Below are 123,761 nucleotides of genomic sequence, written 5' to 3'. Positions count from 1 at the left end.
AGTAGCTGTCCAGGAGTACTGTGAGTACCCATACATGTACGTAAATAGTGTACCCATCTAACACATACAATCAGAATCAATCAAACCTCTATGGAAAATAGTGCCCTCCTATATACCTTGAGTGACACAACAAGTGGAAAAATACAACATTTATCTCAACAATGAAAGTATTTTTGGCATGATGTACAAGAGTGAAATCCCATCAACCAAAAAACAAGCTTAATTACATATCACCTGCCTTCTTCAAAGTTGATAATGTGTCATCCTGATGATTTATTCTTGGTTTATGGTCATATTTGCCCATCAACTCACATTCCCTATACCATATGCCACATTATTGTCACACTCTGACTTCTACCACTCTCCTCTGTGGAGGAGGAGGCATTTGAAGGAGGTGTTATGTGGTCTTGGCATTGACATCAACTCAAACATTTTTTTTTGTGGCCTGATGTCATTTAAAACTTTTACTCTATCTCCCTATCTGTATAATTATGACAGTTCATGGGTTTACAATTCAGTATCCACAACTGATGGAATAGTTTTTCCTTGTAAGAAAGGGGTATTCTCAATAGTCACTCGCATCATGTGGCATTGTCAGATAGCCAATGACGTCATGTATGACTCCTTTTTCTTGAAATATTGGATTACAGTGTCATCCTCCTTTAATAATTTAGGCATTGTCCAAATAGGACTTGGCAGCTTCAATGCCTTTTTTGTACACTGTACCAAACCACAGTTACTTGGCTACGCACTTCAGATGGACTATTAGCAAATCCTTGAAAAACTTGAATAGGGATCAAGTTCAACTCATCAAGCATTGTTTTTCTCCTGAACACTGCTTGTATGTGGACCCTCCAAAGGAACTTTACCGAAATTCAGAGCTATGATTTTCAGCAGGAATCTTGCAATCTGCTTTTCATTGCTAATTATCATATTTGATAATAAACCAAACCACGGGTAATACATGTATATGGAAAGCCACAAGGTGAAAGACGCATAGTCCGTACCTGATTCTTGCAAAAAGCCACATCACAGTCTGTTGGTTTTACCTACAACTTCAATTCATTAGTCTTTCCTTTGCTGAGCCCTTGGATATTACACTGAAATTCAATTCAACATCCCCAACCATCAAATACTCCCCCTCACCTCCATAGCTTTTTCCGTACGAGGTCCAGCTCAGTTCTAACCAGGGAACCAAAGTCACCAAAGTTGCTCAAATGCAATTCGGTATTGGTGGAACTTGTTGGAACCTATACATACATACATGTACTATCATTTTGTTGTATGTGTAATGCAAATCTGCTCTGAACCCACATCGGCCCGCTCATGAATGGTGGCAGAACAAAGAATGATTTTGAACCAGGCATGTAGCTGCTTCAAGCAATATCCAAAATGCTCTTTCAAATCGAAGTACATTCTCACCTGAGATGTTCTTGCAAAAAAGTTGTTCATTTCATGTCCTCGAATACAAGCTTTGTGGCAAAAAAGGTTAATTTTAATCAGTCAGAAGAAAAGAGGTTTTTTTCTGATTTTGAAAGAATGTTTGGTGTTAATGGAGATCTCTTATATCTCATTCACTTTTCTACCATTAGAATATTTATCTTTTTCTGCAAATTATTTCAAAATAAGACCCCTCACTTTGATAGCCTTAAACCTTTCTTAGTTAGTAAGACAAAGAAGTATCATTGCTAAAAAGATAGGTGAACATTCTACTCATTTCCGTAAATGGACTCTTTGGAGACAGAAAATGTTCAAGTCATAGGGTGTATGACTTGAACCATTACCAACTCTTTTGCACTGCAATTATGTTCATCACTATATTTAGTGATGTTTCTCTTAATATTCATAATTTTGTGTTGATAGATTATGTTGTTATATTCTTAATCTCAGTACATCATCAAAATATGAATTAGGACCCGAGTCTTCACACCAATGGAAAGTTGACAGGATTTTTAAACCGGAGGTGAACATGGAGAGGAAAGTAAATAGATGAACTCAACGTCAAATTCAATATTTCCATTGATAGGAGTGAAGTTGGGAAAATGGAAAAAAATGATTAGCCTACATAGGCCTAAATGATGTGTCAGGAACAACATTTTGACTCCATCCCTGAATTTATCTAGTAAAATGCTTTAGAAATTATCCGATGTCCTTCTTTATACACAATATGAGATGGTGAGTGACACGACACAACTTTAACAGTTAATTTGAGCTTACTGATTGAGCAAGTGAGCCTACTGATTTCTAGCAAGTTTTAATTTTCACCCCCATGTTGACTTTAGTTTGAAAATGACCCACTGATTTGTGCATATAACTATTTTGTGAAAAATAAGCAAAATTTTAAATATCATAACTTTCTTATTTTACATCTGATTTTGATGAAATTTTCAGCATCGTGCTTGTTTGATTTTTCTCTATTGATTCAAATGAACATTTTTTCTGGAGTGGTCATGACTTTTCAAAATAGGTGTAATTAATAAATACATCTTTTAAATTTTGCCGGTCTTGTGTACTATTCTGTGGGAGACAGTTTTGTCCAGTGGCCTCATGACTTGAACTTTCGGGCCCTGCCCCCATCCCTGCTCTTTTATTATTAAAAACATAAAACATTCCACATTGACACAAATTCACAGGAGGTATGTAATTTTGGTAGTTTTTTCAGCCTCATCAGTATTTGATGAGGAAGTAGGCCTTGTTTTTACATCATTGATATACATGTAAACTTGGATTGGATTTTATTATCTTATCTAGAGGCTGAATTGTAAATGCACAACTGGATTAATAATGCATGCCTCTGTATGAAGCACATGCTGAATATGAGATAACACAAATTGCACAGAAAGCTATATTTTCTTCACAGATTTCCTTTTTAAAAAAGACAAAATTAATACCCTTTGTCATAATAACAGTAATATGCAGCATATATATTACACTCTATATGATAAAATGCATACTATTACCTGCCTTGAACACCTTGATCAGGTGCTCGAGCATTCAAGGACTTCCTTCCTACTGGGTAGCTATTTATTACACCTGGGTGGAGAGTGGCAATTTTTTGAATCATTGATATTGAAAGCATTACATTTTTGTTTGTCACGCTAACACCTAATATAAGCTATACATGATATTCCAATCTTTTATTTTATTATTGGTAAATGTTATATTTATCCCAATACACACAAAATATGTTTCTAACTTTGATTGTGATAAAACGAAGATTTTAGTACTTCACTTCAATTTCATTATGCATTCAATTAGTGGTGGATTAGACTTAAGTCTTTCAAATTTGATTCATTTCTAGTGATGTGCCTTGAAACCTTGACCTTTTTTCTGTTAAACTACAGATTGATTTACAGTATCAGTGTATATAAAGTCATAGCATACATGTAGTTCAAATAAAATTGTAGTCTTTAAAGTAAAATGGCACATGTGATCTGTGCTTTTTATTTTACATAACTGCTAGAAGTATTATATTTTTTGTGTGTTTTTAGCTTCCAAAACAAGCAATGATTTTCAAGTCCTTCTATTGGTTCAATATTGCATCATTGTTACTGTTAGTAGCAAGCTACTGTAATCTCACTGTATAAGATTACATTACGTGACCATGCCATTGTTAGTGCTACACCCAAACTTGTTTAATAGCCTCTGTAATTAAAAAATCTGTAAATTTATCCAATAAAACATATTTTTATTTTACATTTCTTTGCATTTCAACCCTTTTAGGTACACACATTGATATAATCTAAAAATTAATCAGAATAATGGCATGAAAATTTAGGGGATCTACCAAAGTTTAAGATAGGTTTCTAGTGTTTAATATTCTTTATATGATTTGATTTATTTCACAGAATTGTGGTTTTTTAATGTTTCAGATTTCAAATAGCATATATGCATATAAACCCATACTATACAATTAGAGGCAAGTCCCTCCCGGAATTTAAGTGGTAGCCATATGTATTTATGTTCAGAATATGTATACAATTCTGATATTAATAGGGGTAAACTACCTCTAACTTCCCAATCCCTTCCACCTTGATGATATTATATTAACAGTGTATCCTTGATCAAATGTATTATATATGATTTTATAGGAACTAAATATTTAGTCTTACTTATATTTATGCAACCATTTTCTTTTTCTCATTTAAAAAAATATCAATATTCTTGTGTGCAACAATGTTATGAAAAATGAAAGTATGCAATTAAATGTGCACATGCTAAATAATGTTTAAGAAAGGAATTATGCCATATTTTTATAATTGCAATCTCAATCATGTGTATTTGGGCAAAATATTACCATCAGAATACTCTGGCATAAACATATAAAGAAGTATTAGATTTTCTGATCATGTCATATTTTTGTATACATAAACATTTATTTGCATCCATGTTTCTGGTAAATCTGAACAAACATTGAATCCACCTAAAGCAAGTGCATCTTGTATAGTGCAATTTCGTAAAGCAAAAAGGACAATGGATAAAATCCACCCAGAATTCTGAATTTCATGTATATTGTTTATGTTTGACAGTCATTCTTTTAAAGGAAATAGTTTCACGTCTGTCTCATTTTCTTTCCTGTCAGAGTTTATTAGATATTTTGTCTTCATTCAGAATCTGTGTTTGTTATTTTTATACTTCAAAATTTTTCAATCTAACTTCACTGAACTATACAATAAGCCTCTGTGTGAAATATCCTATTACTATTGATATTGTGCTTTATGAATAATTAGGAATAAATGAGCACACTAATCTATTCAATTTTCTTCTTTACTGTCTGATTCTTTAAATGATTTTTGTGTTCCATACAGGGTTGTGTACATATTTTAACCTGTTAGTGTATATGACGATGATGGTTGGTGATTAATGATGTTTAATGATAATGAAAAAGGAGATGATGAAGATAAAGGATGATATTGATGATGATGACAATGAGTATGATGATGATATTGATGATGATGATGATGATGATGGTGACAATGATAAAGGTGGTGGTGTTGGTAATGACGATGATGACAATATCATTGACGATGGTGATAGGGATGATGATGATGTCATATTGATAATGATGATGCAGAGATGCCAAGTTCAAAGACCAGCTATGCGTGAGATTTTCTGTGAATCTGAGTGAGATCACAGACATTGTGTACAATGTATATGGGGATAGGCTCTGATAGTTGCGTGAGACAGAGATTTGAGGGGATGAACGAGAGTCCAAAATGCTTGAGTCTTACGCATAACTTACGCATAATGCGTGAGACTTCGTAACTCTGGATGATGGTGATGGTAAAGATGACAATGATGATGATTGGTGATTAGGAGGATGGTGATGATGACGATGAAGATATGATAACGATGATGATGATGGGTGGGGATGGGCAGTGGTGATAAAGACAATTTTTATGGATGTCATGCATTTCATACTTTTAGTAATGATCAAGGTGATGATTACACCATCGATAATCAGGAAGATGACCAATTCCCATTTTCTGTCTTTGTCTTTATTTTTTTTTGGGGGGGGCTTAATAGTCAAAATAAATCAATATGGAATATGATCACATCATATTTGTCGCCATCTCGTGATGTACGTAGGACCAGAATTCGATTCGTGATTCGGATCGGCTGCAATTAATTTCGGATATCAATACGGTATACGTATACTGGCGCGGATATTCGTTTGTTCACGAATAAATCCGTGTGAATTCACGTCAGTCTGAACACGAACGATAGATCTCTACTAATTTTGCTCGGAATTTGTAACTAAGGATTAGTGACATTTTGCTCCAACCTCATAATGGAACCGGGAAAAGACCAGGCAAACGGCAGAGGGGCCGCTGTGGACCCAAATGACAAAAATCGTCGTATTTTCAAGATAATCGTCATCGGCGACTCGAACGTGGGGAAGACATGCCTCACCTACCGTTTCTGCGGCGGGGAGTTTCCCGAGAAGACAGAGGCAACGATTGGGGTCGATTTCCGGGAGAAGAATGTCACAATAGAAGGAGAAACTATTAAGGTATAAACCTTCTGCAAATTATCTGATCTATTTGATTATTGTTAGTCTCCGTATGGTTTTAACCCCTTTCTTAATTGCCTGTAAATAAATGTTGGTGGGTGCAGCTGCAGGGTGGAGAGTGAAAAAAGGCATTGTTGCTGTCACGATTGTGTCAGTGTAACAGTAGTCAGTACGTGACAGTGTCAGTGACGTGACGTTCATGTGACAATTGACGTTGACTGAGTCTGAGTGAGTGGCTTACCTGACAATCACTCTCACTAAACCAATGTCAGTGACAGTGAGCCAAAAAAAAAATGATTAATAAAATAAAGAAAAAAATTCTTGTCTTTTTTGTGACAGTTTCTGGAAAATGCCTGCATACCCAAGGTATACTTTTTAGGCCTAGGCCTACACCGGTACTTAACCTTTTTTTTTTTTTTTTACCAAAAAAAATTTGATTTTGTATTATCGAATCTGTTTGAGTGAACTCACTGGACTGGCAAAAACCACACTAAGTCTAAAAATTTGCACAGACACATGAAAAACCTTGGCCTGTCATTTTTAGATTGAAAAATGAAATAGTACCATGTCTCTACCTTGCACAATTCTTGGATTTGACGACCTCTCTGGAAATTCATTTTGCAAAATGTGAGGATTGTATGCAGATGAGGCCTTTAGTGCTTGAAATAAATGATTTTGTTATTACATTTTAACACTGCTTTAAAGGATCTATTTGCAGGTGTAAAGTTTGTAATTGTTCCATGATGTGTCATGTAGAATCAAGCAGATGTACACGCAGACTAACATTTGTTGGGGCACCACGCTTGTCGTGCAAATAATTGCATGTTTTAAAAATTAAAGCACAGAAGTTCTGTGTTGCACCTGAGCACAGAATTAGAATGGGAATTTATCCAAGTTAGTACAACAAACTTGTACAAGATAGACATGAAAACTTAACTGCAGAAACAACTGTATCTTTCCAGTAGATCCAGTCATGAAAAAAAACCACAACAGGTTAATCACACACAAAATACAAGGAAGAATGTAGAAGAGAGGTCTTCATAAGCATGATCTTTTTAAATTTATGACAGTAAAATTTTTGTTTTCATAAACAATTTACTGTACTACGATTTACCAAATATGAGAAATTGTTATTAATGTTGATCTTAAAAATGTCACATACTGTATACCTCTGGGAAAATGGTACTGATAATCTAGGAGGGTAAGCGCAATTCTTCAGCATTCAAGCCCTGCTCCTTTTACAGATTATGAAGGCATGAGACAAATTGTGCATAAAAGTTAGCCAATTTTATTTTGAAGGAAATAGATTATAAGGATACTGGATATGGATGGCTGAATTTCAGCCAGTGATATTATTAAAATTCACCAAGGACTGACAGATCTGATGTTCAAGTACAGATCTAACCTTAGTATCAGGGGAGAATTACATGAAAGAACTTGACAGTTGCCCTATGATGCTAATGATCAAATAGGCAAGATTAATTCCAAATCCACCTGTGGCTGAATCCTCCTTCGTTCAAAATCTCTTAAATTGCCAGACTTTCTTCCTCAAAGAATTAATCACTTTGTATAATTGACTTGAATGAGTATTGTTGCACCATTTGAAAAAACTTTGACAAATTAAGTGAATTTCTGGAGGTTACAAGGATCCGGCAAAGACTGTTCTACCTGGCAGGTTCTCTTTCATAGTAACTGGCACCTGTATGCTTAAATCACTCTTTCAATCAAATTCAAGGACATTTTGCAGATCTGACAACTTGTCAGACAAAAAAATGTTGATGATAATTGCAGGCCTACATGTACGTACATGTACATGTATGATCTTCTGATTTTCTGTAATTAAAATGTCTTGTAATGGCTTTTAACCAAGTACATGTAGGCCTGCACTCTTGTGTTTTGGGTAGTTCAAGCGTTTCATCAGTTTTGTCTGTTGTCAGACACTGCTCTGCATGGCATCTGGTTTAGTTTTAATATACATGTAGTTACATGTATCCACACATACATGTACAGTGATAGTACAATTTTATACATGGGTGAGTGAAATGATGTACATTATTGGAATGGGGGGGGGGGGCAGGAACTGGATGGTGGGGGCACCACCACCCCCTGCATCAAAATTAATGCTAATTTGTTTGAATAATTTATAATTATTCTGAAGATCTAAAACTTCAAAAATTGTCTTTAGCCTTTATAGAAGTGAAATCCTTACTTTATCTCTCATTATTTTCACTCATTTTCATTTTTATTTTTTTACTTTCCTTAGCTTGACTTGTAGTTGTTGGTTTTTAATATCAGACAATATATTTTTTTATGAATGATTCAGGGCATGACATCAGCAGTGATCCGTGATCTGGGATACATGTACACAAAATATAGCAGGCCAGCATATTTTTGCCTGATTGGTCAATCAGATTTTGTTTATAATATGAACTTGGGTTACTTGGTAATCCTTGATAATTTCACTCCTTTTTTAATAGCTACTTGCCAAACCAGCAACCGTGACTATTTTCGTGTATAAATTGGTCATTAATTGTTTATCATTTATCTTGGTGGAGTGAGGTTTTTTTGTTTATTTTCCCAGGTCACCAAAAAGGTGGATATTTTAGTGGCCCAGATGACAGGATGTGTTCATTGTCGGGCACGCAACAAGAATTGTATCGAAACTTCATTGTAAAATGACTGGGATGGAATAACACTTGTCATAAGAGCCTTGCACGTAAACTTTAATGTTGACCTGAAAATGACCTTTGACCTTACCATGTGACCTCCGACTGCAGCATAACATGCAGGTTGCCTAGTACATCTACCATCCAAGTTTTGGTGAAATGTAACTTACAGTTGCGGAGTTAGGTGACATAAGAGTCTTGCATGTAAACTTTAACGTTGACCTCAAAATAACCTTTGACCTAACCATGTGACCTCTGACTGCAGCATAACATGCATGTCCCCCAAGTCTATCTAACATCCAAGTTTGGTTAAAAATTGACTTACGGTTGCGAAGTTAGATGACATACATGTAAAAGAGTCTTGCATGTAAACGTTAACGTTGACCTGAAAATGACCTTTGACCTTACCATGTGACCTCCGACTGCAGCATAACATGCAGGTTTCTTCAAGTCCATCTACCATCCAAGTTTGGTTGAAAAGTGACATACGGTTGCAGAGTTAGGTGACATATTAAAGAGAGTCTTGCATGTACATGTAAACTTTAACGTTGACTTGTAAATGACCTTTGACCTTATCATGTGACCTCCGACTGCAGCATAACATGCAGGTCCCCCAAGTCCATCTACATGTACCGTCCATGATTGGTTGAAAAGCTACTTACGGTTGCGGAGTTACATGTAGGTGTCATAAGAGAGTCTTGCATGTAAACTTTTACGTTGACCTGAAAATGACCTTTGACCTTACCATGTGACTTCCGACTGCAGCATAACATGCCAAGTCCATACATGTACCATCCAAGTTTGGTTAAAAAGCGACTTAAGGTTGTGGAGTTATGTGTCATTATATGTTTGTGACAGACGGACAACATTTGGATCCCTACATGTAAGTCTCGCCTTCACCTCTGGTGGGTGAGACAAAAATGAAAAAAAGAAATAAAGTGGAAGTCCTCTTTTATTTTTGACCCTGGCTGGTTGAGAATTTGATGGAATCAATGAACGTTACTGACTACTGGTAGCTGCCAAAATCCCGAGCAAATTTGTCAGTGAAAAAAACCTACTACATGTACTACTATTTATTTCATGAGACACTCCTTTGATTCTGATCAATCAATGAAATCAACACCCATTTTCTCACCAACCATACATGTAATATCAGAGTGGTTTGGGTTTTTTTATTTGAAATAGAATTTCAATTTATTTATTTATTTCTTTATTTATTCATTTATTTATTTATTTATTTCCAGTTTTATTCTAACAGAGCAGCCCTCTTCAGTTGACAAACTGCAATCACTGAGGGCCCTGCACAATAAAAAATGGCAGACAAGATATGTACCAACATGCTTTATAGTTTATACAGTGCCACTGCAGGCCTATCAAAAAAAGTTTATAGTATTATACACTAAAAAAGCCCTGGGAATTAAAAAATATACAACATGTGGGTATTTATAATCTTGGATTTGGGTCTCATTTATCCAATAAAAGTAAAAGTTTTGACAGCATGTTACTATTGAGTGAGCACTGTCCATTTTTGTATAAAGCTCGCAGAAATCTGTTTGCACAGAAATGCTTGTTTTCACGCTGTGTCAAGGGGAAAGGGCGAAATCAAACTCACCCTGCGAAACATTTCACAGATATATTTCCCTTGCACTTTTTTTAGTCAATTGAAATTATAGGATACATTCAAGCATTTTGTAACAATTTTGCCACCCAAATGAAATTTTAACATTTAAAGCACAATCTTTAACCTTTTTGTGCTAGCTGGATCTGAGGACATAACTGAATCTGAACAAAAGTTTATATCAGACATCTCAAGCATTTTTCCACCACGTACATGTAAGGAAAATAACATCTCGATGGCCTCGGTGTGTGGGGTGGGGCGCAATGCAGTTGTGCACTCTTCGAAGTGTTTTTGGCAAGGAAACAAGTTTTAAAAAGTAAAAGACATCTTTAAATCAATTTTACTAGCTAAATAATTTAGCCTAAATTCAAAGTGTTCTTCATGATTAAGGTCTACTTTTATTTGCATTTTATAACTATCTCAAAGTTCTGCGCAAATCATTTTTCACTAACTTTTCACAAGTACAAATTTAAGTGGTGCTCACTCAAGCGGAAATATATTTCGACAGTTATATCGTCATTTGCTTTAATAAAAGGATCTGTACCAATGTTAAAATGTGGAAAAATCTTCAGGATATTACAAATGCGTAATTTTACAGGATTTTTTCAAAGTGTTAACTTTTTTTGATACGTACTGTATAGTGCATATCGCTGCCAAATGTGTCCCTATGCGTTTAATATGAAGGAGACAGAAAAAGCAACTAAAAATGAGAAATTTTCTTGCAATCGTGTAAATGAACATAATATTATAACTATGTATGAACATAATATTATAAATATGTATATTCGTTTTTTAGCACTTAGAATTTGAGGAGAATTGATAATTAAGGAAGAGGTGACCAATGCTTGATTATTAAATCAAGATTTTTTTTAGATTAATGAGGAACTGATATTAGGGTTTAGGTAGGTAGACATGGATAATGCCTGACATTGACTCCTCAATGCATTAAACTTACTAAATGATTGTTTTTTCAAATTTTTCAAAATAAGGGTATTAGATTTTTATTTGATGACTAAATTGTAATTAATGTCAGCCCATCCTTGCTTGGAAAACCATACATTGTTTGTAGAATTCGCAATGTGAATGATTCTTATTTCAATGCCAAAAATTTTGTATAGGTCTACTGTGTTTATTATTTTGCTTTAACATATCTCTTGATAGGTTTTATTGTTTTTTATTAAAAACAGCTTTACAGTTTAAAAGTTAAACTTCCACTTTACCCTTGAAATGTTATGAATTTATCCTTCAAATTATTGAAAGTCTGGCAATTCCATGAAAAGGGGTAAGACGGTGTATTGAATTATTAAGAGAATACTCAAAACGAAAAACGTACTTGCATGTGATTGCCTGCATTGTTATTAAAGATATAATTATTTTCCTAATAATCTACATACATTTTTGTAATACTGTCCAGTTGTTTTAAAGTAACATATGGTTTATGTCTCAAATGACAGTTTACAGCTTTGCTTCATGCGCATCTTTTGTAGTAATACCAGGCTCCCAATTATTCCACATTATGCAGCATGAAGCGGGGAGCCTCCGTCTTTATCAAGGCTTCTGTCTTTCAAGTTGACTGCAAATGCAAACAAAATCTCAAGATTTACTCTCCCCCACTCAATGTAAATGTCAAATTACCTGGGAGACAATATACTTTTGAATATTGATGGGAATTGTTTAAAGATGTATTAAATAACGGCTGCACAATGTCGGTGTATGGATCTAGCGAGGGTTGATGGTGTTTGAAGCAAGGGATGTGATAATTTCTGTGGGGGATTTAAACGATTTTCCTTCTGCAGCTCCGTTTCCACGTTATTTGGAATTCAAATGGTGCTATATGAAAATAATTTATTAGGGATTGATTGCCTTTGATTTACTTCCATCATTGCCTGAATAGAATTTGATCAATTACAGTAGTAAATTGCTTTCACTTGTTTCTTTCTCATCACTCTTTTATGTATCAATGATAGATTGTGTCAAATGTTCTGAATTTACTCATGAATTTTATTCTACATACACTAATGATTTGATTTGATTTGATTTGATTTTATTTATTCATTTCCACATTCGAATAACAAAAGCATATACAAACTGTGTAATCATTTTTTTCTTAGCATAACATATTAACCAAATGATATAATTGATAACATATACCTATATCTAATAATCTAATTTAAATATATTTATACCTGATAAATTTCTTTTTTTTTTAATTGTTGCAAAAAATAGAAAAAAAATCATATACATACATGTATATCAACATAATACATTTTGAAATGTGGGGGACCTTCATCTAATAAGCTTAAAGCTTGAAATTGATGAAGGCCTCAAAAGGAAAGGGGAAGGAAAATCGGACAAACAGTGCAATAATTGGAATATTACCAAAAAAGTAGATAGGGAAAGAAAAATTAAAATGAAGAATTTATAATCATGTTGATATTAAAGTTAAAGTGCGAGAGTGCAAGTGCGCGGGGGGGGGAGGGGGTTGTAATATCGGTTGGTACGTAACACAGGTGATAAATTATTCCATAAATCTGCACCGAAATGTCTAATTGATTTGTGTGCTATTTAATATTAGTTTTGGATTTGTGAGATGAAATTTGTCAGAGTTTCGTGTTGGATAAGAGTGGATGGTGTTGTTGACTGAACATATTTTGAGCATTGTAGCACAAAAATATCAATTATCTTTCAGGTCTTTAACTAAAAATTTTTACTTTTCATTTTTTTTTTAATTTACCATCATTCATTTTTGACAAAACTTGTGCAGAATGAAAATAAAAGTATGTACAAGTAGCACAGTTTATTAAAAGGGGGTAATAAAATTTGGAGGAAGTAGAAAAAAAAACAAGTACATAAATGTAGATCTTCTTCCAGAGACAAAAAAATCAAGAAATGCCAATTGATTTATTTCACAAACATATTTTGCCCTCGTCATAGCGCTAATTTCTTGTAGAATGCAATGTTTCTTTGGGGCGACAAATGTTTTCTAGAGTCACCCCAACTCTTTTGCGTAAAGAACAGCTCTTCAAATGAAAGAAATAACCCACAGCATAATTTTGCAATGTACATTTAGCAATTTGTCTTCATTTTTATGAAGATTGATTTTTCATTTCCTTTTTGGTGATTCAATTTTTTCATCATTTAACAGGACATATTAGGCAGTTGCAAAATGTCATCAAAATATTTATTTCTCTGCTTGCATACACTTTATATTGTACATATAACATATTGTACAGCCCCATGCAATGATTTTTGTGTCATGGAGAATTTATATCTGCGAACAAACTATTATGCATGTACCTGCATAATTTATTATAGAAACATTTGATACATTAATTACTGCATCACTAATACTCTTACTCAGACAGATTGCATACACACGTATCGCATGGTACTGGCACCTTTTTGTAACCTAATATTTGGGGTATAATGTGAAGAAAGATAACTTTGAAAATGTAAAATTTCCATTGTACTCTCTCAGAGAAAGGTAATTTTCCCTTTCTAAGCTTCCCTGTTAAAATTTGCATTTCATCAATTAACTGGACATTCTCCATCACTGGCAATTTTCAGATAAAGCATTAGAAACTTGTCTCTTTCATAGTTTGTTAATGTACAGTGTAGATGTAGTCATAAGAATATAATTCCATTTAATTTATTTATTTTAACTTGGGCCTATTGGGAAAAGCGCGGTTTACGCAACAATGGTGATGATGATGATGGTGATGATGATTAAGATAACGATGATGATGACGACGACAAAGATTATGATGATGAGTATGATGTTTAAATGGAGGGAAAACTGTACATGTCATGATGTGTAATATTAAACTGTCATTAGTCTAATGGCAAGATGCATGTAGTCTTATTTATCTTTCTTGATCAAGTGGGTACATGTACATGTACATGTATAAAAAAAAAACAGAACTGATTTTTTATCAGATATGTGGAAAGCTGAGCACTCTCATATGATGTCATGTAAATAAGGAAAAATAAAATTCTAATAAGTTTTTTTATTATTTTATTGGATTCTAATGATTTTTTTTCTGGTATTTTTACAACAAACCATTTTTCAGGGTGAACTTTCCCTTTAATGTCATGTAGTATTAATACAGTTTATAGACAGATACTGATTGAAATGCATGTAATGCAGTACTACAGTGCAGACAGTTCAGTACCTGAAATGAGATGTGGCAATATGCTTTTAACTGGGATGGGCAGTGTAAAAGGTACAATGTATTGAAAACTAGATATCGATTTGTCCCTTTATGTGTATTTTTTTAAGGTCTTTGTCAAGCTGAATGAACTAGCCCTGATGACCTTGGGAAATATTGTATTGTCTTTCATAGCAAGGATCAGGGCGGGTACATATGAAATGCAATGTTAAAGCAGGGACTTAATATTGAGACCAGTATTGATGAGAAAGTGGCTTGATATAGCACATGCATGCAATCATAATGGATGTACATGTAGGGTAGCAGTAAACCTGGGGGGATGGGGAATAGGGAGACATATTCCCAACTACCCCCCCCCCCCTCCAATTTTATAATTTTATACAGTGCCTACATGTAGGTAATTCCCCCTCCCCCATGTACCAAAGATCTCACTGCCAATGTGAGGATCTCTATATAGCATATGATCGCAATATTCATGCTCATAACTTTCATTGTTATTTGTCTGATTTTTCTCAAACTTTCGTTGATCTGTTTCTCTGATTTTTCACACAAGCTACTTGTATCTTGTTTCAAAGGTTTCATTCTCATTTCTCCCAACCCCATACTATCCTTTTTATTTGTTGCACACTGCCTAAATATAAACCCCATACTATATGCTTGGCTGGGGTTAACACCTTAACCTCGGACTATCACAAAGCATAATATTGATGATTTTGACACAGCATGATTTACACTCACTTTCGACCTCCGTGATATACATGTACTAATGCTTAGCCCCACTTTTCCTTAGCCCAGTTTCTTTTCACACTGCACAGTACTGCAACTGTGGTGCTAGCACCGCAATTAGCTGGCTTACCCTGCTTTTCATGCAGGGCCAGATAATGTAGTACCGTACTATTTCCTGTGCTAGCCCACTTTGCTATTAAAAACCAGGGGCTGCGGAACAGTTTTCAAAGTGGGGGGGGGGGGGTGACATGCAAAAAAATCACAATCAAATGGTCATTTTAACATTTTTTATACACGGTTTCAGCCCCTGTAAACATAGTGCGAAACTGAAGTGGGCTATTATTCTTAGCCCCACCAATTTTCTGGGCCGAGGGAAAGTGTGGAAAGCATAAAAGCTGATTGCCAAATTTTGCAAAAAATGCAAAAATTAAGGCTTGTTTATTTTCATTCAATTTCATTCATCAAATTTTTGCTTCTTCAAAAAATTAGTGATGTGGTATATATTGCAAAGTGTCTGTCTACACTGAATATACTGCACATATACACACTTTCAATAGAAAAAAAACAATGAAAAGAAAAAGGCTTTTAGAGTTTATTAGAGGTATATATTGCAACTTTTCATTTTGATTATGAGCACCATGATTGGCCATACATGTATGCATTATATCACTGACATGTCTGATGGGCATCATAGGCTTTAATTAAAATAATATCTATTTAGATATTGAATGCAAATGACATTCAATTGATTGAAAAATCCAGGGGCAGAATGAAGGATGGTACATAATACATTAGGGTGCAACACATTGGAATTTGTGCAACAAAGATAAAGCTGTATGCAACCTCGACTGGTAGACCAATGAAATATATTTATGAAAATAAATTCATAGTGTCAAAGACTTTGAAAAGAGTTGAAGGTGGGTAGTTGGGCAAATTTAGCATATAACACATCTCCTGTTTTTAAAGAGTATAACCATTTCTATAAGTACTATTAACCCTACAATTTACTGTTGAAAAGCTGAAAATCCAAGGAATTAAAAAAAAAAAATACCTACATGTACTACAATATGATGGCGATGGCAGTCAAAAGCTACATGTACTAATCATTTTAATAATTAAGAAAATGAAAATTAGAGTTTCAAAATTTCAATGCCATTACCACAATGAGTTTACTTTTAAACCTTATTTCTACATGTATATTGCACAGGTCCTGTGTGAACCCCAAATGTACAGGCACTAGTAAAAAAAAGAACCTAATATTAATCAGGACTAACAGATAAACTCTGTACATGGCAACTACTTTTAACATGAAGATACACAACATAAGTGTTCTTCTTCAACAGCCATAATACTCAAAGCAGACCATACCACAAGCTCACTTTATGGAGTAGTTGGATTACACAAGAGTTTTATCATAGACAGCTATGATATTATTGATTCATAAATCCAGAAGAGAATGTAAAGAAATTATATGTAATCAATATAGAAACAGATGTTTGTGATTCAAACGTGATCGCACAATCAGTCATAACTTTGAAACAACTGCTTTTTGAAACAACACTTTCAAACAACACTCTTCCGACAAAGAGTGACACCTTCCATGGAGTAGAAACTCACACCCTATTGTTTTAATCTCTGGAATGGATAGTGCATGTGGTGTATTAACAGAGGGGTAAGGTAATGGCAGCCCCCACTCAACTCAATCATATATTTTTTGCCTTTATGAAGCGTTTTTATTTTTTTTTCTTTGAAAGGATGATCCTGTTCGACACAGTCACAATGTATATGATAGAGTACAAAGTATGAATTTTGGTTTGATAAAAATTGAGATGAAATTAGTGAAGTGTCCTTTGGCAAGGCATAAATCCAAACTTAGCCACTCTCCACCCAGGTGTGGAATGCATGGGTACCCCTGGTAGGAAGCGAAAGCAAACATGTTTTCCAGGGCTACAGAAAGAGGGAGGGATGCTTGCCCCATATTTATTTTTTAAAAACTTTAGTAGAAAAAAAAACGTAAAATGACCATAGATATGTAATTGTGTTTTTGCATGGTCTCTTCAGTGGCTTTTGTTTGCTTTAATTTTGAACATAATTCGCAGTTGAGACCAAAAAAAAATATTTTTAACTATGATGTATATTCATGCATTCATTGTTTTCTTGAAAATTCAATATGCTTCTCTTTGTTTACAAAGGACATTGTGCAAATTTTCTGTGGAAAAAATATGACAAAGATGGAGTTTCATAGAGTTACGATCAATTGGATCAATTGTAACTCTTTGTAAGATGGGGCCCAGAACTCTTGTTGGAATGCTCCCCAGGGGATTGGAAAAAGTGCCAGCCAGCTACATGTACATGTAGGATCAGTTGTATTAACTGCCAAATGTTCATAAATGCAGAAATATTATCATTTATTGAATTGATAAATTAAATGTGGCTGCTCTATAAACCTACTTTTACTCGCTTCAGCAGGTGGAGCCCTTCATAATCAAAATTGCACTTTTCAAAATGAGAAATGAAATTGGTTTTCTATCCCTCTTTATTCCCTCTCTTCTTTTTCAATTAGGAAAAGGAGAGATGGGATCCCTTTTGAGTTGGTTGTATTTCTGTTTTATCTTGACAAAGAAATAAATGGTGCTCACGCAGGTTGATCATGCCATAATTATTTTGCACAGCAGTAGTACTTGTCCTTTTGGAATCTCACTGATGCCTCTTGAAAGTTAATTACATTTCATGGAAATAATATATTGGATATTTAGCCTCCACTTTGTTCTCATTTAGTGTACTCACTGGAATGAAAGAAAATTGATATGAATTTTATAAGATGAGTGAATTTATTTTCATATTTTTATAAATACTGTACAATAAACAGGCTCATTTCAGTGTATTGACAGATTGCATTGTAGACTGCCTTGCTGAATGTACTGCTTGCACAACAAATATCTATTTAAAAAAAAAATAGAATGATTGTCAAGTGAGTAAAATATTGCAAAATATGTAAATGGAAATTAAACATTTGTTTCCAAGGGATCAAAATAACACACATAATTAGGTGGGTTGGTTGGTTCGTTTGTTAGTTAAATGTCACTATTCCTATTCACTCCTGTTTTATCAATTGTGTAATGCTCTAAAACAGATGATGTGTAGGATATGAAATGAAAATGTGTTTTACTGGGATAAAATTTGCGATACAACAAGAAAATTTGTTTTCTCATTTGCCTGTCAAAATAAACACTGCTCATTTTTTCAAGCGTGGATGGGATGCTTAGACGAGTTTCAGGATGTGATCTTTGTCTATATATTAAAAGGGTAGGAAATATCTTTTGGGCAATTTCATCATTTTGGATGGATATTTCTCTTATTGAATGGCTATGCTGGTGTATATAGATATTTGATTTCCAAACTCTTTACGTGTTCAAAAGGCCATCCTAGTACTAAAAAATTAATAAGTAAAACGATACCAGGTATTAAGCAGTACCAAGTAAGGGAAATGGAAACCCCGAAATATTCCACTCGTTAGGGCCAATATTCCACTCATCTATCTGTGATTCATGGAATATTTTCCCAAACTCTTGGAATATTTCTGGTATTCCATTCTGAGCCATCCATATCATGATTGTGTCTCAGTGAAAATATTGATTTTCCAAAGTATGCTTGAATATTGTTTGTTTGTGACAGATCTTGGAAGCAATATAAGCAAATATAATTATTGTGTCTCAGTCAAAATATTGATTTTCTAAATATGCTTGAATATTGTTTGTGACAGATCTTAGGGCTACTCTAGAAGTAGTGGTCGCCCCAAAGCATGCATTTGGGGGAATTTAAGGGCGATTTAGGCTGTAATTGGGGCAAAATCACCCGTTGCCCTCATATTTCCTATGCTAATACAGATTTCTGATACTCAACCTCTTAAGTGTTCAAAAAGCCATCTTTATAAAAGTAAAAACAACATGGAGAGAAGGTCCTAGACCTTGAAAATATTCATAAAGAATCCTCTGCTGAAAAAAGGTTTCAACAACCACTACACTTTTGCAAGAATTGGAATAGATCTACATTTACTTTACCAAAGCTTTAATGATTTGTGATTTTTAAGGTATTCCCATCTAACTCATTAGAATGCTACTTTTTCTCCAGAATGAATTTAGTCCATAATGCATAAAGAAGAAAAAAAAGTGTATTCCCTCTGGAATACAAGGCTACACGGCATATAATCCCGAAACACTTTAAACTTTCATACATTAGTAGAATTTTTATTTTATAAACCTGATCAACACAGTCTTGTTTATTCAGTTTATTTTAATTTGGTCTAATGCCAATTCGTCCATTACCAACTTGTGTACAATCATTTGGTCTACCATCAGTTTTTCCACTATACATATGGTCTAACTGCCACTCCATCTACTCACCATTTTGTCCAAAAACCAGTTGGTTCAAATGCCATTTAGTCCATAAACCATTTGGTCTACTTGGGCAAAATGAATGAAAATAAAATGGATTAGACCAACTGGCTGTGAGACGAAATGGTCATTGTTTAACTGGTAATTAGACCAAGTGATGATTGGTCCAATATAATGGACCAAAAGGCAAGTGTTAGACTATTAGACAAGTGGACGAATTGGCAATTTACTCATTTATCCTATTCTTTGTGAGTTACTGCACACTAATGGTGCTAGTCAGATTCCATTTACTTCATCTCTCCCATGACAGTGATGCGTTCCCATGGCGATGAGATGATATCTAAAGAATATGCAGTGTGGCTGAGTGATGATAAGGGGTCCGGTTTCCCCTCTCCAATGTCTCCTTGCATATAGGGTTGCCCTACAGGAGAGGTCACAGGCCTCTATAGTCTATACCACCCACCCCCCCCCCTTATACACAGGGAGTTAACAGGGCGATTTGGCCCCCAAAATGCTCAAAATTGCCCTAGAAAATCCCCATTCACTGAAATGTTATAGCTTATCCAATGTTGCATATTTAGGCAGAAGTTTGTGAAAAGTAACCCCCCCCCCAGTTTTTTTTGTTGGGTGATGGGGGCGGCGGCTCCTAATGCTAGTCACATGGAACAACAGACAAATTATTTGGCAAATGGCTCAGGAAAAATGTGTATAAACTGCTGAGATATATAAAGCGAAATAAACTTGCAATTCAATCAAATGCTAGGTAATTTTTCAAGCAATATTAATACTCTGTCCCGCTTAGATGCTTTTGTGTTATCTTCAGCGTTTTAAGCTAAGATTTCATGATTTCACAAAGTTCAGTTTACATTCATATGCCAAATCTACTAAATACTTTCCCATGAACCATTTGCTACATGTACATTCTTTTTACTTTAAGCTTGTATTTGCTCTGATAAAGTCCTTGTGTTAGTGGCGATGTGAACTGCACCAGTGGAGATGGTATGTTCTAATTGGGGAGATGCTCTCGGGTAAATCAATCTAGATTACTTTAAGGTCCTACTCATCTTTCTCTTCTTGCATACTTAATGAGTCCAGCTGTACTGGAGGTTATATGTACCCAGCTACTCTTGGGTAAGCCTATATCTTTCACGTCCAGCAAGTAATTGGAAGTGGTGCTGAGAATCCATTTGCATTGTCACGTATACGGATTGTAAAGGCTTTGCTACCTTCCTTCAGAGGTACATGTGTCTAATACTAACAGTGAAAATGCTGTTTAAAATACAATGCTGGCTACCTTACAGTAGTTGTTTAAATGGTTTAAACAAGTATTTAAAATATTCAACTACAAAGTTTATTTTTAATACCTAATACCCCTTTCACAAACCCATCCTCCAATTATCCGCCTAAGAGTAATGCAGATAATTCAATAAAAATTGCATTCACAAACTCCGAAAATAATCTGCACTATTTTTTACGAGCGCCCGACCTGAAAAAGGCGGATAATTGTCATGACAACTGCACACACCCCCTCCGATGGGGTCCCGTTGGGAAAGGGTGACCTTGTGATTGTGACCGCACCATGGCAATTATCCGCATTACTTTGGAAATGCGTTCATAAAGTCAAAATCTAGTCCCGATGCCGCTATTATGCGGATAATTGCAGCATTGAAATAATGCAGATAACTCTGGTCCCGCTCCGATTTTACAACCAAATTATGCAGATATTATGAAAGGGGTATTATTCTCAATAATTTGTGAAAGGTTCATATAGCACAACAGCATTTTATGAAATTTTAAACAGTTCTATGTGAACCTTACAGTAGTTATTTAAATGGTTTAAACATGTGTTTAAAATCTTAAACAACAAAGTTCTATTTTAAGATTTGATTCTCAATAAATTGTAAAGCATGGTTGTTCAAACTTTGAAGAATTGAATTGAATAGAATTGAAAAACTACTTTAATGTTAATGTAGTAAACAGTATTGTATGAAATCATAAACATTGTTTTTACTACTGTGTGTAGACATTTGCAATTTTAGTATGAATTAAATTGAAATACATCCCGTACATGGATTATCTATCCATTGGATGATAATTTTCCCATCACTATGAACTCAATACAGTTGTTATTCCTAGAATCACTATACATTCATTGATTGCAATTAACTTGTAAGTTGTATGACTGAGGTGAAGCAAATGTTGTTTATGCCAACCTCCAGTGATAGGGTGGCGACCTTCGGTCACATATGGCAGGGGCTGAGTTCGGCTAGCTATAGGGGAAGGCGGGGTAAGTTGAGCATACATGTAGGGGCTCATTGAGCCACCATCCCTAGGCTAATAATGAATGAGTCAGACATTGCTGTGGTGTCATGTATTGATGACCTATTACATAACCCTTAACCCCACCACATTGTTTTCAACTTTGAAACAAAAAGTACTTTTTTAGAGGGAAAAATACAAATTTCAGCCAAAAAAGTAAAAAAAAAGTGTATGAAATTGATCAGTGCTTTTTACCCACACACTTCTTTAAATATAATAAAGAAATAAGATAAATATCGTTAGTCCAGGTATGGATTCTCATTCTTGTCATAGTGTTTTTCATGATGGATGTATACATGTAAAGAATGTGTGGATGTGAAATTATCGCATTAAGTTTGGGCTGGGATAAATTGAGCCAGCCAACATGGGGCTAGTTGAGCCATGGTAATTCTTATGGTAATGTATAATCATTAAAAAAAACCCTTAGAAACCCATATATGCAGGCAGAAAGGAGCTATTAACTCACATGACAGTTATTTTACTTTTTATAGAGGATGTTAGAATTTATAGAGAATTAACAAGTGAAAAGACTGAATAATTTACATGCTGGTTCTTCCCACATACATTTGGTACATAGTTTTCGTGGCTCAACTTACCCCAGAAGATGGCACAACTAAAACTTACCCCACAGATGGGGCAAGTTGAGCCATTTGACATCGTTTTTTTCAAAGGTCACAATGACTTTCATTGTGGGGGTAGAAAGTTATTTATAGGTGAAAAATATTTCCCCAAAATCAAATTTAAGTTATTTCTACAATATTATTAGTCATATCAATTCTATATGCAATATGCAAACAGTGTCACAACTTACCCCGCCTTTCCCTATACTGATTTCACAAAAAGGTACATTTTAGTTATTTCACAAAAAAGTACATTTTAGTTGATAACTTCATGATTTTCATTTCAAAATTAATCCTTAAGGGAACAAGTTGTTCAATGCCTGCAACTTTAGGATAATTATGCAAAATACACCTCTCAGTTTTCTGCATTTATTGATGCCAATCATGGCTGGTTTTCCTTCATTGGGAAAGCAACTGACCAAGTTCAAAATCATTTTGAGCTATCTTTTCCCAATTGATTTTTGATTGATTTCTTATTTCAGTCACCACCTCATTTGGATTTGTGTTGTGAAATTCTTGTTTCGGGTTGACTACTATTAAATTCAGTGATCCATCATCATTAGCACATGGCTGTTACATTCATAAATGATAAATTATGTAGTTCATAGTCCTATCGGCAGTGTTTTGATGGATGAATGAACCATATCCAGGTTTCTGTATAAAATAAATTGTTCATCATCAGCTTTTCAAGAAGAATTAAATGCATATGCATTAGTATCTATTGTGTTCTTTGAATGTATATGCAGCCACCAAATCTAGTCATTACCAACTGTGGCAAGTATATGTCATATCTAATGCTGACCCATTTTATTAACAGCATAGTATATACATGTAGTATAGGCACTATCACCCAATCACTAAAAATTTTCTGATTGGGAAATCCACTTTAATTTAAAAAAAAAACAAGTACTTGTACTTTAATATGTCTTCCAGTGTGAAAGCAAGTATCAAGAACTCTTGTGGGGATTTATGATTTTTTTGTGTGTGAACGTGAATTTCTAGAACTTTAATGTGAGACAACAGAATAATATGTACCAGGATTTTTAAAAAAATCTAATTTTCAGAGGCTACTTTTCACAGTAAACTACCTGATTCTGGATCATTGCATAAGCGTGAATTTGTAAATTACTTGGGGATTTACCAGGGCTGTTTTGATCATTTTAGTGGCGAACTCACCCTCAGCCCCTATTTAATTTTTCTGTTACTGGCTCAACTTACGATACAGTAATTGTATCTTAACCAGTTAGTGTGAATTTGAAAAAAATGATCACATGTTTTGATTATGGAATAAGTTTTGAAAATTTTCAGATATTTTCATGTTTGTGCAGATGTGAATATGCCTTGGTCAAGAAGTTTGCATTTGTACAGTCGGTGTAGAGATGAAATGTCTTTGGACGAAAAACGTTAATCAGTCATAAAGGTAATGATGGATGCACTGCAACTGTGTTTAGATCAGCTCCCTTTTAGCATAGGAAATACAAGGCAGAGGGGAGATTGATTGCTTCTCCATGTCCCAATATTAAAGGCTTTTTAAAAATTTCAATCAGGGAAGTTGATGAATTTTCTAGGCTACCCTTCAAGCAACATTTAACTGTGCTTTTTGTATTTTATCTTCTGACAACATGATTTGTAATACGTTTATACAGTGTACCCCAACCCTCACATACAATCTTGTGTAGACAGTTTAAAAGTATTTTTCAGTGCTCCGTTATGCATTTTGTGGATGACATTGCTCAATTTCTTGTGTAATTCTTTTCCTTATTTCAATGATAATGGACAATTTTTCTTCTTTTTTACAAGGATTTTTTGTAAAGAGATTTTAAAATGATGTTTATTTTCTACTTGTTTTGTGAGTACTTGTCAAACAACAGAAATAATGACAAATTAATGTTCATGTTATACTTTAATACTGATGGGCAATTCTAAGAAGATCGTTAAGGTTGCTCTTAAAAATGAATTAGTCAAAAATTGATTAATGACTGCTGAGCTGCTCCCAAAATTAAGATGAGTAGATGCATTATGGATAGGTCCACAAGGGAGATTATCCTCATTTTTAAAGGTTGCAATATGCAAACTTGAATAACCGCAGAGATTTTCTTCACCAAGAGGGAATCTTTGTAAAGGGCAGGAAGGTTATAAACTTCCTTGAAGGTTTTCCCCCATTTTCCTTTCAGCTCCTCCGGTTGTATCCATTAGTGGATAAAAAAGTGTCCTGAATAATTTATTTGATGATTTGTTTCCAAGTGTATTTAAGCTGGCCATTTGCAATACATCCTAATTGTATTGGCCAGTTGCTGGGTTTATATTTAAAGGGATGGTCCGGGCTGAAAATATTCATATCTTAATACATAGAGTAGAATTCACTGAGCAAAATGCCGAAAATATCCTCGAAATCGGATAACAAGTAATAAAGTTATTGTAGTTTAAAGTTTAGCAATATTTTGTGAAAACAGTAGTCATGAATATTCATTAGGTCGGCTTATGATGTCACATCCCCACTTTCCTTTTTCTTATGTTATTACATAAAATCATAATTTTTTCATTATTACATACTTGTGTGAATTATATGTTTCCTTTAATATAATGAAGTATTAAGTTGCAGCAATAAATATCTAATGCACAGTGCACTAAATCAGTTGTCAATCCAATTTTTTTAGTTCTTGGAGGACAAAATTTGAATAAACCTGATTTCATATACATGTAATAAAATACAAAAGAACAAGTGGGGATGTGACATCATCAGCCCACCTAATGAATATTCATGATGACTGTTTTCACAAAATATTGCTAAACTTAAAAATTCAATAACTTTGTTATTTGTTATCCGATTTTGATGAAATTCTCATGCTCAAAAGGATCCATAATTATGTGAATTGAACATGTATGAATGTGTTTTGTTGGTTGAGATTATGATAAGCTACGGTATAGCATAATTTTATACATTGATATGGAGAATTACATGTACATCCCCCAGATTAATAGGTAGAAACTAGAAGAGTAAAATGGGCTGTCATGCATGTAGTATTTGAATGGGATTGATGAAGGATGAGAAATGCTTCTTGTGAGATGTTCTCTACGTCACCTGCCACTGTTTCCATAGTAACGAGATAGGAATAGCCCTTCAATTGGCTAAATGGGAAGTCCAGTCAATTTGCATTTTATGACTGAAGTGAAAGATGACATTTAACATAAAGGTTGGCATTTTTTTATCACATTTTCCCCAAGCCAATAGTCAATAGTGGCTGTTATTATTATCCTAATGAGCTCATTACTTGGGAAAGGCATAAAAGTGATAAAACTCTGTGTGTGTCATCTTTTATAAGGAGTAGAAAATCATAAAATCACTGAAGTACACCGTTTTGCTAGTTTTTCCTGTTGCCAAATGATGATAGTGATGATGATGGTGATGATGATGATGATGATGATGATGATGATGATGATGATGATGATGATGATGATGATGATGATGATGATGATGATGATGATGATGATGATGATGGTGATGATGATGATGATGATGATGATGATGATGATGATGATGATGATGATGATGGTGGTGGTGGTGGTGGTGGTGGTGGTGGTGGTGGTGGTGGTGGTGGTGGTAATGATACTGATGGTCATGATGATGATGATGATGATGGTGATGTTGGTGATGATGATAGTAATGATGACGATTATGGTGTTCATTATGAGAGTGAGTGACATTTTTTTTCTGGGGGCATTTAAACACTTTAAAGAAAGGTTTTAACTTTAGCCTTGTTTTGTCTGTGCAAGAAATATGTTGTATAATTCATCACCAAACAGGTTTAAACATCTGAATGCCAAATGAGTTGGTTAATTGAATACATGTACATTGTAGCTACTGTTGGCATGTTTGTACCAAATTTACATATAGCTCCTCATAAATGAATTATTTGACCTTGATTTATTGAACCAACGTCTGTGTCACTGATTTTGAATGTGAGCTTTAAAGTGAGTTCATATCTTAGTTGGATAGCCAGACAGCCAGTGAAGAAGCTTTAGAGAAAATTTATTAGGAAGCTTCTTAGGACTGTTTCATGAAGCATCTTGTCAGTGATTTTTACTGACAGATGTGCCCTTAGCAAATCAGAAGCAAGGATTTCAGTAGCTTATAACAGTTGTAAGTCTCTGACTATTGATTTCATGGAATGCTCCATAGTTTTTTTTACTCAACTTTAATGTGATGCTGAATCTTGTATGTACATGTATTAAGAGCGGTCTATATCGCATTGTGTTTAATACCATACTTGTCATCAACATGAAGATTCTATCTAGCAGTGCCATGAGTGCATGTTTCTGTGCATGAACTGTTTAAGGTAACAAAAATAGACATTCTTTTTTAGTATCCTTAAAATAAAAAAAAATTCCTGCAGCAGAGTCTCAAGAACACCTGTAATCTTACCAGATTGAGTAATCTTACATTATATCATATAAAATTACAGGATATTGGTATTTGTTGTATGGAACCTTACAAATTTCCTTGAATAAAACACCCTTTTCCCCCTTTTTAACAGACCTGTTCTGTTAAATTGCAGAAAAATTCCTGTTTTATGAATTTACAGAATGATTCTGTTATTGCTTTCTGCAAAGTCTTGTTTTTTTCTGTTAAATCAGGGGTTTTTTTAACAGTGTAGATATTGGGGGTTTTAAATCAAATTTGAATGCCTCTCCATTTTAATATTTGAAGCTTGTTTTGATAAAAGATGAAAGAAACTGGTCACATAAAACTTTTAAAGCAAACTTGGATCAAGCAATGAAGGAGTTGTCCAATATACAAGGGTATCAAAGGAAACTTTTTTCCTGAGTGTCATGTCCGAGGGGTACAAAAAAGGGCCATTTTTAACTGAAAAAGATGGAATTTTATTACATTTATCCTGTTGATTATGTCTCCCAGAGAGGATGTAAAGCTGTCAGTCCACTAGTTGTGTGAACACTTACATGTGCATGTACCTGTCTTCCAACCTATCAGATGTTTTTAATAAAGCAAGCAATGCAGCTGTCAATTTTAAAAATGATATATCGTTCTGTTTTTTTTTTCAAGTACATGAAAGAAGTTCCTTTATAGTAAGAATTGCATGCTTCTACCAAGTGTGGCAGAGAGGAACTGCTATCGCTCCAATTTGCAATTTTCTTTTTGTGGCAGGGATTATGTTTGAGAGTTCACATTACATGTAGGTGGCGTCAGTCACCGGCATCCTCATAATCATCAGTGACATTCTTGATTCTGTGCAAAGTCAACCACCTCCCCTCCCCCTTCCCGTACCTCCCGGACGAAATGGGAGTGTAATAGCCTTGGGAGTATGACATCTTCCAATTCCCTCGGTTGCCATGGTGACCCACTTCCTATGTCTGGCCTGGTGGGGTCATGTGACTCGAGGTCTCGTCAGCATTCACCAAGTCATGACGGGGCTCTGTGGCGTTTGTTGACAGCTATGCGCAAAGGGAGAATCAGTGTAATGGGTAGGAACGGGCTTTGCGCAGCTTGGTTAACCATGCCCAAACCGTACTGTACATACAAATCCATCTCGGTTTAAAGGTAATCAGTGTTTCCAACTGTTATCAGAAGAGATACATGTATCTGTGTTTTGCTGTGAACCCATGCACAGTGCAAGTATTTATTCAATCTTTGTGTCAGCTTTAAATGTATGGTACTTATATAGGCAAAAGTCAATTTTTTTTATCTGCACATTATTGCACAAGAGGCTTTAAAGACTACATGTATACAAGTGTTTGTGCATGTACTTTGTTATTGGGGCTTCATTTATTGCACTTTTTCCAAATTAATTGTGTGTAGCAATTAATTATATTTTTTCAAAATTCTCTAATTAATTTGAATCATATACATGTACATGTACATGTACATGTACATGTATGTTGTACGAAACAAACAAAAATATATATATCACAGAAATAAAGATTATTAAACAATCGAGGCACATTTTGTTTCTTAATTAAACATGTATGCATACAGAATGCGTGTACATGTATTAAAAGCAGCAGGAAAATCATCAGAGTATTTAGATATTACATTGTGCTCATTAATTTCCTTATGCATGCATATCCTTCCATAATCACAAGTCAGAAACGACTTTTCTCAGATGTGTATCTTGTCATTTACTGAATCGTTGCATGGATGCAGTTTCCTAATAAATCACTCAAATCGGTTTGTTATTGAAGTACAATGAATGCACGTTGGCCAATTTACATTTGATTTGATCCATGTCATAAATTACGTTGTAACAAATTGCCTTGGCTGCGCTCTGAAATGGGACAGATCGGCTTGACTCTCGACCATCCCCCCTGTCTGTGACATTTACAATCACATTCCCTCTTTAGGGTGTTGATCCAGATGTTGCTTGCGGACATATTCAGGCAAATTTTCCTACATTAATTCACTCCGGCCTGTCATAGCGTTGGCTAATGAAATAGATGTGGAGCGGTGGCTTCTTGATAAGTGACATAATAATGTTGCCCTTTGTGAATACATGTAAGTGAAAACTGTTGCTTGTGCAAGGAAGTGGGAAGGAGAGCATGCCTGTTTTTAGATAATTACAAATGTTAACTTGCAGCTGATTGTATGATCCACTTACATGTTTACTTGTTTTTATCCTTCACTGATTGTAATGTACACCATTTTCTAGTATTTCTATTTTATTGTACTATTTTTTGCCATTTTCTGGTTTTGTAATTCATTTTAGTTTTCAAGGGCCTTTGGGGACATTTCAGGGGCAGATTTCTCAGAGCCCCCATTTAATTCTTTCCATGGTTCAAGAACTTTTAAAATGATTGTCCAAAATTCATGTTTTTAGTACAGTACATGTACATGTGCATGCATGGAAACAAAATGAAACAAAAAACTGTTATTCTTGCCAACCTGAAGCTTGTTGAGTTTCAAAGACATACATGTAGCAACATGAACAAGTGCTGATTGGATTATATTTTACATGTAATTGTTAAAAGCTAATGACATCGATAGGCTTGATATAATATTAGTAAAAGTTTAATGAAATAATTATTGATGAGAAATATTGATAAATGAGAATAGTAAACCAGTCTTTTGAACCTTCAATTTTCTTTAAAGTATAATTTTGAGAGAATATTAGATGGTATATTTATATGCAGGTAGGATTTGTAGTCTCGATTTTAGCTATCCATGATGATTAAAATGATGATCCCTTTTCTATAGTACACATACATCTAGTTACCCTTATTTTAATCTATTGCTGTGATCTACATGTACATGTACATAATTTTCAGGAGATATGACTAGTGGCACGTACATGTTTATAGGACAATTCCGTGTGTAGAAATATATGTAGCGAGGAGAATAATGAAAATGCTAACAACAGCTACCAGTGATGACATTTGACAGTACATGTATGAACTTCATTTCCTATTTTATTAAATTAGTGTGCTTTCTCTCCACTATTCATTCAATCACATTTTACATGCAATACCCAGGTACATGAACAGTATCTGTAATTAAATTGCATCATGGAATATTTATATTATCGTATATTGGATAGCTCAGAATGTAACACCAGAGATATTCCATGAGTAGGGGCCAACATTCCATGAATCGCAGATAAGTGGAATATATACTGAGTTGAAAATTTCTGGTAAATTCCATGAAATAAAGTCAAGTATTATTATCTATCCCACCCCCCCCCCCCAAAAAAAAAAGTGATTGAGAAATTCATAACACAATTATGGTCTCACAAGATCAATTTGATCAAAGAAATGGGACTTATAGTTCATAATGATGACAAAGAATCATTGCGCTCGATGTCGCGCATCGCATTGCATTCATTGTTGTAAGCATTATATTTTATGCATGCCATAGGTTATTCGTTGGATTTAGGTTCTTTGTTCAATACAATTGAACAGGCAATTGATGCAGACCAAAATACATGTACATGCAATACATCCATCGCACAAACACTCCATTGTTTTTATTGACATGTACGCTGTAATACTTCATATTCTGAATTTCAGAAATCTTGCCTTGTACCTGTGTGATCTTGACCTGATTAAAAGGTGTCACATTTGTGAGAACTGCACACTTCTAGCTTCTTGTTGGTATTTTTAAGTTAATTGTTTAAGGCTCGAACTACTGTAAAGAGGTTACACAATAAGCAAGAGAAAATAGAAGGAGATGATTGTGTTTTGGGTCATCTTTTCAAACCTGAAATTAACTTAGTGATGAAAATATATAATTCAAAAGAAAGGACCAGTATACTGACAGTGTAAAATTTATTATTTCTAATTGGTTAGAAAGATGCTTATACTTATAGTGACCTATGGTCTGTCAGTTAAAATTCAATAGCATTATTTTGTAACACAGGAATATATATGGATACCACAGGGGCTCTGCTCATTTTCACAGCTGAAAGTGAAAAGATCAAAAGAGCCCTGGAAAAAATGAAACAAGTGCCCTGGAACGTCCCCATTCACTGCAATATCTATCCAACGTTACAGCTTTTGGGAGTAGATTATGAAAAGTAGCCCCACCCCTCCCTTTTTATTAATGTCTGTTTTATTACGCATTTGGATGAATTTTACTGTATTTTCAGTGTGGAGCTCAGAAGTTGAATACTCTCATTGCTGACAGACATATTTGTAATTTGTCCTGCTGAACAAGCATGATTGAGACAATAAAAATGTAATGATTAGGACTGTACCTCAGCGGCAATAAATTGACTATTCTAGGGCACCATAAATGTATATTTGATGGAAGTGGATACCATTAATTCTTGGTCTATATCTAATCCATTGAAATAGATTTTTAGCTGGTAGGTTGGGAATAGCTCACTTGTTGTCTAGTTACTAATTTCAGAGCGTGATTGTGACATTTTGCAACATTCATCATTCACTATGTGCATCAGTGAATAAATATCTCCTTGTCTGATTGCTATAAATATTTGCAATCAACATTCAATTCACCTTTTTTTCTTGGCTGTTTCTCTAAACTCTTTGTTTATTAACTGATATGCATGAACATTGTTTCAGAAACATTCAGGTACATGTACATGTAGTTTGTATTGAATTAGGTATATAATTTTGTCATATGCATAATGCATATTGGGGGATTTGATTTTGATTTTAGCAATCCTGTACGTGAGTTTGGAAAATATACTGTGAAGCTGAAATTACATTGGTAGAACTTCACAGTCATGAAATGGAATATATTTATCTGGTCTGATACTTGCTGGAGTCTGGACATAACATTAAATGTTACAAATTTAATAGAAAGTGTTGTCATGCAGGTCTAAAGGATAGGATTGTGTTAGCCAGGGAAAAACATCCAATGGTGGAATTTTCCAACAAAATTAAACGCTCTTCTACATGTATGTTTACATGTTTACGTTTACATGTATTGTAGTGAAGAATAACTATTGTGCAAATGGCATTTGACAAATAGTTTGATGACCTTTCAGTATTGCAGCGTAGGCCTAGACGATCCTTGTTTTTCTGATGTCATCAAAGGAAGCTCGGCCCAATATGAAAGTCAATGTGAAGGTCATGCCTGATCTAGGTTTGCTGGTTCCGTCATTTGTTCTCTTGCTGTGGGCTTTTGTTTTTCATGCATGGTTGCCTTAATAGAGAAACTCAATATGATTGAAAAAGCCAAATAAAATGAATTTACTGTTTTAGTTATTTCATTATTTTCTTTTTCCTTTATCTTGGTTGCTCTTTGAATGATCTTGTTCATAAGATTTTTCCCTTAACAAATATAGATTGAACAAGAAAGATACATGTACAATGTATCAATAGTGTTAGTACATGTCATGCATGCCAAACTAGACTTTGAAAATGTTACTTATTGTTTCATGAAAAGAGATGTTGATTTCTTCATGTATTTTTATTATACATGTAATTCAAGATTAATATCCTGTATGTATGATGCTTTTAAAGAGCATCTTAAATGAGGAAAAGAAGATCTGGGGCCTAACACAAAACTTAGCAATTATCGTAGAACTTTTTTTTTTACAGTTGATTCCAAATTAGTGTGCTATTTCTGATATGGCAAATTATCTGATCTAAACAATCTTGAGATTATTTGTGATAGAGACACAATTAGCAATTATCGCGCTAGTTTGTAGGATCAATATCGAGATTGCATTGACTATCCCGTTAATTTGCAGGTACAGACGCACTCTGGATTATTTTTTCACGGCGTCAGACCATAATGCATCGATGCCTCGCTCGAGCAGGAATCGCTCTTCTTGCGATTTTGGAGGCTGGGGTATCTTGATTCTCGAGATTAATCGCGAAGAGGGCCGATCAGGCTAAAATCGAGATTGAGTAAGCTCAGGCTGGTGCCGCACCGCCACGAGGAATACCATTCCCAGAAGCTAATGAGGCAAAAGATATTTTATATAGCCAATGATCTATGTATCATTGGCAATGGCCTGTTCATGATATATTCTTTAGCTGGTGAGGTGGAAAATCATCCAATGCTAAATTTGCAAAGACTGCTTTTGAAAGATGTTTTTTGTTGTCATTGACAATAGGTATACATGTATATGCACTTTATGTATCTTTACACAGACAGTACAGTGACAATATTTGTTTATCCACCAAATGATTTCTTGTTTTATAATTTAAATTTTGTGATGTATGCCTGTTAGTGTTCTAGTCAATGATGCACTTTGATGCAGGCTATGATCGACTGAGCAAAAGGAAAACCTTATCCTTTAATAGTTCAGCTGCTTTTTTCATATCAGAAGATGTGTAATTTTTACCATTTTGTACTCCAATAATTTGCTGTCAGTCAGTTCCAATATTCGACCATTCATGTTAAGTGTAACATACTGATGGTGCCGCTCAATATTGTTTGAACAGGTGTCATCTCTATTCCTCTCCATTGCCTCACTTTCTCTCTTGTGACATGTCATTTGATAACATAAGTGAAGACAGGTCCATGGCAATGTTCACATGGCTCTTTAATGACATTGTAGTCATGTTGGTGAGTTATCCAGCTGTGACAATGTTCATATGGCACTTTAAGTCATGTTGTTGAGTTATGCAGAGCTATATACAATGTACATGTATATGTTCATATGACATTTTATTTACCACTATGCATGTCATTTGGCATACTCTGCCTGACGTCTTGTTTACTTCAATAACAGGTACACCAGGCTGAAAATATATTGATATATGAAATGAAATTAATTCAACAAGCAAAATTCATCAACCAAGATTCTGAAAACCTCGTCAAAATCTGCTAAAAAATAATGAATTTATTTAATTTTATAAAGTTTAGTTACATGTACATCAGGTGAAAACAGTTATCCATGTTGTTGTGAATGTTCAATAGATCAGCTACTGATGTCCTGTCCCCGCTTTCCCTTTCTTATTTTGTTACACGAAAATTATTTTAGATTATCATAGGTACATTTATATGTATGTGTGAAACGGGTTGAGTTATAATCAGAATATATGCTTTTGTGTAAACCTAGCCACAGACTGTAGTTATAAACCCTAGATATTTGAGGAGATGAGCTACTGTGGTTTAGCTTGGTGACAGGTTTGTGGTTTCAAGTTTCATATTATGCAAAGGTTAAAGCCAAAGTTAGCACACATTTTGGTCAGGAAACTGTTTTCGCAGTGAAATTTGGTAATCTGTACTTGTACTTCTAGGTGATCACATTTTTTTGGGGTGTACAGTATTTCAATTATTTTGCAGATACCTGTACATGTACAAATAACAGGCATGCAAACATATTTTTTTTAGTTTACAATTCTTGATTTTATATTTTCATTTTTACACTGAGGTTTTACAAGAAATGGAATCATTTCTTGCTTTATTAGCACAAGCCTGGTGATTTGGATTTTATGAATTAAAACATTGAAATAGCAGAATCAAGAAAAGAGTAAGAATTTCTACTCTGTTAATTCTGTAGATTGAAAGTCAATCTAAAATATTCAGGGACCAATCCTAAATAGGATCGAAAATTTCAATCGAATACGATTGAATTCTAAATCAATTAGATTGAAAGCTTCAATCCAACTTTGGATTGGTTCCTGAATGCAATCTGTTTAAATCTAAGGAATTCAGAGAGTATATCTGTGGAAATAATGTCCAATAAAAAGCCTCACAGACCCACTGAGACAAAGGATTTGTTCAATGTTGATTTTCAAATTTAAACAGCAACATGAATCATGATTGAAAATTCCAAAATACTGAACACAAACACTATAAGCGGTGCACCGTTTAGTGTTGAAAATGCATTCTTGCACCTTTTCTCCTCTTAGGGTGCAAAATTACACCCTAAAATTTGCTACCAGTCTTTCATTTAGGGTGCAAAAGTGTATATAGGATCAAGTCAAATGGAAAGTAGACCAAGTGGCAATTTATCCTCCCTACCATACAGGATGCATTTGATTAATGATTGGTGTCATGCTCCTGCATTCCACACAGGTCATGTGATGCTATCAGCAGTAGACGACACATGTATATATCTACTCGACTTGTAGCTACAGTATGTCATGTAGCAGAGTTATTTTTGGATCTAATGATTGCAACAAAAATATCTTTAACATTCATTTACTTTCATTCCGCAATTTATCTTTTCTAAATGGTAGTCTTTTTATTATTCTACAGTTTAATTGAACTGATATCAGAGTTATAAATAAAATATTGCAAGAAATATTTTAGATTGATATGATTAACAAAAACTATGTCACTTTGGGGGAAAATACCTACATGTATATGGAAAGCCAATAAGATCAATATTTTAGATTACACAAAAAAGTTGGAAAAGTATTCATGCTTGAGTGAGCACTACCCACTTTAAACAAAGGGTATGGAAATTAGGCTGGGCAGGAATCATGGAAGTCAGAATAGGGATGAGATAGGACTTGGGTGGGGAAGTACGGGTAGTATGATGGGATAAGGGTCAACATAATACACCCCTCTCTCTCTCTCTATCCCCCCCTTGAGAGACTAGCCTTTGCTAGGGTGACCAGGAAATTAGCCTTTCAGTTTTTATCTCGCCCACCAGAGGAAAAGGCGAGACTTAGGGATCCAAATGTCGTCCGTCTGTCACAAACCTGTAATGACACATAACTCCACAACCGAAAGTCGTTTTTCAACCAAACTTGAAGAGTAGATGAACTTGGGGGACCTGCATGTTATGCTGCAGTCTGAGGTCACATGGTAAGGTCAAAGGTCATTTTGAGGTCAACGTTAAAGTTTACATGCAAGACTCTCTTATGACACCTAACTTCGCAACCGTAAGTCACTTTTCAACCAAACTTTGGTGGTAGATGTACTTAGGCGACCTGCATGTTATGCTGCAGTTGGAGGTTACATGGTAAGGTCAAAGATCATTTTCAGGTCAACATTAAAGTTTACGTACAAGGCTCTTATGACAAATGTTATTCCATCCCAGTCATTTCACAATGAAGTTTTGATACAATTCTGTTGCGTGCCCTCGCAAATCACGATATTTCTGGTTATTTTCATAAGTGGGCGAGACATAAAATCGCTTTTGCCTTTTGTTTGGTAGCCATTTCAAAAGTGTATAGTTTTTTTGAGACATTGTTTTTTCAATGATTAAATTTTTACTTGTCTATCTTTTTTATCTCCCTCTGCAGTTACAATTATGGGACACAGCGGGCCAGGAGAGATTCCGCAAGAGCATGGTCCAGCACTACTATCGAAATGTTCATGCTGTCATCTTTGTTTATGATGTCACGAAAATGAGTACATTTGAGAGCTTGCCAACATGGATAGATGAATGCGACAGACACTCGCTATCTCCGGAAACGCCCCGTGTCCTCGTCGGAAACAAATGCGACATGTCGGACAGGAAGGTGGTCACGTCGGGCATCGCCCAGAAGTTCTCAGACGCCAACAACATGCCATTCTTCGAAACGTCTGCAAAGTTGGAGGAAGAGGGGGACAAGATCACTAACATTTTTATGACCTTGGCCCATAAACTGAGAGACCATAAGCCTTTGATGCCTCCAAAGTTTGATTCCCCGGATTCAAGAGGCAAATCGATCAAGCTTCGACCAAATAAAGATGAGATCGACGGAGACGAAGACCTTCCGCCGGAAAGCTCTTGTGCTTGCTAGTGACGCAGCAGCGACTCCTCGACGAACGCGTCACAATTCTCGACAACTTCAAAGATCCTAAAGTGCAGTAATTATGACTGTTTTTTCAGAAGCAGTTCTTGTAAATAGTTGGAGATATATTATTAATTGTATATATGAGAGCTAGAAGATGAATTATAATAAATTATGTATGTTGTTCTGTTCTGAATCTCTGTCATTCAAATGTTGCACTATATTTGCAAAGAATGTTAAAAGGAAAAGAGGGTGTTATTTTTTTTAAGATTGTGAACTATCTCAGCTTTAAATGAAATATTTAGTATCAATCAGTCTTTAGAGGTATTTATTTATAGGCAGGGTTGTATATGGTCTTTTAAATTATTATCTTTTCATTACTTTTGGTATTGCCATTTATTTTATAGGAGTGTATATGATATAATTTTATAGCTTACATTTTTTGCAAAATTATCATTTGTAATGTAAACAGTATTATCAGTAAAATTGAAAATTTAGCTGGATAAAATTCATACTCTTTATAAAAAAAATATATTCATCTACATCACAACACAACTGCCATAAAACACTTGACAATATCCTACACTATCACTTTGATATACATGTACTTCACAACATTTGTTTTGGGGTGTGTTCAATGTCGGTTTCCAAATCCAATGGCAACATGAATCATGATTGAAAACGTGATTACAAAAGATGGATATAATGAGAAACAAAGGGTGCGTTCAATGTCCTCCATTCCCGGTTGTTAAAGTAGATTTCTTTCAAATCATGATTCGGGGGAAACTTTAAACTTACGGTGTAAAAAAAGATGTGTTTGTAAACGCGATCAGCTCAGAGTTTACGACCTTCAGCGTCGCGATTGCGATGTTGAACAAGATTAGGTCTTTGAATTTGAATCATCTCTAAATTTGCTCTGGCAGTGGAAGCCTACACAAGCAAGTGCCAGCATTGACCTTTCTGGTGATGGGTCAAACTGCGCACTAAATGCTGCACTTACAAAAGTGGGAAATTTAAAGACAATCGATAGATAATTTTGACACTAAACAGAGCACCACTGATCGTGTTTGTGTTCTGTGTTTTGTAATTGACTTGTTTTTTTTTTCAATCATGATTCATGTTGCTGTTTGAATTTGAAAATTAATATTAAACAGACCATTAGTCTGATATTCATTCGCTGTTCTGTTTCTTTCACCCAAATAGTTTTTTGTGATCAGTTGAATAGTTTCAATGTAGCATAATGGCAGCCTTTTCTTCTGTATTGAGACCTTGAAAGTAAACATGAGCCTTTGAATAGTCCTCATATAGTCCTTTACATGTAATTCACGCTCTCCAACCTTCTCGAAATTAAATGTACATGTACATTGAACTACTTTGCCCATTAGATAATGATATAACTCACATTAGGAAGCATCAATTCAATTCATTTACTTCCTCTAAACAGAAGTAATGTAAGATGATTATCTCTAATAACTGTAGAAATACTTTATATACATGTACATAACATTTTAACAATCATTGTCACTAATTCTGCTTTGTATGATATTTAATAATGTTCAGTTTACAAATGCAAAATAATGTTATGACTTGAATGAGTCATGAAAATTTACATTGCATGAGGCAATGGCCAATCATGATGATTGTTACTTGCACATTTTACTGAAAAGATTGACCGACAACCAATCAGAAATGTTCTTTCACATGTACCCTGGAGAGGAAGCCTATAAAGATGATCTGAGCAATCTGGAAACGGGATGTGGTCAAAATCATGACAATGCAAGAGCAAGACGTTGCCAAAATGGGGAAATTTTTACTTTCATATGCCAAATTAATGTGCATGCTGTGCATACATACATGTACAAATATGAAAGTAGTCAATTGAAGACTGTAATATAGCTATTGGAATATTAAATGAAAAATACCAGTTGAGTATAAGTAGGTACGGCAACATGACGGTACAAAAGTCAAGGATATATATTAAAAGTTACATTGTCGAATGCAAAGAAGCTTGATGACTTGGAGTTTTAAGTGCTGGGGTGATGCAGTAAATTTTTACATGTAAATTAAATTTCCTTGTTTCGGACTAAATTTGAAATTATTAAGGACTCTTGTTATTTAAATGCAGTCTGCATCCCCTTTCTTAATTGGTACAAATCAATTCCCCCCACCCCTGCCTCTCCCTATCTGTCTGTCTGTGTGTGTCTCTCTCTCTTTCTCTATCTAACTCCAACTTGACAAAATTGTTCAAAAAAAAATCTTTTAAAGTTCATGTAGGCAATTTTGGTGCCATGATACCCAGGCAATTATATCGTTTATTCATCCCAAGTCCATGGTTATAGTGCCCCTGCCCATGAACTGTGGTCATTTATAAAATCTGTGTTGTGATGGATCCTATTTCACGGTCCGTTTGGATTGAATAGACAAATAGAAATTGACCAAGTGGAATGTAAATGGCGGACAGGTTTGGTAGGTTGTTGGTTAACTTTGTGAAAGAAGACTTCCATCCTTAATTTTGTGGGATTTTCCTGAATAGATTCTTGTGATCTCTGATTCTGTTTTTGGATGATCAGCTATGAATTTTTTTTTAAATAGAGCAGTAAAGTGTATTAAGTAAACAGACTAAGATGATAATTTTGTTCCTTTTTTGCCCTCCAACTTTCAGTACATAATACAAAGTGAATGAATAATTTGAATATTGAGAAGATGGTAAAGAATAGCATATAGAGATCTGTTACCTGGCTGCAATACAAGTAGTATAATGACGATAGTGGTAATATTCTTATCCACTCTGCAAAGTTTTCAACTTGATATCATCATGAGTGATATTTGACTGTTTTATTTACTGAATATTTTAGTTCGTATTAATGTGGGGCTTCAATAGTCTCAATTAAGTATGTTTTATACCTTTGAAATTCATATTTCATAATAATGCAATATAATGAGCTTAACAGTCACCATCATGGCATTGCAGTCTTGGGGGGGGGGTCGTGGACTCATTATATTATCATTAAAGCTAAGGAATCCTGTGGAATAATGTGTCTAGTACATTGGCCTTGGATCTTCTCTCTGTCAGAAACTACATGTATGCTTTATCATACTGTCAAATGATGAATCTGTCTGAAGTGTTGCAAGAAAATATTTGCAATCAATGGCAAATGTCAGATGCAAATTTTCTAGTGATTGATAAATTTTAACTAAAGCGGACCAATTTGACAATCAACTGCAAATTTGCAATGAAATACATGACTTTCAATTGATTGTTTAAACCTAAAATTGACAGTAGTAAATATCAGCCCCATATCTATCGCTATAAGGATTTATGTTGCAGGCACTGGAATTTCATACACTTTTCATAAACCCAATTATGCGGCTAATAGCAGCATAATTTGGTCGTAAAATCGGAGGAGGACCAGAGTTATCCGCATTATTTTTATGCTCCTATTATCCGCATAATAGCAGCATGGGGACCAGATTTTGACTTTATGAACACATTTCCAAATAATGCGGATAATTGCCATGGTGCGGTCACAACTCACAAGGTCACCCTTTTCCAACACCACGGCATCGGAGGGGGCGTGTCCAGTTGTCATGACGATTATCCGCCTTTTTCAGGACGGGCCTCGTAAAAAATAGTGCGGATTATTTTCGGAGTTTGTGAACGCAATTTTTATTGAATTATCCGCATTACTCCTAGGCGACTAATTGGAGGATGGGTTTATGAATAGGGTATCATTTTGTTAGCCGACACTGCACTGATGGTAAAGCTCTCCTCATGAAATTATATCTCAAAAACTTCATACAATTTGATATCACATCTTGTTAACTCATTAAAATACCCAGCAACCCAGGCATTTAGTTAAAGTAAGGGGTGTAATATAAACTGCTCAGTAGCTAGAGGGACGTGAGTTCGATTCCCAGCCATTGCATGTTTTCCTTCTGCAGGAAATTTTCCCACATTACCACTTGAATGCACTGAGCGCTGAGAGGCAGCTCGTGTTAAGCCAGGGTAAGGATAATAACAATGCGCCTCGGAATTCAATTCAGTATTTATTTCCAAATTCGTTAAAAAAGAACAAAATGAGAACAAAATTCTCATGTTATTTCTAGATAGATGGCGCTGTATAAATGCCTATTATTATCACTAATATCTTCATAATCAACATTCACCTGTAGCATATTTCTGAAGGTATATGGCAGGAAATTTACTGGCCCATATTTTGAAGTCTAGTCATCTCTTTCTAAAATTATCGGAAGCCTAAAATATTTTTTTTTTATATTTTAGATTCCTTATATGAGCGGTGCTCACATGCTTTCATTATTTTTTTTTAGGCCTACCAACTACTCCTTTTATGGAAATTTTCAATATACATTATATCAAATAGGGAAAGAAAAAAAATCTTTTTTGTCCAGATATTATGTAAAGCCATTTCTTTGTTAAGAATCAATCCAATTTTGTATGTTTACAGGTTGGTAGGCCTGCATATAGCATTTCCATTTATTTGAATGCAGAATAAAAGAGTATTGTCGATTAAATTTCATTCTTTATTCCAAGACATTTATCAATGGTTTGAGTGTCAATTGAGCTGATGGTTTGAACTTGTACCTTACAAGATTTCTGCCATGATTGGCTAGCCAAAGCTAAACCAACTACAACGTTAGACCAGAGTTCAAAGTTAACCAGATTTCAGAATACAGGCCACTGTGTTTTGAGTTCAGTGCCCCTTTAAAGAGATATGATATGAGCAAGAGGGGGGGGGGGCAGAAAGAACCTCTCATGAAGGCATGTGATATGTGCTACTTGAAAGATGACTTGAAACCAAGTAAGTTTCTAAACTCGATACTTCCTACTTGGCTTAACGAGCTGCCCACCGAGGGTTTTAAAACCCTCTCCTGTATTATATTCTCAAAATTGTGCTCAAACAATATATTCTCTGCACTTTAATATTAAGCTTAAAGTGATTGATCATGTCGTCGGCGGTCATGCAAACCGTTGTGTCAAACATGCGACGATGCAATCCCATTTCAGAGAAAAATCAACTTCAAAGTTTACTATAATTTTCACACTTTGTTCCCCAGCCTAACAACATATGCATTGCAAGAAGAATACATGGTTGGAATGACAAAGACAATTGCTTGACATTGGTATCCTTATTTAACACAAACCAAGAAGCAGAGAAAATATTGCAAAAGAACTACATGCTTGTAATTTTGGTTTGAATGGTTTCGATTTCCCCTCTACAAAAGCGCCATAGGGGGTACAACAACCCGGACTGCGATTTCAGTGCGTGCGGTCAGTCAAAACGTCATATCGCTTTTCATGTGCAAAGTCACTGCGGGTTCGATGGGCACATATGACGGTTTGCGCATTCTGTTTAAAAATTTGTATGTCATTGCCATGAAAATTCCCTCATATCTCAGAAACTGAAATAAATTGTTGCATAGAAATTTAGTTATGAAAAGAATAGGACTTGTACTTTCATTTTCTGCAATAATATCAAAATATCAAGTTTTTGACCAAAATTGACTACCCCGGTATTATGACAGTTCAAATGAACACCCACGAAGTGACTGATTTCTGTAATTGATTGTGTATGATCAATCTTAAAGATCAGTTCCACAATCAATCATTGAGCTTTACATTAGAAGGACTGGTGTATTATTAAAAAGTACACCCATGTGAAATTTTGGGGAGTCCATATTCGAAGTAAAATCCATTTCTTGAATATTTATTTCATTAAAATGATACTCGAATAAAAGATTTTTCTTTCATCTATAGATTAACAACTCTGGGTTATGGTCTACAACTCATATATGTCTACCTTATCATCTATGGTGTATATCTGTAAAGTAAATACTCATAAAACAATATACAATGGGTATATATTGGGCATCTAAAACTTTTCTTTGGTTTTGTATTCTCAAAGCTTTGTTTATTTAGATTATATCTTCAAGTACGTTTTTAACCCTGCAGTAACCCAATGATTTCAATCGATAGTCTAGGTTTTAAGACCATGTTTCATATGATTTATTTCTGAGAGTCCATTCTATTGATAGTCTTCAAGACATATATATTCAGACTTTGTTGTTGCACAATGATACAGATTGAGTGATAAGTTTACAAGTAGATTCATAAAATATACTGCATCTTCATTAATATTTGTTTGGGCAAAAATTCACATTGAAATCTAAAACATGTTGTGTTTATGCAATGATTTTCATTAAGAACCTTTCATATTTTGGGTTGTAAATTTAATAAGTGGAACAAATGTTTGTAAGATTGCTTAGTTATAATAATATTTTGACAGGAATAATTTCTAACAGGTGCAATCTACAACTATCCTCATTTATATTTAATTTATATCATTGATTGTTAAAAATCATGAAAAGCGTGATAGATTATTCAACAATGCTATTTCTAAATACAATTAGACTATTAACAGTAATTGATATGTTCATGTATGAATGGAAACCGATTATTTTCATAGTCTATTATATTAAATGAAAATAAGGGAATCTAAAGCTTATGATCTTGCAGCATAGTTGATTTTATCAAATTAACAAAGTTGAAGTATGTGGTTTAGTACCACAGTGTGAATAAGCTTAACACTTTGGAATGGGGTGATTCACACTTAAGATTTTATAGTGCGTTTCCTTTAATAGCGTTCTCATTTGGGTAAAACCAATTATTGAATCGCTGAGTTTAAATTATGATTCTCAGGAATTCAGACAGAAATAAACATGTATCTATGAAAAAAGATGTTTCCTATTTCTAATCAGGAGATTTAAGTCTTGCAATGAATCTGATAAATTTGAAATTTTTTTTTCAATTTATTTTTCCATACTTTTTTAAAGATAAAATTTTGTTTTCATTTTATTTATTTATTTGCTGTTTATTTATGAATTTATGTATAATTATTCTGTATTACTCATTCATATTTAATCTTTATTTCTTATTTTATTTATTTTTTTTAAAATTTGATTTAAAAGTGGGGATTTTTTTATGTACATCACAAAAAGAATTTGAGCCCCATTTAGTTCCCCATTGGTACCATTGTAGACACAACCATGTTGATTTATTTCCAGAGCCACAATAGTCTTGTAGGAGTTAACGCCTTCTTGCGTAGAAACATTAAATCAAATACCTACATGTTATTTATGTTATCATCTTTAATAATCTATGAAAATATCAAGTGTGTCAAATGCTGATACTATACAGACATTGTGCAAATATTGACACACTCAATCTCCACACACTGCAGACAAACCAATATACATGTTTATTAGTCAAACAAAGCAATGCAATGAGATCATATCGGGATTTGGCAGACAGATGGCGTAACTCACTTTTTGTCCATTTGGTCATTTTGATAGAAAAATTATTGTTAATATCTATGAATTTTGGAAATCATTAAGTCTTTTTCTATTTAGCTTCCTATTTTCTTTAAAAGTAAAATAATGCTTGACCACATCTAAATAGGTTTGCTTATTAGAAAGAGCTTCACTTTTCCCAAAATCATTTTATTTTTAAGTTAGTGTCTGTCAGCCCTAAAAATAATTCATAGCCATGAAATAGGAGAGCTTTTCATCAAGATTCTTTTGTCCGAAAAGTTATGTGATATGACAATTTTTCTTCATTTTTATTGGTTAATGACCACCGCACACCTATGATCCATGATCCGATTTTAGCACAAATCGCATTTTGCGCATTTTCTGAAAATGTGAATTAAAAGTATCTTTATTTGAGGTTCAGATTAATTGATGGAATTCTAGTATAACAATTTTGGATGATTGCAAACCTTTATTTTGGAGTCAAGGCCAAATTCAAATTAAAGCAAATTGTACGATTGCTATGACGTCATTACGAAATTCGCTTTTATTCTGATAAGGATGAAAGCATAGTCACAGATTTGGAAATAGGTACATGTATTTGTATGATAATATGGAATATTATTACATTATTGCTTATTACACAGTAAGATATTTCATGTCTCAATATTAGCACCTAATTCTACTATGCTTTATTCCAAAATAGGGTCATAACTGTTAGATAAAACCAGGACATGTCTGGTCAAACATCCGGCAAATTCTTTCATATATCGCTCCCTTGATGTATTTATATCTCATTCTCTCATTGTTGATCCGTGAAAAAAACTGTCATAAATCATCATGAGCCTGTTTCATAATGGACTTTACACAACGGTTGTAACCTTTTCCATTATCATAAATACCATGTTAACAGGGCTAGCAGCCAATCAGAATCAAGGTTTCCATGGTAGAAGCCATGATGGCAAAGTTACCATAGGTGTAGCCCTTTATGAAACGTATTTATTGCTCTTTTTCATATCCCATGTTCATATCTCTTCTTCCTCTGCTTTCTAATTTCAACAAAAGAAATGTGTGGTATTTCTTTTAATAGTAATAATAATAATGATAATTTTTTAAAGTCGAAAGCCTTTGTCAGAGAACAGGAAAAGCAAGCACACTGTACTAGAAGTACCGGTATTCCCCTAGTTTCAGCTTGAGCTGCAACTCCCAGTGCTCGATGCATTCAAGGAATTAAGTTACCCTGCCGAGTACCAGAATTCACCTTGTAAAATGATAGACCTACATGTTCAGTGATGTTCAAGATATGGAAAGCATTTCATGAAACCAATAGACTATGATTTTCGTTGACTTTTGTTATAAGCTACTGAAATCCTGGCATCTCATTGGCTGAGTCAGTAACATACTAATTGCCTCATGAAACGCTCACATTTTGTTGTCATCAACCATAAGAACGTTGAGAAGTATTGCAAAGGATTATGGGATTAATCAGTGTGATGAGTTTGGATAAAAGATGAACCCTCTTCAGATCAGGTAGACGGGGATTGCTATTGTATGAAATAGTACAATGATCCTTTCTAAAGAGGCTGGATTTTTAGTTAATAACTATATGCCGACATACACAGGGAAAGCCGTTTTCTCATGTTACCATATTCAATTTCTTGATATCAAGAATTGACTTCTCTTAAAAAAAAAAAAATTTCTTGTTATAGGAAATTTATTTTCTTGATATTTTTTTATGTTAACTAATGGCAATCGTTGATATCAAGTATGGAATGCTTAATCAAAAGAAAAAAAGGATTAGATTGGAAATTGGCTTATTATGTGAACATCGGCATATACTGACTGAAACGTCCCTAAAGGTTAGTGATTGATCTTATAAAATGCGTGATTTTCAGGATTAATTGTACATTGTAGTCAATGCAATCAATTGAAACAAATGCCCTATGATGATTGCTAAGCTTTGTGTTATGGGCCCCAGGGCGCTGTTGTAGTAAGAGTTACAATTGATCTGATCAATCACAACTATGGAATGCCAGCATTAAAAAGCATGTTTATTCAAAATATTTTCTAGATATGGTACATGTAATTTATACATTCATTGTTTTCTTGAAAATTCAGTGTGCTTCTCTTTGTTCACATTGGACATTGTGCAAATTTTCTGAAGAAAAATTATGACATTGATGGATTTCCATGTAGTTGACATAACTCTTTGTTAGACAGGGCCCAGGTGTTTCCTGCCCATGAAAAGATCAAGACAATTTAATATAAATGCTCAATTTAACAGAGAAAAATATTTAGCAATCTGTTGAATTATTTACTGTTTTTTGGTTGCCGTTCTTACTATGATTGGTGCGTTTCCAGTGATGTGGGAGGAATAGTCATAATCAGGAAGAATTATTTGAATAATGCTATCATTCTTAGCTGGCTGTATTTTTGTACTTCATGAAATTATAAATTGTTTGTAACTTAATGATTTTCCTAAAGGGCCATTCTTGGTCACGTGTGTGACCGAAATTATGAAAAATCTTGACTTAATATATATCTTTTAAAACTTATTACGATGATTTTGAAAGTCTAATTTCATTTTGACATTCATAGGAATTTCAAAACTTTCAAAATCATGTTTTTGTAAAGTCACACATGTGACTCACTTTTGACCTCTGTACTTGAACCTGCATACTGGAGAAAGCAAAAAATGTTTCCAAATGATAGGTCACTAAACATGTTAATGTTATATAACCTAAGAATGAGTAAATCTATTAAATTTTTAGATTAATGACGAATTAATCAAGATTTGTCATAATTTTGGCCACACATGTGACCAAGATTGCCCCAAAATTTGTGTAAAGTAGCTATTTGTATCACAGTACTTAAGGAGTATGGTTATCATTAACAATGTTGAATTTGTCAATAAATGTATTAATAAATGGTTTAAATGACTGAAAAGGGCAATATATACATACAGCATGTTGTAAGTAAAGAACTACAGGACTGACAGCTTATGGTTCCTTTCCTAAGCGAATGTGGGGGGGTGATGATGATGCAATACCAAGAATAGTACTCATTAAATTGGATTTGAACCTTAATCACCCAGTTATGAGACCACTTCACAACCACTGAGCCCTGTGCCTCAGCACATCTGACCAATATAACGTCAGTGGGCTCGTACCGCAAAGTTTGAATAAATAGGGCAACTCAGAAACACTATTTTCTTAGTAATGATATAAATAGCAACCTTCTTTTTGTCCGGAAAGAGTGCTCTGTTATTAGGAGACTGTTTCAGACAATAGTAGGTTGTCACCATTGCCATAACTCTAAAACATGGGCTTATATCCCGGAGGGGCCACTTCCATTGACAAGTGGATACCTTGCGCGACCATGGCACCCTAAACACGTATTTTCCATATTCTGAAAATATGTTGTGATCAAAGAGTTGAAACATGATATTGTTGTCCATTTTTAGCCACAATGGTGTAAGTGGTAAGAGGTTATATAGTCTGGTCTGTTAGCGTCAAAAATGCCCTACTTGTGGACACGGTGGACAAAAGCATGATTTTTTCTCCAGACCTTTGTTTATGTATAAGAATTAAGAATGGGGTATGCTCCAAAAAATCTGGCTGCAGGAACAGTGAAAAAATGGGTGAAAATGTCAGAATTTATGAGTTCAGATTTGTCTGATATATAGACTAGCGCTAGTGCAAAACTCAATAGCAGTGTATTATTTTGCATTGGATTAGTTCTTGAATTCAGACCCATTTTGAACAGATCTTCTGCTTGTCCTCTCATCTTACTGCACCAAATATCTGAATGAAGATGCTAACCAAGCCGAAGGGTGACGGTGGAGGGGGTTGAATGTTGGTGTGTGTGTACATATTTTGGTCTTGGGGTAAAGGTGTGCAAGACACATTTTTTACATGTGTTGGAAATTGTGTTGCCATGGTAACAGTGTATTATTGCAAAAATAAGGTAAAAATCTTGCAGTTAGAACCACTTCCTCTGTTTTTAACCGATTCTCATGAAATTTGGCACACACATTGGTCTTGAGGTGAAGATGTCTAAGACACACTTTGTGTGTCTTTCAGAAATCTTGTTGCCATGGTAACAACATATTATCTGGTGAAAATTGGGAAAAAATCTTACAATTCAAACTGTTTCATCAGTTATCAATCAATTCTAATGAAATTTGGCACACACATTGGTATTGAAGTAAAGATGTACAAGGCACTTTTTGTGTGTGTTTCCAAAATTGTGTTGCCATGGGAACAACATATTATATGGCAAAATTTAGGTAAAAACCTTGCAATTTGAACTACTTCATCAGTTTTTTTTTTTGTTTTGAACCAATTCTCATGAAATAATTATGGCTCACACATTGGCCTTGAGGTAAAGATGTGCAAGAACCTTTTGCCAGAGAGTGCATTGCCTTGGTAACCACATTTAGCCTGAAATATGGGGAAAACTCATTGTGGATCAGTCTACTTCTCAGTTTTCAGCCTGTGCTCATAAAAGTTGACACAAATATTCATTTTGGGTAAAGATTCATATTCAGTATTAAAAGGGAATCAAGCCTTGGTCATAATGTTGTGTGCATGGAAAAGGAGAAAAATAAGAATGGTGAAAGTTTTAAAGAAATCGGACAAGCAAAATATAGTTATGGCTGCTTTAAAATTAAGATCCCTAAGGCTACTAGTATGTAGAATTCAAATTGGCAACTGGGTAAGTAAATTATGACAAGGGGTGGGGCCGCAAGGACAACTTTCCCATAAGACTAGTAGTTTTCAGGATTTTTGGTTTTCTCCTAAATCCCTATTCCATTGGGGCCGTAATATAAACCCGGTAGTATGTTTTATGTCCTCATGAAAGAAAGATATAATTTGAAGTAAAACTTTTGAAATTTTTTTTTAGCTAATTAATTATTCCAGTACATGGAAGAGTGGTCCTTGCCTTCTTAAATCACTGTGACATCACATATGCGGTCAATTTGAAGTCTTCATGGGTGTAGTGATTACCAATGTTTATAACTTTAATATGTTCACAACTTTGTTATGGTTTGTCCGATATTGTTCAAACTTTGACCTATAAACTTGTCTGATTTTTCATTTTCCTCTAAAAACAAGTGTTTATTTGGGTTTGATTCCCCTTTATAACGTCATATAATAGCGCAGGGTATTAATCACCTTCAATAATATTTATAGGCTTTTTTGGGGGGGGGGGGCGGAGAAGGTCCTTAAAAACTGACAACATAAAATATAGAAGGTTAAAGGCCATGACCATGAGGAACTTAAACACTCTTAAAAAACACCCCTTACATTTTTATTTGGGGGGGCTTTAGAAAATTGCCACATAAAGATTAAAATGAAATTATAACGACTAGGAACTAACCCCCCCCCCCCCCAAAAAAAAGGGGGAAATCCTTTACACTTCAGCATATTAATTTAAAGCCTCAACCATTCTGCTTTGAAAAAAAAATGTTTCCGGTGTCCAATTAATCAATGTTTTATTTGAAGCATGAAGCAGGGGCTGTCACAGAAATATACTGAAAAAAAAATAAATGAAAGAAAATATAAGGCTAAAATCTATTGTGCACATAGGTATATTTTTGATATGGTATGTTACTGAGTCATGGATTTGCAAGTGAATTTCTAAAACAAGTGCAGATATTTTTGTATATATTTATATTTCTATAATAATTAGTTGCATGATTAAAGGTACACTTTAAAATATGTCAGAAAAAATACACTTAAGAGACAGGAAACAGAAGGAGATAGCATGGTGAAGCTCAAAATCAAGAGTGATGTGAAAGTTAAAAAGAAAGAGTAGGAACGAAATATGAATATGAATAAAAGACTGAGTAGGAGAATATAAATAAACAATGGTTAATTGGGTACTGTAAACAATTTTTTTATCAAATCAGAATGCATTAAGCTTCAAATGAATGGTCTGAAGTGCAAAGGACTCTTCTTACCTTTGAAGGGGGGGGGGGGCATTTTCTGCTAAAAAGTATTATCAGCCCCCTATTTTTTCGGGGGGGGGGGGTAAGTTCCTAGTCATAAACCTTTAACTGTAATTTTAATGAGGTCATTTTCTAAAGACCCACCCCCCCCCCCAAAAAAAGAGAGTAATATCTAGCTTTAAAAATGCATTGACCCCTGAGGGACAAAGGTGTAGACTGGTTTGAGCATGGGAAGTAGAACTAAAAGTGGTATGGGGAGGATTGCACATCTTGGGGAGGTGGAACTAAGGTTTGGAAAATCAGCTGTTGAAAGTAGAAGGGGTACACATTTTGTTTTGCTTGCCAGTGTTGGAACTCCTCTGCTTCAGCAGGTTTCATATTCACCCAGTGTACCTCCAGCCTATATGCCCTTAAGGGGATGCGTTTTTTAAGAGTGTTTATCATTTTTATGTTTCTAATGGCCACTGCCTTTAACCTTCTTTGATGTCAGATTTAAAGGACTAATCCTGCCCCTTCCCCTCAAACCCAGAAATATTAATGAAGGTGATTAATACCCCCACATTTTAATGCAGAGAAGACATTTAGAATTTAATATGAATCTTTACCCTAAGATGAATATTTCTTCCAATTTTTATGAGCACTGACTAAAAACAGGGGAAGAAGTTTGATCCACAAGTTTTCCTACATTTCTGGCTATCATATGTGGCTACCCTGGTAATGCACTCTCTGACAAATGCAAAAAAAAAGGTTCTTGCACATCTTTACCCCAAGGCCAATGTGTGAGCCAAATTTCACGAGAATTGGTTCAAAACTGATGAAGTAGTTCAAATTGCAAGTTTTTTACCTAAATTTTGCCATATGATATTTTGTTACCATGACAACACAGTTTCTGAAACACACACAAAAAGTGCCTAGTACATCTTTACTTCAATACCAATGTGTGTGCCAAATTTCATTAGAATTGATTGAAAACTGATGAAGCAGTTTGAATTGTAAGATTTTTTCCCAATTTTCACCAGATAATATGTTGTTACCATGGCAACAAGATTTCTGAAAGACAAAGTGTGTCTTAGACATCTTCACCTCAAGACCAATGTGTGTGCCAAATTTCATGAGAATCGGTTAAAAACAAAGGAAGTGGTTCTAACTGCAAGATTTTTACCTTATTTTTGCAATAATACACTGTTACCATGGCAACACAATTTTCAACACATGCAAAAAATGTGTCTTGCACACCTTTACCCCAAGACCAAAATATGTACACACACACCAACATTCAACCCCCTCCACCGTCACCCTTCGGCTTGGTTAGCATCTTCATTCAGATATTTGGTGCATTGAGATGCGAGGACAAACAGAAGATCTGTTCAAAAAGGGTCTGAATTCAAGAACTAATCCAATGCAAAATAATGCACTGCTACTGAGTTTTGCACTAGCACTAGTCTATATATCAGACAAATCTGAACTCATAAATTCTGACATTTTCACCCATTTTTCCACTGTTCCTGCAGCCAGATTTTTTGGAGCATACCCCATTCTTAATTCTCATACATAAACAAAGGTCTAGAGAAAAAATCACGCTTTTGTCCACCGTGTCCACATAATTCCGCTAATTGACCAGACTAATAAGCTCTATTCTGTCCTGATTCATCAAATATCATAGCAATGGCAAGTTAGAAGCTCCTGTTACAAGCCACTGAAATGGTTCAATTTGATTGACAGAGCTCATTTGCCATGGAATTCTATCATATGTTTTATGAAACAGACCCCTAGCTCCATGGAGACTTCAAATTGTATGTATATGCATTGTCCATTTTCTGGAAGAAGGTCATTTACAGTGTCATGACTATATTATATCATTATCAATATGAACAGTTTGTATTGTCATTTAGAGTTATAACAAGTACAATCAAATTTTGCCCTCCTCAAATGGAGGTTAGTATATCAAATCTTTACTATTCAGATTTATTACTGCCATCTTCTATTAACCGATATGTCAACAGTCCCTACAATGCTTCATTAATTGATGTTCTATGCTTGATGATGGGTCCCGGGGGGGGCCACTAACATTGCCGAGTGGATACCATGCGCGACCAAAAAAACACGTAAAAAGGATGTCTTTTTCACGATAGGGCACGTTACGTACGTAACGTGATAAGGGTGTCAAAAACACAAAAATAATGAAAAAAGGGTATCTATTTCGCTAGGAAAATTACGTGCTTAGGGTCGAATATGCGGGGATGATAAAACAAAATTAAAATGTTTTATCAAATGATGTCCTTTTTGCTCCAAAACTGTTTAGAGTCCGATTTGCGCGAGGTGTAGAAGGTGGGGTCGTACTAAACCAAATAAGGTAAAGCCGCGACGACCGAAGGACCCGTAACAATAAAACATTCCTGTACTTGTTTAGGGGTTCATTTCAGGGAATATTTGCCAAGAGTATCGTTTTGTTTCCCATACTTGGTAAGGGTAGGGTTTCACACGCCAATACTTGTTAAGGGGTGCATTTTCAGAAAATGGAAATTACGTGTTTAGGGTGCTTTTCGAGACCCCTTGGTCGCGCATGGTATCCACTCGTGAATGGAAGTGGCCCCCCTGGGTGATGGGTACTTGCATTGAAAATTGCTTAGCTATATACATGCTTTCACCAAGAGATGGCGCTATTGAATGTAAATCCTTAGCAGTCATAGCCGGGCCCGTGATCAATTTGGCAAAACAAATTTTCAGAGAATTTCTGTTTCGAGCAATAAAATACGGATTTTCGATTATACATGTATGCAAAATATTTTAATGAACAACAAGCACCTTTTTTTTTCTTCTACAACTCATGATTTTTAATGTAATTGATCATCTACCCCTTGATAAATGTTTGCAACCTATTTTATTGATAGCAGATTCTCAAATACTTGATTTTGGGGTACTAGAAAATATTGATTAAGTGGCACTGTTACAATATCAACATGATCATCAGTTAACTGTTTTAAACACATTCGAGATATCCAGTGTTACTGTAGTGTACTAGTATTATTATATGGGAAGGGTATAATCAATTATTAACACAATATGAGTTACTTTAAATGCTCATTATAGGCAGTATTGTCCATAGCTCTGCAAAGATTTGAATTTTTACTAATATTTTTCAGGAATAGTTCATATATATTGCATAAATGGCATTGTTAAAAAAAAGAAGCATCCTCTTGGTAATATTCTTTTGTTATATATGTTTATATTTCTATATATATAACATGAAGTCATATCATATTTGTTAATGATTGCTGTTATTTACCCCATCTTATTTATGAGTTCGCTTGACATCCTTTATGTTTATTTATTCAAAGATATGTTGCAAGTGATTTTTATCTCCTTTTTTGGCATCACTGTTGAATCAACTCCGTGTACATGTATTTGTCATCACAAAAATTGTCCCCAGACTTTTGATACATGAACACAAATGTCAGAAAAGATCAAAGTACATGTATATTATGTTTGGAAACAAACTTCAAGTAAATACACCAGAGTAATACAAAAAGGTACGTCAGAACAGAAGTGATAAATTGTCTGTGGTTAAGGGACACTTCCAATTACGAAGATAATCTCTGAAGTCCTTTAGTCATATTTTTTTTTATTTGTATGAAATTATGGGCATTTGCTGAACAATAAACAAAACTAGCTTTACTTTCTGTCACTTTTGAGAAGTCTTTTTCCAAATACAAATTTCCAATACAAATACCTGTGCTCATATGTGTGTTTTTATGTTGCTATTTTCATGTCACATATGATCTGGTTTCAATCTAGACTCTACAGCATTCACTTTACATAAAACTTGTTGTTTATTTATATATTTGCATCATCTGGCATATTTAGATTTTCAATTATTAGATATAATTTGGTTTCATGCCATTTTATAATAACAACATCTTTTCTTTTATAGTCTGGTTATATATTGGACTGGGGGAACTTGATTATATTCAGTTTAATTCTATCTCTTAATTTTGTTTGGTGAATATTGAATGAGAGGTCTTTTCTGTTGCTTATTCAGATGATATTTTTTAGTTTTATAGTATGATTTGTCCAATGATAGGGTAACTTCTTAATTTATAGTGGGACAGTTTTATGGCAGGTTTTAAGATGATGAGATTGTTTGTATGGTTGTAGTAGTGTAAAGAAAAAAGTGGTTTTATTTTATGTTTCTTACCATGTGATGGTTATTACCATGTGATGGTTATTTGAGATATTTATGCTGGCTTCAATGAGAACATGAAAATTAAACACTCTACTTTTATTTCTTTTGTACCATGTCTCATCTTATTTTTATATTCTTAGGAAGCATCTATAATTTACTTTACAACAGATTATAATATTGATAATACTTGTGTTAAAATCAGCAAAAAAATGAATGTCATCAAAAGATGATGACGTTGATGGTGGTTGTGGTTAGGATGATATCGGTGATAATGATGATGATTAAACTGATGATGATGGTGATGATGAGGAGGAGGATGAAGATGATGTTGATATTGATAAAGGTGGAGATGATAGATGATTGATGGTGATGATGATGATGATGGTGGTGATGGTGATGATAAGGAGGAAGATGAAGATGGTGATAGTGGTTGTGGTGATGATGGTATTGGTGATGATAATGATGGTGATGGAACTGATGATGATGGTGATTGATGAGGAGGATGAAGATGATGTTGATATTGATCATGGTGGAGATGATGACTAATGACAATGATATGATGATGATGGCATGGGCCGCTGAAACTTAGGGGGCTGGGTGGGCTTCAGCCCCCCCCCACACACACACACACCACGTTTTTTCAATAACCATGTACTGACTGTGTTAAATAATCTACACTCAGCAAAAAAGTTCTTGGACACTTATAAAAGTAAAAATATTCCATATAGATGTTTGATTAAAGGCAAATTATTGTATGTCAACATGACCAGACAATATTCCTCTTCCAGTATGACATGACATTTTCATGTGAACAGTCATGCATGGATGGTTAAATGCTTTAAGCAATAGCAATGTCAGTAAAAGAAAAATTGCAAGAAATGGACCATTCAAATGCTACTGATCATGGCCATCCTGTAGGCATACATTCAACAATTTCAACAGGTTGTTACCATTTGAATTGAATACTTAGGGATGCATCATGAGATGCATAATGAGATGGATCATTTGGACAATCACTTTCAAGATGAAGCTTTCCAACCAAGAGCATGCAAGAGCAATAGAAATGTTGCAGTCTGGGCAGTCATTTAGACAAGTGGCTCAATATTTCCAAGTTTCACCAACAACAATTTAAAATGTGAGCCAGCATTATTTGGCTACTGATGAAGTTAGAGTACGCAATGTCGATGTGCTGCACTCATTCAGAGCCAGGGTGAACAAACGAGATATTGAATTTTCTTTGGCTTATGCCAAGATACTGAAATTTGACATTTTTTAAAAATTCCAGTGGAATAGTGATTCATCCGAGGTGGATAACTTTTCCTTCTCTTTTAGAGTGGTATATGACTTTAAGTTTGCTTTTATCGTTTAATGGATATTCATGCCACATAAACTTTCACAAATGAAACTAATGACTGATCGTTTTCTTGCAATTTTCTTTAACTGACATTGCTATTGTTTAATGCCTGTAACCAGCCATGCAATGACTGATCCATTTCTTGCTTTTCTTTACTGGCATTGCTATTTTTTAAAGAATTTAACCAACCATGCATGACTGTTCACATGAAAATGTCATGTCATACTGGAAGAGGAATATTGTCTGGTCATGTTGACATAGAATGATTTGCCTTTAATCAAATATTTATATATTTTTAAAATAATATTATTCAAGTTCATTAAAATACATTGAGCCTACAAAAAAACATCAAAAATTCATAAGGAAACAAGGAAACAAAGACACATGGGTGATAGCAAGATGCAATAAGATTTTTTTTTGAGGGGTAATATTGTATAAGGATAATTACAGTTCATGTATAAAAAAAATATGGAATATTTTAACTTCTATAAGTGTCCAAGACCTTTTTTTGCCGAGTGTATATCAAAATACTTCTCAATCCCAATCTTTCCCTTCCACTCTCCAATGTTCTTAAATCCTCTTCTTCATCCGTGTGTTCTCTTCCACTCCCCGGCAGCGAATTTTTAAACCGTAGGATGGCCACTGAAGAAAAATGAATTATTCATGAGTGGTTCGCTTCTTGCGATTAATTAGTCTTTGATTCAAGGGTATAGGAGACCCTTATAAACTTCTCTTCTTAAAATAATTAAAGCAATTGGTTATTATTCTAAATCACCCCTGTTGATTATAAAAATTACCTATTTGTTTTGTTTTTAAAGTAAATTAGTGTTTGTTGACGGAGGAATACTCGGATCTAAAAGCTTCAGGTTAGAAATATGTCTGTATTTATAGACTAAATGTACAACGTGACGACATTGGTGTTGCTCAAATCTCTCCGGTCTCTCTCTCTTCCTCTCTCTGAGTCTCTCTTATCTTTTCATGCTTTGTTCATATAATTTCGTTTGCATCTGCATTTTATACCAATACTGAAAACGTATATTTTGAGGGGAAAAGTTTATTTTCTTAAATTGTTCTGTGTCCAGATAATTTTCATTCTCTAATGTAGGACACTGCCTAAACAGAATGACATTTCTCTCTCAAAGTACACGTTTACTTCTTCAAACTTTCTTTCACAATATAATTACATGTTACATTATGGTTTAAATATTGATTATGTATCTATCATCTGTCATGTATCACTGAACACATACATGACATCACACCCGACCCTTCGCTCCCTCGCCCTTCACCCCCCCCCCCCCTCTTTCTCTTACTCCATCAGACTTTCTTTCACATTGATCATAATTATATATAACATTACAGTTAATATTGCGGTTTATTAAACATGTTAAATTGTAACTTTATACTGTATACATCCCTTCACACAACTGACAAAATGGAACATAACAATAGAAAGCACTGTGTTGTGTTTACTGGCCTATCATGAAAGCATACTTTCTGTTCTCTCTCCTCTAAAAAAATATATGAACACAGAAAATCACGGATATGTTCAGCAGCTGTTAACATTTATCCATCACTGTTAAAGGGCAAGTCCACCCCAACAAAAATGTATTTGATTAAAAAGAGACAAATCAAAGAAGCATAACACTAAAAAATTCATCAAAATTGGACTTAAATATGAAATTTATGACATGCTAAAGTTCCGCTTAATTTAACAAAACAGTTATATAAGCACATCCTAGTCGGTATGCAAATGAGGGGACCAATTATATCACCCACTCACTGGTTTTTTGTTTGTTTGTTTTTGCATTTTATTGTATTTATTCAGCTTTTTGAACACATTGATATGAGGTTATAGGGTTGGTTGAAAAACATGATTGTACTGTATACCAACTGCTATTAAATATTGCTGGTTGTGAAAAGAAATTGATTAACTTAATTGGTATAAAATACAAATAACGGTATACCGAGTTAAAACAATTTCTTCATCAACCAGATTAATGTGATGCGATTAAATGAAACATAAACTTTCCCTGTCCCACAAAGTTGAAATTATAAAAAAGATATAGTAGTGCAGTTATTGTTTCAAGCAATATATAAACATATACGTGCATGTATCTATACGCTTTAAAACGGCGCCAGCCCAGAACTACATGTAGGTCTTAAGTATCATTCCAAAATAGTATTGTCAATTAAAACAGTAAACAAATACATTTTCTTCTAACAGTAACAGGATTATCACTATAGGCACACCGTCACTTTAATTCTAATCTTTGTTAAATGTATTTAATTCTTGTCAAATATTATGTCTGTTTTTTTTTGTAGTATATCACTGATATGAATTACCATTTCAAGATTGAAATAACCTCTTTGTCAGAAAGACAAACCCAAATAAGTGAACTACCCTGCGGAGATTCAAACAATATAAGAAAGGCATCCAATTCAAATTATTGTTGATTGACTATTAAAATTTGATATGAATATTCTGTAGAGCGATCTACTGTACACTCGTGCACCCTGACCTGAGCCTTGTGTACCACTGGGATCTAGATCTAACTTTACATACGGCAGCCCTCACCAATTCTAGCTTCCAACATTAACCCATTGCATGTACCATGCGGGGTTCGATTTATATTAACCAATCGCCTACATAAAACGTCATGATATCATATAAGTTAGTAGTCAACTGGTTAAACCTTGAACAATAAAAACTTCAATGGCATCAAAACTTCCCACAAATCAGGCGCGAGTTCAGCTGTGTGATCTCGATTTATCCATATAGTCTTTGCTTTCTAGTCCTTAAAATATTAATTCTTATTTTGTGCGGCGAGATATTTCGTAGTAGATCTAGATTTAATCTTGGATTAATAACTACAATATTATTTTTTATCAAGATGGGGGAAAGTATATAATTCAAGACGAAAGAACTGTCATAACATAAGCAGCATTTAAATGCTCACAATAAACACGGCCTCTATTACAGACTAGGGTATTGAGGGAGGCAGATTGCGAAGCGAATCGCTCATGAATAATTCATGATCTTCAGTGGCCATCCTACGATTTAAAAATTCGCTCCCCGGCAACAGGCCCAAGCGTTCCTTAATGCGGTTGCTAGTTTCAGTTTTACTATACCCGGATGCGCGTTTCCGTTTTACACCCTGGCGAAGGCATTTTCCGGAAAAGTAGCCAAAAAGCGACTAGTGAAGAGTCTACACACGTCGCTGGTTGCATGCAGCGTGCGACACAGGCGAGTCCACCACCGCATGCAATTTGCACAGTTACTGATCAGAGTTCCTCGGCACTTCGGCAGTCAGGAGTGAAATCCGAACATGTTTTTGCAGTCGCGTTGTTTATGATAGTTTTTTTTTCTAAAAATAAATTATTAACTAAATGAATAGAATGACGGACAAAATCAAAATAAACAGATACTTATAATGGAAAGTCAAATTGAAGTTTGGTGGATTGATACACTTAGAAGCTGCCGAAAGATAGATATAGAAGACTGATAAATAGATATAGACAGATAGATAGAGAGAGAGGTGGATAGATAGATAGAAAGAGAGAGAAAGAGGGGGAGATGGATGGATAGATAGATAAATAGAGAGAGCCAGGGGGAGAGAGAGAGAGGTCGATATGGAGAGGGGAGAGAGAGAAAGAGAGAGAGAAGGATAGATAGAGAGGAAGAGAGAGAGGGAGAGATGTTATATGGACGGACAAAGAGAAGAGAGAAAAAAAGACAGACAGATGCTAGAGAGGGAGAGAGATAGAGAATTTGAGAGACAGATAGATAGATGTTAGATAAAGAGGGAGAGAGACAAAGAATATTAACAAATTAACAGATAGATAAGTTAAAAAAATAGATAGATAAATAGATAGAGAGAATAAGAGAAAGACAGACAGATGGATAGATATATGGATAGATATATAGATAGAGAGAGAGAGATATTAAATAGATAATTAAAGAATGAGAGAGACAGAGAAGATTATTAACAAATTAACAGATAGATAGATACTCTAGTTAAAAATAGATAAATAGATAGAGAGAAATAGAGAAACATATTAATTAGTTGTGTACAAAAAACGCTCCTTTTATAAGGCATAGAAATGGGACGTTTAACGCACAGTCACTAATACGCGCCGCTGTCTTCGCATCGTGCAGGCAGTCTACGTGTATAGTGGCGGGCTGCTACATTGCGGTGCAGGGGTGTTCAACTTACATATCGTGAGCGCACTCAGCTGCGTGTTTTCACTTCTTCTCCTTTCTCTCCTTTTCTTGTCATTTTTCCTCGCATTACTTGTTTTCATAAATTTCCCTCTCACTTTCCTTGTTTTCTCACTCCCTTCAGTTTTGTAACTCTTCTTGATCACTTGCATTCATTGGCACACCCCCGGTCAAAAATGGTACGGTTCTATCCAACATACACTCAAGTCGTCGCTGTACGAATAGTGAAATTCTTCACGCGCTGCGTTGCCTAGCTATGCGTGTTTACTGTGTACACACAATGCCATCGGCTGAACCGGCCGCCAAACTATAGTGACCAAAATTGCAAAAGCTTTTGCAAATGTGAAAAGTGACAGAGGTTTTTTTTATCCAATCAAAATCATTCTTAGGTATTCGCAATCTACAGCATTTTCTGCAAAATGTCTTTTTTTGATAGGGTCTATTGTGACGTATATATTTTTTTACAACAATGTGAAGTCGCACCAAACGTTTCGTTTCCCGCACTTGCCCATTGGCTCATGTACAAATGGATTTCCAAAATCATCAAGAAAGGTTCCAAAAACCTCAAAAGTGACAGAACTTAATTTGACTAAAATTGACTGAAAATCATATCATGTTCAAGGTGAGAATCTGCTCTATTCTATTCTGTTTTGATAGATCACCTTGTTGACGCGTTTGGGAGATATCTTAGCAAATCCCTCAAAAACTGCGTATTTTCTATTATTCTCCATAGGGAAATAATTTAACACGCTACGCACTGCAAAAAAGGAGCGCAAACAAATTGATATGGACAGACAGATGGATAGATAGATGGATAGAGAGAGAGATAGAGAATTTGAGAGATAGATAGATGTCAGATAGATCAAGAATGAGAGAGAAGAGCGACAAATTAACAGATAGATACTGTAGTTACATAGGTAGGTAGAGAGAGAGAAATAGAGAAAGACAGACAGGTGGATGGATAGATAGAGAGAGATAGAGAATTTGAGATAGATAGATGTTAGATAAAGAATGAGAGAGACAGAGAAGATTATTAGATATATAGATACTGCAGTTACATAGATAGATAGAGATAGAATTTGAGAGATAGATATATAGACAGATAGAGAGAAAGACAGACATCAGCAAATCGGCAAGGCAAATGATCAAGGCAAACATTCGTATTGAACCTGGAAAGTATAAGCTCATCAGTTGCATTTGCAAGTACGGTATATTCTGCGGATAACTTCGGCGCGGACTTTGGATCGCGCGCCCAGCTGATAATGTAAACAAACGTAGACGTAGACTCTTCACTAGTCGCTTTTTGGCTACTTTTCCGGAAAATGCCTTCGCCAGGGTGTAAAACGGAAACGCGCTACCCGGATATCTGTCGTCTGTTTCTTATCCGCTAATTTTAACTCATTCTCTAACGTATGTTCGCAAACTTCGCATGCGAAAAAAATTATGGCGATCGGGAAAAAGATCGAATGAAGATAGATATTGATGTCATCTTGAACCTTCCTACCTAGCAACAAAGTCTGATGTCTGTTTGATTGTATTGAACATAGGTGAGTCGTTCTTTTGTTGATAATAATCGTGAATTATGTCACCTCGCTGTCATTGTTGATGCACGCGCAGGACGTTATTACGGTCAATATCGTCTCGTGAAATCCTTGTGCACGTGATTGTATGCGACTCTTCACAATTTCATGTGAAATTTGTTGGGATTGCACATGAGCGATATCCCCCCAGGTATCGTACATGGGTGGTGCCATGTGATTAGCGAAAGGGAGTTGAGGAATTGTGGACCCAGGATTTGGGCAGGAATTCGGAGGGACATGTTTGCCGGCAAAATGAATTGGACTGAAAAGTTAATGGCTGTAGCAGGGTGACTAGATTCAACAAAATGAAATACGGGACAATCAACAAAAGTATGCTGCATGACGACACAACGGCAAATTGTCCATAGACTGTGTACAACGGATAGATCGTCTCCGCACAGCGATTCGAAGACTGCTGATTGGTCAATCGCGCAGATCACGTCATGATCACGTGGTCCGAAAAATAATTCCTTCGGACTGCGTGCGGAAGTATCGATAGCGATAACGATATCCGGTCACGATGTGTACGCGGTAAATGGTCTTGGTTCGTGATCGGATCGCTCCGGTATCGATCAAAAATTATCGAAACTCTGCAATTTCATGCATATTCACGCGACGCTCCGGAATCCAATTGACTTTGTGCACGTTGCGATAGACTCTACAAATTCCAACGAACATGATGACATATAGACGCTAATTTGTAAGATTTTGACGGAAAAGCAAAAAGTAATCGAAATTCTCTTACCTGTGCGGTATCGGTGAGAAAATAGATCCTCCAAGAATACCTTTCATAATTCATACAAAATACGCGAAAGTGAAATTCTAGGTCGATTTTGGTACGAGGTGATAGAGAATTGCACACTTGTTTTGGTGGAATTCTTTGTGGGGAAACAAAAGGCTTGCACTGCGCATGCTTACATTTTCATTCATAAATTGGTTCTCGGCAGTGGCTGGATGACGTCATGTAATAAGCAAAAATGTACATGACCGCTACGTTCACGCTACGGTATCCATTGTACACAATTTGTCACTGTGCATGAGCGGATCGACCGAGCCAGGTCTTTAAAAAAATCAACCAAAAAAAATCAACAAAAAAGGCTAGGCCTACACTAGACAGCTGGCATCCCTCTGTTTCGAGGAGTTTTTTAACATTTTTTTTATTTTTATTTCTCGTACACAGACGGCTTGCTATCGTGCAGCCACCATTATTTTTTTTAGGGGACTTGCAATGCAAAATCCCCCTGTCTGGGCTCTTCAATTTTTGTCTTTAATGAAATTTTTTTTTTGAAAAATAACACAACCAAAATGCAAATTAATATTCCCTCTTGGCATTAATTGCCAAAAAACGGAGAAAAATCAAGTTAAACAGTGACTTACCTCGGCTGTCGCGCAAATTCACTTCCCCGTTTTATCCGATCTTAAGTACATAAACATATGGCCATTGAGTCCCCTGTACAGATGGCGCTAGAACTTCGGTCTCTATTTGATGAGTGAAGCCAACGGGGTTCAGCTGAACAACCAACATAACAGAGACCGAAGCTTTTGGTCTAGGCCTACACTTATTAAAGGGTAAGTTCACCCTGACAAAAAGTTTATTGTAAAAATAGCAGAAAAAATAATAAAAAATATTGCCGAAGGTTTGAGAAAAATCCATCAAATAATTAAAAAGTTATTAGAATTTCAATTATTTGATTTGTGACGTCATATGCGAGCAGCATTCCTACATAGCGAATGGTAAAAATTCACTGAAATGTCATTTTCTCAGAAAATTGAAAATGGTTTTCACTGTTCCTTTTGTATATCAATATACAAATCATTTCACACCCGATCATGAATAGAAAACAAAATTAAGACATCAGGAACCTTAAAAAATTTGAAATTCATGCATTTTATATTACATAACACATGGGGCAGCTGCTCGTTTATGACGTCACAAATCCAAAACTTTGAACTCTAATAATAACTTTTTTACTCTTCAACGGATTTTCCTCAAAACTTCACCAATATTTTTTACTATTTTTTCTGCTATTTTTACGACAAAGTTTTCTTCAGGGTGAACTTCCCCTTTAATAGGAGTGGGCTATACATAGGTCAAAAATACTTTTTTTTGTTATTTCAATATGGGAACAGTTTTTTTTTATTCCTTGTAATGTATCTCAACATGAAATGACAATATTTTTTTGTCTTGGGTCCGAGAAAAAAGTGTGCCGGGCCAAAATCCAAAATGGCTGCCAAAACCACCCAAAATCACAGTTTTGGCCACAACTTCTTTATTTGGTGGTCTTTTTCTTTGGTTTTGGTGTCTATTCATATGCATTTGGGGGCAGGCAATTTGTTTTTCCTATAATTAGTACTTATAAACCATTATTTGTAGAGTTAAAAGGTAATTATACCTAAATTTTCAAATTTTTATAGCCTTTTTCAGCCAAAAAGTAGATTTTATCGTCTTGGGGTTCTTCAATATTAGATGGTACGAGGTCAACAATAGCAAGCAGCGTCATAGAGCTATATCGCTTTTATTCCTCTACTATGGGTTTTATGGATATTTGTGAAATATATCTTAAATAAAAAAAAAGTTAATTATCCATAGGGGCTATACAGTATACAATGTACTGTACATACTGCACTGCATAAATGCATTGGCCACCATGACAAGGCATGTATAAACTATAGTGTTATACAGTAGCGCCCAAAATAAACTTGACAGATATCGCACGTGAAACGCCCTAATCGATGTGGGTCTGACTATCGCAATATTAACGTGCGTGAACGTTAGGCTAGTCTGTGGCAGACATCGCCGTGTTCTGGCCGGTGATTCGGCGCACGGCCACGGCCGCGAACTACTTTCTCGAGCTGCGATAATTTATCGCGATATGATTAGGACTCCAAATCAGCGAGCCTTTTTCTATACCATTCGCAAAGATTGTGGGCATAGATTGTTTCTTTCAATTACATTTTCGATAACTGATTGGCTTGGAAAACAACTCACATGTAGAGATCAGCAGAATCGCTCTGCTTTAGAATACGAATCTAGTCCTAGAATCTACTCGGCCGCGCATTACATGCCCGTCCAGACTACTAGCAAACGATCTTGGTTACTAGCCTCAGTTCTCCGCCGTACGCGCGTGCGAAATGAAATGGGTTGATAGACGCTGACTACGAGTTTGTTTGCCAGTGCAGCTGTCCCAAGCAAAGCACTTGTTAACATTGTAATGATGAAAAGATTACTCACAATCGTCCCTCAGACCATGGACTTATTACATGCTCAGACCCAACCAATAATTATCCCTTTTATTCTTTCTTCCTTCTCCAGCTCTAGCTAGGGTCCGAGTATACGTCTTTGAAAATCCCCTTCATCTGCCTGATGCTGACTCTTTGTTGGCTGAACCAAATCTCAAGGGCCGTATTTAGTGTCACATAGCTTTTTGCATCATCATTATTACTACTACTATTATGATTATCATACCCATCGATGTTATTATTAATTTTACCACTATAGCGGGGTTTTTTTTAAGCCTGAGTCATATCGATTATTTTGAAAACCGGTGTTCGACAGCTCTAATTCGATCGAACATCGATGCATCGAATATTGAAGGCGGGGAAAATTTAGTCTTGTTTTTGCGTCGATGCGCTTTTTGCATATGCACTCTACGCACTGTCGGTCTGCGCTGGCGTTGACCGGGTGAGCGTTGCACAAGCAGATGACAGAGCAAAGTTCGTTTCTATTTTCCATGATCACAAAACACAAAAAATGCCGGGGACCAAATCAGAATTCTTCCCAAAATATCTTCAACAATGATATTTGCAGATGACAACATATAAGTTTAAAATGAAACAATAATAAAGACATGAATCACGCAGAGTCGATCCGAATGATTTTCGGTCAACTAGCATTCGCAGTCCATTCACCAGCCCCGTCCGCAGCTCCGTACACTCACTCTCCCGAAACGACAGGCGTGCTTGACGTCAGCGCCAGCAAAAAAGTGCAATCAACGGAGAGCGCTGTAACTTGCCTGAGATTGTGTAGTTGGATCCAAAATGAGCTCCAAATAAATTTATGGGAATAAATACGTAATTTTCTCTGGATGGTCATTTGAATTGCTATTCAATGCTGATATAACGATTGTGAGGAAAGATTGTGGAATATGAGTTATGACGATGTTCGAGAATTAATCCTGATAATGACAATCCAGATTTTTAGACGCAATTGAGCATGCGATCAAAATAAATACGAATGGTTCGAATCGAGCCCTAAATTCATCTAAATTATTACGATTTAACAAGATTTTATGGTCATACTAAGAATATTGACGATGTCAGCAAAGTATGTTATGTTCATATGGAAGAATTAATACTGGGATTATTTCTATGATTCCATTTCTGGACGTCTCCTCCAAGCTCCGAGAAAATAAGCACAATGCGCATGCGTGTTCGATGACGTATGACATATTTTCCCATTCATGAAATCAGAGCCCAAAGTTGGGCACAAACTAGCTTCAAATTGATGGGGAAAAAAATCAAACGCAATTTTCTCTGTTTTGTCATGTAAAATGTTATTATATGGTGATATTACGAACTTGAACAGAGTTTTTGCATGTAGACAATGTTCGAGAATCAATCCTGACGTGATGATTATTTTTTTTAGACAAGTGCACTAGCTCGACTCAAGAAGTCAAGTCGATCGTCATGAGATCACTGATCTCTCCCCTACCTGGATGGGAACAATAACGCTGATTGGCCTATTCCGTGTTGAAGCACCGGAAGTTGGTACCTCCGCAAGCCGAGTTCCCCCCAAAAAGCCAAAATCGGAGTAGAGTCTGGTACACGGCAATAGTGTCAATTCTTAATTATACTTACCAAATCAACTCTTATAACAGCACTTTTCAATGTGAATTTATACCTGATACAAAGTTTAAGATGTCGTCCTGTGCCACGTATAATTGCACTTATTGTGACGACCGTGGAAACAGAGAAAATGGGATTACTTTTCACAGATAAGACAAGCTGGTGAACTGCATAGTTGTAGACTTTATGTAGTCCCATGTGCTCAAATACATGTGTGGTAATTCTAAATTACCAGAGCAAGTTTCCAAAACTTTAAAACTCCGGGGGGGGGGGGGGGTTATCGATTGTTGTGATTTCTCTGGAAGCGTGATGAATTCAAACCATGATTCAAATATTCAGTTTATTAATATTCACAAATGTCACCAAGTTTTATGAGTTTATCAATCATGTTTGGACAGAAGAATATCACGACTGAGACACGAAAATACTGACCGTGTATAGCATGTATTGTGAAACTTAAGTTAAGACTGAAAATCTGCCGTTTCGGAGGAGTTAAACAAAAATATTTTTTGCAAAGCATAGATCCTGACCGAAATAGACTGATTTTTGGGACAAGGACTGGATCTACAAGGTATTCTGAAAATTATTTATCTTTTATTTGTGAAAGGACAATAAAATTTACAAGCTATAGGTACATGTACGGTATAGGACTAGGACTTTAGGGGGCTTATGTAACTTGTGGCATGTGAATTTGTGATATTTCTCTGTCAACAATAGATCAAATTATTTTTTCCAAGAACTCTTTTTTTTAAGTACGTAAAAAAGACATTAAGCTACAGAGACGGATTTACAGACTTCAGAAATTTCACAGAACTTATTTTGAGATGCCGAATGTCTTCAAAGAAAAAATGTCTCGGTGGAGCAAAAAAAAAGGGGGGAATTATCAACCAGAAATTTAGGGGGTGACGCAATGAAAATAATCTGACAAGCAAAAAAAAGGTTATCAACCCAAAATTTAGGAACTCGGGATGCAAAACAAAAGAAATAATCTGACAAGTATCAAAAAAGGGTTATCAACCAGAATTTCAGGGCGGACCACAACGATTTTAGGGGGGTCCACCTGAATTTAGGGGGGATGCAGGAAAAAAATTGACAAGCAAAAAGAACAAAAAAAAAGTTGTCAACATAAATTTTTGGGGGTCTGTCCCCCACCTAAAATTTAGGGGACCAGGACCCCCCCCCCCCCCGCTTCCGCTGCCTACAGTGTATATGAACAAACTGGGTAGAGGATAATTGAAGAGGGTCGATCGATGTGACAGAAGGAAAGAGAGAGAGAGAAGGTCAAGTCCACCTCAGAAAAAATGTTGATTTGAATCAATAGAGAAAAATCAGACAAGCACAATGCTGAAAATTTCATTAAAATCGGATGTAAAATAAACAGTTATGACATTTCGAAGTTTCGCTTATTTAAAAAAAAAATAGTGATATGAACGAGCCAAATGAGAGAGTCAATGATTTTACTCACTATTTCTTTTGTGTTTTATAGTTTGAATTATACAATATTTCAATTTTTACGAATTTGACGTACGTTTTGGACCTCCTTGCCGGAAGCACAAAATGTTAAAATAATGGAATACCAACCGAGATGTGCATATAACTGTTTTGTGAAATGAAGCGAAACTTTAAAATGCCATTACTTTCATATTACATCCGATTTTGATGAAATTTTCAGGGTTATGCTTGTTGAATTTTTTTCTTTTTATTCAAATCAAGATTTCGTTGGGTGGACTTGTTCTTTAAAGGGCCAGTCCACCTCATGAAATGATTATTTGAATAGAGAGAAAAACACACAATAATGCTCAAAATTTAATCAAAATCAGAAATAAAATATGAAAGTTATATTTTTAAAGTTTCACTTAAGCGATGAATTTTTCGGTGTTACACTTGTTTGATTTTTTTTTGGGGGGGTGGGGTAGACTTAAATTAAAGGGGGGGGGGGTTCAAGCCCAGTGTTATAAGCCTTCATAACCTAGAAAGTCCTCGCCATATCGATCCTAAGATGGTTATTTGGAAAACCTCCAAAATACCCCTAGACAAGTCAAGGATTTCATCCATTCTTCCGTAGGTGAGAAAAACACCAACCCCTTCAAAATTATGTTTCCGAATTGTATACTGGGAAAGTACCATGGTTTCAAGAAAATTGCGAATTCTGGCACCTTAAATATATGAAGTTTTGTATAAAAAGCAATGAGTGTTTCAGTGTGCAGACAGCTAGCATATCGCTCACAATGCACATGCTAATGGGGCGATCGCGTTCCTTTTGGGGGAACTGGTATGGCGGACAATAGAACTCGCGGGCTTCAAACAAAGGACCCTCACCGCATATCCAGTTAGGGGAGAGATCAGTGCATGAGATGCCCGCCATTGAAAATTGAAACGAAATACAAACGTTTCACATCAAGCTCTAAATTCATATTAATGATTATCATATGCAAATTATTGTTAAATATTACGATTAAATAATGTTCTATGGTCATGATATTAATATTGTTCATGAAAGCAAGATTTATTTTACGTTGATCGCGTCAATTTCCGGCCATTTTCTGGTTTGATTAAAGAACAGTACTGCGCATGCGTATATGCACGATCGATGGCCATGACTTCCATTCATGAATTCATCGTGCATAAATTATCTCGGCACGAGCAGACGAGTAAGACTCGAACTATGATCGAAATAAACTTCAAATTAATGGTGAATAGCATCATAATTACTCAATCGGTTTCATTTTGGGGGCAATAGAAATCAAGTAAGTGGTAGTAAAGTTGGACATTGCTGATATTTTGATGATTGATTGTGTAAACCAAACGAATCGGCCGGCCGACGTTTTTTTTTTTTTTTTTTCGATGCACCGATTTTGCAAAATCTGCACCGGTGTTCGATGACATCGATCGAACACCGATTTTAAAATCGATTCGACTCAGGCTTAGTTTTTTTCGAATGAGACCCGAGCCCTATAATTACAATTATTATTATTTGCAGTTATCAGTACGATGCAACTGATTGTACCTCTCTATTAAAGAGGTATAACTTGAGCTTTACATTTGAAACAATTAAGAGAATAATTCGTCGAATTGGGAAGTCTTTAAATCAGTTTTCTGAGTAACATGTGATGACAGTGCTGGTTTTTATGATCGTGATGATCATTATCGATAAGAAAGGTAATGACGGTGATTGTGATCCTAATGATGTGGCAATGACAAGAATGGTGATGATGATAATTATGTTGAGATAATGATGATGGGATGGTAACAATGATCTTAATAATTGATCATTAGAATTATGAAATAACATAGGCGGCGGAAGCAGAGGACGGGGGCATGCCCCCCTAAATTTTATTGTTGATAACTTTTTTTTGCTTGTCAATTTTGTTTCCTGCGTCCACTCTAAATTCACGTGGACCCCCCCTCCCTTGAGATGTTTAATGTTTTTGTTCCCCCTAAAATTTAGGTTGATGACCTTTTTTGTGTGTCAAAAAATTTAGGACCTCCCCTAAATGTTTTTGCTCCCGCCGCCAATGTGAAATAATCCCGAGAATAGCAAACAGTGATCATGGGCGGCGGATCAGAGGATATTTTGCGGTGGACAATTATTGATGCACCCTATGAAAATAGGATATATCCCCTGCTTCGGCCCCTCGGTGATGATTAATTAATGTTTTATGATGTTGACAGTGATGATAATGAAGGTGCCGAGAATGATTATGATCATAATAATCCTGAAAGTTTGATGATTATATGTCAATGATGATTATTGCGATGGTGATGACATGGCAGTGGGGAGGGGGCATGTATGCAGTTGTTTTTTGTTGAGATTCCATTTAAAAATTAAAGGTAGGTCCTATACTGAACAGATTCACCACGTGTTTCTCACCAAGGCGAACTTCTACTTCAAGCTATCAGTAATTACAGAGCTGCAACTCTTCAATTGGTTCGAGATTCCACCCATGAACCTCAAACAGTGAACGAATGAACAATAACCAGGTAACATAATAATAGCAAACGATGTCAATGGACAAATTTTTCTCCTTTGGTCTATTTATCTATTTATTTATGGTTGCCATTACGTGGGCAAAAATTTGATTACATGGTGACTTCTTAAGAGTTAATTGCCTAAGTTTGGAATTTTTAAGGGGAAGGAAACGCACTGCATGGATTTCCCCCAAGAAATATGATTTTAAAACTTGTATTAGGTTTTTGGTAAGCTACATTTGTCAAAATTTTAAAGAAAAATTGAATTTTAGGATTGAAAGAAGGTTAAAAAGAGGATCTGTTTTCACATTCACAATTAGGCAACTGGTTGATCTATATACTTTTTCCACTTGTCCTTCCGAGCTAGCACACCTTTAACATGATGCCGACATGATGATAAAGATAAGACCTACTCTTATTTACCTAATCATGCTAATAGATATCGATTGACCTAAAGGCTATATATTTTCATAAACCACATCCGGTATAACGTATGCATCCACATTTGCGAAGAATTTGATTTTCAATTTTGTACTCGACCCCCCCCCCCCATAAACAGAAAATTCTGCAATTTCCCCAAAATTAACCCTGGCCAGGCAGTATTAGAAAGTAATGAATAGATCAAATGCCAGTAAAAGAATAACAATAAAATAACCAGAGAACCAAATAAACGAAAATCCCTACTCCACAACCTGAGCCTCGAAAAAGAGAGGCTCTGCCAAAGACCAGGCAAATGCAGGACTTGTTCTTGTACTTTGTAGTTGTACCATGCCCATGGAGCCAACAGTCAAAAGACGGTGGATACAGTCAACAGGATCAACGCGTGTGCAGCCGTCCGGACTTGGAAGTTGTGATAAAACAATTCCACGGCACGCACAAAATTTACAATTTGAAGCCAGCCCGGGATAAGGAGAAATATACCAAATCGCGAACAAATGACCTTTCTCCGTCGACAAGACAACAGTTAGATCTAATTTCATTAGATAGAGCTCGGTGTTGGCTTCAAATTGTAAATTTTGTGCGTGCCGTTTAATTTTCGTTTCACGAGTCTTAATATGGTATCTGCAAATTGCAAAAAGCAAAAATCAGTGCAGTCGAGGCATAAATAGAAAAAATTACGAGGTAATTAATTATGAGCAATAAAGTCATATTTTAGCGTTCAGAAAATTTTGAATACATTCAGACCACCGGGGGGGGGGGGGTACTCACGAAATAAGGCATATGTGCCGCTGGAATGGGTCGCTTTTTTTTTAGAAATCCCTAAACATGGGGTTTGATTTTACATTTTATGCTGAAAAATCCCTAAACATGGCCCTAATTTTTAGATACTGGAATTAAACGTGGGTCCATATTCTCCATTTTTTTTTTTGGGGGGGGGGTCAAATTTTAATAAATCCCTAATAATGGGTGCCTTTTAGCCAAAATGACCCATAATGGTTATTGGTTTTGAACCTTCAGCCGCACACCCCTGTCCAAATCTAAGTACCCCCCCCCCCCCCGATGTAGAGGCAGAGGAAACGTTGAAACGAATAGAAAGGAAGAGAGTAGTTGGAGCCGAAATTGGGCACAACGAATGGTGAAAATAAAGTAAAATGAAATATAATAAAAGCCATTTTGTCAGGATTAAACCATGTTCTATATACGCAACCTTAGAATAATAATAAATATGGAATATACCAATATACGTTGTTATTACCCAACTGTTGGACCAGCTAGATTTGCACCACGGGGGGGAGCTTTAACCAATTTGTCTATGCTATATAGTTTTTTCAAGTTATGTTTTATTAATAAATTATCACATACCAATCCTTAACATGATAGTGTTCAAAATAAATTAAAGATTAATGATAAATCATAATTATGATAGATTGAAGTGATCAGGATAATGACGTGAGAAAAAAAGGAGAGGAGGAAGAGGACATGCATATTTTTCATTTACAAAAAAATCATACTATTACTGTAGTCACTTGCATCGCATGTAGGCCTATATTTTTACTATAATGTGATATATATTTTTTTTAATTTTGAATAGTTGAACTTGAACTTGCTTTTGATACAGTGACCTGAATGTTTTCATAATTTGTTATTTGGCAAACCTCTCCTTCCGCCGCCCCCCCCCCCCCCCCCGTTCTATTTATGTTTCTTCCATTTGTTTTTTGAATAGACAGATCCTTACCTTACTCTTTCTCCCCTCCATCTCCGAATTCTCTGAGTAATCACTTCCTTTCCGCTGAAATGATAGGGAAGGAGTGCAGCTCCTTTGTCTCCTTACATGGGGAGTTTCCCCATGACAAGGCAAAATGTATTCCCATCAGGATGGGAGACCATCCTGATGTGCACGTTTAATGAAGTGCATACTTTCAAAGTAATGACATTTCAGAAACTTTTCAATATTTGCTGAGATTTGATATAAACGAGACGACACCCAAAACTTTTTTTCTAAAATCTTGTACCATTATTTGAGAACTCACATGGTGTCATCAATAAATCATGTTATCGACCTGGTACTCTTCATCAATACAGCAAATAAGATGTTCGATTAATTGATACACGTTTGTAAAAAGTAAAACACACACATTATTTATTTCATTGATTTATCTTTTTTGTCTTGAAGATAAAATAGGCGTAATTTCTTTAGACCATTCAGGCGTCCAGGGTTAATTCACATTCAAACCGCTACACAAGAGATCTTAGCATAACTTCTTGAAAAGGATTCTTCCTATTGTTGGATGCTTTGTGATTTTCACACCTTCGTCCATTGTTCTCAAAACGTGCTAGACGGCGTAATTGACGAATATTGATCCCAGTCAGGTTCAACGGGTCGAAGTAGCTAGCTATATAGGGTCATTATTAAACTTCAACAATACACCAACACTTCTATAACACAGTACATGATAGACGTGCAGGCATATTATGGCCCGATTATGGCCCACTCTAGACCCTTGCATGAAATCACCCGAAATCACTCAAATATGAGTTACAAGTATGCAGTGACTATATTTCTTAGTTTTTAAGGATCAAGGTATATAAAATTTACTTCAACTCCTTAATTAGCACCTCAAAACAATTTTGAAACATGTCCTGATCATTCGTTCATTAATCTGAGATGTTTGTGACTTCTCTTTTATTGTATATCCTTTTCGCAGTTGACGGAATATGAATGCTTCTATATTTCCTATAGAGTTTATAACGAAAGGTGTATAAAATATATTTTAACTCCTCAACACCTCTCGGCGAAAAGAAAGTAAAATAAAAGAGAAGTCACAAACATCTTAGATTAAGGAACGAATGATCAGGACATGTTTCAAATTTGATTTGAGGTGCAAGGAGTTAAAATATATTTTATATACCTTTCTTTATGAGCTTTTTATTGGTGTGTTGCAAGAAACTTGCGATCAATTGCAAGTCTATTCTTGGTCCCTAAATCAATCACTATTATGTCTTGTAATTAATTGCAAATTAGTAATTGATTGTTAATCTGTGCCTTGAAACACGAAGTTAATACCACGGTCACATTTGATCTACGGCGGCCGTACGGCGAGTCGAAAACAGCCGTTTTATTCATTTTTATTCAAGCCACCTTTGTCATGTATGTATAGCTAGTACCAAAAAAAAAATGTTAAAACGGCTGTTTTCAACTCGCCGTCGTAGAGTAAATGTGACCAAGGTATTAATCTGGTTTGCTCAGCTAACGTTGTAAAAATCAGTTGTGAAATTGTAACAGAATATTTGCAATTGAATCGCAAATATTTTCTTGCAACACCCACTAAGAAATATATATATGAAACATTATTCCGACAACGGCAAAAGGATATAAAATAGAAGTCATAAACATCTCAGATTAATGAACGAATGATCAGGACATGTTTCAAAATTGTTTTGAGATGCTAAAGAGTTAAAATAATACCTTTCGATATGAACTCTCAAAGAAAGATAAATGAAGCACTATTCCGAGAACGGCAAATAGGAAACAAAATAAAAGAGAATTCACGATTTTAATCACGAACATCTCAAATTAATGAAGGAATGACCAGGATATGTTTCAAAATTGCTTTGAGATGCTAAGGAGTTAACATATATTTTATATACTTTTTGTTATGAACTCTCTAAGAAATATAAAAGAAACATTCCGACAACGGCAAAAGGAAATGAAATAGAAGTCACAAACATCTCAGATTTAATTAACGAATGATCAGGACATGTTTCAAAATTGTTTTGAGATGCTAAGGAGTTAAGATACTTGATTTACCTTTTGTTACTCTCTATAGAAATAGAAAACATTATTCTGACAACGGCGAAAAGGATATGAAAAGAGAAGTCACCGTGATGTTCCCCCTCCTTTTGTGTTTAAATATCACGCAATGAGCTAATAATGCCAGAGCACAATTATAAACAAATCCTGTTGGTGTTACCATGATATGACCTGGAAATTTTGCTCTTCGAAATTTCAGAGCATCTATGTCATCCGCGGGTAGGATTACTTCTCCCTTACTGCATAGCATACTTGTCTTCTACTCTGTTTTTAATGCTGCTGAATCTTTTTTCTATCAAATCTGATTATACCAAAGTAGGCATTTGTTATTTTTTTTTATAATGCAATTTAACATCCACGCTTCGAGCGGGAAGAAAAATTATTTAAAATTTGCGCGCTCTGCAAGACTGCAAGTGTTATACACTTCGCGTGCAATCATCGCCCCCCCCCAAATAAATCCCGGCTACGATAGTACTACATGTACACCATCAAATGGATCTTGAAGACTTGACAGAAACAGGGGCCGCGGATGCAGCTTCCGCCAATAAGGGGGGGGGGGGTATTTTCATCCATTTCCCTGAACTGCAGGTAAAAGCTGATTTTTTTGTGGTTCCTTTGAACAGTTCAAGATGTAGCCGTGATAGTTACTTTAATTGCTTTATTCTTACATGTTACAAGTTCATGGTTGATACTATGCCGCCATGTCGAACGTCTGCTTCAAAATTATTAACTTATGCAAATTTCAAAATTCCTTTGCCCGAAAGCCTGGGGTCCTTTGCCCCATCTTCCCCTAACCTTACCTTTTTTGTGTGTAAGAATAAAGCTTAGTAACTGTCAGAGAGCTCAAAGAAATTAACTAACAAATTATATCACACAAATAAGAGTGAGCTAAAATATTGGGGGAAATAACATGTCGTTTGCCCTGGAAATTAAACATTGTAATGAGCAATGTTTGTGCCGAAGATGATTGTGTATCACGGTTTGTATCTCAGCAAAAAAAAATATAGCGCAAAGCGTTAGCTGAAGTTATATATACTGGTCTGCTTACAGTGTGACTCATGAAGATGACATAGTTCAGCTCGAGCTGAAAATGATAGATCTGATCTGATACATTGAAATCTTTTCCAATAAGTTATACGAGCGCAAAGCGGGAGCTGATTTTTTTTTCATCCTGATCTGGGGACAAATTAAAGGACTATCTTTATGCATCTCGCTATTTAATTGTGTCATTCTCTTGTGGTTTCTCAAGTCGTATTACTTTCTGTGTATTTATTATCTTTTTATGCGTGTCTCCCCCTCGCTTTGCCAATCTCTCTTACAACATCACATAACATCACAACACAGAGGTACAACACCCGCGTATTATCTTGTATCCACTAGCACTGGCGGATCCCGGGGAGGGGGCACAGACAACCCTTGCCCCCCCCCCCACTTTCGAGAAGCACAATTAAAATTTGTAATGTAAGAATGCCGTGAAAACAAAAATGCCTCTTTTGAAAGTGAACATTTCATTTTTTTTATTTATTTCTGCTTCAGCTTGTCAAAATTTTTCTTAGACGAAATGTCATAATTTTGGGTTGAAAACCTTTTTTATCATGTTATTTTTATTTATTTTTGCTCTTGGACAAAATGTCTTTTAGGTTGAAAACAAACTACACGCATTTAAAGAAAGTGAAACACGATAAGACAAATGAGAATTCTTAAAAAGTGACACTAGTTAAAACGAGTATATTAATGAATCATGGGGAAAACAACTGAACTCCAAATCAGAACGGATCGAGCATTCTCATGATGGCACGAGACGACGAGTGTTCTGGCATCTCCGAGGTCTGGTCAAACCAAGTCACCTCCTCCGAGACTTCTTCAGTTTGTTGACTTGTCAACTAGCGCACCGTTAATCAACCCAAATCGACACCCTTGGATTTCCTGGATTTCGATCTCCAAGAGGGTGGTAAATTTCAAAATATTTACACGAGGTTTTAGTAAAACATCGGCGCGCCGATTCATCTTATTATGACAATCTTCATGATTATTGCGCTATTATCGCGTTCGTTATCGCAATAATAATGCGACGTAAGTCTACGAGGTACTTTTTTGTTTGTTTTTGTTTGATATCCTTCCGCGCTGGCAATATACAATATACAATATACTGCATATATCAGCCTGATCATGTATTCTCTCTATGAGAAAATCCATTTTGAAATGTGTTGCAAAGTACAATGTACACACATGATTTGAATATGCTACATATAAAGCAACAAATAGCTATATTTGGAATAATTTCAAGGTCAAATGATATGGTTTTGAGTTCAAATATTTTATGTAGCTTAAAGTAGACCAAAAGTGGAACATGATTTGCAATTATCAGCATGAACTCACAATCTAAGATGGAATAACACACAATTAAAAGTGGAAAAAAACACTTGATTATTAATGAAAATTGTATGATTTATTGATTTTTATGATTTTCAGCTGTATTTTCAAGGTCATTGTCATGAGAGAATAGGTACTTAATCTGTAGATCCTCCAAGAACCCATTACAGACTACTTATACTGCAAATATCAGCCTGATCAGGTATTCTCTCTATGAGAAAATCCATTTTGAAATGTGTTGCAAAGTACAATGTACACGTGCGATTTGAATATGCTACTTATGAAGCAACAAATAGCTATGTTTGGAATAATTTCAAGGTCAAATGATATGGTTTTGAGTTCAAATATTTTATGTTGCTCAAAGTAGACCAAAAGTTGAACATGTCTTTCAAGTTTTAGCTTAAGCTCACCCTTTGTATTGAAATGACACCCATTTGAAAGTCAATGTAAACACCATTTGAATGCCATTTGATTCTGGAAAATTAGCCAATTTACTGTTTTTATTGATTTTTAGGTGTGTTTTCAAGGTCATTACCAACAATAAAAACTATTTTTGAAGATATATCCTTTGAATACTAATTACAGACTATCATCACAGAAGAGATCAATGTCTTTGGGCTCTTCATCTTTGAGTTATCACAATTTGAAAAGTGTTGAAAAGCATGTATGTGTCATTAACATCAATTTTAGGGTATTTACGACCATTTTGGAATGCGCAAATCAGCCCCTAATCATTCCGGTAGCAAAATTTCTCAAGTAACACTTGAAAATATGGGTAAATGTCTGTCAAATCACAGAAATTGGTCCCCCTCCTCGATGGGACGGGAGGTGATCCGTGACCTTGAACTTGGCATCTTTTGAAAAAAAATCCAACTTTGAGGGCGCCCTACAGGAAAACGACACATACTCTTGGGTCAATTTTTTGTAATTCTGTTGAGTATCTGAAAGTCCATAAATGTGCATAATATTTGGTTCTAAGCTAATTTAGTTTTGGATTTATGAGCCTCCAAACATGCTTCTGAAATCATTGACACGGATGCTTAACGCCATTTTCGGTGACCTCGTGTGCGAAATCCGGTTGACAGGTCCGCGCTACAGTATACTCTGCATGTTTGGACCAAAAAGTTCTTCCAATTTACTAAAAATGAAGACTGTAATCAATCAAACTTTGCTGCAGTAGTCAATCAAAAATAGGCAATTTTATTTAAAATAATTTTGTTGTGTGCGCATTGGTTGCTATGGGAGGCCGTATCTTAGCAACCATTTGACCTTTGGGCAAAATATTTTAGGTTTTTCCGTCAGACACTTGGGGCAACATTTGGTGCGAGTTTAAAGAAAATCGAAGAGGGTCGGGTGACAAGCATTGGTTGATTTGACATGGATTGACCCAACACTGAAAATTTCATCAAAATCGGATGTAAAATAAGAAAGTTATAGCATTTTAAAGTTTCGCTTTAATATTTTCAACAAAAAATATGAACGAGCCAGTTATATCCAAATGAGAGAGTTGATGACATCACTCACTATTTCTTTTGTATTTTATTATATGAAATATTAAATATTTCTATTTTCTCGTCATTGTCATGTGAAATGAAGTTTCATTCCTCCCTGCATAGGTGGAATTCCATTATTTAAACATTTTGTGCTTCAGGCAAGGAGGTCCTAATCGTCAAATTCGTAAAAATTGAAATATTGTATAATTCAAACAATAAAAAACAAAAACAATAGTGAGTGAGTGACATCATCAACTCTCTCATTTGGATGTAACTGGCTCGTTCGTATAACTATTTTGTTGAAAATAAGCGAAACTTTGAAACGTCATAACTTTCTTAACATCCGATTTTGATGAAATTTTCAGCATTGTGCTTGTCTGATTTTTCTCTATTGATTCAAATCAAAAATTTTCTGAGGTGGACTTGACCTTTAATGCTAACTTACATGGAATCCTTGGTTTTGATTGGCTTTTGATCAACGTTACCCTGATTATATAGTTACCTGACCCCATAAACATAGGCCAGTTAGACACCACAACCAGGTAAAAAAAAGCCTCCAAATGAAGAAGATATAGCTACATGTAGATATGTGATGTACGTATATTAGATATGTGATATTTTATGTGCAATTTACGTTGCTGGTTTCATCATGTACATCAGCTGACAAGCAATCAAATTCACAATTCACAATCTAATTTTAAACCTTAAGAGCTTCTTTCTATGACTTAACAGCTTATTTCTATGACACTATAGTTTATATACAGGCCTTGTCATATGTCATGGTAGTCAATGCATGGAAATATGCAGTGTAGTGTGTACAGTAACAGTACATTGTATACGGTATTGCCCCTATGGATAATAACATTTTTATTTAATAAGATATATTTCACAAATATCCGTAAAACCCATAGTAGAGGAATAAAAGCAATATAGCTCTATGAAGCTGCTTGCTATTGTTGACCTCGTACCATCTAATATCCAAGAACTCCGGGACAATAAAACCTACATTTGGCTGAAAAAAGGCTATAAAAATTTGAAAATTTAGGTATAATTACCTTTTAACTCTACAAATAATGGTTTAAAAGTGCTAATTATAGGAAAAACAAATTGCCTGCCCCCTAAAACATATGAATAGACACCAAAACCACAGAAAAAGACCACCAAATAAAGAAGTTGTGGCCAAAACTGTGATTTTGAGGGGTTTTGGCGGCCATTTTGGATTTTGGCCCGGCACACTTTTTTCTCGGACCCGAGACAAAAAATATTGTCATTTCATGTTGAGATAAGGTAAAAGGAACACAAAAAACTGTTCCCACAGTAAAACCAAAAATCACCCATTTATAGCCCACTCCTATTATTAACGTTAGAGTTGTGAACAAATATACATATACAGAATTGGAAGGGAGGATGAACGAAAGAATGAAGTAAAGAATGGAAAGACGAAAGAAAAGAGATGAATTGAGAAGTAAGAAAGAAAAAAATGGGGAAAATGAAGCCTTGAAGGGGAAAGGTGTTACGGAATAAAATGATGAAAGAAAGAATAGAGTCTAGACTAATGAAAAAAAATGAAGGAAGGGAAGATTAATAAATGTGTGAAAGAAAAAATAAGGGGGAGAAGGCTGGCATCATGCACAGGCATCACTCCCATCCCATTTCAAGTTCGCACCGATCACAACAAGACTCAAAAGGAAAGCTGAAACAACTTCATATAACCTTAGTTATGAAAACTCAATAACTTGTTCCTCCGATTACATCACCAAATCAGTAATCTGAGAATCCATAATACATTTATAAAAAATTTCCGCCAATTTTTTTATTATTTTGTTGGAAAAACTGCTTATCATGTGAGATTGTTTGCACCATTTAGAATCTGCTCCGATCCTATAGTTAATAGCATGCCACACACGGAAAGGAGGTCAGTTCGTTTCCAATGTATTGGGTTAGCAAGAAAACGGGCAAAAAAATCACAGCAGAACTTGCAAAAGTTTACTTTATTGATTTTATTGTTGTCTCTGCTTCATCATCTGTTGGTTATTTGATGAAAATTTGTCACTTTCAAATGTTTATTTTGTTCAAAATTCTAAAATACGGGACAATCCCTAGAAATACAAGACATCTGGTCACCCTGTATCGACTGCACAGAAACCCTGTTAGCGTAACATTTCACTAACACTGTGTAACAAAGGGCCCCTGTTACAACCGGTAATCTTGCCGCGATGGCTATAATGCATTATTTACATCTGATTTATATTCATTTATATTCATGAATTTATATTCATGTCTCCAGGAATATGCAATGAGGGTCTGTTGTATCATACAAAATTAGGTTTATTTAAATTTTGTCCACACAGAACATTGCTTCAAAGATCATCATTTTGTTACTCGGGCGACATACGTACAATACATTTGTAACAATTAAGAGTTCATTTCAAATTTTTAATAAAATCAGAAAAAAAGGGGAAACAGCTAGAGGATATGGCGTTATCGTTCCATTTATTGCATATTCATGGCCACATGCTGCTCAGTAATATCAGTTGCAAAATACAGTGTTTAATTTTTAATATTCAAGAATTTGTTATTTTTCATCGGATTTTGATGAATTTTCAGCAATTTGCTCATCTAGTTTTACTTAATTTATTCATATATTGTTGGGCCCAGAATACCCCTTTAATTTGGTCGAGGTATATCATAAATTACTTGGTATAAGAAAGGGAGACAAGTTTTAAAGAGAAAAATTATTCACAAACATCATCACTATTGGTGCCCTTGGCACTGTTAGTGATTTGTATTAACATTAGCACCACTCAATAGCAGGTGTGCTTATAAATGTATCTTATGCATGCAAGTCCCCTGCCATTGCGGGTCCCTGTAGTTATAGGGAGGGAGTTGAAGTCATTTTCGTCCGATATTTGAAACCGTCCAATGTTTTGGGACTTTACTCTTTTTTTTATTGATATGAGTTTGACTAATAGTTAGACTTGACCTGCCCCAAATTTGAAGTGTTAATTGCTTTTTCCAATATTTTTTGTAAAAATATCTTTTCGCAAAATGAAATTTGCATCAATGTTTTTTTAATATATTTGTCTGTTTTTATTTGCAATGTTTATTTTTAACTTCTTTCTTAATAATTTTTAACTATGTGTATCACTCTGTTTTGCGGCCACAATTTGACAGCCCCCGCCTTCGTCAGACCTTCACGTTTATAATTTCGTGGAGCTCAATAAATCGCTCTCCTTATTTTTTTTGAGGAGCTCAATTGAGCTCCTCAGAATTGCTCTCCGTGAGGAGCTCAAATCAATTCATTACAATACATGTATGATAAATTGTAGATTTCTATTAACATGTAGACTTCCATGGTGTTGCCATGAAAATCTACATATGGGACTACATGGGACTGCAATATTTACCGAGTTTAAATTAAAATCAGAGTCGGGAAAGAGATTAATATTCTTCATTTTTGTGATAGTTTTTAACAAAATCAAAGTAATTTCAAGGAATTATGGATAAAAGAAGGCCATTTCATGGATTTAAAGATGTAAAATGTGAAATTTTAGCAATTTTTTTTCAATTTTTTTTTTTTTGGCTCTCCTTATTTTTTTTAGGAGCGCGGTAGGAGCGCCGGTGGATCGCGCTCCTCAAAAATGAAGGTCTGCTTCGATTGACATCATTCATACTCATGTCGTGCATTCAAAAGTCAATGCATGCGATCGCTGCTGAATTGCACCGCACAGCATACGATATGCAATCTGGAAGTTGCAGCTGCCATTCGCTCCTGTATTATGCTCAGACCCCATGTTGAAGAAGACCTGCTGAACTAGCATGCCATCAACTTGATTTCTGTGCAAATTTCATGCGGTAGACTTTTTCTGTTTTTTCTTTTGTGATTGGTCATTTTGAAGTATGTTCCTACATTTACGAGAAAGTTCTCAAAATTGGAACAAAACCACAGATTTTTCATTCATACATACAATCACTTGGGTGGTTATTTAATTGGATTCTGTTCAAACTCATTTAGAGATTGTTACCACAACTTGCATTTATCTTTAAAGGTCAAGTCCACCTCAGAAAAATGTTGATTTGAATCAATAGAGAAAAATCAGACAAGCAAAATGCTGAAGATTTCATCAAAATCGGATGTAAAATAAGAAAGTTATGACATTTCAAAGTTTCACTTATTTTTAACAAAATAGTTATATGAACGAGCCAGTTACATCCAAATGAGAGAGTTCATGATGTCACTCACTATTTCTTTTGTTTATTATTGTTTTAATTATACAATATTTCAACTTTTATGAATTTGACGATTAGGACCTCCTTGCCTGAAGCACAAAATGTTTAAATAATGGAATTCCACCTGTGCAGGGAGGAATGAAACTTCATTTCACATGACAATGACGAGAAAATCAAAATATTTCATATTTCAAACAATAAAAAACAAAAGAAATAGTGAGTGAATGACATCATCGACTCTCTCATTTGGATGTAGCTGGCTCGTTCATATAACTGTTTTTGTGAAACGAAGCGAAATTTTGAAATGTCATAACTTTCTTATTTCACATCCGATTTTGATGAAACTTTCAGTGTTATGCTTGTTGAATTTTTCTATTTTTATTCAAATCAAGTTTTTGTTGGGGTAAACTTGTCCTTTAAAGAATGAAATAAGCAAAAACCATGATTTTAAACAAATCATTCATAACCACCCTTATGAATTTGGGCCCAACAACATACAGATCAAAGTAAAAAATCCTAGAGCGTCTTTGTGCTCGAGGAGATTGGGATTGTACATTGTAGCAAAACTCTGGTCTGGGCCAAAATTGGCTTAAATTTGAGGAAAGGGCATTATGGCTGGGTGCGTATGTGTAAGTCAATTGATGTCGATGAATTAATGTCTTGTTATTTTGTAAGAAGATTTCTGTACCCTGCACCCACTTACATGTATTATTCAAATGGATTTCAAGATATCCTTAGAACTTTCTCAAGATGATTAATCCACATCCTTTAAACCTTTGAGGAAGGAAGAGGCCATAGTTAAACTTAGCAAAATTTACAAAAACCTCTGATTCTGTCTTGACTTTTTTTTATTCCTACCCCTACTTAGAATAACATATTACTAGGAACCAGCTGCTCATTGTGAGGGTTTCAAGAAAGCCCTTTTTATGAAGATGATATCCAAGGCCTCTAAACATTCGAGCGAAAAATCCTTTTGTTACACTTTTGCCTACGGTACCTTTTATTTATTTATTTATTTTTTTAGTTCCTAGTCCAACATTAGATAAGATTCTACTTGGTATCACAGCATCTACCCACCCAGAGGGGGTCAAGAAAGCGTTCTTAACAAAGATGATATCCACAGCTTCAAAACCTTTGTCAAATGGGCAGTTCCATGGTTACGGAATGACATTCAGAAACAATTTTTTGCATTCAAACAAAGATATCACCCATATTTGAATAGAAATTTGCAAAGAAATGGTACTTGACAGTAGTTGCTGAAACCCACTTTTCAAAATAATAATTTGTTATTTTGATCCACTGAATTAAGGATATATGAATATTCATAAACATAGTTACGGAGTGACGCAAAATGGACATGCATAATTGAGGAGAAAGATATTGCTCAAACTTCATGAATTTTTTATTGCTATCATAAATTTGGTTATTGATTGGATTCTATGTTATTCTAGCTTTAATATGCTGCATTACATTAAAAAATTGGTGTATTATTTCATTAATTACGACTTAAAACGTTAACCCATACCCGGTTATGGAGTGACATCAGAAATATCCACTCACAGGCAAAGTAAAATGAACTTATATTGTAAATATGATGTAAAATGACGGCCTTCAGATTATCCAAAAGAAAATTTTACAAAACAAGCAAAAATTTTCTGTTAAATTGAATTTAAAGGAGAATGAAACCTTTGGAACAAGATAGCTTTTGTGAAAACAGAAAAATCAAAGAAACAGGTCAACGAAAGTTTGAGAAAAATAGGACAAATAATGAGAAAAAATATGAGCATTTGAATATTGCAATCACTAATGTTATAGAGACCCTCAAATTGGCAATGTGACAAAGATGTGTGATGTCACTTATGAACAACTCTCCCCATTACTTTAGATTATATTTCACTTAAATTGCCTCTTTTAGCATATCTATCAGTAGATCGTGTCTTCTTTCTCTAGGAGGGCATGTAATACAGACTTTTAAAGAATACATCATGGATAAAGAGTTTGTATCCCCTTAAGAAAAAGCAAAAAGAGACATTGTGAGGGTATTTTATAGTCCATCAAAGGGAAGGTTGTTCACATGTGACATCACACATCATTTTCGCATTGCCAATAGGGAGAATCTCAATAGCATTAGTGATTGCAATATTCAAATACTCATAACTTTCTCATTATTTGTCCGATTTTTCTCAAACTTTCTTTGTTCTTATTCTTTGATTTTTCTGTTTCAACACAAGCCTACTTGTTTCAAAGGTTTCATAAGTATAAAAAGATTTATGTAGTCCCATGTATAGAATTTCTTGTATGGTTTGGATTCTCCTATAAGGAGATGCGTAAGAAAAAACAATAGATGCTAATTATGTTTCCCTTTTGTATTGATGAAATTCCATATGAGTTTTGATAGAAAAATTTGAATAGAGCCAATATAAATTTTTGGAAAATGTCCACTTTTGCTTAGAATTGCCCAAATGATCTTTCTTTTCTGTGTCATTAAGATATGGTTAATAGTTCATTTGCTATTGTTGAACTTTTTTTCATTCCTAGGCCAACCATGGATAAGATTCTGCTCGGTATCGCAGCATCTACCCACCCAGAGGGGGTCAAGAAAGCCCTCTTCACAAAGATGGTATCCACGGCCTCAAAGCCTTTGAACAAGGAAGAGGTGACAACAATCCTTCAGCTTTCCTCGTCTTGGGTCATCGGTGAAGAGGAGTTCCTACAGGACATGGGCCAACAGGTACGGCAATTAGCCAGAGAAAATTGATCCTAGTATCGCATTCTGATTTTCCATGTTGAACTGCATATTCTTCATCTTTTAAGAATGGCATTTATGTACCAGTGGTTATTTAGTTATTATTACACACAAGCGGCCTGTTGTATAAAACTTTCGCCATGAAAAAACTTTGGCAAACATAATAATGCTATTGACAATAACACATTGGAAAAAAAAAGAGTTTTCTTCTATGCAATAGGATGAAGATTATGCAACATTTATGCAGTATTGATGCAAATGTTTGTTTTTTTCTTTAAATAAGCAGCAAGCAATGTGATTACATGGCTTTTGGGATAAAATACACATTCAAAAAATTGTTTCCTACCAGGCACCCATTTGTTTTACCTAGGTGGAGGGTGGGAAATGAAGGTATCATCTTTCTTTTTTAGATGTTTTGTACGTTCCAACAGGAATTGCTTTGTTGAATTGAATAAACTGGTAAGAAGGTACTGGAGCTAAATGTGTAAAGCTAGAGAATGGACATCTTTCACAAAGCTTGTAATAGCTTCACTATAGTTGATGCATTCAAATTGGTAGGAGAAAGAAGGCAAAGAGAAGACAAGCAAGTGAATAAATGTGTAAGAGAGAGAGGGAAAAATTCATATATACACTGTACATTCATGATACTATCACAGGTACAATAGATCTATTACATGTAGGTACCAAATATTTCAAGCCTGGGCAAATCAAATCCAATCAGTTTATGAAAACATCCAAATCACCTTTCATTTGTTATTGTGTTTTGTTATTTTCTTAATTTTCCACCTGAACAGATATTTCAGGCCTGGGCAAAATACAACCCAGCAACATATGAAGATTTCTTCTGTCATCAGTTCCTTATATCATCATTTGGTGAATCAATAAACAGCCCCCTCATGTTGATCCAGTTCATAAGTGACTGTTTGAAGACCATCCAACTCAAGCACGAAACGGCCACCAAGATCATTAGGACAGGCGTAGTCAGTCTCTGCCGGAGGTTCCCTGACATGGCCATCCAGGGTGAGATCTGTCGGCTCCTGCGAGCCAACCAAGACTGCATTCCGGAGAACGATTTTGCTATCACCCTTTGCCAGACCCTGATAACCAACACCAGCATCCTGGAGATTCCCATCGGTGATGTGGAGCTTAAGACCTGCATGGCCGCTGTTGGGAGCGTCGGACATCTCCTGCGGCTAATCTGGTCCACCAAGCCAACCACTATCATCCCGTCCCTCCAGCACGTCTTCAACACCATCTCCACCTTCTCTGCCGAGGAGTCGCAGAACCCGTCATTGGCCTTGGGTGCTCTGGTTCAGCACATCCACATGAAGGTGGTTGAGGCAGTCACGAAGAGCGCGGTCTCTGATATCTCCATAACGGACGAAAGAATGACTGTAGCCCTGCAGAGGATGATAGACTGGCTCTCCTGGCCGAGCGTTGTCAACATTGATCAATGGATAATCACATTCCTGACCAATCTAGCCTCTGTTAACAAGTTTACCATCCTCATCAAAGTCACAATGCTGACTGTCGAAACGGTGAGTAGGGAGGCTCGGGATTTTCTTCAAGGATTTCAAGAAATTTAAGATAAAAAATTCTCTCATACTTCAATGCAACAAAATAACTTTTAAGCTTATTTTTTATTGTAAGTTCAACATGATATGGCTCAAAAACATTATGATCCTTTCTTTAAAGGTTAAGTCTACCCCAGAAGAAAGTTGATTTGAATTAGTAGAGAAAAGTCAATCAAGTGTTATGCTGACAATTTCATTAAAAATTGTATGTAAAATAAGAAAGTTATTACATTTTAAAGTTTTGCTTATTTTTTACAAAACAGTTTAATCTAAGACTCGCTTGCTAGTTTGATCTTTCACTTATTCAAACTGTTTGTTGGGGTAGACTTGACCTTTACAGAAAGAATCTGTTGTAACTGTGGCATAGTGGCAACTACCATGGCAACATGGCTCAGCAGCCAATTAATATCAAGGTTACCATGGTAGTTGCAATAATGGCAAAGTTACAACAGTTGTAACTCTTTAATGAAATTGGTTCCAGGTTTGCTAAGACCGATTTCTGAGGCTTACTGCTTTCATTTAGCTATTTTCCTTGTGTTTTGTTTTTGTCTAATTCTAGATGGTGTCACGGCTGTTTTTCCCCATTGTCCGAGATTGTGCCTTCAATGTGTTTTCTCATATGCTCCTCAGCTTTCAACACTCTCCGGATGCCTTTCATAAGGTAAACATATCCTCAAATAGAAGACTAATTGGCAATTTGAACCTTGGTGTTGGTGATTGTGTTTTAATACCATTAATCAGGCTGCAACATAACGAAAAAAAAACCTGGTATTTTCTAATTAGGAATCCGTATTATATAAACACAAAAATTGTAGCCTGTTTCCACCTACAAAGCCACCAATAGTCCAAGACTGATCCATGATACTATGATCGTGACTGATCCATGATACTATGATCGTTGCAAGGATAACAAAGCATTATGGTTATTTTTCCAATTGCGGTAGTTATGTCATACACCAATTCATTTTCATAAAATATCTTTATTCTCTTTATTTCAGATCCTAGGCCAGATACCAGAGCTGATGCAGAGACTGTATGCTGAGGATACGCCATCCAGTCAAAGCTTCAGGTCAAAGGTCGCTGATCTTGTGTATTGCCTGATGTATCACCACGTAGGATACCCAGAGCTCTATGATCCCCTCCTGGAAGCCCTCAAGGTCAGTTGCTGAATGATATGAAAAGAGAATTTTTGAATTTCATAAGACATCAATTTTGATATGCATTATTATATTCTGAGAGATTGGATAACCACATGAATTCAACATGTTTCTATTTCAAAGTTAATTTGAACATCGCATTTGTAATGCATTTCAAAGCTCATTTAAACATGCCCTATAAACTAGGCGGAGGCTGCAGCTTTTGTCTGTGCTCTTACAAGTCTGATGCTGTTACATGGAATGTCAGCAACATGTTTGATGCTGAGACTTTGAACAGTGGCTAAAAAGCAGCCACCACCTGAACACTCCTGTCTTGGTTTATTTGTTATTCTTTTTATTGACGAACGTCCAGTGGCAGTTTTCTTACAGAAACGTAGAAAAATATATGACAGCATAACTGTAGAGACATACATCCTCGGCCGTCATTCAAACCATCGCTTCACACATATGACAGTGCAATCCTATTTCAGAGACAATAGACTTCAAAGTTTTATATTAATTCCACACTTTGTTTCCCAGCCTTACAACATATTCATTGCTAGAAAAATACATGTTTGGAAAGACCCAGACAATAGCTTGACATTGATATCTTCATTTTTAAACAAACCCAAGAATCAGAAAATATATTGCAAAAGAGCTACATGTTTCCTTTAATTTTGGTTTGAACACTTCAGATTTTTCCTGTTCAAAAAAAGCCTTGGGGGATACAACAACCCTGACCTCGATTTCAATGCACGCGATCAAGCAAAATGTATTGCTCTTTCATGTGCAAAGTCGGTGCAGTGCAGATACAATGGTTTGGCATATTAAGTGCACGCAGCTGTTGTTTGCTCTGCTACAGTTCATGCATCCGATGGGATATGCACATTTTATCAACAATTCGTATGGCATCTCCGTGAAAATCCCCTCGTATCTTTGAAAATACAATAAATTGCTGCCAAGAAATTTAATTATGTATACAGTGCGTATCAAAAAAAGTTTACACTTTGAAAAAGCCCTGGGAATTAAAAAGTATACAACATCTGGGTAATTCTTTCACATATAATCTTGGGTTTGGTCTCGTCTATCCAATGAAAGTAAAAGTTTTGACAGGATGTTACACTTGAGTGAACACTGTCCATTTTTGCAAACCTTGCAGAAATCTGTTTGCGCAGAAATGCTCGTTTTCACGCTGTATCAAGGGGAAAGGGCGAAATCAAACTTACCCTGTAAAACATTTCTCATACATTTCCTTTGCACTTTTAGTCAATTGAAATGAAATGGATACGTTCAATCATTTCGTAACAATTTTGCCACCCAAATTGGAATTTCGACACTTATTAAGCACAAACTTTACCCTATACATGTATGTGCCAGCTGGATCTGAGGACATAACCTAATAAATGAATCTGAACAAAAGTTTTATCAGACATCTCTAGCATTTTCACTAATTTTGTATCATTTAAAGTGGGTTTACATATCATTTTTCATGTAATGATAATTATTTCTCCACACTTTTTCCAAGCTTGACCATGATTATCAAATTGAAAATCAAGCCTATGCCATTTCATGTAAGTCACAGCTCAGTGTGAAGCAAATATCGTCGCAATGGCCTCGGTGTGTGGGGTGCAATGCACTCTTCGAAGTGTTTTTGGCAAGGAAACAAGTTTAAAAATGTAAAAAATATCTTCAAATCAATTTCACAAGCTAAATTCCACCTGTTCTTCATGATTACGGTCTACTTTTATTCGCATAACTATTTCAAAGTTCTGCGCAAATCATTTTTCACTGACTTTTCAAAAGTAAGTGGTGCTCACTCAAGCAGAAATATTTTTCGACAGTTATATCGTCATTTGCTTAAATGGATCTGTACCAACGTTGAAATGTGGAAAAATCTTCAGGATATTACAAATGTATAATTTTACAGGATTTTTTCTAAGTGTAAACTTTTTTTGATACGCACTGTAGAATGAAATTAGGACTTGTACTTTCATTTTCTGCAAAAATCTTGAAATTGATTTTTTTTTATAACGAAAATTGGCTAGTATGACGGTTCAGATGAAGTCCAATGACAAACTGTGGTTCATCTTCGGCGAAGATTATAGGCTAATTTAAGCACTGCAGTTGTAAATTTATGTATCTTGCAAAGCCTCAGTGTAGGTATACCTTGTTTTTCTGTTCAGGGTTTCCCCCGCCCCAGTGAAACGAGTATGATGGCCAGGCTGAAGCAGAGTGCCTGGACATCACAGAAAGGTGGCCTTGGAACAGAATTCTCTTCAAGGTTCGAGCCCCGCTCTGATACGGGTAAAACAGGCTTGGTCAACCTGGGAAACACCTGCTACATGAACAGTGTCATACAAGCTTTATACATGTCATCAAAGTAAGTCCTAGGGCCTGTGTCACAAAGCTTAGCAATGATTGTCTACGATTGATTCCATTGACTACAATGTACAAGCAATCGTGAAAATCAAGTTTACGATTAATCGCTAACCTTCGTGTTATGGAACCCTGTTCAGTAAGGTACCTTGTAAATAGTCGGAGCCCTGTCTTACAGGCGGGAGTTCTGCAAGCGAGATTTCATTACCATTTCTCACACTCCATCATAGCATAAAAATAGGAATGCAGGAAAGCCGCTATGAAGACCAGGTAATGCCTTCAAAGCGTCATTCCTGTCAGTAGCGGCACAGACTTTTGAAAAGATATGTTTACATGAGGAGGATGCTGGTGGTGATGATGGTGATGGTTATTTTTATGATTGTGATAATGAATTGATGGTGGTGGTGGTGATGATATGATGATCATGATGATGCATATCATTTGTGCAAATAAGAAATGTTTACATTTGTCACTACACAGTTATTGTAACAATTTCCTAATGTATCATTTCATTACATTTGGAATGCTTCATTTACTTTATGCATGAAGTCATAACATTCATTCTTTGCGCCCTTTCCACATGTAGGTTCTGCAGTGACATAATCACCTACCCACTCTTCAGCAGACAGAGTATCATGTATAATCTACAACTTTGCTTTGCATTCTTGGCTCATACTCAGGTAGGTAATTTAAGAGTTCATATTCTCAGATAGTCTGATACCACATGGGCTAAACTATACTTGGCATAATACCCACTTGTTCTCATTCTCATTTAGTCTAATGCCATACCCGATCGGTATAATTTTATATTTATTGACTTAGTATTTTTTACATTGTCTAATGAAACTTTGGTCCATAAACTGCATACCTAATACCATTATAATAATTGGCGTTCGATCAAGTAGAAGCTATATATATCTGTAGCCTAATTTGATATTAGACAAATGGTAAATGGACTAGACGGAAATTAGAAGAAATGGTTAGTAGATGAAATGATTGTTAGGCAAAGTATAATATGACCATGTTGGATGAGACCAAATGGAAAGTAGAACAATCAGCAATTTACAATTTGATGGGTTTTAGCTTTGTGGCTTCACTTTGAAAATTAGGATTTCCCTACGGGAAATGCCGTGTTTTCCCATTTTTTAGCAATGTCATCCTTATTTCCAGTTTCATTGGTTGGGAGGTGTGGGATTTTTTGAATAACTTATTGGTGTTGTAATTCCCCTTACTTAAAGGCTTCCTATGATTTCAACACAGGTTTAAGACCATGGCAGTCAAAATGTGGACCAATGATTGATACATAGCTAGCACTTGAGCTGAGAACTTGTATGCCCCACAGGGCTTGTAGGTTGGGCTTGTTTTTTTTAATCCATTGCATTCTGTGTACTTTCAGAGGGCAGCATACGCTCCGAGGGAGTTCCTGAGAGCGTCAAGACCCCCTTGGTTTGCTCCTGGCTCTCAGCAGGACTGTTCAGAGTTCCTCAAGTACCTGTTGGACCGACTGGATGAGGAGGAGAAGGGATGGAGAAAGATGATGAAGAACGCGGCAGCATCCATCACATCGTCGCTTTCATCCCCATCCTCGTCCACAGCCTCTTCACCGAGACCTGAAGCACATGATCAGGTAGCTATTGGTTGAATTCTAGAAACGTAATTTATGTGCTGTGGGGTCAAGTTGGAATTCAAGGAATTAAATATTCTCTGAGAATATTAATGATAATAATAATAACTGGATTTTTGTAACGCTTTTTGCCTGAGGATACAAAGCGCTTGCTATTATTACCCTGGCTTTAGCTCGAGCTACCATCACCGGTGCATTGAGCTACCATCACTAGACAAGCACAGTTCCTGTGTTTGAATAAAACATACATTGCCAAATACAACATCTGACAAGTCATTTCATGAAAGCTTCCCAGAATTACAGTTGTATTACTTAGAATCTGAACCTATACTGAATTTAGGCTCTTTTACTGAATTCTTCATTTGTTCATATTCTTAACCCATAGGAATGTATTGACAGAAGTGATGTGCAAATGGAAACAGATACTGTCGATTCCTCGTCCAGCTCACCCTCATCTAGTGCAGGCCCACTAGCTTCTCTTTCTCTATCAGGTTCCATGATGCCATGTCATCCAACTGATAGTGCATGTCTTTCAGTAGATACTGCCTCCTGCAGCAGTAGTGGCAGCATGGCCAAGGACTCTAGTAAATCCTACAATCAGACAAGATCATGGTCGTCACCAAAGATGAAAAAAGATGATATATTACCATCAAAGGAGAGCATTGTAGAGAAACACTTTGGTGGACAGTCAGCAACGCACATCCGGTGCTTGAATTGTGGAACAGTGTCGAGTCGGAAGGAAACATTTTTTGATTTGCCACTTGGGTTTCCTGGAACAGAAGGAAGGGAAAATTTACTTGGAGGACGTTGTGATACCCCAGCTGAAGAAAGGCAGTCAGAGAAGTCGGATTATCCTGCCATGGAATTAGCTCAGGATAGTCGGAGTGTTGTAGGTGCAAGTGCCATAGCCGCTGCTGTTGGACCCGATCTTCATAGCGGTAGCAGATCAACAAGTGAAGTGCAGAGTGTGGCAGGTTCCAGTTCTGAAGCCAACACCACAAAGACTTCGCTTGAAGACCTTCTGAGACATTACTTCAGTCCAGAGCTCTTGGTAAAAGATAACAGGTATCATTGTGACAAGTGCCAGAGCTTGCAGGATGCTGAGAAGTCTCTGGAAATTATCAATGCACCAGAGATTCTGATCATCACACTCCTGCGCTTCTCCTACGATGTCAAACTGCAGAGACGATGTAAGATCATGGAGGATGTTCGCTATCCCAGAATTCTCCATCTGGATGTGAATCCTTGCGATGGTGACTGCAGTGTGGACGGGAACCATGGTGGACCATGCACAAAGAGGACTCGACAGAATAGTATGGGTACTGCCCACTGTTCCACAGAGAGAGACTCTGACAGGACTGTTCAGTATGTCCTCAGTACAGTGATAGTTCACTCAGGGATGTCATCTGAAAGCGGACACTACTATTGTTATGCATGTGACGATGTTGATGATATCCAGAGACAGCTTCTGAGGCAGAAAAAGAGCGAAAGGAACCCTGTTGATGGTACCCATCCGAAAACCAATGAAATGACCGATGAAGATCATCTGCCCAAGAAATGGTATCTGTTTAATGACAGTCGTGTTACTTCTTCCAGGTTTGACTCCTTTGGCAAGGTTACACAGCGTTTCCCACGAGACACAGCTTATGTTCTGTTTTATAGGAAGTGTGATGATGAATATGGGAGTGGTGACTCTATTGATTCGGTAATGCAGAAAGCTGTGCCATCATCGTCGTCATCTTCATACATGCCTTCCGTCTTGAAAGAGAAACATTTGCGGAAAGATCTCCAAGATGCAATCCAAAAAGACAATCTTCATTATATTCAGGTAAGAGTAATGTGCATGTAGTTTATTCTGATGATAGAGGGAATGCAATATCAAAGTTAGCCCTGGCGGAACTTCACAAGCACTTTTCGAGTTGCCTGTTGCAATACAGTACCTAGTACGAATTAACAATGAAATAAATTATCTCTCAAAAAGGATATTTTTTTTACAAAAAAATGGTAAAAACATTATGCAAGTATGAACTGGGTTTCCAAGAAATCTCTAATACATTGTCTTTCTTTGGATTATTTAATGAATGAGGTAAAGAGATAAAACCTAGCATTTTATAGAACTGTCTGTATTAAGCACTGACTTAACTTGTTTGAGATACCACCCCTTGTATTTAGTCATTATTGTATTTTCAAGTCAATCAATAAAATTGGTAAAAGAATTATCCAATGTTTAAAGGGAAATATTTTTTTTTTATATTAACCCGTCTAATTTCTTTTCAGAAATCACATTATAGGAATTTGGATCTGTGCTTCATTCATGTGTAAAATCTTTCTGTCAGTTTGCTTCGTGTCTTTGTTATTTTTCGCAGGAAAGAGAGATTGAGGCCCGTGAAGCTGCTTTAAGAAAACAGCGGCCAGCCTCTACAGCGAAGCCGTTCTACTCCAGGAACTTTGACGATAAGAACGACCCCCCTGGCGGGTGTGGTCTCGGCGGGGGAGGGGGTGGAGGAGGGCCAAGCCTCTCCTCCAATAGGCTCGTCTTCTAAGGCTCGTTCAGATACGATGACGTAAAACTGCAGCATTTGGTCACACAACCCTAACCAACCATTTCAAATTTTTAATTGCAATCCAACCTTAGAGGATGTTGCAAGATATTATTTTCAATCAATTGCCAATTTCTGTTGCAATTTTACAATCTGTTATCTGTAGCAAATATAAGTTTTAAACTCCTTGTTGCAAGAAGCAGACTGGCTATTGATTACAAGATGTAAGGTTGATTTGGGGAACCCAAACAAGATAAATTGTGCAATTAATCATGATTTTCTTGCAATGCACCATGGAGTATACATGTTATTCAGTTTTAGACTTTTGGTTATGCCTTAATTCTGGTTTCAGAATTGGTACACAGTAAAATTCAAATTGAAAACAAAATTAAGGAAAAGCGGAATATGCATTCACTCTTCAAATTAAATAAAGATTCACCTATTCCCCCTCTTGAAAAATGAGTGCTGTATTGAATACAATGCTATCATTAATATGTAAAAGTTTTTGTTGCAGTTTAGCACATCATATCTGACCAAGTCTTAAGGTAACAGAGTAAGTGAATATTGCATTGCATTGAAGCAGGTATTGTTATTTCAGATATGTACTTATTACTGGTCTATACGGGTTAATCCATAAAGGCCTATATTTTTGCTATTTATACTGCTATTTATTCAGAAATATTTAAACGAAACTGTACAAATGCATTTACTTGGAAGAGAGATAGATGTGGCAATTTTGATCTTCTGAAAGAATGAAAACTGTTTCATGTGCGAATTAGAAAAAGCTCTGGTTAGAATAATAAATAGTTACCTTTTGTTAACTTTCGTTAACTCTTGCTAGAACAAAGAATTTTTCACTGTCAATGTAATGAATCTATTATTCATCATTTACATCTAGAGAAGCTTGGGAAAGAATGGGAAGATTGCAAGATCCCTGTACGACTACCCCACAGCCTCTATTCCCTGTTCCTTAGGCTCCTTAAAAGCAATCATACGATGCATTAAGACCATGTATACACATTATGTCTCCCAAATATTACAATGAAATCATGAATAATGGTATCGTACAACACATACTTCACCAAAGCATTAAGTCTTATTTCAAGGTCGGCTATAAACAATATCCCTATGAAACCTCGGTGATGGAATGTGTAGAGCCTTATTTATGTTCAATTTTAGTTCATTTTATTTATTTAAGAGCAAAAACATCACATAATAATCAAAATAGACATACATACAATGTAATTGAGTACATAAACACACATCAATTAGATTATGGCATAGACTAATTGGTTTAAGGACCCCTTTAAAAGCAAAGCTTGTGAGTGGGGCCCTGGAATTCTTATGATTATTAACATAGAATATATTGGATGTACTAATCTACAAAATACCAAAAGAGAGAAAACTCAAGAACTAAAATATTTGCACGAGGTTCAACATCTTGACTGTTGTATTTTTTTCTTTTCCTCAAGATCAGTCTTTGTCAGATCATCTATAAAGTAGAAGCCTTCTTTCTTTAGGGCAACTCATGCCTCCTTCATAACCTGAATTTTGTCTTCATGAGAACAAGTTTTTACCACTATATGTCTGGGTTTTCCTCCTTTTCTCCCAACACGTCGAGCACTTTCTACCTTAATTTTTTAGTCTGAACTTTGATGAAAGAATTTCTTCCACAGTCTTGATACAATCCTCATCTTTGCCATCCTCTACTTCATCCAATCCAACAACATGAAAGTTGTCTTTCTTCGCTATACGTTCAGCCAAGTTCGCCTCAACATCTTGGCTAGCAGCCCTCTTTTGTAGCACTTGGTTTGGCTTCTCTAGCCTCTTGAGGCACTTCTCCAGGTCCAAGTTTTTCCTTTCTAATTCAGTTATCCTGTGACTCTCAAATTCCAAGTTCTTCTGGACCTCAATATGCCATTCAGCATCGACTTGACATCCTTTTCAATTATTTTCTTGAAATTTTCCATTGCAGCTTTAAGATGGACTGTCAGCTGAGGTAATGCCAAGTGGAGTGGTGGAGCATGGTTAGCTGGGCCAGTAGAGACGGCAGCATCACCTTCGAGCTCATCGTTCAAGATGTTAAATCTTCCACTGGTCTCAATCATGGATTTATTAACAGATTTATCTCCTTTATAAGACATGTTGATGAACATGCTTAGTTCCATGTTAACAAGGGTAGTAAGAACTATACACGAAGAATGAAATAAACGATGGAGAGATGGTATTATTGGTGATAGTGAAGTAGGATTTAGGGAGAGATCTTTAAACACTCTTAAATTAGCTGTTCAATCGTATTTGGCCATTGCATAAGTCTTCTTCATCACAGATCTGACATTGGTTTGTTCAATGTTTCTTCCTAATGGAAAAACTGATATTCATGTTCCTGAAGAGGAGCCATCAAGAAGTTGATGAGCGTTCCCGTCTTTGCACCCACCACACTTGAGAATCCGGCATTGCCGAAGAATCCAATCCGGTCAGTAAGGACTGCCTTCGACCTTGTGTCTGGATTATGTTCTGTTCCATTCACTGATGAAATTGTGCCCGTCATACAGTTTCTCACAGATGCTGCTGCAATGTTGTTACCTTGAAAAGTGAGGCACAGCTGTCCCATTTTATCAAGAAGATCTTGGTAGCACACCAAGTGTAGGATGAAGTTGATTGACTTTATGAGTCCCATAGACTCTCATCTTTGCAGCATCTGCAGTGCTGGCATCCTTTCTCTGATTTTAGCAATATTAATTGTTCAATGGTTAAAATAATTCAAGGTATTTCTTTCTTTGCTCTTCAAGCAAATCTGTGGTACCCAGTAAAAACCCTGTATTACATCTTGTATGTAAGACAAAATCATCTAGTTCCCTGAGAAGTTAAGTAACACAAAGGCAGTATTTTCATCCAAGTTTTCTTGACACTGTTGCATGTAGATTACCTTGAGCTTTAGCACTTTAGTGATGGGAGGTATGTTTGTCCATCTAGTCAACAAGTGAGGTGACAGATTCCTCCAACATAGACTGATCAGACATCAGGTCCATTCTGTCAGTGTGTACCCACTGCTTTGTAGGAGATTTCATTGTCGTAATAATATTCCCCACTCGGCATCCTTGATACATGTAGATGTCTGCTGAAAGCCTCTCTCCTGAGCAATGCACACATCTATGTAACCTTCTTATTGTTTTTCATGTCACACACCATTACTCCTACGTGAAATTTGTAGTCAGATGCATTTTACTCGTGTGAGGTCATATGAGTTTCGCACTCTGATGGTAGATGCATGCATAAACTGCATGGCTTCCACTAGCTGCCACAGAAATGCACCACTTAGGTTGCAATTTGAAGAATATAGTCTTGTCCATGCTCAGAATTGTGACTTCATTTAAGGGTAGCTGTGCTCTTGGTTCACTACCTTAACAAAAACACCATCAATTAAAATAACTGTAATGGGAATTTGCTTCCACTGTGTGTGCAGTATGGTAAGCTCTTGCTTACATTAAAGGGTACAGGGCCCTGTTGCATAAATGTTATCATTGCGGTAATGGATATTATATAGTGGCGTTCAGTTATGTGATAAAAACAAAGCTCCAGATAAAAAGGAAATTTTGGAAATCTAAATATTTCGTTTTAAGATTAGATTTTCTTTTCACCAAAAAGGGGTTTCTTTCACACTAACCCCCACCAAATAGGTCACTGTCCCAGTGACTATATTATAATATCAAATATCAATTTATAGGAATACATGAATTTTCATTCATGTACATAAAAAAAGTATTCTTAAACATAAAATACATAAAGATCATAAAATACATGAAGATCGTAAGAATACATAACACACAGTGCAGTCTTGGGTCTCGTCTCCGGGTAGTGTGAGTCTATGAATCTTCTTTTTAGTGTATAGCCATGTTTCGTCTTGACGTAGTACGACGTCGCTATGGTAACCTTAGTTACTATCTGAATATGTCCACCCTGGCACTCGGGAAGTTTAATGGAAATGCATTTAGTATCATTTACAAGTTCAACAACTCTACTTTCCAGTTTCTCTTCTTCTATCTTGCTTTCTGCACTCTCCTCAATCTTCCTGATCTCCTCCCTAAGTCTCTTCTCCTCTTCTAGTCTATTCTTCTCTAACTCACTTTCTTCCTCCAATCTTTCCTCTTCCAGTCTTCTCTTTGCCAACTCCTGCTTCGCTGCCTCTTCATGGTTCCTCCTCTCTAACTTCCTCCTTTCTTCCTCTAATCTTCTCTCCTCCTCTTCTATCTTCTGTTTCTCTTCTAGCCACATTCCTTCTTCGTCCAATCGCTTCTCCTCTTCTTCCCTCTCCCTGCTTTCTAATTTTCTTTGTTCCTCTATAATCTCTTCATCTATCTCGTCCTCTGCCGTACTCCTACCATCTCTCTTCCAGACTCTTTCTTGACTGTCCTCCTTCCTCCTTACTTCCTCCATTTCCTCTTGTCTGACCAGGATCAATGTCTCCACACACCTGGTCATACTGTCCACAAAGTTGTTGATGCTCTCCTGGGGCAGTTCATCCCACTCTTCGGTCAATGCTCTGTTGTACTGTGGGCCCTCAAGAAGTTCATATCTGTCCACTATATCACAAACAATTACCTTGCACTTTCTATATGCCAAATTCTGAACTCACTGATCTTGAACAGATATTATAAAGTGTGAAGGAAAAAAAAGCGGACAAAAAAGACATAGGTAATCATCGTATATTCAACTATCTCTTTAAAGAGAAGCAATTGCTTGATTATGGATATTATATAGTGGCGTTCAGTTGCGTGATGTAAACAACGAAAGTTCCAGATAAAAACAAAATTTTGGAAATCTAAATATTTTGTTTCAAGATTAGATTTTCTTTTCATGAAAAAGGGGTTTCCTTCACGCTACCCCCCAGCAAATAAATCACTGTCCCAGTGACTATATTATAATAGCATTAAATATCAATATATAGGAATACATGAATATTCATTCATGTACATATAAGTATTCTTAAACATAAAATACATGAAGATCATAAAAATACATAACTCACAGTTCAAATTACTTCGCAGTCTTGGGTCTCGTCTCCGAGTAGTGTGAGTCTATGAATCCTCTTTTTAGTGTATAGCCATGTTTGGTCTTGACGTAGTATGACGTCGCTATGGTAACCTTAGTTACTATCTGAATCTGTCCACCCTGGCACTCGGGAAGTTTAATGGAAATGCATTTAGTATCATTTACAAGTTCAACAACTCTACTTTCCAGTTTCTCCTCTTCTATCTTGCTTTCTGCACTCTCCTCAATCTTCCTGATCTCCTCCCTAAGTCTCTCCTCCTCTTCTAGTCTATTCTTCAACTCACTTTCTTCCTCCAATCTCTCCTCTTCCAGTCTTCTCTTCACCAACTCCTGCTTCGCTGCCTCTTAATGTTTCCTCCTCTATAACTTCCTCCTTTCTTCCTCTAATCTTCTCTCCTCTTCTATCTTCTGTTTCTCTTCTAGCCACTTTCCATCTTTGTCCTTCTCCTCTTCTAGTCTATTCTTCAACCCACTTTCTTCCTCCAATCTCTCCTATTCTAGTCTTCTCTTTGCCAACTCCTGCTTCGCTGCCTCTTAATGTTTCATCCTCTCTAACTTCCTCCTTTCTTCCTCTAATCTTCTCTCCTCTTCTAGTCTGTTTCTCTTCTAGCCACTTTCCATCTTCGTCCCACTCTACTTTCCAGTTTCTCCTCTTCTATCTTGCTTTCTGCACTCTCCTCAATCTTCCTGATCTCCTCCCTAAGTCTCTCCTCCTCTTCTAGTCTATTCTTCAACTCACTTTTTTCCTCCAATCTCTCTTCCAGTCTTCTCTTCACCAACTCCTGCTTCGCTGCCTCTTAATGTTTCCTCCTCTCTAACTTCCTCCTTTCTTCCTCTAATCTCTCCTCCTCTTCTATCTTCTATTTCTCTTCTAGCCACTTTCCATCTTCGTCCAATCGCTTCTCCTCTTCTTCCCTCTCCCTGCTTTCCTCTAATTTTCTTCGTTCCTCTATAATCTCTTCATCTATCTCGTCCTCCGTACTTCTATAATCTCTTCATCTATCTCGTCCTCCATACTCCTACCATCTCTCTTCCAGACTCTCTCTTGACTGTCCTCCTTTCTTCCTCCATTTCCTCTTGTCTGACCAGGATCAATGCGTCCACACACCTGGTCATACTGTCCACAAAGTTGTTGATGCTCTTCTGTGGCAGTGCATCCCACTCTTCGGTCAGTGCCTGGGCTAACTGCAGTAACTAATTTCCTCATAGCATAGGGGACGACACAAGCCTTGCAAATCCTGGGAGTGGCACCCTTATCTACATTGATTTTTTCTGTGATGCCTTTCAGTGTGCCCAGCTCATCTTTGAAGACCGCTTTGTGGTCATTGATCACGCTCTGTAGATCCAAGTGCTGAACAAAATTGACCTGCATGATCTGATTCCAATTTAACTTAACAACATACAGCCAATCCCTTCCCCTCAGACTTGGGCCATCTGGCTTCACAACAAGGAGTGGTATGCACTTTCCTTCCATCAGTAGTAACTTCAACATCAAAGCTTCCAACTACATCGATTTCCTGTTGTGTGTTGGTGCGAAGTTTTATTTTCCTTGACTTCAGCTGTTGACCTAGCCAAAACTTGTTGAATATTGTCTCAGAGATCAATGAAATCAATGCTCCAGTGTCGATCTCGATCTCCTTTTCCTTGTTATCCAAGAACAGTGAAGCCGTAATTGGTGGCATACTGGTCTTCCCAGTTAGTCGATGAAGTTCATATGTTTCCTCTGGTTCCAATTTATCAACTTCATCTACAGCTTTACAGAGGCTACAGGCTTTATTCCTTTCTTTTTGCTCAGGTACACAGCTGCTAAGTGCCCTTTTTTCTGGCAGTTGCTGTCTTTGAATTTACACTTCTCAGGTGCATGATTGGTTTTACCACACCCGGAGCAAGGCTTGGCATTCTCTGTACCGTTTCTCGGCTTGCCAGGGGCAATCTTGTTGACGATCTCCTTTGATTGTGGTGCTTGGAGATCTTGAAAAAATTTTCTCTGCCATCTCAATGCTTGATGCGATGTCCACAGCTTTCTTTAGATCCAGTCCCCGCTCTGCCAGAAGCCTTCTTTGTATGTGGCCGTCGTTCACACCGCACACCAGCCAATCACAGAGCATAGTATCCAGACTCGAACCATAATTGTAGAACTCTGCTAATGACCGAAGAGATGCCATGTAGTTAGCTATGCCTTCATTTTCCTGCCTGAATCTACTATTGAACTTGCATCGCTGCACAATTTCACTGGGGATAGGATTATAGTGTTCCTTCAACTTCTCCACTAGTTCCTTGTACGTTTTGTCCATCAGTTTGTCTGGAGGGATGAGATATCTCAAAAGTCTTTGTGCAGGTGATGATTCAATTTCTGCAAATCTTCATGAAAATCTTGCCTCTTGTTTACACCTTTGTGTCCCTTTATCAACCTTAAAATTATCTTGGAATTTTGAGCAGAATTACATCTACTGACTCATGCCATGCTTGTTGACACCTTTGTCTGCTTGAGTCTGAGTCCCTTTATCAACCTTAAAATTCTCTTGGAATTTTGAGCAGAATTACATACTGACTCGTGCCATGCTTGCTTTGGATACTATGCCGTGAAATTGTCAAAATTCTTCCTTGAAAACATGGCTATGATGCTCATTCTCTCTATCTAGTTCAACATTTGTGTCTTGTTTTCCCATATTATTTACTCTATTCCAAATGAGTTGGTTTGCAAGTCATGGTGAAAGAAGACACTTGACCTGTGCAAGTAGCCTGAGACTGCAGGGCATACTTGGTTTTTCCTTCAAGCTTGAAATACAGAAGAAAGTATTTATAAAGCCTGATAATGTGGGCACCATCTCCAAACCTTGTAGCATCTTCAAAGTTCATCCACAAGAGACATCTACTAAGAGCTGCAGAGCTGTAATTGAAGATGAAATACAGTGCTACCTCTTGTACATTGTTGGCTGGGCTCATTGCATGGTGTTGCTCAGTATGTTTGCAGAGACTACTTTGTTGAATGTATTCTTTTTTTACAGTGTGTGCAAACATATTTTGATGCTCTGTTGTACTGTGGGCCCTCAAGAAGTTCATATCTGTCCACTATATCACAAACAATTACCTTGCACTTTCTATATGACAAATACATTCTGAACTCACTGATCTTGAACAAATATTTATCATACAGTTTGAAGGAAAAAAAAATGGACACACAAGACATAGTTTATCATCGTACATTCAACCATCTCTTAATAAGAGAAGCAATTGCTCGATTATGGAACATTGTAATATGCCGAACCACCCACTTAGAATTTGGGCAAAGGTATCAAATATATTCCAAAACATTTTCTTCAAGAAAATTATCTAGAAAACTGAAGAATACAGATTGGTCAATAGTGAGGACAGGTTTCTTGAGAAGTTTAGTGTTTCTACTCACATTAGTAATCCTAAACCTGTAACCAAACCACAAATTTATAAAATAATGTAAAACCAAATTGATTATACTTGCACCTTTCTATTTTTGTCAACACCATTCGACCAGATGGCATTTGTTTTTCCGCTAACTCCTACTTCAAACTTCTTAGCTTTGGCCCTTGCACCAGATATTTTGTATCAACCTGTATGATACCATGGACCTATGAGGAGATGGACATTCATCAGTTAGATAACAAATTCATTATAACCGGTCAGGCAACTGTTATTGTCATCTGAATAACATTCTTTTCATACTAGGCTGCTTTGGGCCTATGAGCGAGGGAAGGGCCTGAAAGCAGTTCATAATTGGACATTAATATTTCACAGATTGTATGTGCTGTTGATAACAAATGACTGAAATCATGGAGAATCAATGTACAGTTCTTGATTACCATCAGTAATTGGGGAGAACATATGCATATAATAGGCAATTCTGTGATTTATTGTTTACCATTTAAAATTGAATTCATTGGTTTAATTTTTACAAAGTATAAAACCATGCATTGATCTTAAATGCTGTAGACTGCTCTTCAAACTCCTGAACTTCCTCTCTGAGGATGTCATTATTCAGGTCTGGAGAAGATAGTTATAGAACCGATGAACCCCTCCTAACAACTGTGTCTTTTATCTAACCATTGTTACATATACTGCACATTGCAGCTTTCAGAGTCAATGTTGGAAGGTTGGTCAATGGCATTGGATCAGGATGTTGGCGTCAACTATGGGGATATTGGAGGGTAATTAATTAGGTGGGCACTGTGTATGGCAAACCTCAATAATTTGTCACCTCCATACATGTATATATACTTTGGAATACATTACTACACTTCTCTTAATTTTCTATATACATGTAAGTCCAATGGAATGCAAGTCCTGATTTGTGTGACTGAACATGTTTCCCATGCCGTTCCACTAGCCACCACTTTGGTCTGCTCGCTGGTAGTACCTAGGCATGGTGTATGGTGTACGTTTGTATTCATAAATATAGGTAGTTGTGACCACGACCAACGGCTACCCCGAAAGCTCCCTTCCACATTAACTTCGCAAAAATACCCTATTGTATCATTACATGCTCATCAACATCTAGCCACAGATCCATTTGGATTAGACGCAATGCCATTTCAGGGGCCATAATGCTTTTGCACAATAGTCAGCCTCTCAAAACTATTGTTTCTAATCCGACTGGATCTTTGACTGTCAATAACCTCCCTCAAATGAGCTAACAATTCTTTATCTATAAAATGCTAAGAGATTTTTATACGATAGAAAAGAAAACTTCATTAATCATGTTTAAAACACTGTAAAGTTTAATAGAATAAGGCTCTACACGTGGACAATTCAAAAGCTTCCACTTTTATGATAAGGGTGAAAAATAACCTGTGACTAAAAAAAAAATCCTTTCAATTAACATGCTTTAAAAAAAGTCATGTAGTTAAAATCTAGGGCTCTACACATGAACAATGCACGATGGAATCATTGTAGGGTCTCCACTTTCATAAGAGTGAAAAATATGTCCTTGACTCTAGATAACTCCATTAAATTGAACACACACAATAGGCTCTACATATGGACAGTTCACAAAATGGAATCATTATACATGTAGGGCTTCCACTAAAGAAAACACTATTTTTCAGTTCTCAAAGACCATTTTCATACTTGATATAAAGTATTCCAAGTAAAGGGTATTGGGGTATATAAAAACACCTTTCTTATTTATCAGAGGGGCCATTCTAAATGAATTATCTTGTTTTTAGATCCTAAGTGATATTGCTGTTTTATTCCTACATGTATGCTTCATTTCCAGAAGGGACTGTTCAAAATATCTCTATTCTAAAGGGGTGATCACAAATTGTGGGGCTTGATGGTGATTCACAGCGTTTATTGCCCCCAAATTTGGATGCAATCAAAAGTCCTTGTGTAACATAGTTTGTCTGGTTTGTTTTCAATGGGTATCATCGAGGTGCATATTCCTAAGTTAGGCAAGCTCAATTCTTAAGAAACTGCAATAGGCTGAAAGCAAATTGGCCAAACTCTACCAAAATTGTGTCCAACTTCAGGGCAAACCTCCGAAAATCGTCATCTTAACTGGTGATGTCTGGTCGCCCTTAAACAATCCCCTTCCCTCAACCATGCGCAATGATTGCTTTTAAGTTTGACCCTACATATTTTTGCTTGAATAAGATAAAGGTTTAGGTTGTAGTTGATTAATTTGAAGATCTTGCCAACCTATGGAATTTCCCTACCCAGAGTTGTTGTAACCCTGTATTAACCTGCAGTGGTATTATTCTCTTCTTTAATTCAATTTTTGTCATACTTGTCTTATTTGTTAGAATTTTAAGTTCAAGTTGGTTAAAATAGACCATTTGCTAGTTACCGGTACCGGTAGTTACTTCATAGGCAATTTTGTTTGAATGACCTTTCATTTCTTTCATTGTGATAGGCAAATTTAAAGGCAAGATATTATGTAAGTAAGCCTAACATAGCAGGTTGAAGAAATTGAATAGACCAGGTGACTAGAATTGCACTCCAATGAACAATCTATGAAGGTATTTGTTGCATTTATACTGAGAATGCATAAGCATTTTGTTATAACAATGTACTTGACAAACTGTGAAATACCAGACACTAGTTAAGAATGACTTAAAGAATGATTGGTGATCCTTTCTTGCGGTAAATGATATTCACCATTAAATATTCATCAGTGATTATGTAGCACCTCAGAAATGTTCACCAGTCGTTCTCAAAGTCGCTCTTAACTAACGAACAGCTTTATGAAACGCCCACCTGAAACGTTTTTCATAGTGTTCTTACAGTACATGATGAGACATGTATGGGATCACATATGCTGAGTGTGCAGGGTACAATTTAAGTCTCAAAAAGTGGTAATTGTTAAGGAAAAATTCATGAAATCATGATTTCATTATGATGTCACGACTGGTGATATTGAATGTCATACATGTATGCCTGCATTCTAAAGTCCAGTTTAACTTAGGCCTTGATTTTGACATTTTCAGCTTCTGATAAATTTAGCACAGGCTTTGAACTGGTGGGTGTTTTATAAAGCTGTTCGTGAGTTTGAATGGTGATCTGTTTCTTAGGAATTTCATCAACACCAATGGAAATCTGGTGTGTATCATTTACCACAAGAAAGGATCACCAGTCGTTCATAAAGTCGCTCCCAACTTACAAAAAATATTATGATACACCCACCTGGGCCCCGTCTTACAAAGAGTTAAGATTGATCCAATCAATCTCAAATTTATAGAAATCCACCAATGTCATAATTTTTTCTCAAGGAAATTAGTTCATTGTCTTTGAAAACAAATAGAAGCATACTCAGTTGTCAAGAAAACAGTTAATATATGAACTATGATCATTCATAAAAAATATTTTCAAGAAACGTTAAGTTGTTGACGGGCTGGCTTTACTCTATGTAAGATGCGCCCCTGGTCTTCAGAATACGGGCCGTTGTGTTTGATATAAGAAAATTTATATCTTAGTGTGTGAGGAGATATAGGGGAAGTGCAATTTAGTTGAATGGCAAATGCAACATTGTATATATCATCACTTAAAGTGATGCTACTGAACAAATCTTGTTAAGAATAATACATTATCTGATATTCTTTAATAGTTTGTATTCCATTTTGTTTCTTAATGTTATTTCCAAAGGAAAAAAAATCTGTTTAATCTCAAGTTTTTGTATTTTCATTTTTCATTTTTTATACTTATATCAAATTTCAATACCTTAATGTTATGGGGAAAACTCATACCCTTTTCATAAACCTATCCAATTAGCCGCCTAAGATGCCCCCTCCGATGCGGTTGTGTTGGAAAAGGGTGACCTTGTGACCGCACCATGGCAATTATCCGCATTATTTGGAAATGCGTTCATAAACTCAAAATCTTGTCCCGATGCTGCTATTATGCGGATAATAGCAGCATCAAAATAATGCGGATAACTCTGGTCCTCCAATTTTACAACCAAATTATGCTGCTATTAGCCGCATAATTGGGTTTATGAAAGGGTTATCAAATAGATTTATAGAGAAATATTCCTGTTATGAGGTATGAAGTGTTGTGGATAAGTAAAGCAAAAGGTCCTGGGTTCAAATGTCAATGCAGAACTTATTTCCTTTGGCAAGTCATTTACGTAAATCTGCCACTATTCATCCAGTTTTCCCGATAACACTCCAGCATGTTGGGCATTAGTTTTCTTGTGGCTTGACACTTAGCTAAGACCTGGGTGATGCTAAATCGCCATGCAGGAAAAATATAATTCAGGGTCACTTCACCCCCGAAACGTTGAAGAGCCCTAGACAGTTCAGAAAGATCCCCAGAAAATCCCCATTCATTGTGATGTTTAAAGCTTATTCAATGTTTCAGATTTAGGCAGTTGGTTTTGAAATGTAGCACCCAAAAATTTCTTCTTTTTTTTCTAAAAGCCCCTTACAACACGGACACAAGCACAATCCAAGTGGCCGCATTCATTATTACTTTCCTCATTTCAAAATCTTCATATTCTGGGCCGTGCCCAAAAACACAGATCAGCGCGTGATCATCAGGCCCCGGTGGGGTCACTCAGCCGCAGAGGGGGACAAGTATGACCGTTACCACAAATGCAAGTGACCCCCTATTGCAGTCAATTTCAAGGACATTTTGTGAAATTTACCCCCTTATTTTCACGCGAAACAAGGACAAAATTGCGGTAAAATGGTACCTTGAAACACCCCTAATTATAAGATTGTAAGGACACTTTTGCCCATTTCGCAAATTAACCCCTATTTACCGTATTTCAAGGACAGGGCATTTAACACCCTTTCCTTATTAGAGGAAATTGCAACACAGACGTCGGAGTGCTCAGTCCTTAAAGATGACCAAGAGCCAAGTCATACTGATACAATAATCCAAAAGAACTTTGAAAAATAAGAAAAGTAGAATTCTTTGTAAAAATAAATGTAGAGTTCATATAAAGATATAGAGCATGATGCGCGTGCCCTCTGCGGCTGGTGACTCGGCGACGGATTTTACTTCCCATAATCGTTCTCCCCTTTTTCCTGACCCCTATTTCCATCAGATCGAGGACGGTGAGCACCCCTATTTTCACTACTTCGAGGAGTGTTCTGTCCGCGGACGTTCCGTGAAATTGACCCCTTTTCCCGCGATTTTGGTAACGGTCATGCGGTCCCCAAGTCATATTGAGTGACCCCAACGGGCATCAGGCTGACTTGTTATGTTTGGTTTCATTGATCATGATATGCAATCAAGCATTCAAATCAATTGTACAATTTAATGCTTAGCCTTGTGTTACTGGCCCCAGATATAACAAGATTCCTGGGCCCCATCTTACAAAGAGTTACGATCAATCATAACCGTGGAAATCCAACAGTAAATCCATCAGTCTCATAATTTTTTCTTAGAAACATTTGTACAATGTCCTTTGTATGCAAAGAGAAGCACATTCAATTTTTAAGAAAACATTGAATGCATGAATATAGGCCTACATCATAGCTAAAAAATATTTTGAACAAACATGCATAATAGATGTTGACGCTGCTGGCCATCTAGTTGCGATTGATGGGATCAATCGTAACTGTTTGTAAGACGGGGCTCAGATTGTCCGAAATTAGAGTTCGAACCAATTTACCAAACGTTTTATTAGCTTGCCTGAGATAGAGAACACATTTTTTATTGCTGCTAATTTTCCAAACTTATGGTAATTTTTACTTTATTTGATGCAATTAAGTGTTTTTCTTTTTTTTCTTTTTTTGCTGCAATTAAGACTTTTCTTACTATGTTTACTTCTTCACTGAATTACTCTGAATTTGCTGATTATTGCCATATTTTTATATACATGTATAAACATCTTTTAAAATGTCATTCAATTTTATGATTGTATGAATGTTGATTCAAACGTATTATCAATGTATTGATTCAGGAATTCTATTAAAATTATAATTGAAATTTACTTCCAATTCTAATGCTCTTCATTGTTTCTTATATCCTCAAAATGAGGTGCTTTATGTTTAGGTGAAGAAGGGTGCCCTCCATTGTTTTTATCCATTTGGTCTATGAACTGATGGTCTAATTCTCAGATCAACGACCTGTGCGAACACAATCATGGCTAAACCCTCTTGGTCTAATTACCGTTTGGTCCAACCATCACTTGGCTATAATACTCACCAGGGGGGCGTTTCACAAAGATACAAGTATGACTCAAGTCACACTTAAATGCTGAAGCGTACATGATATGCAATGCACAATCTTTTTTATGGATACGCAGTAGTGCGCGACCTCATGACACGATCTGACCAATGCGGTCAAGCCTTTCATACCGTACGCAACTTGGTGTTTAAGTTCGACTCATACCCAAGTCTTTGTGAAACACCCCCCATGGACTAATGTCCAGAGTGTCCAATCTCCACTTCATCTACATTATTTTACAATTTGCCAAATGAAAATTTAGCCTAAGTGATGTTATGTTAGACCAAGTGGATACCAGACAAAATGGGTGTAGCCTGATTAGTAGATGAACTGGTTTGTGGACAAAACAGGATTAGACCATGTGGGAGGAGACCAAGTGGCAAATTTCCCCTTCACACAGAAATCTGTGAGGATTGCTTTTCTCTTTGGTCACTCTTATTTATTTTTTTTGGGGGGAGCATGCATGTACATGAAGGACCTGAATAAAAAAATCCTATAGCTATGGGGACTTTGATTTGGCCACATCACATATGATTACAAATTTTAAAAAGTAATGTTTCTTTGATATTTTCACTCATTTGCTTCTATCTTCTTTTTTTTGGGGGGGGGATTTCTCTTTGTTTCCCTATTTTGGTATTAGTGAAGAAATGGAAGAGATAGGAAGATACACACGATAAGCCAAAGTGACAAATGACAAAGCTGAACATCATATATCATATATGGCATTAGATTTAATCAATTATGCCAAATTGTACTAAATCGTAAACATTTTACAACATATCATATGTGCTTTGTCACAGAATCACGGAATTACATCTGACCAGACTGGTTGAAAATAAAGATATGCATAAAAATTATAGTTTGCAGTTTCACACTAACTTTGGCGTTACAGAGCCTACGATAACTAGTTTTATCATAAGAGAAAAATCAGATTTTCAAAGAATAATCGTACAAAATACTAAGTAAAATTCAAACTTTTGCTCACAACAAAGCAAAATCTGAAAAACACAAAGAAAATCCAATAGGGACAGAGGACAATTAAAGCTTCCGAGTGTCTACAACTAGATTATCGATCGCTACGTCACTAGGTCATATCGGGTCACTTTGGCATTGCTGAAGAAGGCAGCCGAAAATTTTGAGGCAATTCTTTGGATTTTTTTGTGTTGTGAGAAAATGTTAAAATTTTACTTATTTTCAACCACCACAGATGAACTTCCATGATCATACAAAATACCTGTTTAAAGTGATCAATTAAAGGTAGGATATCCATAAAAACACCTGTAATTCCTTATATGACATGCACTATCTTTAGAACCCAGACTGGCAACGCATGATTAGATTTCAATTTTTTGGTTGTCTAGCCAGAAGTACATTGTGGTATGCTTTATGCGATGGGGCCCCACAATATTTTTCATCTTCCAATGTGGGAGAATTTCGCAACATCAATCGTATTAGTTATGATTCCTAGTATTAAAATAAAGGAAAATGAAAAGTATGGGCCTCATCACATAACACCTAATTTTGGCTAATAATACAATCAATCAACATTCAATAATCATAGAAGTTAGATTTGATTGCAAGTGAATCATATGTTGACATTCTCTTTGTAAGTAATATTAAAAGTTAATTTGTTCATAAAGAACAGAATATGCAATAATGATTCAAAATCAAATAAAAATTCCTATTTTTTTCCAAAAGTAGAAAAAAATCATACAAATCCTATCAAATCAGCAAGGACTCTTATCAGATGACAGAAAGAGTCCTTACCTTTCCCACATATAGGCCCATATTCAGTTGTACCATGGTACAAAACTTTTGGCGGATTTTGTGTACGTAATTATGCATATTTCAGCGTGTGCAATATTATGTCAAGTCAAATTCTAAATGAGCACCTTTGTCAAATGGCACTAAATTAATGTTAGAACAGAGCATAATAATATGGGAAATCTGCATTTTCAACAGGATTAATACCATAGTAAAATTGACATCTCTTTGAGAACAAAATAAATTTGGGGGTGCAAAATGGCCAGGTCTAGTTGATATTTTTTGTTTGTTATCAATTTCAAGCAAGATCCCTGAATGACATTAAGTGTTTGTTTCGTGAAGTCAGTCAGACGTGTGAAAAAAACAATGCAAGTCCATGTAACACATACATTCAGGAAAAGCTTTTTATTCTGTACCATCGAGTCGGTGAATTGGATCATGAACCAGGGGGAAAATTACATGGAGACGCATGGGGCGATTTTGCCCCAGAAATGTCTTAAAGGGCCCTGGAATATTCCCATTTATTGCAATGTTAGCGCTTATCCCATGATGCAGACCAAGGCAGTAACCAAAAAAAAAAAAAAAATTGGGATTTTTTGTGTGTAACAAACATTCATTTCCTGCATTTCTGCTCCGATCCAATGCCTTCTTTTACTGTCTTTGATTTCTCAATGTTCATTTTCAATTTCCAAGAGAATTTCTGCTTTGATTACGATTCACAAGCTTATCAACTCCCTCTATAGGTGGAATAGGAGAAGGGACTTAAAAGCAGAGGAACATGGTAGTGCTGGTTAACGTCTTCTATCTCGAACACGATCTGTAAATAGAACAAGAGAAACAAATAAAAAAAATCAAAAGATATTCAAAAATGAACTACTAACAGTTATAAATAATGTTCTTGAATAATAATAGCACTTGATACATCAGAATGACATCTCTGAGATATAAATCATTCCACAAAAGATGCTTATTCTAGAAGGGGTTTACTTCACTTAATGGTTACCCTTAAAGACAGAGCACCCATTCTGTATATTAGGGCTGACTCCTCCCAAGTCATTTTTTTAACCGCTGACCACGAATGGTATTCTGTCGCAGATTGCTGAAATAAAGAAATATATAAGAAATCAAATGTCATCAAAGACTATGAATATCAATCACTTTTAGCATGTATTTCCTTTCCTTGATCTAATGTACACCAGGGTAATTCCATAAAATGATCAACCTTTTTGTACATCCGACCCCCATTCTCTCAAGTTTTACTTCAGTTCATAAACTGACCAAGTCATGGTCCTTTGAGAACATTACAGACTGTCAAAAGAACCAGAAATTAGAGACAGCAAATTTCATGAAGGTCCCACATACATGGGTTCGGATGTACATCTTTATGGAATTGCCCATATCAAAAATTTCATACGTTTTTCAAAACCTCTGATCAACCAAGTAGAGCTATGGAAATAATAGTACTGACTACTGAGCAGCATTTCTCAGTTTTCTTGCTTGAATTATTAAATTGGCTATTAACATTATAATACTGGTGCATTATCATTGTGCAGCCATGTTGTTTATTTGCGACTCTTAAGGGGTGTTGCAAGAAAATATTACAAATTTCTGATGCAAATTTACAACTGATATATCAACTGTGTCTATAGAAAAAAAATTCAATTCAATTCAATTGAAATGAACATTTATTTTTCTTCAATTTCATTACATTTTTCGTAAACATAAATTCACACAAAAATCAGTTTGTTATGAAGAATGTAAACATGTACATGTTAAGTTTAAAGAAGGCGGCGTATACCCTAAGAGCTGAGGCTTGATTTTTACTGCGAGATACAAAGAAGCGGACCAGCAATCAAGTGCAAACTTGCAATTAATTATGAGACTTATACTTAGTCTTATGACCCAAGATTCACTAGCAATTGTCTGCAACTCTCTTGCAATGCCCCATAAGTAACTCTGCTGCAGAACTGCCTCAGAGTAAGAAAAGGTTACAAAGAGAGAGAGAACACAATAGCTGCGCTATGCATTTAAACAGAGATGTATATTTTCACAAACATCTCACCTCTACAAAGGGATAGAATCCCTTGATGTCATTTGCAGTGAAATATGAGCCTGTGTCGAAGTAGAGCTTATATACTCCTGGGAGGAATTGGTCAGCGGTTAGGAGACCTGGACATCTACCATCAGAATTGGTTTGCCTATTAAAAGTTTAAAAAAAAGATTTCTCAAGTATTAATAATAATACAGATTTATATTGTGTATAAACTATTCATTGAAGTACCGGTATATATTATACTGCACTATTTAAGACTCCTAAACTGATTGTTATTAAAATGTTTTGAATTGTAATCATTATTATTATATTCAATATAATAACAACAACAAAAATTTTAAAAATAATATTAATGATGTTGATGATTATGACAATAATATTAAATTTTACTTGTATTGTGCCAAATCCACTTTATACTAGTAGAGTGCTCAAGGTACATAATGTACTTTTCAAGACTTTTCAAGGAAAATAACGAAGAATGGAACAATGTTTCAGAAGTTACATGTATATGTTTTTAATGTCTTCAGGATGCTGTTCCATAACTTAAGGGATAAGTAGGCAAATGATCTTTCCCCCAAGGCTTTGGAAACTTAATAATTATAATCTGTTTTCACATAGCGCCCATCAAATCAGAATACAGGGCTTGAATTAATCCAAGGTCACAGCCAAGGATGCCCTTTTGACTGGCTTCAACGCCCCTCTCGTTGGCTTGGAGATTTTTAGTGCCCTTTAAAAAAAACAAGTGGAATGCCTCTGGCCGTCTCACCTGCATCACACGATTCAACATACCAGCAGTGCAGACTTTGAAAACTACTACAACTCGCACAAGATGTTCAGTGATACTTGGTTACTCTTATTTCCACGTTTACAGAGATAGGATGGTAATTCAACAAATACAACCAATGTGGCCAAAGTTCAATGACCTCACATGACCTTTGACCTTGATCATGTGACCTGAAACTTGCACAGGATATTCAGTGATACTTGATTACTCTTGTGTCCAAGTTTCAAAAGTCAGATCAATAAACTGGCAAAGTTATGATGGTAATTCAACAGATACCCCCATTATTGCCAAAGTTCATTGACCTTTGACCTTGGTCATATGACCTAAAATGCGCAAAGGATGTTCAGTGATACTTGATTACTCTTATGTCCAAGTTTTATGAACTAGACTAACATACTTTTAAAGTTATGATGGTAATTCAACAAATACCCCCAATTCGGCCAAAGTTCATTGACCTTAAATGACCTTTGACTTTGATCATGTGACCTCAACCTTGCACAGGATGTTCAGTGATACTTTATTACTATTATGTCCAAGTTTCATGAATCAGATACAAAAACTTTTAAAGTTTTTATTGTAATTCAACAGAAACCCCCAAATCGGCTAAAGTTCATTGACCCTAAATTACCTTTGACCTTGGTCATGTGAAGTGAAAAAAAATACGCAGCTTTAAATGCGCGTAATCCTTTTATACAAGCAAAGGATATGACAAAAGTTATGACAGGGGGGTAGCAGTCATAAATTTTGTCATATCTTTTAGTACCAAATATCCCGATACCCTGCCGACTGAATGTCAAGCAAATAATTATATTATTTAGATTAGATTGTGGTATTAGTTTTACTCATCATCCATAATTTTCAAAATTATTTTTTCATGCTACAATTAGTTAGTTTTTCTACTTCTCCTCTAAAATCCTTCACAGCTTCCTGTCTCTCTTTGTAATTAAGCGCATCAATATTCGCGTAGTTGCGCGATGCCAGCAACTGCATTGGGGATACGCCCTACCTGTAACAGGGCCTTCCTATTGGCTAGAAGGGCTCCCACTGGGAACTAACGATGATTTTGATTGGATTGCTTCCGAAAAGATGGGCGGGAACTTTGGGAGATATGACAGGGAAAAGACAATGTTCAGAATACCGATTTGTGACAATCATAGCGGTGTCACATCTCGGAGAGATATGACAAAAGTTTTGACAGTGTTCCAGAATACCACCCCAGGGTTTTCGGATTCCCATACCTACCAACATTTGGAAACCCAAAATCTGGACAACCACCGGCCGGGGGTCCAGGGGGCCCCCTTGGATTTTAGCAACTTTAAAGGCCAAGGGAACACAATTTTCATACTTGAAATGAATGCATTGAAGGTTGCAAAATCTTTTAAAATACACTGTGGTGTACCGGTAATCAAAGTGGGCTTGCACTTTTATCATTTGTAATTTATTTGTATTCATAATTTGTAATTTATTTGTAATACAACAGCAAGTCTCTTAATTTTGATGTTACCCAACATTTTGCACTATTCGCACTATATACTTAAAATTAACTTAAATATTATTCTGTGGAACTTGAAGCACCTTCCTTCTGATGGAGTGTGTTGTACGTGGCTGTCTGCATTCTTGAGCACACTTACACTGTAAGAAGCGGCGTAGCATGTAATGTCTCTGTTTTACACGATAAACCGGGCAACGAATGCGTTATCGAACGCAGTCCAAGTAGGTACAATAAAACAAAATGGTGACTTGACGACAAACACACAATAACACATGTTCCGTGCGCGACGGCCAAGTCACTTTTCGTTACTCGTAGTTCGGTTCAGCAAACCATAATACCTGTTTTACCTATTACGCACTGCTGAATGCTAAACTGCAGAGTGCATACTGTACACGCGCTGTGTGAATCGCAGTACATAGCATAGCATGAATAAAATACGCCAGTAATATGGTGATGCCCTCTTTCGGTTAAGATTACAATTTTTCTTTCTCACATGAAATTTCAAAAGTCGGGGCGTCCCAATTTTTGGCCATTTTGAAAGTTGTACATCGGGACGATCCAGATAAAATCGGGACAGTTGGCAAGTCTGGATTCCAGTGACCTGGGTTCTATTCCCACTTGGTGCTCTAGTGCTATTTGGTAAGGCATTAATCCTCATTACCAGGTCCCTCGGAGGGGACCTAAGCCATCGGTCCTCTGGTTGGTTGCTTGCTTACAGGCATTCATGCTTTATTAGCAATCAAAATAACCATTTCCAACATTGCTGCTTGTAAGAATTGCCCTCTACAAAGTAATACTTCAACTCACCCTTCTGCAATTTTCTTCCATTGTCCAGCCATAATGTAGTAGGCTTCAATCCTGAGATTAGCAGCGGGCGAACCCCTGGCAGTGTCCAGGACATGGGTGGTTAGAGGGCTGTTTGCCTTTCCTCCTGCAGTCTACAAATAATGATATTAATACAGTGATAATAACAATAGCGACAGTAATATCAAAAGTGAGACTAGTAGTAATTGAAAATTTGAAATATTAATAGAAATTTAGAACCAATAATAGTAGGATTCAATCCTGAGATTAGCAGTGTCCAAGACATGTATGGCTAGAGGGCTGTTTGCCTTTCCTCTTGCAGTCTACAAAAAAAAATAATTATAATGGTGATGATGATAATGATAGAAATAATAACAAATATAACAAAACAACAATAATAATTATGATAATTATTAATAACAATAATAGAAGTGGTAATGTAATAACAATAATGACAATAATTTCATTTCAAGATCGATTCACAGCATAGCATTAGAGTTGAACAAATGTAATTAACAAGCTAAAGCACAAAGCATTAGCAATACTCTCTTTAATATAATCAACTGATAAATAATGCAATACTCATTTAGCATTCCAAAAATGTATACAGGTAAATAAGCAGGAAAATAATAAACAAATCATTCATTTCATGGCAATCAGGGGCTCATGCACTCTAGTCAAAGTCAACAAAAATTTTAATATTAATGATTAAAAATTATCCAATAAAGCTCTAATGCACATGTACAAAAACACCAAAACACTATTAATGCAAAATCATGAAATTGCACTAAGGCCTGATTATCCCGATACATAGGAAAACCATTGAAAAAAAAATTCAACAAAGAATCAGTAAAAGGTAATCTGACTAAGCCTTAGGTGAGCATGATCACAGAAATAAAAATAATGGGAAGGCTTTTTAGTTTCGCCGAATGCCGTTATTCTACCAAAATCTACCTTAAGGCCTGGTCACACTGCCTGAGCATTGTTGGAGCGGTAGGGAGAGGCGGTCGAATTTCGCTCACAAAATTAGGGAAAAAAAAAAAAAAAAAAAACAATCGAAATCGAAAATGGTTAAAGGTAGCGAGTGGTGAGGATTTTTTCTCTCCGCTCCAACAACGATCGGGCAGTGATACCAGGCCTTTACAGAAAAGGTGAGTACACATACATTTAAAAAGTCATTCCACGTCATTAAACTATTGTATATTGGTGCAGTTAAATGCAGAAAACACAGGCACATTTCTGTTTTGTGTAGTTATCATTATTATCAATAAATTTATAGCCAACCTACCTGAAATCACACTTGTTCATTGCAGATAAACACTAAAGGCAGGGTGGGGCTCAATTACAATCATAATTACATGTATGTAATTGAAGAAATGTTCAAGTACAATTACTTTTCAATTGAATTACTTTCAATTATAATTACCTATTACTTTTGTCAATTACAATTACAATTACTTTCTATAAAATTCATGAATGAAACCAACTTGTATACTGTACGCATTGGCAGCGGAGCAAAGGATTATCTTTTGTGTTTGGGGGATGGCTATTGTTGCGTCCCCCCCAAACAAAAAAGATAATCCTCTGCTCTGCCGCCAATGACTGTAAGTAACATGGAACTATTTCAATATAATTCTATATTATAAAGAAATTGACAAGATGGTTTGTTACGGATTCTGCTTATTACACTCTTTGATGCTGAAGCAGTTGACATGACAAAGGTCATGAAATTAAAACATAAATTATTAAATTGATGGAAAAGTAATTGAATGTAATTAAAAGTAATTGATTACAATTACTTTCCCTTTCAAAATTTCAAATAAAATTATGGCAGTGAGTCCAAACTTCGCGCTTGTCCATACTTCGTGGACGGTTATTATCTTAAAAACTAGCCAATATCCTTAAAATCTTACATCATCAACGTGAAAAGCGACTTAAAATTACCCCTTGGACTATTGGTGTAAATTTCTTTAGGATGAGTTCAGTATTCATAAAAATATTGACAAAATATCGGCAAATTTGTCACCATTAGCGCCTGTTTTGAAGAAATCTGATATTCTCAACAAGCATGACGATATCACCATTTTTCAAGCAGAAATCATCAAAAATGTGGTACTTACTGATTCAATAGCATTTTGCCATCAATCTGATATAAATATGTCACTTTTTGAGCTTGAGCTTTTGTTTAAATCTCCACAAAAACTTTAGTCTACGAAGTTAGGTCACGCTTTTTCAGAATGGTTTTCCAGCACAGCGCACATTCCCCGATCGGAATAGAATTTTGAGATCGCGATACCGGCGAAACCCCTTGGCCTAGGCCTACTTTACATTTTTTCGTCCATCATTTTGCAGTTTAGATACTTGCCATCAATGTGGTAACTATTTCTTGAATTTTAAAGCCTCTAAAATAAATCCATGCAATACTGCCCTCAATTTATTGCTATTAATAACACAACAGTGTTGAATCATTATTGCAATAAATTAAGGGGAGTATTGCACAAATTTACTTTACAGGCGTTAAAGAAAATTACAATGTTTCAACCTACCCCATGATCCAACTAACCCCGGTCTCCCCTACAATTTCATGATATATCACATCATTTTAAAAACAAATATTTTGTTTATTTGAACGGACGAATGAAATGTTTGCAGATGATTTAATTAAAATATGTTTCACATGGCGCATCATAAAAGATAGGGGACACGAAAGACGGTCCTTGCAAAGACCCTTTCGTGCAATCGGCCATTGGCGGCAGGGCAAAAAAAAATTAAGGGGGGGTCTCCCTGAAATTTTGTGATGGAAACATTTTAAAAAATTTGACAAGCAAAAAAAAAAAAGTGGGGACAAGAGACATTTAAAGGGGGGGTTCACTAGAATTTAGGGAGATGGAGGAAACAAAATTGACAAGCAAAAAAAAGAAAAAGAAAAAAGGTTATCAACTAAAAATTTAGGGGGGAACCCTTTAGGGCAAGACTTCCATATGTCCCCTCCACTAAAATTGAAAAAAAAAAATATGGAGGTTTATCAAGAATTATCTAACATATATCTAAGAGATTTAAGAAGGAAAGGTCGGATACATACCAATGGCTTTATTCCGTCAAAAATTTGAGTGTGTGTAATTCCCAATGGCATCGGTTTATTTAGTCAGAAAAATAAATACCCAATACTCTTGGAGAGTAGACTATATCGGTTGATAATTTTTATGAAACCCATGGCTTTCAACAATTGCTGCTAGCTCAGTGAGTAAGGAGACAGACTGGAGATGCTTCGTTCTGCAGCAAGGGGTTCGAATCCAAGTTCCCACCGGAACTTAGAAAAAAAGAGAAAGACAGAAGGGGTTTTGGGGAACTATTTTTTTTAATTAATAGTGGAGGGGACATACATGACATATATATGGAAGTCTTTCCCAATTTAGGGGGACCATCCCCCACCCACCTCAAATTTTGGGGGGATCTGTCCCCCATCCCCCCGCTTCCGCCGCCTATGCAATCGGCCCCAGATTTCTCCTTCCTTTTATTTCTGTGATCATGAATCCTGATCAATCATATTTACACTCAGGCCTGCGTGAATTTCAGTATGTGGGACATGTACAAAAAGAGCATCACCAATTTACACATCTATATTTAGTCCATCTGAGTAACTTTTCTCCAAGAAAAACTATCAACCTTAAAAATACTCACCTCTACATTCTCAAGGGCAATATTCCCTCCCTCTGCAGGAACAGATAGATGAGAATTAAGGGCATCTACACGTTGGCAGCTTCCCATGTTTAGATTCTGTATTACTGTGGCTAGTCTTTGCATCAGACACTGAGTGTGTTTTCCTTCATTAATTAATTTTTGACATGCATGCAGTTTTCTTTGTGCATCCTCCGAGGATCTGAGTAAATACCACACTAAAACTACTTTATTAGATTTTAAAAATAAAACAGCATAAATGAGTGATTTTCCTTGTCAACACAAAGTAGGCCTATTATATAAACTTAGCATTTTCATACCTTTTTAACAGATGTTTTCCTCTTTCCTATTTGTCTTTGTTCTTTCAATGCTAAAGTCATATTTGGCCAAAGTTCTCTATTTTGGCAAACCTGGCACTGCTTCACCTTGAAAAAAAATATTCAACAAGAATCAACTTTTGTAACAATTAATGAACTGGCCTAATGCCAAAACAAAGTCTCATACTAGCTATTATCATTATTACTATCAATCATGTTATGTTATCATTATCATAATAAAAATTGTAATTGTAATAATAATAATATCAATAACAATAATAACAATCATTATTATTATTATTATCATTATCATTATTATTGTTATTATTATTATGATAATAATAATAATAATGATAATAATAAAAATAATGATGATGATGATAATAATGATAAATAACAATAAAAATAATGATGATAACAACTAGACCTACTACCATGACTGCTGCTAAAACTACTTTTATCTTTTATTACTATTATTATTGTCGTCACTGTCGTCATCGTCATCATCATCATCATTATTGCCAAATCAACTTTTTCTTTTAAATTCTCAAAATAGCTTTTAATGTTTGAAATGCATTTCATTCTCCCATCTATCACCATCATGGAAATACAATTGGAAATTATGATTCCATTTTAACAATTCTCAACATTTTCATGTTCTTTTGTTTCCATCTAAAACACTCTAAGAGCTTAAGAATATATAATAAATGACAAACAATTAATTTAAGGTTCATGACACGGATTCATCGGATTTCAAAGCCAGGGCTCCAAGAACAGACATGATTTGTATCTCTCTCTCAAAGAAAATAAAAATGTTATTTCACAACAATTATCCTTTTATCTCACCTTGACTTTAAGATAAGACATCAGCCCTCTCCAATAATATCTCTGAGATATTTTCTTGAAGGTCACATTCAGGCCCCCATGACCGCCAGAAGGAGAATCATGAAATTCTCTGAACAACTGCTCTCTTTCCGAAGTTTGGACTACTTTTAATCTTGTCATGCCTTTTCTAAAGTACAGTTTTTCATCTACATAAAAAAATAAAAATTTATCAGAAATGCATCAAGAACTTGATGAGTAATTTTCGTTCACTTTCATACTGTACATCTAGTTGGAATATAACTCCTCTTATTGTTGAAATCTTTCAGTTCACAGAAAAAAAACAGTGAATTTTATCAGTTCAAATTCATTATTGAAATGGGCCTTATAAAGTTTAGGTAAATACTGAAATATGTAATATCTGCTATACCTAGACGTATGATATCTAATGAGGAAGAATCCAACTCAGTCAAGCGTATATTTTCATGAATTGTTTCGGTAAATATTTTATACTGTAATTGAAACAAATAACAAGGTACTTGTTATTTTTTATTTATCAGGAATTCCCGAGGTCGATATAATAGATTACATAACATTGAATTTTAATTGAACCAAAGGAAAAAATTGTTGTTTTTTGTAAATTTCATACTTTATTAACCATTAGTAGAAATTACCTGATGAAAAGGGGTAACCCCATCCCCCACCCCCCTCACAGAATTCATTATTTTTTCAACTGACTTACCACATAATTCATATTTCTTTATTCTTTTCCTGAATGCATTCTGTGCTAGTCGATGGGCAGGTTCCTTACCCGTGATTCGTTCAGGAAACTGTTTGGTGGTGAGAAAACACACAATTTCTCCATACCCTTGCTCATCCATCTCAAACAACAATACACTTAATCTACAACAATGTCACCTGAATTTCACAAAACAGCTTAAAATATTCCTCTTCGCATCTTATAGATAAGCTGAATTAGCTATAACTCTCATTTTTTTATAATAATGTTTAGTGAAGAATCAACAAATTTGTTGCCCTCCTCTTTCTTTCAGTTTCACAGGATGGGCCAAGTCTGCTTAGGGTCTTCGCCTCTTCGGCGACCCAATATCATAAGAATGGGACCAGGTCTTTGGCAAGTCTGCTGGGCAAACTTTCTCTCAAAATGACTTGTGTACTGTAGGCCCTCTTCTTCTTCTTTATCACATAATTATGCTAGTCTTATTTGAGACCCACTTGTTGATCAATGTTTCAATCATTGTCTATATGCCTGTGCCTACAGACTAGTCTTCAGCAGAATCCTGTAGCCGTTTCTAATCAGTCATGGATGACGAAGATCAAAACTCAAAAGTCAATCTAAGTATCCTTCCTTTTTTGCATAATCAATGAAGAGCCACAACTTGTTTAGTTTCTGCTACCTTGAAGAAGTACTCTCCAAAAAAGCGCACACGCTGTCCTGATCTTATTCCTGATAGGTGCAGTTCAAAATCAATGGATTTGATGTGCGCTTTCAAATTATATTGATCCAACAGGTACCCCTAGTAAGCAACCCTGTAAAAAAAAGGGGGAAATCAAAACCTGAATGGATGAACAGAGGAAAGAAAAAAAGTAGGAAGGAAGGAAGGAATGCGATCAGAATAAAGGATCTGATGTAAAGAAAACAGATGCAAAGTAAATAGAATCTATTTTTCCCCAATTCTACGTTGCATCTATAAAAGTAGAATTTTTTTTCTTTACAATCTTAACTTGTCCTATCCTTCCTCTCTCCCTCCCTTTTTTTCTTTCTTTCTTTCCTTCCTTCCTTCCTCTAGCTTTCTTTAACTTTCTTTCATTCTTTCTAAATAAATAAATAAATGAATACTTAACGTACACTACAGCTGACTCATCATTAGTCAAACTTCAGAGTCAAAACTTGAAAATGATATCAATACTTTTCACCTAGATGATAACTACTAGAAAAAGTAATTTAACTAGGCCTACAATTTATTTGTTATCTCACCTAGTACTACTATATTAACCTCGCAATACGTGTGAGTGAATCTCACCATGAATCTCTCCCGCAGCAAAAGTGCTGGTAATATTACACGATAATACACGCGAGGGACTGTATGTGGAGTCTGCTCATAAGATTGCCGGGAATTATCATTGATATAGACATTCACCCTGAACACAAAATAATGTCATCTAATAATTATGAAAACGAATCCGAGTTACCTTTCACTTAAACTAATGCGCAACAACAAAAAACGATATTCAAGCCGTGAACGTGATTTAATTCTGAAAATCATGCAGTGTATGTTGTTCCCAGCCCCAAGTTAGTCTAATCTCAAAGATTATCTTATTATACTAATATCTTTATGAGGATTATCTATAAACAGTTTACCTGCATAATAATGGCATGGCCGGAAATTAAACAAAAAGTCTGTGGATGATGGGGTGGCATGAAAAGTTAATGACTGAAAATTCCTAATGCAATAAAGAGATGAATCAAATGAGTGAATAAATAAATAAATAAACAAATAAGTACTTTATAATAAGTACTTTAAACTGTTTAAGTACTTTATAATAAGTACTTTAAACTGTTTAAGTACTTTATAATAAGTACTTATTATAAAGTACTTTATTGATTTGCAAATCAATAAAGTACTGATGAACCACACGTTATCTGTGTAACTTTTTATTTTATTTCATGCTCTGCCTCATCACAGACATCGAGCACTCTTAATTACAAGGATATCATTCTCCAAGTATATATATATATATATATATATATATAAGAAATAAACAAATAGATAATAAAAGAATTAAAAACTTGGCATTCTAACACGGCACTTTCATTTTATTGACCTTACCCCTGGATCCGCCAGTAGAGCCAGTAACTCTTAACGGAAAAGAAAGTTCATAACGACCTAGATGAAACAATTCATCCCTTAGTGTTGGTCAAAGTATAAC

The 123,761-nt window shown here is 35.8% G+C and overlaps 3 protein-coding genes across 3 annotated transcripts; 2 read left to right on the top strand and 1 right to left on the bottom strand.

Moving 5' to 3' along the window:
• Positions 1-5,634: 5,634 nt before the first annotated feature.
• On the top strand, positions 5,635-37,418 carry LOC121414731 (ras-related protein Rab-33B-like). The gene is made up of 2 exons (XM_041607801.1): positions 5,635-6,013; positions 36,152-37,418. The coding sequence occupies exons 1-2, from the start codon at positions 5,792-5,794 to the stop codon at positions 36,632-36,634; spliced, it is 705 nt and encodes a 234-aa protein (XP_041463735.1). The 5' UTR covers positions 5,635-5,791; the 3' UTR covers positions 36,635-37,418.
• A 23,631-nt stretch (positions 37,419-61,049) lies between these two features.
• Positions 61,050-98,110, top strand: LOC121414722 (ubiquitin carboxyl-terminal hydrolase 38-like). Its single transcript, XM_041607790.1, has 10 exons — positions 61,050-61,210; positions 84,944-85,136; positions 85,946-86,689; positions 87,285-87,386; positions 87,724-87,882; positions 90,045-90,241; positions 90,824-90,917; positions 91,634-91,864; positions 92,247-93,689; positions 94,228-98,110. Exons 2-10 carry the CDS (start codon positions 84,951-84,953, stop codon positions 94,402-94,404), a joined length of 3,333 nt encoding a protein of 1,110 aa, XP_041463724.1. The 5' UTR covers positions 61,050-61,210; positions 84,944-84,950; the 3' UTR covers positions 94,405-98,110.
• Positions 98,111-109,822: 11,712 nt separating this feature from the next.
• Positions 109,823-123,130, bottom strand: LOC121414708. Its single transcript, XM_041607781.1, has 7 exons — positions 123,024-123,130; positions 121,555-122,360; positions 120,837-121,021; positions 119,994-120,098; positions 115,999-116,129; positions 112,925-113,060; positions 109,823-111,679 (listed from the first exon to the last, which is right to left on the bottom strand). Exons 2-7 carry the CDS (start codon positions 121,691-121,693, stop codon positions 111,590-111,592), a joined length of 786 nt encoding a protein of 261 aa, XP_041463715.1. The 5' UTR covers positions 121,694-122,360; positions 123,024-123,130; the 3' UTR covers positions 109,823-111,589.
• Between the last annotated feature and the right edge of the window lie 631 nt (positions 123,131-123,761).

Source organism: Lytechinus variegatus, chromosome 1, assembly GCF_018143015.1.
Source record: "Lytechinus variegatus isolate NC3 chromosome 1, Lvar_3.0, whole genome shotgun sequence".
Lineage (NCBI taxonomy): Eukaryota > Metazoa > Echinodermata > Echinoidea > Temnopleuroida > Toxopneustidae > Lytechinus > Lytechinus variegatus.
This window is presented reverse-complemented; position numbering and strand designations above follow the sequence as displayed.

Coding starts and splice junctions, on each gene's coding strand:
- LOC121414731 (XM_041607801.1), top strand. CDS start 5,792: ATGGAACCGGGAAAAGACCAGGCAAACGGCAGAGGGGCCGCTGTGGAC. Junction 6,014..36,151: donor TAGAAGGAGAAACTATTAAG/GTATAAACCTTC, acceptor CTCCCTCTGCAG/TTACAATTATGGGACACAGC.
- LOC121414708 (XM_041607781.1), bottom strand. CDS start 121,693: ATGGATGAGCAAGGGTATGGAGAAATTGTGTGTTTTCTCACCACCAAA. Junction 121,022..121,554: donor AAAGAAATATGAATTATGTG/GTAAGTCAGTTG, acceptor TTTTTTATGTAG/ATGAAAAACTGTACTTTAGA. Junction 120,099..120,836: donor TGTCTTATCTTAAAGTCAAG/GTGAGATAAAAG, acceptor TTTTTTTTCAAG/GTGAAGCAGTGCCAGGTTTG.
- LOC121414722 (XM_041607790.1), top strand. CDS start 84,951: ATGGATAAGATTCTGCTCGGTATCGCAGCATCTACCCACCCAGAGGGG. Junction 87,387..87,723: donor CTCCGGATGCCTTTCATAAG/GTAAACATATCC, acceptor TCTTTATTTCAG/ATCCTAGGCCAGATACCAGA. Junction 93,690..94,227: donor ACAATCTTCATTATATTCAG/GTAAGAGTAATG, acceptor TATTTTTCGCAG/GAAAGAGAGATTGAGGCCCG.